This window comes from Anomaloglossus baeobatrachus, chromosome 12 (assembly GCF_048569485.1).
Source record: "Anomaloglossus baeobatrachus isolate aAnoBae1 chromosome 12, aAnoBae1.hap1, whole genome shotgun sequence".
In the NCBI taxonomy this organism is placed as follows: Eukaryota; Metazoa; Chordata; class Amphibia; order Anura; family Aromobatidae; genus Anomaloglossus; species Anomaloglossus baeobatrachus.
The window spans coordinates 89,698,720-89,816,800 of record NC_134364.1 but is presented as its reverse complement, the minus strand read 5'-3'; the positions used below and the strand labels follow the sequence as shown (position 1 = coordinate 89,816,800).

Below are 118,081 nucleotides of genomic sequence, written 5' to 3'. Positions count from 1 at the left end.
TACTCACGTGTCCACTATTTGCTGGGTAATGCACTTTATCTGAATAAAATATAGAAGAATTCGTAGGTTTGAGCTGGACTTCTATTCTACTTTTTCTTGGACTTCTGCATAAAGTCTGAACATCATGAAGGTTCGCTAGGCTGGATGTCACGACGAGCTCCCACTTTGTTAACTGGATAGAGGGGGCCTTGATAGCCTGGCCTCAGAGACTTGAACTATCGATCCCCAAATTAAAATGTGTCACTTGTCCAATCCTTTGAGGTCAGGCCATCAATCCCCAAGTCAGGTATGAATCATCTGTTCAACCCTCTGAGGCCGGGTTATTGATCTCCGGAGTTAGATATGAGCCACTGGTCCAATCTCCTGAAGCCAGGTTATCGATCCATAAGCCAAGAATGAGTCCTCAATCCAATCCTCTGAGGCAGAGTTATCGATCCCTAAGCCAAGAATGAGTCACTGGTCCAACCTTCTGAGAAAAGGCAGGCGTATCGATCTCCAAGGCAGGAATAAGTCAATGGTCCAACCTTCTGAGATTGCTTTACCGATCTCTTGGCCAAGAATGAGTTACTGGCCAACTATCTGTGACCAGGTTATCATCGATCCCCAAGCCAAGAATGATTCACTTGTCCAACTCTCTAAGCCCAGGTTATTGACTTCCAAGTTATGACAAATGTAAATTTTGAACAAAAGGAAGTGCGAATGAGACAGCCACTGACTGCTGTACTCCCGTAGCATAGCGTCATGGGAGCAGTCGGCGAGTCAGTGCCAACATTGCTGGAACGCCATTGGCACATAAGGAGAGTATAAGCTGTTGTGCTTTTATGAGAACTAGATTAACTAAAAAGGGGTTGTCCATGAAGTTGACAACTCCTTTAAGCACACCTTCCCACCTACTTTTTTTCCCCTCTATCTCATCCCCCCCTCTTTGATTGACAGCGCTGGCTTTATAGAGCCAGAAAATGGCAGCAATAGATGGATAACAAGTAGGTGAGAAAGTACTTTTTGGATGTGAAAGGGGTGCACCAAGTGCCTGCACCAAGTGCCTGCACTTGGTGTGACTAACCAGCCTATGCTGACATAACTCCCTTTAATGATTATTCCAAACACATCATCATCATTCAAAATATGCAGGAGTCACGTCCACCGTCGAGCTGTCAGACCGGTGAAATCAAGTGACAATTTACATTCTGCCTCCATGGCAACAGCTGCAGCAAATGCATCTTGACAAGTACATGAAATCCACAGCTCAGACACGACTCTTCCAAATCCTGTCTCTTATCATGGGATATTTGTCATGATTTAATAAACGTAAGAATTAAGAAATGGGTGCCTTTTGGACAGCACCAATTTATCCAAAACACACACTTGTTGAATTATTAACAATTAGAATTGTGGAGAGAAAAAAAAAAAGATGATTGCTTGGGCGCCCCCGTCGTTTGTGCGTCACGGGCAAATCGGTAATGAGCATCACACGTACTTACCTGCCTAACGACGTCGCTGTGGCCAGCGAACAACCCCTTTTTTAAGGGGGCGGTTCGTGCGGCGTCACAGCGACGTCACACAGCAGGCAACCAATAGAAGCGGAGGGGCAGAGAGCAGCCGCATGAAGGTCACTCCCACCTCGTTGCCGGAGGACGCAGGTACCCTGTTATTCGTCGTTCCCGGGGTGTCAAACGTAGCGATGTGTGCTGCCTCAGGAACAACGAACAACCTGCTTGCCAGAAGTTCAATGACATTTGGAAAATGATCGACGTGTCAACGATCAACGATGTGGTATTTTGGATCGTTAGCGGTCACTCGTACGTGTCACACGCAACGATGTTGCTAACGAGGCCGGATGTGTCACGAATTCCGTGACCCCAGCAATATCTCGTTAGCGATGTCGTTGCATGTAAAGTGGCCTTAACAGTGCTAGACTCATCTGTACAGCAGGCCCACCCAGATAACTCTTCATTACTTAGGTTTAGTCCAGGACAACCTCACTATCCTTAGAATAGATAATTTACAAAATTAGTAGCAGTTGGGGATTGCATACTAAAGCTGTGATGTTCTGGCCCTATGTACTATCAATGGTCATAGCACTGAGATTCAGCTATTAAAAGATAAGTGTAAAACTCCCGATCTGATATTAACAGCCTATTATCACGATAGTCCTAGTAAAATCTTTTAATGATGAGTCTAAATAGACCCCCCAAAACCCCCAGCACCTCAAAGTGAGACCACTAGCATGCGTGGTGCTCTAAACTCAAAGTCAGTATACCTTGCTTTGTGCCACATGCACAAGAAGAAAACAGGTCGGGCTTATAATGATGTATCCTAACTTATAGAACCACCCACTGGACTCTTCCAAGCTGCACCCTGCAAATCCCTATGATTATTTTTTACAAGGGTTGCCCAGCATGTTAGCATTTTTTGTTTGTTTGTTTGTTTTTTAACAGGAATACTTGCCTCCATTCTCCAGTTCCCATGCATAACCACTTTCTCTCTGGCCTTATCTTCGCAAACATGACAAAAGTGGTGCCAATCATTTAGTCATTGCACTGGACAACTCACTGAGGCATTGAAAATTTTAATATGTTGAGACAGAACAAGGAAGTAAAGACCGGAGGGTGATGATCAATCAAAAGGAAGTCTGCAAACCTATTGGTTCTCTTAGAAAGGAGATCAGTCTATAGCAGTCATGGCAAACCTTTTACAGGCCAAGTGCCCAAACTGTAGCCCTAAATCAATTTTTTTCCCGAAATGCCAACCAATCCTATTATGTAAATAATTGATTGTAACCTTCCCTTTGCAGTCTTCTCTTCTCTTCAGCAGGGGGCATCACGCTCATGCATGCTTACCACACATTGAAGCTGAGCCCCTGCCCTTTCCAGACACAGCAGTTGGATTGATCTTTCTGGAAAAAATTGCAGCATATTAGAGATTTTAGCATGGAATGCAATCAGATGTCACCCTGTAATCCACATCTACATTTCAAAGTCTGAACATCCTGAAATCCCATAAAGACGTACGAGTTGCTCCCCTCCCCCTTCTTTGTGTAGTTCTGTCCCTCTTTCTGGCCACTTCCTGGTAAACATGTTCCCCATCCTGATATATATTTCCTACATTCTGGTATATTTGTCCACATCATAGCCCCATCCTGGTAAATGTACCCCATCCCAGCATATTCCCCATCCTGGTAAATGCACCCCATTCCTGGTAAATGTACCCCATCATTGTAAATGTATCCCATCCTGGCATGTTCCCCCATGCTGTTAAATGACCCCATCCTGGTAAATGTACCTCATCCAGGCATGTTCCCTTATCCTGGTAAATGTCCCCTTTCCTGGTAAATGTACCCCACCCTGATAAATGTCACCCTTCCTGCTAAATGTTCCCCATCCTGGCATTTTTCCTCATCCTGGCATGTTGTTCATGTTCCCCCCTATCCTGGCATGTTTCCCCCCATTCTGGTAAATATATCCCCCATACTGGTAAATGTACCCCTTCCTGCTAAATGTACCCCATCCTTGCATGTTTCTCTCCCTCTTTGCACGTTTCTCTCCATCCTTGCAGCCACGTTTCCCCCCCATCCTTGCAGCCATGTTTCCCCCTTCCCTGCAGACATGTTTCCCCCATCCTTGCATGTTTCTCTCCATCTTTGCACGTTTCTCCTATCCTTGCAGCCATGTTTGCCCCGTGCTGTTTGCCCCTTTTTCTCCCCCCTTGCTCTGTTTGTATGCCCCATGCTCTGTTTGCCCGTGCTCTGTATGCCCCGTGCTCTGTCTGAATGCCCCGTGCGCTCCATGTTTGCCCCGTGCTATTTGCCCCGTGCTCTGTCTGTATGCCCCGTGCTCTGTCTATATGCCCCGTGCTCTGTCTATATGCCCCGTGCTCTGTCTATATGCCCCGTGCTCTGTCTATATGCCCCGTGCTCTGTTTATATGCCCCGTGCTCTGTTTATATGCCCCGTGCTCTGTTTATATGCCCCGTGCTCTGTTTATATGCCCCGTGCTCTGTTTATATGCCCCGTGCTCTGTTTATATGCCCCGTGCTCTGTTTATATGCCCCGTGCTCTGTTTATATGCCCCGTGCTCTGTTTATATGCCCCGTGCTCTGTTTATATGCCCCGTGCTCTGTTTATATGCCCCGTGCTCTGTTTATATGCCCCGTGCGCTCCATGTTTGCCCCATGCTGTTTATATGCCCCGTGCTCCCATGTTTGCCCCGTGCTGTTTATATGCCCCGTGCTCTGTATGCCCCGTGCGCTCCATGTTTGCCCCGTGCTCTGTATGCCCCGTGCTCCCATGTTTGCCCCGTGCTCTGTCTGTATGCCCTGTGCGCTCCATGTTTGCCCCGTGCTCTGTATGCCCCGTGCTCCCATGTTTGCCCCGTGCTGGCTCTGTCCCCCCACACCTTGGCACAGCCGCACACAGCTTAAAAATAAAAAAAAAAAAATAAACCTCACCTAGCACCCGCTCCACCGCGCGGCCACAAGACGCCTGCGCCACCTACTGACGCTCCTCCGTCTCCTAGGCAACAGGCCTGCGGCCCAGGAGAGGAGGAGTGTCAGAGGGAGGAGAGAGGTCTCCTCTGCTAAACACCACTTTGAACTGCTGGCGCGATCACATCGGCAGTTCAAAGTGGCTTAGTGTGGAGACAGCGCGCGTGCCAGCACAAAGGGCTCTGCGTGCCCAGTCTGGTACGCGTGCCACAGGTTCGCCATCACTGGTCTATAGCGTCACTAGTTCAAATCGTAACATAGAATCCGCAAGGAAATAAAGGGAACGGCAACATTCTCTCTTGGTGGCATAGCAAAGCCACAACCTTTTTAAATGTCTTTTCACTTACCATCGATGGAGAGAACATAATAATTAGTGATGAGTTTTTTAGTTGAAAATATAAAAAAGGCTTTTATTGAAATATAAAATGCTTTACAAATTAGGAACAAAAAAAAAAAAATATGTACAGAATACAAGAAAATGAATTCACATTATTAACAAAATAGTTTGGGAGCTAAACAGCATTTCCAAAAACAACAATAGTTTCCCTCCTAGTGCTCCGTAACCCCCAATGCTTTACACAGAAGTGAGACAAAAAGTGATTGCAAGGGAGGGAGTCAAGGACAGCAACCAACCCAATTCATTGGTTCATAGGGGAAACTTGTGATTATTATCCACACAAGGCCAAAAGCTACACGGTCTTTGTGTCAAAATCAGAATGTTCATATTTTTTTCTCCACATATATTTTACGTAACGTACTATACAACATCTCCACTCCCCTCTTCCCCTTCATATAAATAACATCCATATAAAACATATTACATACAAGATTTTACTGAAAAGCACAGATTCATGCCTGGCAAATTTTTCAACTTTTGAGTTTTTGAGTTCAAAGGGGAAAAAAAACAAACAAAACAAAAACCAAAACATACATAGATTTAGATATATGCAAAGAGATAAATTTACCTTAACAAAAACTAAAAAGGAAGCAAATTTGTTTTTTTACTATATTATATATTTTCATTTAAGATTTTTTTCCCCCAATTGGAAATAAAAAAAAATAAAATGTTATATGTATGTAAAAAGATAATCATATATCTTTTTAAATTTACATACAAGTTTAGTTTTTTATTTCCAACTAGGAAAAAAACCTTAGATGGAGACATTTATATTTTTTTTTCCATTTCGTCAGTTTTATACTTCTACTTCAGTTATGGAAAAAAAAAAATAAATATATATATATATTATATATTTATATATATATATATATATATATATATATATATATATATATATATATATATATATATATATATATATATATATATATATATATATATATTTTATATATATACACACACACACACACACACACACACACACACACGCATATAATATATATATATGTAGCTCTGCCAAAAATTAAGAGACCACTGGACAGTTTTATAAAAATCAGCTTCTCCACATGTCTTCCAGCCATTCCATTCCAGTGACAGTTGAATTCCAACCAGAAGACAGACAAGCAGAAGGTAAACGCGACTCTCCACTGACCGGGATGACCACCAATCTCATTCGAATGTAACTCAGCAACCGCAGGATTACATCAACTGACCTAGAAAAGGAATGGCAAATGGCAGCTGGAATGAAGGGGCACGGTAAGAACAGTTCGTAACAGGCTCCTAGAGGCAGGGCTGAAGTCATGTAAAGCTAGGAAAAAAAAACTTTCATCAATGATAAGCAAAGGAGAGAGAGGCTGAAGTTTTCCAAAGGCCATAAGGATTGGACCTATGAGGACTGGAGTAAGGTAATCTCTCATGAGTCTAATTTTTAGCTTTGCCCAACACCTGGTCGTCAAATGGTTAGACGGAGACGTGGAGAGGTGTACAAGCCACAGTGTCTTGCACCCACTGTGAAATTTGGTGATGGATAGGTGATGATCTGGGGATGCTTCAGCAGGGCTGGAATTGGGCAGATTAAACTTTGCGAAGGACGTATGAATCAAGGACGTATCAATACAAGGTTATCCTGGAATAATAGTTGCTTCCTTCTGCTCAGGCAATGTTCCCAAAACTCTAAGGACTGGTTTTCCAGCAGGACAATGTGCCATGCCACACAGCTAGGTCAATCAATGTGTGGATGAAGGACCACCACATCAAAACTCTGTCATAGTCAGCCCAATCTCCAGACCTGAACCCCAATGAAAACCACTGGAATGTAATCAAGAGGAAGATGGATAGTCACAAGCCATCAAATAAAGAAGAACTGCTTAAAGTTTTGCGCCAGGAGTGGCATAAGGTCACCCAAAAGCAGTGTGAAAGACTGGTGGAAAGCAGCCAAGAAGCATGAAAGCTGTGATTAAAAATCATGGTTATTCCACAAAATATTGATTTCTGATCTCTTCCCGATGTAAAACATTAGTATTGTTGTTTCTAAATGATTATGAACTTGTTTTCTTTGCATTATTTGAGCAATGCATTTTTTTGTTATTTTGACCATTTCTCATGTTCAGAAAATAAATACAAAATTTATTACTTGGAAATTACGAGTCGTCAGTAGCTTATCGAATAAAAGAACAATTTACATTTTACTCAAAAATATACCTATAAAGAGAAAAATCAGGAAATCTGAAAATTTTGCAGTGGTCTCATGTTTGCCAGAGCTGAAATAATATATATATATATATATATATATATATATATATCTATCTATCTATATCTATATCACACACACACACACACACACACACACACACACACACACACACATGCACACATACATACGTACATACACGCCACACATTTTATATACAGGTAGACACATAAAATGGGTTTATTTTTCTTCCTTTTATTGGTTTTAGATCCAGTTATGGGAAAGAAAATAATAGTAGTATATATACATACACACTTTTTTTTTTTTGTCCCATAATTGGATATAAAACGAATATGAAACCAAAAAATGTTGAAATATTCAGAATAAAAATAGAGAAAAATAAAATGAGAAAATAAAACAAAGAAATCCTAAAGCATTAACAATTCCCAGTAGTGTCGTATTGAGGGAACCGTCACCTCTGCACATTTTCTACCCCAGACTGTACGCACTGTGATTTATGTATTTTTTGGCATCAGCTATACTGGAGTTAACGGAGACCGACTACAGATATGAGTGTTATATTCCAATATCTCGGCTTTTAATGAATATTAAGTGGGCCGGGAGCTGCTGCCATGGCAACAGCCTGCCAAATGTAGAAACTTTGTCACCGCGGCGTAACCTTTGCCTGGTCTGTTCTGTCTTTTTTATTCCACCATGTTCCGCAGCAAATACGAGACATCAATCTCTCGCCTCGGGAGTCCCAAGTGTGACCACACACAGATCCTGTTGACGAGCAAGCCAAGCTCACAAGTGTCAAGTTTTGATCAAGAGACCAAAAAAAAAAAAAAATGAAAAAGATAAAAAAATAAAAATAAATACAAAATTAAAAAAATATATGTATTGGTATGAAATGAAAAGATAAGAGGACAAATTCAACAATATGATGATATTTTCAGACTTGTGGTTTTCTGGTTATTGGAAAACCCAGCTCCCAGCAGGACCGGTTATCAACAGCTAGAAAACCACTATTTTGTGTGACGTGTAGTGAATGGACAGGCAATGTATAATACAGGGAAGGAAGGAGTGGACGAGGCTGCTGGAGAATATATAAATATAGGAGCCTATATACAGTATATATGTACATTTACAGTGAGGCTCGACCACTTCTGCTGCGACCACCAGGAGGCCGACGTATCTCTGAAGCAGAGCTGTGTGCGCCTCATAATACACGATTGCTGTAGTAGTGCAACTGAGGGGCTACTTTCAGGACTCCCGAACCTCCCCGACCAATGATTCGCCACCTCTTCTGGCCTCGGACCCCTGACAAGGTGGAAAGTTCTCTAACCTGCTGTGACAATGGAGGTGGCTGGGTCACATCACAACGCTTTCCACGGGAATGTCGCAGTAATGTTCCACTGTCTCTATCTCTGTCATTTCAGTGCCCTGTAACTCCTCTGTGGAGATGATTATGGTATCTCCATCCCCCACCACCGTGAAGCTGTCTCCGTTGATGTGTTGTCGGGCCAGGTTTTCCAGCCTCACTCGGTACTCCTCCGCCTCCTGCTCTTTCTCCAGGAGCTGCTGCCGGTATTCCTGTGCCCGCACGTTCGCTTCGTGCAGCTGCTGCTGGAGAAGTCGCCTTGCGTCCTCATCGTGGTGATTGTCCTGGACGGAGGAAGAGATGCAGAGATTTACAGCTATAGGACCTCGGCCATATCCACCCCTTTGTTAACCTCTTGACTCCAACGCCCCCTCTCTCCAGAGTGGACCCCAACCCCATCGCCCTCTCCCTCCAGATTAGACCTCCCCTCCCCCTCAATTACACCCTCCGCCCCCTCCCTCCTGATTAGACCCTCCACTTGTGTATCCTCACCAGCCTCCTTTCTGTGGTACTCTCCTCCACTTCTATGCGAGCTTTTTTGGCTGGGGGTACGTCTTCCTCGGTAATCACCTCCTCTATCACCTCTTCCTCAGGGATGGCTAGAACTGTAAACAAAATGTCAGCAGTTACACGAGTACTTACTCCCCTCCTCTACCCGCTCTGTACACCATGTTAGCTCACCTTGCTCTCCGTTCTGGATGGTCACTAGGAGCGGATGCTGAATGTGATCTGCAGTGAACCCCCCATGCAGGTTACCGAGCCCTACTCCATCTGTCACGATGGTGATCACCCTCTGGCCTCGGTTCTGCATAATCTGCCCAACGGAGGCGCCCGAAGAATCCACAAGCTCGGTGGTGGAGCCTGGAGATAAAACTTTCCTTAGTTAAAGTCCAGTGATAGTATCTACATACATACAAAGCCATGCAAACGTTTAGGTACCATGGTCAAAATTACTGTTCTTGTGCACAGTTAAAAACGTTGAAGATGAAATTACCTAAAAAGGCATAAACTTATAGAGGATACATTTCCTTGGTATGTTAGGCAAAATCTTTTACATTTAAAAAAATTACAAAAATGAAAATAAGCCAAAGCAAAAGTCTGGGCACCCTTGGATATTTGTGTGCTCAGATAAACTTTGGCCAGGGTTTTGTGAGATGGTGAAACAGCTCCCATTGTTCATGGCCAGAAATATGTACCTGGTTAAAGCCCCTGTATCACCTCACAAGCATAGTTTAGACGTATATATTTGTGTCTCATAAATGTGAGCAGTGTTTATTGTATGTAACTTTATAACCTGCAGCTGTCAGTAATGATGTAATAATACTTTATAAAGGGACAAAAATGTCATTATTCAACCATAAGAGGACGCTGTTTCTCAGCACAGATGAAAGACTGCAATAGGTAGCTCAGATGGGGGCGGAGCTACAGGCTGATAAAAAAAAGTACATCACAGGAAGTAGAGCAGCGGCCATCTTGGAAGCGGTTGGCAGTGAATGAGTACAGAGACAGAGGACGTGCGCAAGAAGGAAGAGATAATATTTGCGACTAGAAATCTATCATCTTGATCAGAGCTGTGACACTGTATCCGTATCCTTACCAGATGGGAGAAGATTGCTGATAGGACGCTTTTGTGAAGTTGATAGGACGTTGCCAAGGAGACAAGCCACAGTGGCCAGCAGTACAGCTCAGCTGTTGGAGAGGCCTCTCATCTTACTGCGTACTTCAGACATATTGTCCAGAGCAGACCCGGGTCGATAAGATAAGTAAGGCCCACTGTGCCATCGCAGTGGGTAACCGTGCACGCACCTCACATCAGTTTGGCGCCAAAATATTTGAGACTCAGGTAGGGCCTGTAGTTAGTTTAGGTAGTCATTGTAACCCCCTTCAGGCCACACTTACTGCACAATCACCGTTTGGGACCATTGTTTCTACAACTACAACATCTAATTATCTGCCATTAAGGCTTCTCTGTGGACCACAACGACCTCATACCTGGATGTTGGTAAGACCTATCATGGACTTTAGGCCAGAGTTGAGCTCATTCAGGAGGGAACTTGTATTGAACTAAATATCTGTTTTTTTTTATTTATGTCTTTATGCTCTTTGCTAAGCAGCCGTAGTATATAGTAAGTTGTTTGGTTATTCAAGGTGAATCTTGGGAAGGATCCTCCATTAAAGGGCACTATATTTATATTGGGGCAGGGGAATAGTCAATTTGGGGTTAGAGTAAATTTATTTTAAGTTTGTAAACTGTTGTGCTATACCGCGGGCGGCTTGTGTTTCACACCCATCCATTTTTTTGTTTCATGTTTAAGGGTACTAATAGGTAGTTGGTGGTTGGAATATCCAGTCATGCCTGTAGGTAACATATAGTGTATATATTGTAGTTGACTCATGTTAAAAGGCGCCACGCTGTATAGCACGAGGGTCTCAGCTTAATCGCTGAGTGTTTGTGAATTTTTCCCTGAGTGTCTTCCCCTGTTAGATTGTGTTCATATCCAAATTGTAGTAAAGCACTTTTGTTAGTTAATCTAGTTTTGGGGCCGTTTATTTCCCATTTGTGAGTTCGCTGTATCCTAAAGAGCCCACCCCGGTGCACGGCTTACAGTTTCACACCTTAATTAGCTGGTTAGGTTTATGTTTTGTTCACCATCATCGTGATAGGTGATGCAAATTTCAAAGCCTCCTCTAACCTTGTGCCAAAAAACAGCAGCCATGGGTTATTTGAAGCAGCTGCCTAGCACTCTGAAAATGAAAATGGTGGAAGCACACAAAGCAGGAAAAAGCTACAAAAAAAAAATAGCAAAACGTTTCAAGTTGCCCTTTACTCAGCTCGAAATTAAGAAATGGCTGTTACCAGGAAAAGTGGTGGTTAAGATAAAGGTCTGAAAGACCAAACAAAATTGTTGTGAGAGCTGCTTGTAGGATTGCTAGAGGCAAATCAGAACCCTGCATGACTGCAAAAGACCTTCAGGAAGATTTAGTTGACTCGAGTTGTGGTACATTGTTCTGATGTGCAGATACACCTGAACAAATCTGGCCTTCATGGAAGAATCAGATTAAAATCTCTCCTGCATCCTCACCATAAAATTCATCATTAGAAGTCTGCAAAAGAACATGATGCCTTTTGGAAACAAGTCCTTTGGACTGATGAGAATCAAAAAGAACTCTTTGACCACAATAATCAAAAAGGTATGGGTGGACAAAAAAAAAAAAACAAAAAAAACAAACTAGCACAGAATTTCCAGACAAAAATATCTCTCACCAACCATTAAGCATGGGGGTGGATCATTCAGGTTTAGGGGTTATGTTGCAGCCAAATGGCACAGGGAAGATTTCACGGATAGAGGGAAGAATGTACTTAAAGAAATTTCAATAAATTCTTAATGCAAATATAATACCATGAGGTAACAAAGCTGAAGGAGAAAAAGGATGACTTCTACAAATGGATAATGATCCTAAACATGTCAAAATCCCCAATAAAAAACCTCAAAAGTCAGAAGCTGAAGGTTTTACAATGGCCCTTACAGTCCCCTGATCTGAACATCATTGAAAATCTGTGGCTAGACCTCAAAAGAACAGTGCATGCAAGACAAGCCAGGAATCTCACAGAACTGGAAAAGGAGCCAGGAATCTCAGGTGTCTGAGACGCCTATCATCACTAACCTAGGACTTAGTGGCTGCTGTGGGCTGCCATTAACTCCTTATTACCCCAATTGTAATAGCACCAGGGCAATAGGGAAAAGTTCCGGGATTGTCACATCTAATGGATGCAACAATTCTGGGCAGCTGGAGGCTGATTTTTTTAGGCCGAGAATACAGACCCAGTTGTCAGCCTTATCTTGGCAAGGTATCAAAAATGGGGAAGACCGCAAGTCGTTTTTTTAAAATATTTAAATTAAAAAAAAAAACAAAAAACGCATGCGGTTCCTCTTAGACCGGAGCCACACTTGCGAGGGACTTGCACGAGTCTCAAATCACATCTCTCAGCACGGCCGCACACTCTCCTGACAAGAGTGGGTCAGCTGAATGTAGTTCTATGCAGCTGCACGCTTGTGTCTGGAGTAGTCAGGCCATACTAGGTGATGCGATGCAAGACTTGCGCAAATGTAAATGAGACGCCCCCTGGACTATCAGGTCGTCACAGGGTATTGCACACTCTGCCCTCCTGTGCAGTATCCACCTCCTTCTTGGTTTTGGGTCCCTAACCATATGGTGTTGCATACATCAGCTTATCAAATCCTAGATACACCCTGCACCACACCCATCACACACACAGTAGACAGCTTGAGTGGAATAGAGTCGCCCATCTGGGGGGTTGGAGAGGAGAGGTCAGGAGTGTCAAGAGGAGAGAGTTGGGTCTGAGAAGTGAAAATGAGAGGCGGTCAGGAGCAGGGCTTCTAGGAAGCAATCTAGGTGGCAGACAGTGGTCTGGGCCTAGTGGAGCTGGACTTCTAGTCGTAGGGGATCGTGGCAAGGGGCACGGATCTGTCGAGGAGGACATCCGGCGGCCTTGCACCATCACCGGGCTGAGACCAAGGCACGACGGGGTATGTGGACCCTAGGTCAGGGAGTAGCTTCAGGCAACCCGATAATTTACCTGAGGAGAACGGAGTCTTCAGGAGCCATTCCCACCCGCTCCAAAATCGGGGCATTAGCGCAATGAGGGGTATAGGACTTTCCAATTCAAAACGGTCCAGAAAATCCCAAGCGTTAGCCCTGAGAGCAAGCTCCCACACTTAAGCCATAGTGGGGAGTGGGACCCGGCAAGTTTCATACTACCAGGACCACCAAAGAAGTAAACTCAGTGCCAGGAGGCAGGTCACGGATAACCAGGCAGCACCATTGGGGACGGGACCCGAACGAAGCTCCCCTCAGCGGCAGCGGTGTCCAGAGACTTGTTTGACCAGTTGTCATTGTCAGCTTAATGGACTGAGAACCACAGTAACCCCCCTCGCATCCAACTGCACTCTCCTTTAATCACCGAGCCCCGGGGTATTCCCCCCTACTTCTGGAGGGTCACAACACCTGGCTGCCCCATTCCATCAACCCCGGGTACTTCCAACTGCAGCGGTGGTACTCCTAATTACCGCATACCACGGGTGGCGTCACAAACTCTATAAAATCCCTTGTAAATAATCCCATTTGTGAAACAGAGCCTCCAAAAAGTGAATGACCGCATGACGGCGTCAGAGGGGAGAATCAGAGACTTAGAGGGCAAGATGCCCCAGGTTACCCGTGACTCCCACAGGCATGATCAGCAACTGGCATTTCTACTTAACAAGACAGATGATTTAGAAAATAGATTGAGGAGAAACAATGTGCGGCTGATAGGGGTTCCAAAAAAAAAAAAAAAACCGGAGGGCACAAATCCGCCTGAATTCTTTGAGAGATGGCTGCAAAAAGTATTTGGCGCAGAGGTCCCATCCCCCCTGTATGCTGTAGAGAGAGCCCACAGAGTGCCCACCAGACCCCTGCCTCCGGGAGCTCCTCCAAGACCTGTCCTGGTGAAACTACTACATTATAGAGAGCGGGATGCGATCCTAAGAGCGGCAAGAAACAAAGGGTCCATAACGGTGGACGGCCACAAAATATCCTTCTTTCCTGATTATTCAGTTGAAATTTCAAAAAGAAGAGCTCAATTCACAGATGTCAAATGACGCCTGAGAAATGCACAAGTCTCGTACTCCATGCTGTACCCAGCGAGGCTCAGGGTGGCTGCACTGCAAGAGACATTCTTTTTTGAAAATCCTAAAGATGCTCTCAGATGGCTCGATATGAATGAGCAACGGCTTAGCAAAGTCCACAACATTGATATGTAACCCTTTAAGGACTTTATGGATGATGAATACTCGACAGTCTGCTGCGATTACATAGGATTGGCCCGGTGGATAAAATTATTATGATACCCATTGATTGGTTCCAGCAGAACTCCCTGGAAGAGGAGTTTGGGTTTTCTTTCCCTTTTTCACTTCCAGAGACGTTTTTTTTTTTCTCACTTCCCTGCATTTTTCATTGTTCTCAGGCTTTTTTTTTTTTCTTGCCTTAAACCATTTTGGGAAGCAGGAATTTTGTCTCTCTTGTTTCGGCTTCAGGATGGACTGATGCCTCAGTTTCAATGTTCATGTTGTGGGACAACTGTTAGATGCGGGGGGAGGATGTTTCTGCAGCTTTAATGATGCTTTTATATTTATGTCTGCTAATGGTTCTCATGTGGTTCAGGAAGGTGGAGGAGGGTTGGAACTCTTTGCCGGGTGTGACTGCCTGCACTACACACGCATACCACCTGGATGGCGGGTAGGATTAACATTATTTCTTGGAATGTCCGTGGCTTGGGGGACCCCACAAAAAGGGTAGCAGTAATGGAACAGGTCAAATCCCACTTTCCAGCAATCATCTGCCTACAGGAGACACATTTGGAGGGCGACAAAATAGCATACATGAATCGCTCATGGGTGGGCCATTGTTTCCACTCAACCTACACAGCTCATTCCAGAGGTGTCAGTATTTTAGTCCACAGAGCAATCCCATTTGAGATCATTTCATCCACAGTAGATCAGGAAGGTAGATTCATTTGCATGCACTGTAAAATATTTAACAAGGAGTTCCTTCTGATAACAGTTTATATACTGCCTCTATATAATAATACTGTTATGAACAAAATTGCGGAAATGATTAGCAAGACCCCCAATGTACAGGTGGTGTGCACGGGGGATTTCAACAACATCATTCACTCATATATTGGGACAAACACAATGCGGGTACTCACTTAGAACACCATCCTAACTCCAAATTTGGGGACTCGGTGGCTGAACTGGCACTTTCAGATCTGTGGCGAATCAGAAACCCTGGAATCAAGCGATTCTCGTGCTATTCCAAGACACACAACACTCTGTCCAGAATAGACCTGATCTTGGGCTCGGAGGGTATACTACCAATGGTGGAAAACACAGAATACCTTCCTAGAGGTTTATCAGACCATTCCCCACTGCTGACACGGCTTAATATTTTACCCGGGCTTGATCGTACCCGTAGCTTGTGGTCCTTTAATCCTTCTTGGCTACAGATTATAGATGTGGGCCCGGTTGAACTAGCCCTTGAATACTATTTTCAGGACAACTGTACGGGGAAGATGTCGCTTAACACTGTTTGGGATGCCATGATCTAAAATTAAGTCGGAACAATTTGAAATTTTTCTTAAAGAACGGGTCCAGACGACAGAACAGAAATACATTCTGTCAGGGGATACACGGGACTTACTGGAATGGAGGGAGGCACAAGAAGCATATGACTCTCACATTAAGGAACGGGCCACTAACAAAAGACTTTTTACACAACAGAGATTCTTTGAAGAGGGCAAAAAAGCGGGTAATTTATTAGCGGTGATTGCTAAAGGACATAGGGGGAACACATTTGTGGGGGCGCTAAGGGACAAAACCGGGACTATAGTCAATCAACCTGACCAAATTCTGGCTACCTTCTCTGAATTCTACGAACTTTACAGTACTAAACTGCAATATGATAGGGAACAGATAGCTTCTTACCTGAAAAACATCCCCTTGCCCTCCCTTTCAGATGAGGACTGGGTATACCTAAAGAGTCCACTCACACTGGAAGAGTTGCATTTAGCAGTGTCCTCCATGTCCAATAATAAGTCACCGGGTTCAGATGGGATCCTCACAGAAATTTACAAAAAGTTTGGAGACAGTCTGCTCCCCCAGCTCTTGTCGACCTTCCAGCAAGCAGCCAAAAATGGCTCCTTGCCCCAATCAATGCGAGAAGCAGTGATAGTTGCCATACCTAAACCTGGCAAGGACCCCCTCATCCCTGACTCTTATAGACCTATCTCTCTGTTACCTACAGATATCAAAATAATACCGTGTTTTTCCAAAAATAAGACCTCCCCCAAAAATAAGCCCTAGCAAGGATTTTCAGCATTTTCGGAGAAAGGCTTAATTATAAGCCCTCCCCCGAAAATAAGCCCTAGTCCCGAAGCAATAATGAAGTGTCCGTGCAGCTAAAAAAGTTACAGATACTGCAGGACACTTCATTATACACAGCGGCACCCGGCAATTACACTCACCCGACACTGAGTGGCAGGACCTGCAGTGATCACACACCCGCACACATCAGATCTCACACACACACACAATCAGATCTCACACACACACACACACCAGATCTCACACACACACACCAGATCTCACACACACACATCGGATCGCACACACACACATCGGATCGCACACACACACAACAAATCACACACACAAACACACACCGGATCGCATACATACTCACCTCATCCAGTGACACCGATCTCTTCTCGCCGGGAGAATCCTGAGAGGCAGTGCAGTGCAGCACGACGAACAGGACCTGCGGCCAGACACGTGACTTGCTCTCATTCTTTGCTGCCGTAAGTGCTGGATGTGATGTGTGTGTGCCTGCAATCGGCTGTGCGTGCCTGCGATCGGCTGTGTGTATCTGTGATGGCTGTGCGTACCTGCGATCTGCTGTGTATATCTGCGATCGGCTGTGTGTGTGTACCTGCGATCGGCTGTGTGTGTGTATCTGCGATCGGCTGTGTGTGTGTGTGTATCTGCGATCGGCTGTGTGTACCTGCGATCTGCTGTGTATATCTGCGATCGGCTGTGTGTGTGTACCTGCGATCGGCTGTGTGTGTGTATCTGCGATCGGCTGTGTGTGTGTGTATCTGCGATCGGCTGTGTGTATCTGCGATCGGCTGTGTGTGTGTGTGTGTGTGTGTGTGTGTATCTGCGATCGGCTGTGTGTGTGTGTGTGTGTGTGTGTGTATCTGCGATCGGCTGTGTGTGTGTGTATCTGCGATCGGCTGTGTGTATCTGCGATCGGCTGTGTGTGTGTGTGTGTGTGTATCTGCGATCGGCTGTGTGTGTGTGTGTGTGTATCTGCGATCGGCTGTGTGTGTGTGTGTGTGTGTGTATCTGCGATCGGCTGTGTGTGTGTGTGTGTGTATCTGCGATCGGCTGTGTGTGTGTGTGTGTGTGTATCTGCGATCGGCTGTGTGTGTGTGTGTGTATCTGCGATCGGCTGTGTGTGTGTGTGTGTATCTGCGATCGGCTGTGTGTGTGTGTATCTGCGATCGGCTGTGTGTGTGTGTATCTGCGATCGGCTGTGTGTGTGTGTATCTGCGATCGGCTGTGTGTGTGTGTATCTGCGATCGGCTGTGTGTGTGTGTATCTGCGATCGGCTGTGTGTGTGTGTATCTGCGATCGGCTGTGTGTGTGTGTGTATCTGCGATCGGCTGTGTGTGTGTGTGTGTATCTGCGATCGGCTGTGTGTGTGTGTGTATCTGCGATCGGCTGTGTGTGTGTGTGTGTGTGTGTATCTGCGATCGGCTGTGTGTGTGTGTGTGTATCTGCGATCGGCTGTGTGTGTGTGTATCTGCGATCGGCTGTGTGTGTGTGTATCTGCGATCGGCTGTGTGTGTGTGTATCTGCGATCGGCTGTGTGTGTGTGTATCTGCGATCGGCTGTGTGTGTGTGTGTATCTGCGATCGGCTGTGTGTGTGTGTGTGTATCTGCGATCGGCTGTGTGTGTGTGTGTATCTGCGATCGGCTGTGTGTGTGTGTGTGTATCTGCGATCGGCTGTGTGTGTGTGTGTGTATCTGCGATCGGCTGTGTGTGTGTGTATCTGCGATCGGCTGTGTGTGTGTGTATCTGCGATCGGCTGTGTGTGTGTGTATCTGCGATCGGCTGTGTGTGTGTGTGTGTGTATCTGCGATCGGCTGTGTGTGTGTGTATCTGCGATCGGCTGTGTGTGTGTGTATCTGCGATCGGCTGTGTGTGTGTGTATCTGCGATCGGCTGTGTGTGTGTGTATCTGCGATCGGCTGTGTGTGTGTGTATCTGCGATCGGCTGTGTGTGTGTATCTGCGATCGGCTGTGTGTGTGTATCTGCGATCGGCTGTGTGTGTATCTGCGATCGGCTGTGTGTGTGTATCTGCGATCGGCTGTGTGTGTGTGTATCTGCGATCGGCTGTGTGTATCTGCGATCGGCTGTGTGTGTGTGTGTGTGTGTGTATCTGCGATCGGCTGTGTGTGTGTGTGTGTGTGTGTGTATCTGCGATCGGCTGTGTGTGTGTGTATCTGCGATCGGCTGTGTGTGTGTGTATCTGCGATCGGCTGTGTGTGTGTGTATCTGCGATCGGCTGTGTGTGTGTATCTGCGATCGGCTGTGTGTGTGTATCTGCGATCGGCTGTGTGTGTGTATCTGCGATCGGCTGTGTGTGTGTATCTGCGATCGGCTGTGTGTGTGTATCTGCGATCGGCTGTGTGTGTGTGTATCTGCGATCGGCTGTGTGTATCTGCGATCGGCTGTGTGTGTGTGTGTGTGTGTGTATCTGCGATCGGCTGTGTGTGTGTGTATCTGCGATCGGCTGTGTGTGTGTGTATCTGCGATCGGCTGTGTGTGTGTGTATCTGCGATCGGCTGTGTGTGTGTATCTGCGATCGGCTGTGTGTGTGTATCTGCGATCGGCTGTGTGTGTGTATCTGCGATCGGCTGTGTGTGTGTATCTGCGATCGGCTGTGTGTGTGTGTATCTGCGATCGGCTGTGTGTATCTGCGATCGGCTGTGTGTGTGTGTGTGTGTGTGTGTATCTGCGATCGGCTGTGTGTGTGTGTGTGTGTGTGTATCTGCGATCGGCTGTGTGTGTGTGTATCTGCGATCGGCTGTGTGTATCTGCGATCGGCTGTGTGTGTGTGTGTGTGTGTATCTGCGATCGGCTGTGTGTGTGTATCTGCGATCGGCTGTGTGTGTGTGTGTGTGTGTATCTGCGATCGGCTGTGTGTGTGTGTGTGTGTGTATCTGCGATCGGCTGTGTGTGTGTGTGTGTGTATCTGCGATCGGCTGTGTGTGTGTGTGTGTGTGTGTATCTGCGATCGGCTGTGTGTGTGTGTGTGTATCTGCGATCGGCTGTGTGTGTGTGTGTGTATCTGCGATCGGCTGTGTGTGTGTGTATCTGCGATCGGCTGTGTGTGTGTGTATCTGCGATCGGCTGTGTGTGTGTGTATCTGCGATCGGCTGTGTGTGTGTGTATCTGCGATCGGCTGTGTGTGTGTGTATCTGCGATCGGCTGTGTGTGTGTGTATCTGCGATCGGCTGTGTGTGTGTGTGTATCTGCGATCGGCTGTGTGTGTGTGTGTGTGTGTGTATCTGCGATCGGCTGTGTGTGTGTGTGTGTGTGTGTGTATCTGCGATCGGCTGTGTGTGTGTGTGTGTGTATCTGCGATCGGCTGTGTGTGTGTGTGTGTGTGTATCTGCGATCGGCTGTGTGTGTGTGTATCTGCGATCGGCTGTGTGTGTGTGTATCTGCGATCGGCTGTGTGTGTGTGTATCTGCGATCGGCTGTGTGTGTGTGTGTATCTGCGATCGGCTGTGTGTGTGTGTGTATCTGCGATCGGCTGTGTGTGTGTGTATCTGCGATCGGCTGTGTGTGTGTGTGTGTATCTGCGATCGGCTGTGTGTGTGTGTGTATCTGCGATCGGCTGTGTGTGTGTGTGTGTATCTGCGATCGGCTGTGTGTGTGTGTATCTGCGATCGGCTGTGTGTGTGTGTATCTGCGATCGGCTGTGTGTGTGTGTATCTGCGATCGGCTGTGTGTGTGTGTATCTGCGATCGGCTGTGTGTGTGTGTATCTGCGATCGGCTGTGTGTGTGTGTATCTGCGATCGGCTGTGTGTGTGTGTATCTGCGATCGGCTGTGTGTGTGTGTATCTGCGATCGGCTGTGTGTGTGTGTATCTGCGATCGGCTGTGTGTGTGTGTATCTGCGATCGGCTGTGTGTGTGTATCTGCGATCGGCTGTGTGTGTGTATCTGCGATCGGCTGTGTGTGTGTATCTGCGATCGGCTGTGTGTGTGTATCTGCGATCGGCTGTGTGTGTGTATCTGCGATCGGCTGTGTGTGTGTATCTGCGATCGGCTGTGTGTGTGTATCTGCGATCGGCTGTGTGTGTGTATCTGCGATCGGCTGTGTGTGTGTATCTGCGATCGGCTGTGTGTGTGTATCTGCGATCGGCTGTGTGTGTGTATCTGCGATCGGCTGTGTGTGTGTATCTGCGATCGGCTGTGTGTGTGTATCTGCGATCGGCTGTGTGTGTGTATCTGCGATCGGCTGTGTGTGTGTATCTGCGATCGGCTGTGTGTGTGTGTATCTGCGATCGGCTGTGTGTGTATCTGCGATCGGCTGTGTGTGTGTATCTGCGATCGGCTGTGTGTGTGTGTGTATCTGCGATCGGCTGTGTGTGTGTGTATCTGCGATCGGCTGTGTGTGTGTGTATCTGCGATCGGCTGTGTGTGTGTGTATCTGCGATCGGCTGTGTGTGTGTGTATCTGCGATCGGCTGTGTGTGTGTGTATCTGCGATCGGCTGTGTGTGTGTGTATCTGCGATCGGCTGTGTGTGTGTGTGTGTATCTGCGATCGGCTGTGTGTGTGTGTGTGTATCTGCGATCGGCTGTGTGTGTGTATCTGCGATCGGCTGTGTGTGTGTATCTGCGATCGGCTGTGTGTGTGTGTGTATCTGCGATCGGCTGTGTGTGTGTGTGTATCTGCGATCGGCTGTGTGTGTGTATCTGCGATCGGCTGTGTGTGTGTGTGTATCTGCGATCGGCTGTGTGTGTGTGTGTATCTGCGATCGGCTGTGTGTGTGTGTATCTGTGATCGGCTGTGTGTGTGTGTGTATCTGCGATCGGCTGTGTGTGTGTGTATCTGCGATCGGCTGTGTGTGTGTGTATCTGCGATCGGCTGTGTGTGTGTGTATCTGCGATCGGCTGTGTGTGTGTGTATCTGCGATCGGCTGTGTGTGTGTGTGTATCTGCGATCGGCTGTGTGTGTGTGTATCTGCGATCGGCTGTGTGTGTGTGTATCTGCGATCGGCTGTGTGTGTGTGTATCTGCGATCGGCTGTGTGTGTGTGTATCTGCGATCGGCTGTGTGTGTGTGTATCTGCGATCGGCTGTGTGTGTGTGTGTGTATCTGCGATCGGCTATGTGTGTGTTGTATCTGCGATCGGCTATGTGTGTGTGTATCTGCGATCGGCTATGTGTGTGTGTGTATCTGCGATCGGCTATGTGTGTGTGTGTATCTGCGATCGGCTGTGTGTGTGTGTATCTGCGATCGGCTGTGTGTGTGTGTATCTGCGATCGGCTGTGTGTGTGTGTGTGTATCTGCGATCGGCTGTGTGTGTGTGTATCTGCGATCGGCTGTGTGTGTGTGTATCTGCGATCGGCTATGTGTGTGTGTGTGTGTGTGTATCTGCGAACGGCTGTGTGTGTGTGTATCTGCGATCGGCTGTGTGTGTATCTGCGATCGGCTATGTGTGTGTGTGCTGTGTGTGTGTGTGTATCTGCGATCGCTGTGTGTGTGTGTATCTGCGATCGGCTGTGTGTGTGTGTGTGTATCTGCGATCGGCTGTGTGTGTATCTGCGATCGGCTATGTGTGTGTGTGTGCTGTGTGTGTGTGTATCTGCGATCGGCTGTGTGTGTGTGTATCTGCGATCGGCTAGTGTGTGTGTCGTGTGGTGTGTGTGTGTGTATCTGCGATCGGCTGTGTGTGTATCTGCGATCGGCTGGGTGTGTGTGTGTGTGTGTGTGTGTATCTGCGATCGGCTGTGTGTGTGTGTGTGTGTGTGTGTGTGTGTGTGTATCTGCGATCGGCTATGTGTGTGTGTCGTGTGTGTGTGTGTGTGTATCTGCGATCGGCTGTGTGTGTGTGTGTGTGTATCTGCGATCGGGCTGTGTGTGTATCTGCGATCGGCTGTGTGTGTGTGTGTGTGTATCTGCGATCGGCTATGTGTGTGTGTGTATCGCGATCGGCTGTGTGTGTGTGTATCTGCGATCGGCTGTGTGTGTGTGTGTGTGTGTGTGTGTGTGTGTGTATCTGCGATCGGCTGTGTGTGTGTGTGTGTGTGTGTGTGTGTGTGTGTGTGTGTATCTGCGATCGGCTATGTGTGTGTGTGTGTGTGTATCCGCGATCGGCTGTGTGTGTGTATCCGCGATCCGGCTGTGTGTGTGTGTATCTGCGATCGGCTGTGTGTGTGTGTGTATCGCGATCGGCTGTGTGTGTGTGTGTGTATCTGCGATCGGCTGTGTGTGTGTGTGTGTGTGTGTGTGTGTGTGTGTATCTGCGATCGGCTGTGTGTGTATCTGCGATCGGCTGTGTGTGTATCTGCGATCGGCTATGTGTGTGTGTGTGTGTATCTGCGATCGGCTGTGTGTGTGTGTGTGTGTGTGTGTATCTGCGATCGGCTGTGTGTGTGTGTGTGTGTGTGTGTGTGTGTATCTGCGATCGGCTGTGTGTGTATCTGCGATCGGCTGTGTGTGTATCTGCGATCGGCTATGTGTGCGTGTGTGTGTATCCGCGATCGGCTGTGTGTGTGTATCCGCGATCGGCTGTGTGTGTGTGTGTGTATCCGCGATCGGCTGTGTGTGTGTATCCGCGATCGGCTGTGTGTGTGTGTATCCGCGATCGGCTGTGTGTGTGTGTATCCGCGATCGGCTGTGTGTGTGTGTATCCGCGATCGGCTGTGTGTGTGTGTATCCGCGATCGGCTGTGTGTGTGTGTGTATCGCGATCGGCTGTGTGTGTGTGTATCGCGATCGGCTGTGTGTGTGTGTATCCGCGATCGGCTGTGTGTGTGTGTATCCGCGATCGGCTGTGTGTGTGTGTATCCGCGATCGGCTGTGTGTGTGTGTATCCGCGATCGGCTGTGTGTGTGTGTGTATCCGCGATCGGCTGTGTGTATCCGCGATCGGCTGTGTGTGCCTGCGATCGGCTGTGTGTGCCTGCGATCGGATGTGTGTGCCTGCGATCGATGTGTGTGCCTGCGATCGGATTGTGTGTGCCTGCGATCGGATGTGTGTGCCTGCGATCGGATGTGTGTGCCTGCGATCGGATGTGTGTGCCTGCGATCGGATGTGTGTGCCTGCGATCGGGATGTGTGTGCCTGCGATCGGATGTGGTGCCTGCGATCGGCTGTGTGTGCCTGCGATCGGCTGTGTGTGCCTGCAATCGGCTGTGTGTGCCTGCAATCGGCTGTGTGTGCCTGCAATCGGCTGTGTGTGCCTGCAATCGGATGTGTGTGCCTGCGATCGGCTGTGTGCGCCTGCGATCGGCTGTGTGCGCCTGCGATCGGCTGTGTGCCTGCGATCGGCTGTGTGTGATCTTCTGTGTATATCTGTGATCTTCTGTGTATATCTGCTGTGTGTGTGTGTGTGTGTGTGTGTGTGTGTGTGTGTGTGTGTGTGTGTGTGTGTGTGTGTGTGTGATCTGCTGTGTGTCTGGGATCTTCTGTGTGTGTCAGTGTGTCAGCTAGCAGCAGGGTAGGACGGCGTGCAGCACCCGACCGGAGATCACAGGAGGACTGGGAACCACGCAGACTTCCTGGTCTGGTGAGTATGAGTCTCCTGGGAAGTGGGGGGGGTCTGCTTTTTTGGGGGGTAAACTTACCCCCAACCGTGTTTCTCCAAGAATTAAGACCTCCTCCAAAATAAGTCCTAGCGCTTTTTTGGGGGGCAAAAAAAAAATATAAAGACTGTCTTATTTTTGGAAAAACACGGTAGCTTAAGAACTAGCTTCCAAACTTAATAAGGTTATACTTTCACTAATCCATTTGGACCAGTCGGGGTTCATGCCTTCCAGATCAACGGCAGAGAATATAAGACGGTTACACCTCAACCTACAATTGCCACTTGATAACTCAGGGGATAGAGTAATTTGCTCCCTAGACGCCGCTAAGGCTTTCGACTCTATTGAGTGGGAGTTTCTCTGGGCAGTACTTGACAGATTTGGACTGGGGAGGGATTTTATTTCCTGGGTAAGACTTCTATTTAATAACCCTACTGCTAGGATTAAAGTTAATGGATGCCTTACTTCACCTTTTCACCTAGGTAGGGGCACCCGCCAGGGATGTCCGCTATCCCCCCTTACTATTTGCTCTGTCCGTTGAGCCTATGGCGGCAATGGTTAGATCCAATCCAGACATAACAGGATTCAGGAGGGGTGGTCTGGAGGAAAACATAGCGTTGTACGCAGATGACACACTCCTTTTTTTGGCCAATTTAACATCATCACTGCCAAGGGCAATGGGGGTTATACAAGAATTTGGGAAGTACTCAGGTCTATTAATCAACTGGGAAAAGTCTGTATTACTTCCGGTGGATGGAACCACAAACTCACCTAATTACGTAGACTCGGGCCTACAGGTTGTTGCCCAGTTTAAATATTTGGGGATAATGGTCACCACTCGTGTTGAGGATTATGAGAGTCTCAACCTAAGGCTGGGGCCACACGGGGCACTACTGCGATCCCCTTGCATGAGACTCGGCTCGTGCTGGCAGTACAGCAGAGCCGAGTCTCATGCTTGTGTCCTTGCAACTGAGGTCCGTTCGTGCGAGCAGACCTCAGCTGCGGGGGGCGGGCCGGCACTCAGGAGGGGAGGGAGGGATTTCTCTCCCTCTCGCCTGTGTAGTCAGCTATAGACATTCTCGCTCTGCACGCACGGTACACCGGTGTACCGCGAGTGCAGTGCGATTTTTCTCTCGCCCGATTCACTTGAATGGGTGCGAGAGAAAGAGTCTCGGATTACAATCGCAGCATGCTGCGATTGTTTTCTCGGTCCGATTAGGGCTGAGAAAATAATCGCTCATGTGTGCTGTCACACAGGCTAGAATTGGTCCGAGGGGAATGCGATGTTTTATCGCACTCCACTCGCACCGATTTTCTCGCCGTGTGGCTTAGGCCTTACCCCTATTCTGTCGAAATGTAAGGATAAGAAGGAAGTCTGGTCTCGCCTGCCCTTCTCAGCAGTTGGCCGCACTAACCTGATCAAAATGATCTGGATGCCCCAACTACTATACAAGCTACACAACTCTCAACAATGGATCCCACAAAGATATTTCCATAAGGTAAACGCATTATTCCGGGAATTGATCTGGGGCGGACAAATGCCGCGCATTAGGCTCGAGACCCTGCAGAGGGATAAAAGTAGTGGAGATTTGGTGGTACCCAATCCATGGGTTTACTATCTGGTGGCTCAGCTTCAGCACATTCGGGGATGGGAGGACCCTGGAGGGGGGGGGGGGGGCACAGTATACGATTCTACAACGATATTTTCACTCCACTAGTCTATACGAGGTTCTAGAGCAAAGGTGGGGAACCTTTTTACTGCCGGGGGCCATTTGGAATTTCCTACTAACCTTTGGGGGCCGCACAAAATTATCAACTTGAAAACTACCCTGTTATATTTGGTCAATCGATTAATTAAACTCACCCCTACTGTGGTGGCTGGAGCTGCTTCTCTTTGGTGCGGCTCTGATGTTCGGTGATATTGATCATCTTGGTTCTCACAGCTGCTTTTCCAGGTTTGTCTCGGGCATACACATCACAGGAGACGCTGGGGCGCATAAATTACAGGAGACACTGGGAGTACACATCACAGGTGGGGCTGGGGCATATACATCACTAGGGGGGCATGGACAGCCCTGGCGATGGCACAGACATGACTGGGGACAAGTACAACACTGGGTGGCAGCGCGGACAGAGCACTGGGTGGCAGCGCGGACAGAGCACTGGGTGGCAGCGCGGACAGAGCACTGGGTGGCAGCGCGGACAGAGCACTGGGTGGCAGCGCGGACAGAGCACTGGGTGGCAGCGCGGACAGAGCACTGGGTGGCAGCGCGGACAGAGCACTGGGTGGCAGCGCGGACAGAGCACTGGGTGGCAGCGCGGACAGAGCACTGGGTGGCAGCGCGGACAGAGCACTGGGTGGCAGCGCGGACAGAGCACTGGGTGGCAGCGCGGACAGAGCACTGGGTGGCAGCGCGGACAGAGCACTGGGTGGCAGCGCGGACAGAGCACTGGGTGGCAGCGCGGACAGAGCACTGGGTGGCAGCGCGGACAGAGCACTGGGTGGCAGCGCGGACAGAGCACTGGGTGGCAGCGCGGACAGAGCACTGGGTGGCAGCACACTGCACAAGGGGGTACACAGCACTAAGCGGGGGGGCAGCGATCGGTTGAGCACTCACAGTACTGGAGTGGGGGAGGAGTCACACACACACAGCACAGCACAGGCCCGGCAGGGCGGTAATCTGCTGCAGCTATTCTGTGACATTATCGCAGCATGCTGCTTACTCCGCCCACCAGAGCACACTAGCATAGGCCCGGGTTAAGCCTAGAATGTATGGGCTGCAGTCAGGTCCTGGAAGTCAGGATCTGGATAGAGCCCATACATTCTAGCATCTACCCTCAGGTAAATCGGGCAGTGGGATATAAAGGGCCAGCAGCCGGGAAAAGCGCGGCTGCCGCCACAGCACAGCGGTCCCCGGGAATGTGCCTGGGGGCCGCATAAAAAGTCGCCACGGGCCGCATACGGCCCGCGGGCCGCATACGGCCCGCGGGCCGGAGGTTCCCCACCCCTGTTCTAGAGGCAGGAGGCTTCGGAGCTGCTGCTAATACCGTGTTTCCCCGATAGTAAGAAACCCCCGATAGTAAGACGTAGTGGGGGTTTTGGGGGGGGTGTCGGCTAATGGAAGACGTACCCCGAAAGTAAGACATAGTAAACGGAAAGCGTTTTTTTTTTTTTTTTTTTCCTTCTTTACAGTACCGGCCGAGCGCCCAGCTGAGCGCCCTGACATGCCGGCGGCCGAGCGCCCAGCTGAGCGCCCTGACATGCCGGCGGCCGAGCGCCCAGTTCTTCTTTACAGTACCGGCCGAGTGCCCAGCTGAGCGCCCTGACACGCCGGCAGCCGAGCGCCCTGACATGCCGGCGGCCGAGCGCCCAGCTGAGAGCCGTCACATGCCGGCGGTCGGGCGCCCAGCCGAGCGCCCTGACGCTGGCGGCCAAGCGTTCAGATGAGTGCCCTGACATGCCGGCGGCCGAGCGCCCAGACATGCCAGCGGCCGAGCGCCCTGACATGCCGGCAGCCGAGCGCCCAGTTCTTCTTTACAGTACCGGCCAAGCGCCCAGCCGAGCGCCCTGACACGCCGGCGGCCGAGCGCTCAGCTGAGTGCCCTGACATGCCGGCGGCCGAGCGCCCTGACATGCCGGCGGCCGAGTGCTCAGCTGAGTGCCCTGACACGCCGGCGGCCGAGCGCCCAGCTGAGCGCCCTGACATGCCGGCGGCCGAGCGCTCAGCTAAGAGCTGTCACATGCCGGCGGTCGGGCGCTCAGCCGAGCGCCCTGATACGCTGGCGGCCAAGCGTTCAGATGAGTGCCCTGACATGCCGGCGGCCGAGCGCCCAGCTGAGCGCCCTGACATGCCGACGGCCGAGCGCCCAGTTCTTCTTTACAGTACCGGCCGAGTGCCCAGCTGAGCGCCCTGACACGCCGGCGGCCGAGCGCCCTGACATGCCGGCGGCCGAGCGCCCAGCTGAGAGCCGTCACATGCCGGCGGTCGGGCGCCCAGCCGAGCGCCCTGACACGCTGGCGGCCAAGCGTTCAGATGAGCGCCCTGACATGCCGGCGGCCGAGCGCCCAGCTGAGCGCCCTGACATGCCGGCGGCCGAGCGCCCAGCTGAGCGCCCTGACATGCCGGCGGCCGAGCGCCCAGCTGAGCGCCCTGACATGCCGGCGGCCGAGCGCCCTGACATGCCGGCGGCCGAGCGCCCAGCTAAGCGCCCTGACATGCCGGTGGCCGAGTGCTCAGTTCTTCTTTACAGTACCGGCCAAGCGCCCAGCCGAGCGCCCTGACACGCCGGCGGCCAAGCGCTCAGCTGAGTGCCCTGACATGCCGGCGGCCGAGCGCCCAGCCGAGCGCCCTGACACGCCGGCGGCCGAGCGCTCAGCTGAGTGCCCTGACATGCCGGCGGCCGAGCGCCCAGCTGAGCGCCCTGACATGCCGGCGGCCGAGCGCCCAGCTGAGCGCCCTGACATGCCGGCGGCCGAGCGCTCAGCTGAGAGCTGTCACATGCCGGCGGTCGGGCGCTCAGCCGAACGCTCGGCCACCAAGAAATGTTGCAGTAATGTTGTCCGTGGTCCATCAGGACCACGGACAACATACAAAAACACGCAGCCTCAGTGCCCTCATGTGCAGCAATCGCGGCAAGTCCCCATACGGTACATTGGATGGAGACTTGCTGCGATTGCTGTGGGATTTTTTTCCAATATAAGACAAACTCCGAAAGTAAGACATAGTGGGACTTTTGGGGGTAAAAAGAATGTAAGACACTGTCTTACTTTCGGGGAAACACAGTAGTTGCCCAACCCTACTACTAATCCAAAAACTCTGGAATAAAACTAAAAAAACTACAAGACATTCAGGGACTCACAATATACATCTATATGGAGAACTCCATGGTTACCTAACTTGCATCGTTTAGAGGGGTTTGGGAGCTGGGCTTTGAGAGGGATAAATAGATTCACACATATTGTGGAGGAGGGCCAACTCAGAGGCTTCCCTCAGTTGCAAGCGGTGTTTGGGATACAGAATTCGGAGTTTTATAAGTACTTGCAACTGAGACATGCCTATCAGGCAGAAACCTCTATTACGGGTAGAGCATTGGATCAGAACTAAGTCATGCAATGTATAGCAACCTCTAGAGGCTCAGCGGGAGTGATCTCTCGTTTATATTGGGATCTATTATATCTGGTGCACCGGAATTGTCCAGTAAACACAAAAGAAAAATGGGAATGAGCTATAGGACCTATTGAAGACAACCAATGGGTAGAAATATTAGAAAGAATTCCTAGTCTATCATTGGGGGAGGCATACAGACTGTCACACCTGCACGTTATTCACCAAGTATATCGCACTCCTAGATTCCTGTTTGATATTGGAGTTAGAACTGACCCCTTCTGCCCGCGATGCAAAATATGTTCCGCAGATCTATTACATATAATGTGGTTGTGTCCTGATATTGAATATTACTGGAGAGAGGTGACAGAAATAAATCGATAGAGTCTACACGATAGAGACGAGCTTAACTCCCTTTGTATGTATTCTGGGATACGTGGAGGATTTACCTTTGAAGGAGGAGGGCAAAGTGGCTGTAACTAGACTATTCTATATTGCCAGGAAACTAAATCGCTCAACACTGGCTCTCGGACCACAGTCCTACAATATCTGAATATGTCAAAAAAGTTAATTGGGTGATAAATGTGGAGAAAAGTATATATCGGAAAAGAAATGGCGTAATCAAATTTGAAAAAATATGGGCACGATCGATAGATGGGTCAGGGTTGGCTTCGAGGGAACTGATTAGGTTTAGATTGGGCTTACTCTAAATTGATAACAAAGGGAAAAGAAAGAGACATTTCTGCAGAACTTATCTATAATGATGACTGAGGTTTGGGGAGAAGAGAGTAGCATGGGAACAGGTTATATTCTTCATCAAAGAAGGGAATTTTGTTTACTTACCGTAAATTCCTTTTCTTCTAGCTCCTATTGGGAGACCCAGACAATTGGGTGTATAGCTTATGCCTCCGGAGGCCACACAAAGTATTACACTTTAAAAAGTGTAACCCCTCCCCTCTGCCTATACACCCTCCCGTGCATCACGGGCTCCTCAGTTTTGGTGCAAAAGCAGGAAGGAGGAAACTTATAAATTGGTCTAAGGTAAATTCAATCCGAAGGATGTTCGGAGAACTGAAACCATGAACCAAAAGAACAATTCAACATGAACAACATGTGTACACAAAAGAACAAACAGCCCGAAGGAAACAGGGGCAGGTGCTGGGTCTCCCAATAGGAGCTAGAAGAAAAGGAATTTACGGTAAACAAAATTCCCTTCTTCTTTGTCGCTCCATTGGGAGACCCAGACAATTGGGACGTCCAAAAGCAGTCCCTGGGTGGGTAAAAGAATACCTCAATAACAGAGCCGAAAAACGACCCCTTCCTACAGGTGGGCAACCGCCGCCTGAAGGACTCGCCTACCTAGACTGGCATCTGCCGAAGCATAGGTATGCACCTGATAGTGTTTTGTGAAGGTGTGCAGACTAGACCAAGTAGCTGCCTGACACACCTGCTGAGCCGTAGCCCGGTGCCGCAATGCCCAGGACGCACCCACGGCTCTGGTAGAATGGGCTTTCAGCCCCGAAGGAAGAGGAAGCCCCGAAGAACGGTAGGCTTCAAGAATCGGTTCCTTGATCCACCGAGCCAAAGTTGACTTGTAAGCCTGCGAACCCTTACGCTGGCCAGCGACCAGGACAAAGAGCGCATCTGAACGGCGCAGGGGCGCCGTGCGAGACACGTAGAGCCGGAGTGCTCTCACTAGATCTAATGAATGCAAATCCTTTTCACACTGGTGAACTGGATGAGGGCAAAATGACGGTAAGGAGATATCCTGATTGAGATGAAAAGGAGATACCACCTTAGGGAGAAACTCCGGGATAGGACGCAGAACCACCTTATCCTGGTGAAAAACCAGGAAAGGGGATTTGCATGACAGCGCTGCAAGCTCCGACACTCTTCGGAGTGAGGTAATTGCCACAAGAAAAGCCACCTTCTGCGAAAGACGTGATAAAGAAACATCCCTCAGCGGCTCGAAAGGTGGTTTTTGAAGAGCCATTAACACCCTATTAAGGTCCCAGGGTTCCAGCGGACGCTTGTAGGGTGGAACTATGTGGCAAACTCCCTGCAGGAACGTGCGGACCTGCGGAAGCCTTGCCAGGCGCTTTTAAAAAAATACTGAGAGCGCCGATACTTGTCCCTTGAGAGAGCCGAGTGACAAACCCTTGTCCATTCCGGACTGAAGGAATGAAAGAAAAATGGGTAAGGCAAAAGGCCAGGGAGTAAAACCCTTATCAGAGCACCAGGACAAGAAGAGCCCGCCACGACCTGTAATAGATCTTGGCGGACGTTGGTTTCCTGGCCTGTCTCATAGTGGCAATGACATCCTGCGATAAACCCGACGACGCTAGGAGCCAGGACTCAATGGCCACACAGTCGGGTTGAGGGCCGCAGAATTCAGATGGAAAAACGGCCCTTGTGACAGCAGGTCTGTGCGGTCTGGAAGCGCCCACGGCTGATCCACCGTGAGATGCCACAGATCCGGGTACCACGACCGCCTCGGCCAATCTGGAGCGACGAGAATGGCGCGACGACAGTCGGATCTGATCTTGCGTAACACTCTGGGCAACATCGCCAGAGGAGGAAACACATAAGGGAGTCGAAACTGCGACCAATCCTGAACTAACGCGTCCGCCGCCAGAGCTCTGTGATCTTGAGACCGTGCCATGAAGGCCGGGACCTTGTTGTTGTGCCGTGACGCCATGAGATCGACGTCCGGCGTTCCCCAGCGGCGATAGATCTCTCGAAACACGTCTGGGTGAAGAGACCATTCCCCCGCATCCATGCCTTGACGACTGAGAAAGTCTGCTTCCCAGTTTTCTACGCCCGGGATGTGAACTGCGGAGATGGTGGAGGCTGTGGTCTCCGCCCACAGCAGAATCCGCCGGACTTCCTGGAAGGCTTGACGGCTGCGCGTGCCGCCCTGGTGGTTGATGTACGCGACCGCCGTGGCGTTGTCCGACTGTATGCGGATCTGCCTGCCCTCCAGCCACCGATGGAACGCCTTTAGGGCTAGATACACTGCCCTTATCTCCAGAACATTGATCTGAAGGGAAGACTCTATCGGAGTCCAGGTTCCCTGAGCCCTGTAGTGGAGAAAAACCGCTCCCCACCCTGACAGGCTCGCGTCCGTCGTGACCACAGCCCAGGATGGGGGCAGGAAGGATTTTCTCTGCGATAGAGAAGTGGGAAGAAGCCACCACTGAAGAGAGGTTTTGGCTGCAAGGGAAAGAGAGACGTTCCTGTCGAGGGACGTCGACCTCCTGTCCCATTTGCGGAGAATGTCCCATTGGAGTGGGCGCAGATGGAACTGCGCGAAGGGCACTGCCTCCATTGCTGCCACCATCTTCCCCAGGAAGTGCATGAGGCGCCTCAAGGGGTGTGACTGACCCCGAAGAAGAGATTGCACCCCTGTCTGCAGCGAAAGCTGTTTGTCCAGCGGTAGCTTGACTACCGCTGAGTGAGTATGAAACTCCATCTCGAGGTAAGTCAGTGATTGGGTCGGAGTCAATTTTGACTTTGGGAAGTTGATGATCCACCCGAACCGCTGGAGAGTCTCCAGAGCGACGGTCAGGCTGTGTTGACACGCCACCCGGGAGGGTGCCCTGACTAGGAGATCGTCTAAGTAAGGGATCACCGAGTGGCCCTGAGAGTGTAGGACCGCCACAACGGATGCCATGACCTTGGTGAAGACCAGTGGGGCTGTCGCCAGGCCGAAAGGCAGTGCCACGAACTGAAGGTGTTCGTCCCCGATGGCGAAACGCAGGAAGCGTTGATGCTTGGGTGCGATCGGCACATGGAGATAAGCATCCTTGATGTCGATTGATGCTAGGAAGTCTCCTTGTGACATCGAAGCGATGACCGAGCGGAGAGATTCCATCCGAAACCTTCTGGTGCTCACATGCCTGTTGAGCAGTTTGAGGTCCAGAACGGGACGGAATGATCCGTCCTTCTTTGGCACCACGAACAAGTTGGAGTAGAAGCAGTGACCATGTTCCTGAGGGGGAACGGGAATCACCACTCCTTCTGACTTCAGAACGCCCACAGCCTGAAAAAGTGCGCCGGCCCGAGATGGGGGCGGAGATGTTCTGAAGAAACGAGTCGGAGGACGAGAGCTGAACTCTATCCTGTAACCGTGAGACAGAATGTCTCTCACCCATCGGACTTGGACATGTGGCCACCAGGCGTCGCAAAAGCGGGAGAGCCTGCCACCGACCGAGGATGCGGTTCGGGGAGGCCGAAAGTCATGAGGAGGCCGCCTTGGAGGCAGTGCCTCCGGCGGTTTTTTGGGGGCGTGACTTAGACCGCCACGCATAAGAGTTCCTCTGGCCCTTCTCTGGCCTGTTGGACGAGGAGGATTGGGACTTGGCTGAGGGCCGAAAGGACCGAAACCTCGGTCCTATTTTCCGTTGCTGAGGTCTCTTCGGTTTGGACTGGGGTAAGGACGAGTCCTTTCCCTTGGATTCCTTAATAATTTCATCCAATCGTTCGCCAAACAATCGGTCGCCAGAAAATGGCAAACCGGTTAAGAACTTCTTGGAAGCAGAGTCTGCCTTCCATTCGCGTAGCCACATGGCCCTGCGGACTGCCACCGAATTAGCGGATGCTACCGCTGTACGGCTAGCAGAGTCCAGGACGGCGTTCATGGCGTAGGACGAAAAAGCCGACGCCTGAGAAGTCAAAGACGCAACTTGCGGAGCAGAGGTACGTGTGACCGCATTAATCTCAGACAGACAAGCTGAGATAGCTTGGAGTGCCCACAAGGCTGCAAAGGCCGGGGCAAAAGACGCGCCTGTGGCTTCATAGATGGATTTCACCAGGAGCTCTATCTGCCTGTCAGTGGCATCCTTGAGCGATGAGCCATCTGCAACTGATACTACAGATCTAGCCGCCAGTCTAGAGACTGGAGGATCCACCTTGGGACATTGAGCCCAACCCTTAACTACGTCAGAGGGGAAGGGGTAACGTGTGTCATTAAGGCGCTTAGTAAAGCGCTTGTCCGGAAATGCTCTGTGCTTCTGGACAGCATCTCTGAAGTTAGAGTGATCGAAAAACGCACTCCGTGTACGTTTGGGAAATCTAAACTGGTGTTTCTCCTGCTGCGAAGCCGACTCCTCTATAGGTGGAGTTGGGGGAGAAAGATCTAGCACCTGGTTGATGGACGCTATAAGGTCATTTACTATGGCATCCCCTTCAGGTGTATCAAGATTGAGAGCAACGTCAGGGTCAGAGCCCTGAGCTGCGACGTCCGCCTCATCCTCCAGAGAGTCCTCAAGCTGAGACCCCGAGCAGCGTGAGGAAGTCGGGGAAGATTCCCAGCGAGCCCGCTTAGCCGGTCTGGGACTGTGGTCCTTGCCGGAGTCCTCCACGTGAGACCTAGGGGCCACCCCGGGAGCACTCTGCGGCGCAGACCGAGAGGGGCCTGGAGGCGATGATCCAACAGTGCCCGGGGCCTGTGTAAGGACCGGTCTGGACTGCAAGGCTTCTAGTAGCTTGGCAGACCATTTGTCCATAGACTGAGCCATGGATTGTGAAAGCGACTCAGAGAGTTTCTCAGCAAAAACTGCAAACTCTGTCCCTGCCGCCTGGACAGGGGAAGCAGGAGGGTCTACATGAGCCGAGGGGCCCACTAGTGACCGCGGCTCCGGCTGAGCAAGTGCAACAGGGGTCGAGCATTGCTCACAGTGAGGGTAGGTGGAACCTGCAGGTAACATAGCCGGACAAGAGGTACAGGTTGCAAAAAAAAGTCCCGGTCGTCACAAAACCAGCAGCTGCTGCAGCGTCTGTGAAACAAGCGCTCCATGCACCGTCCCCATGGGGACACAGAGTACCTTTAGATGCAGGGCCCTGTCCCTGAGGATACAAAGACTCCTGTCCGGCAGATTCCCACAGGGGCTGCGGAGGGAGCCCGGTCCCAGTGAATGGATGACCGGTTAGGATCCCACTTCTCCCAGAGCCTCTAAGGGATGGTGAAGGAAAACGGCATGTGGCTCCAGCCTCTGTACCCGCAATGGGTACCTCAACCTTAACAGCACCGCCGACTTAGTGGGGTGAGAAGGGAGCATGCCGGGGGCCCTGTGGGGGCCCTCTTTTCTTCCAACCGATAAAATCAGCAGCTGCTGCTGACTAAAATGGGAGCATGAGTGGATGTGTGCCTCCTTCCACACAAAGCATAAAACTGAGGAGCCCGTGATGCACGGGAGGGTGTATAGGCAGAGGGGAGGGGTTACACTTTTTTAAAGTGTAATACTTTGTGTGGCCTCCGGAGGCAGAAGCTATACACCCAATTGTCTGGGTCTCCCAATGGAGCGACAAAGAAAATGACATTTAAATGTGTACAAAGCCAAACAAAGCAAAAACTCAAAGAAAAACAAAAATGTAATAATGGTACTTAAGAACTTGTGTCTATGAATGTGTGGAGCTGCAGATTTGACATTCTCTCTCCTTTCTACAAGACTGTTTAATGTTTGTTGGGGAGGGTTGGGGAGGGGGGTAGAGGCTGGGTAGCCTCCAATGTTTATTTGGTTGTAACTTGTAAAACTTTAATAAAAACATTTAATTAAAAAAAAAATAACCCCATTTGAGTGGCCGCACGACCCCTGGGTCCGGAGACCCTCGAGCCACTGAGAGCCCGGATCCGAGCAGCTTGGCTGTTGGCACGGGGGCGGCACATAACTGTGGCCTTACGGTGCGCTCACAAGAACCGTATGACTTGCACGAGTCTCGCATCACATCACCTGGCAGCCACACACTCTCCAGACATGAGCGTGCCACTGCATAGAAATACATGAAGCCGACCTGCTCCGGTCAGGATTGTGTGCGGCTGCCAGGTGATGCAATACGAGACTCGCGCAAGTGTGACTTCGCGGCCTTACTGTGTGCTCACAAAGCGTATGCCTCGCACGAGTATCGGATCGCGTCACCCAGCAGCCGCACACTCTCCGGACACGAGTGTGCAGCTGTGTAGAAATACACGCAGATGTACGCTCTTGTAAAGAGTGCGGCTGCCGGGTGATGCGATCCGATACTCGTGCGAGGCATACGGCTCATTTGAGCACACTGTAACGCCAAGGTCACACTTGCGCGATTCTTGCATCGCATCACTCGGCACAGCCACACACTCTTCTGACAGGAGCGGGTGGGCTCCATGTATTTTTATGCAGCTGCACGCTCCTGTCAGGAGAGTGTGTGGATGCCGGGTGATGTGATGCGAGACTCATGCAAGTGTGTGACTCCGGCCTTATTTTGATACACAGCACAGATAAAGCCCGATAGCTGGGAGCCGCACCAGTGGGTTTTATCGGTGCTGGTATCAAAATACGTGGACCCTGCACTAATTGTTTTATTTATCAATTTATTTTTATACCACCATACTGACACGCAGACATTTGCACTGTTTTCTCCGCCCACCGGCCGTTCTGGGATTAGTTGTACTCAGATGACATGCTGCCACTCAGGATGGGGCGTGTCTAACTGCAACCAATTACACACACCGGTGGGTGGGGAAAGCAGTGAATATTCAACGAGGGCTAATTGTCAGCTCCGGAAGGGAAAGCACGACCTGGAAGTAGCTTGTTGCCATGACGTATCTTCGGTGAGTACACCACGTGCACTCTTACCCCCCCTATACCTTCTAGCAACATTTTTAATCTCCAGATTCTGGTTCCCATAGACATATGGGTACCAGATTCCGGACCGGATCCGGGGTTTTTTAAAAAATTTAGCAGAGACCCGCTGGTCTTGTTTTTGGCGAGTCCGCCCAGCTTTACTCATAACTCAAGTAACTCTTGCAAATAGGTTATTCTAAAATTTCCAAAAGAAAAAGAAAAAAAAAAAAAAAAAAACGAAAAAACACCTCGGGTAGTCACTGTAAACAAGGTTTGTTTCTTCTCACTTTCACCCCTATAGGGCCCTGTGCACACACTGATTTTTGCTGCGGTTTGTGCTGCAGAAAAGGTGTGGTTTTTGATCATAACCTTTTTGCAGTCCTTCCCTAGCAAAATCTATGGGAAATCCAAAATGCTGTGCGCACACTGCACTGCGTTTTTTTTCCCCCTACAGGTTTTGCTGCAGAATTTCTGCAGCAAAAAGAAGTAGCTTGTCACTTCTTTTCCACGGCTTTGCAATAGATAATGGTTAAACACCGCAAGGACCTACCCGCGGAAAAAACGCACAAAAACCGCATGCGGATTTTGGGTACATTTTTTGCCGCGGGTGCGGAATTCTGCCAGGGGGGTGTGGATTTACACAAATTTCCAAGTGCGCACAGACCCTATAATACTTCACTTTATACTTACCCCCCGATCCCTAAACCCAGTAATGAACTATTCATATCTTTCTCCATTCTCCCCAGCCATCTCACCCTCTGCTCATATCTGTTCCTACACATTACACCCTGTGTCTCCAGACACACACGGCCATCTCATGGCCTCTCCTGCTCCAACCTACTAACACTCTCACTGCTTCTCCTCATTGCTGGTGATATTTCTCCTAATCCGGGCCCTCCTCACCACATCCCCAGTCAGTTCTAACCCCCATCCACAATCAATCACAAATTTTCACAACCCTTCTAACCTTATACCCAGTCACCCATCTCCCGCTTCCCCAGTCCCTCTAACAGGAGCCCTATGGAACGTCCGCTCTGTCTGCAATAAACTTTTAGGATCTTTTCATCACTAATAAACTTTCCTTCCTCGGCATCACAGAAACCTGGCTCACCCCCTCTGACACAGCCTCTCCTGCTGCACTTTCACTTTCTTATGGTGATTTCCATCTCTCTCACACCTCTCGCCCCAGTAACAAGCTAGGTGGAGGAGTTGGCTTTCTCCTGTAAGAAAAATACTCCTTCACCCCAATTCCACTACCACCCTCTGTAACTCTTCCCTCTTTTGAAGTGAACTCCATCCGCATCTATTCCCCCTCCAACTGGCTGTCATTTACCACCCCCCGGGTCAGTCAGCACCTTTGTCGACCACTTCACCACCTGGATACTTTATTTCCATTCCACTGACATCCCCACCATCATCATCCGAATCACCAATGACACCTCCCACTCATCTGTCTCTAAACTTCTAACATCAATGCTGCAAAGGAGAAAAGGGGTTAATGCCATGCTGCTACCGAAAAAATAGACTGTTGATTAAATCAATTCTTTATTTTACAGATCTACGCGTTTCAGCAGTCAGCCTCCTTCATCAGGACAAATGAAAAATCAACAATGTATGGACATGCATCTCAGAACATCTATATACACACACACACACACACACACAAGTTAAATACAAGAACCGCCCACAAAAGGGGAAAAAAAAAAAAAAGAGCCAGTGACAAATACAGTATATAGAAAAACCACCAGTAATACATGTACATGCAGAAATATACATTAGTATACATATTTTTCTATATATCAGTCACTGGCTCTTTTTTTCTTTTGTGGGCAGTTCTTGTATTTGACACGTGTATATAAAGATGTTCTGAGATGTATGTCTAAACATTGTTGATTTTTCGTTCGTCTTGATGAAGGAGGCTCTGACCTCTTAAACGCATAGACCTGTAAAATAAAGAATTGATTAAATCCACAGTCTATTACTTCGGCAGCAGTTGCTCACTCTTCCCAGTCCCATGTGCTCGCTGCCTTGGGGTGACCCTTGACTCTGCTCTCTCCTTAAAGCCACACATCCAAGCCCCCGTCACCTCCTGCCGCCTCAAACTCAAAAATGAAGGGAATTTTGTTTACTTACCGTAAATTCCTTTTATTCTAGCTCCAATTGGGAGACCCAGACAATTGGGTGTATAGCTTCTGCCTCCGGAGGCCACACAAAGTATTACACTTAAAAGTGTAAAGCCCCTCCCCTTCTGCCTATACACCCCCCCGTGCATCACGGGCTCCTCAGTTTTGGTGCAAAAGCAGGAAGGAGGAAACTTATAAATTGGTCTAAAGTAAATTCAATCCGAAGGAAGTTCGGAAAACTAAAAACCATTCAACATGAACAACATGTGTACACAAAGAACAACAGCCCGAAGGGAACAGGGGCGGGTGCTGGGTCTCCCAATTGGAGCTAGAAGAAAAGGAATTTACGGTAAGTAAACAAAATTCCCTTCTTTGTCGCTCCATTGGGAGACCCAGACAATTGGGACGTCCAAAAGCAGTCCCTGGGTGGGTAAAATAATACCTCGTAATAGAGCCGTAAAACGACCCCTTCCTACAGGTGGGCAACCGCCGCCTGAAGGACTCGCCTACCTAGGCTGGCATCTGCCGAAGCATAGGTATGCACCTGATAGTGTTTCGTGAAAGTGTGCAGGCTCGACCAGGTAGCCGCCTGACACACCTGCTGAGCCGTAGCCTGGTGCCGCAAAGCCCAGGACGCACCCACGGCTCTGGTAGAATGGGCCTTCAGCCCGGAGGGAACCGGAAGCCCAGAAGAACGGTAGGCTTCGAGAATTGGTTCCTTGATCCACCGAGCCAGGGTTGATTTGGAAGCCTGTGACCCTTTACGCTGGCCAGCGACAAGGACAAAGAGTGCATCCGAGCGGCGCAGGGGCGCCGTACGAGAAATGTAGAGTCTGAGTGCTCTCACCAGATCTAACAAGTGCAAATCCTTTTCACATTGGTGAACTGGATGAGGACAAAAAGAGGGTAAGGAGATATCCTGATTGAGATGAAAGGGGGATACCACCTTAGGGAGAAATTCCGGAACCGGACGCAGAACCACCTTGTCCTGGTGAAACACCAGGAAAGGGGCTTTGCATGACAGCGCTGCTAGCTCAGACACTCTCCGAAGTGATGTGACTGCTACTAGGAAGACCACTTTCTGCGAAAGGCGTGAAAGAGAAATATCCTTCATTGGCTCGAAAGGTGGTTTCTGAAGAGCCATCAGCACCCTGTTCAGATCCCAGGGTTCTAACGGACGCTTGTAAGGAGGGACTATGTGACAAACCCCCTGCAGGAACGTGCGTACCTGTGGAAGTCTGGCTAGGCGCTTCTGAAAAAACACAGAGAGCGCTGAGACTTGTCCCTTAAGGGAGCCGAGCGACAAACCCTTTTCCAATCCAGATTGAAGGAAGGAAAGGAAAGTGGGCAAGGCAAATGGCCAGGGAGTAAAACCCTGATCAGAGCACCAGGATAAGAATATCCTCCACGTCCTGTGGTAGATCTTGGCGGACGTTGGTTTCCTAGCCTGTCTCATAGTGGCAATGACCTCTTGAGATAACCCTGAAGACGCTAGGATCCAGGACTCAATGGCCACACAGTCAGGTTGAGGGCCGCAGAATTCAGATGGAAAAACGGCCCTTGAGACAGCAAGTCTGGTCGGTCTGGTAGTGCCCACGGTTGGCCCACCGTGAGATGCCACAGATCCGGGTACCACGACCTCCTCGGCCAGTCTGGAGCGACGAGGATGGCGCGGCGGCAGTCGGACCTGATCTTGCGTAACACTCTGGGCAACAGTGCCAGAGGAGGAAACACATAAGGCAGTTGAAACTGCGACCAATCCTGAACTAATGCGTCTGCCGCCAGAGCTCTGTGATCTTGAGACCGTGCCATGAATGCCGGGACCTTGTTGTTGTGCCGGGACGCCATTAGGTCGACGTCCGGCATCCCCCAGCGGCAACAGATCTCTTGAAACACGTCCGGGTGAAGGGACCATTCCCCTGCGTCCATGCCCTGGCGACTGAGAAAGTCTGCTTCCCAGTTTTCTACGCCCGGGATCAGAACTGCGGATATGGTGGAGGCTGTGGCTTCCACCCACAGCAGAATCCGCCGGACTTCCTGGAAGGCTTGCCGACTGCGTGTTCCGCCTTGGTGGTTAATGTATGCCACCGCGGTGGAGTTGTCCGACTGAATTCGGATCTGCTTGCCTTCCAGCCACGGCTGGAACGCCTTTAGGGCAAGATACACTGCCCTTATCTCCAGAACATTGATCTGAAGGGAGGACTCTGGCTGAGTCCAGGTACCCTGAGCCCTGTGGTGGAGAAAGACCGCTCCCCACCCTGACAGACTCGCGTCCGTCGTGACCACCGCCCAGGATGGGGGTAGGAAGGATTTCCCCTTCGACAATGAAGTGGGAAGAAGCCACCACCGAAGGGAGGCTTTGGCTGCCTGAGAAAGGGAGATGTTCCTGTCGAGGGACGTCGACTTCCTGTCCCATTTGCGGAGAATGTCCCATTGAAGTGGACGCAGATGAAACTGCGCAAAAGGAACTGCCTCCATTGCTGCTAACATCTTCCCTAGGAAGTGCATGAGGCGCCTCAAGGGGTGTGACTGGCCTTGAAGGAGAGATTGCACCCCTGTCTGTAGTGAACGCTGTTTGTCCAGCGGAAGCTTCACTATCGCTGAGAGAGTATGAAACTCCATGCCGAGATATGTCAGTGATTGGGCCGGTGTCAGATTTGACTTTGGGAAATTGATGATCCACCCGAATCTCTGGAGAGTCTCCAGAGCAATGTTCAGGCTGTGTTGGCATGCCACTCGAGAGGGTGCCGTGACAAGCAGATCGTCTAAGTAAGGGATCACCGAGTGTCCCTGAGAGTGTAGGACTGCTACTACTGTTGCCATGACCTTGGTGAAGACCCGTGGGGCTGTCGCCAGGCCGAAAGGCAGTGCCACGAACTGAAGGTGTTCGTCCCCTATGGCGAAACGCAGGAAGCGCTGATGCTCTGGTGCAATCGGTACGTGGAGATAATCTTCTTTGATGTCGATTGATGCTAGGAAATCTCCTTGGGACATTGAGGCGATGACGGAGCGGAGCGATTCCATCCGGAACCGCCTGGTCTTTACGTGTTTGTTGAGCAGTTTTAGGTCCAGAACAGGACGGAAAGATCCGTCCTTTTTTGGCACCACAAACAAGTTGGAGTAAAAACCGTGACCCTGTTGCTGAAGAGGAACAGGGATCACCACTCCTTCTGCCTTCAGAGTGCACACAGCCTGAAGAAGAGCATCGGCTCGCTCGGGGGGCGGAGATGTTCTGAAGAATCGAGTCAGAGGACGAGAGCTGAACTCTATCCTGTAACCGTGAGACAGAATGTCTCTCACCCAACGGTCTTGTACCTGTGGCAGCCAGGCGTCGCAAAAGCGGGAGAGCCTGCCACCGACCGAGGATGCGGTGTGAAGAGGCCGAAAGTCATGAGGAGGCCGCTTTGGGAGCGGTTCCTCCGGCGGTCTTTTTAGGACGTGACTTAGACCGCCATGAATCGGAGTCCCTCTGACCCTTCTGTGGCCTGTTGGACGAGGAGAATTGAGACCTGCCCGCGGGCCGAAAGGACCGAAACCTCGATTGTACCTTCCGCTGTTGAGGTCTGTTTGGTTTGGACTGGGGTAAGGATGAGTCCTTTCCCTTGGATTGTTTAATGATTTCATCCAATCGCTCACCAAACAGGCGGTCGCCAGAAAATGGCAAACCGGTTAAGAACTTTTTGGAAGCAGAGTCTGCCTTCCATTCACGTAGCCACATGGCCCTGCGGACTGCCACCGAATTGGCGGAAGCTACCGCCGTACGGCTCGCAGAGTCCAGGACAGCATTAATGGCGTAGGACGCAAACGCCGACGCCTGAGAGGTTAAGGACACCACCTGCGGAGCAGAGGCACGTGTGACTGCATTAATCTGCAAGTGACAAGCTGAGATAGTGCCCATACGGCTGCGAATGCCGGAGCAAAGGACGCGCCGATAGCTTCATAGATGGATTTCAACCAGAGCTCCATCTGTCTGTCAGTGGCATCTTTGAGTGAAGCCCCATCTTCCACTGCAACTATGGATCTAGCCGCCAGTCTGGAGACTGGAGGATCCACCTTGGGACACTGAGCCCAACCCTTGACAACGTCAGGGGGGGAAGGGATAACGTGTGTCCTTAAGGCGCTTAGAAAAGCGCTTATCTGGACAAGCTCGGTGTTTCTGGACTGCCTCTCTGAAGTCGGAGTGATCCAGAAATGTACTCATTGTACGCTTGGGAAACCTAAAACGGAATTTCTCCTGCTGAGAAGCTGACTCCTCAATTGGAGGAGCTGGGGGAGAAAGATCCAACACCTGATTGATGGACGCTATAAGGTCATTCACTATGGCGTCTCCATCAGGTGTATCTAGGTTGAGAGCGGCCTCAGGATCAGAATCCTGATCTGCCACCTCCGCTTCATCCTCTAGAAAGTCCTCCTGCTGAGACCCTGAGCAGTGTGATGAAGTCGAGGGAAGCTCCCAGCGAGCCCGCTTAGGCGGTCTGGGACTGCGGTCCGTGTCAGAGACCTCACCTTGGGACCTATGAGTCACCCCAGGAGCACTTTGCTGCTCCAACCGAGGGGGGCCTGGGGTCAATGATTCAACAGTGCCCGGGGCCTGTGTTACCGGCCTGGACTGCAAGGCTTCTAGTATCTTAGCAGACCATTTATCCATACTCTCAGAAAGTTTGTCAGCGAATACTGCAAACTCCGTCCCTGTCACCTGGACAGTGGTAGCAGGTGGTTCCACTTGGGCCACCAGTGGCAGAGGCTCCGGCTGAGTAAGTGCCACAGGGGCCGAGCATTGCACACAGTGAGGGTAGGTGGATCCTGCCGGTAGTATAGCCGCACATGAGGTACAGGTTGCAAAGTAAGCCTGTGCTTTGGCACCCTTGCTTTTTGCGGACGATATGCTGTTGTCTCCTCTGAGTACAATCCGGGAGGGTATATAGCCAAAAATCAACAGTGCGACCGTACAGAGTAAATGTATAGCATATAAGCATATATATATATATATATATATATATATATATATATACACACTTCGGCACCCAGGGGGGCCAGCACCTAGAAACAGGTGCGGCTTACCGACCGCCCAAAGCGGTTGTGTGACCACCAGATTCCCTGCCTGGGCCTCCCAGAGCCGTGTTGTCTCTCCTCTCCAGCTTCAGAAGTGCTGACAGGAATGGCTGCCGGCGTTCTGTGAGGAGGAGGGGGCCGTGAGCGTGCCCTAGAAAGTGCGGGAATCTGGTGCCCCACGGTGCTCAGTGAGGGGGGAGGAGGATACAAAGTATGCTCCAGCCCTCAGCGCTGACGTCCAGTGCAGCGTCCCGCCCTTCCCCTGACTGGCAGGCCCGGGGGCGGGAATATGCGGTACTAGGCCGCAAAAGCCGGGGACTAAAGTTATAAGCGCGGCCGGCAAATAAGCGCGGTCAGCGCGGTAGTCCCGGCGCACTAACACACCCAGCAGTGCTGCAGCGTGTATGACACAAGCGCTCCATGCGCCGTCCCCAAGGGGACACAGAGTACCTCACAGTAGCAGGGCCTTGTCCCTGACGATACCCGGCTCCTGTCCAGCAGATTCCCCAGGGGCTGCGGAGGGAGCACGGTCCCAGTGCCTGGAGACCGATTAGGATCCCACTTCACCCAGAGCCCTTAAGGGATGGGGAAGGAAAACAGCATGTGGCTCCTGCCTATGTACCCGCAATGGGTACCTCAACCTTAACAGCACCGCCGACCAGAGTGGGGTGAGAAGGGAGCATGCTGGGGGCCCTGTTATGGGCCCTCTTTTCTTCCATCCGATATAGTCAGCAGCTGCTGCTGACTAAATTGTGGAGCTATGCGTGCATGTGTGCCTCCTTCGCACAAAGCATAAAAAACTGAGGAGCCCGTGATGCACGGGGGGGTGTATAGGCAGAAGGGGAGGGGCTTTACACTTTTAAGTGTAATACTTTGTGTGGCCTCCGGAGGCAGAAGCTATACACCCAATTGTCTGGGTCTCCCAATGGAGCGACAAAACTTTCCTGGATTCGAACATTCCTTTCCCAAGAAGCTGCAAACACACTAGTGCATGCCCTCATCATCTCCCACCTGGACTACTGCAACCCCCTGCTCTGTGGCCTTGCATCCCTACAAATCTATTCTAAACTATGCTGCCTGACAGATCCACCTGTCCCCCGCTACTCCCTGACCTCTCCTCTCTGCCAATCCATTCACTGGCTTCCCATTATCCAACAACTCCAGTGCAAAACCCTAACCAGGCCATACAAAGCCATCCACAACCTGTCTCCTCCCTACATGTGTAACCTAGTCTCCCGGTACTTACCTGCACGTAACCTTCGATCCTCACAAGACCTCCTTCTCTACTCCCCTCTCATCTCCTCTTCCCACCATCGCATCCAATATTTCTCCCGTGCCTCCCCCATACTCTGTAACTCTGCTACAACATAGACTCTCACCTACCTTGAAAAGCTTCAAAAGGAACCTGAAGATCCACCTCTTCCGACAAGTCTACAACCTGCAATAACCCTCAGTCTGATATAAGGCCGCACAACCATATCCACCCTCATCTACTGTATCCTCACCTATCCCCTGTAGACTGAGCCCGTGCGAGCAGGGACCTCTATCCTCCTGTACCTCTGTTTGTGCCTTGTATGGTTTATGATTCTTGAAAGACTCTTGGCTGCTACAGAAAGCGTTTACAAGCTGTGATACTTGCCAAAAGTGGTGATACTAGGTACTAACCGTGCAGGGTGCCCAAACATTTGCATCAGCCCATTTTCCTTTTTTTGTAAATTTTAAAATGTAAAATATTAAAACAATTTTTTTTACCAAAAATACAAAAGAAAAATGTGTCATTATAACTTTATGCCTTTTCCATATAATTTCATCTTCAACTTGCTTAACAGTCACAATAACAGTAGTTTTGACTAGTGGTGCCCAAAATTTTGCATGGCACTCTGTATACCACAATTGGGGACATACTTTTCAGAATGGAGGACATATGTAGCAGAAAAAGAGACATATATACAAGAATGTGGCCCAGGCAGGGGCACATGTATACAAGGATAGGACCCATGATGGGGGACATATATATTAGCATGGGGACATGTATACCAGGATAGTACGCAGTGCCTTGCAAAATATAATATATATATATATATATATATATATGACACACATACAAACACATATATATACTCACTAGAGTCTGAGCCCGATATAGGCGTGGAGGCCTCTGCCAGCGCTGCTAGTGTGGCCAGGACAGAGTTAGGGTTGGTAATTTCTATGGTGCCTCCATTGCTATTGACTGAGGGGAAAAAAACAAAACAAAAGCGTGAATGCATGAGGGCTGCAGACCAAATAAGAGCCGCCACCTGCAGTTGAACACAAGACAGCACCGATTACGCTATACCTGTAGATGTGGTCAGGCTCGATGTAGACACCAGGCTGGACAAATCTCTGGGAGTCAGGATTATCTGCGGGGAGGAGACTGTGATGGCGTTTGTCCTGGCCGGCTGGATGTGGAAGTGTCCCTGCCCTTGCATAGTTTCCTGTGGTGGAAGAGGGGAGATCATGTAATACACTTCGTCACTAAGGGGTTAAACACGTTTACTGGCACCAGTGGAGAGCCGTACGCCTCACCTGTAAGGTAATCAGCAGCTCGGGGTAATTTCGATCGAGGGCGATATCGAAGGGCGTTTTTCCGAATTTGCTCTGGAGGTTGACATCGGCCCCGTTGTTTATGAGCAGCTCCACCACGTCCTGGTGATTGTGCTCAGTCGCCCAGTGCAGCGCCGTCATCTCCAGCATATCCTTGGCGTTGATGTTTGCACCGTTCTAAAAAAAAAAAAAAAAAAAAAAAATAGTAGAAGACAACAGAATTAATCATTTGATAACCATTCAGGATGAGGTGGTGCGGACCTGACTCCACACCTTGATCAGCAGATCCACGATTAGAGTGTGGCCCTCGGCAGCCGCCATGTGCAGGGGAGTCCGGTCCACCTTGGTCCTGGCATCTCGGCTGATTCCCGCCTGCAGGAGAACCTTCACCGTGGAGAAGTGTCCACACTGAGCAGCAAGATGGAGAGGAGACGTCCCGAGCTGGAAGACAAATTACGTCACCGGTTGAGCACACAGGACGTTGTGACCAAAGACGGGTGTGCAGGATTGGATCGCCGATGGGTTGCCATCACAGGCAGGGACCTACGGAAAGTCCATCTTGGACCTCTCCTGTGGAAGGGCTACATATGAGAACAATAATATCTACATATAGGGGGTTATCGAGCACAAGCGACTAAAATGTCTTATGTGGCCCAAAAAAGCTACCAAACACACCACAAAATAAAAAAAAAAAAAAAATCAGCGCTATAAAAAGGAAAAAAAATAAAATTACAGTTCACAAAAAAAAGGTGGAAAATAAGTGCATATCACATTACCAAGAAAGTGATTGAGATTAAATAAAAATTTGTTTTTTCTTGCATTAAAAAAAATAAATAAAAACATCTATTTTAGGCAGCAAAAAAACTGCAAACACACCATGTGTGAACATACCCTTAAAATAGTGTATGTTTGACTTGGTGTATAACGGCTACAGGGAAAAAATGAACCTATATCTTCCCTGCAGCCGCTTCTCGTCTTTATTTACTCACCCTCCCAGGGTCCAGCACAGTCTCAGCCGCTGGTCCTGGTGCCGTTACTGTTTGCAGCGCTAATGTCATGCCACCGCTGCCGCCAATCAGCGAGCTTAGGACCTCCAATGATTGGCTGCAGCGATTTCAATGTACAGAAAAAAAAATGGGAAGGGGCTGTCAGGACTTCTAGCCCCCCCCCATTGATACCCGGCTGGAGGACGTACCCAGTCTGTAGTGAACGGCGCCCCGTTCTGCATCAGCTGTCGGACCTCGTCATCTTCTCCCCCGCGAGCCGCCTCCAGTAGCCGCTTTCCCAGGTCCAGCGCCATCTGCAAGAGAAAGACACAATCTTCAGGAACTGCCAGACGAGCGATTGTCTGAGGGAAGACAAGATGAGAGACAGGGTCCGGAGGCCTAATATGAGATGAGGTGGATTATAATCCTCGAGATATGATATTTGGCGCACGTTTCCGACGGCAACCAACATGGCCGCCTCAGAGCCCTCCCGCACGGCAACAGAGCCATCTGACTGAAAATGAGAGGACATAAGCACTCAAAGACCAGCAGACACCCCCCACATACGTGTAATATTTGTTACATCCCTCCCCAAGGAAGATGGACGACAATTTAAGCCGTAAACACATTTCTGCAGATTGGTGCAATTCTATTGTATCAATTTGCTTATGTCTGAAGAGAAAATTATCAAAAGGTGAGAAAATAATATATGTGAGGTTATCAATCATGGTCCCTATAGATTCCCACCCCCTTAATCGTGCACACACAGCGACCACATGGAGATCGATGGACTATATCGCCCGATTTCGAGGAGCACTCACCGTCGCGGCCGGTCCGCGCTTACAGCCAGCTTGTCAAGGCTATTTCCGCCTCCGTCCGCCCTCTTCGGTGATAATCCGTGACGTTATTGATAATATTTCATCTATTTCAAAAGTTTGGGTGCCAACAAAATGGCGGCGACACCAGCGGAGGAGCACGGGGAGGAAGTGAGGTGCACCGCGTCACGTTACCGCGGATGAATCCGCCGGCAACACTAATCAGTGACGCCCCTAAGTCCCAAACTGCGGCTGCGCAGAGGGCGGGAAATCACTTACCTCAGCAGTCGGTCATGTTTTTTTTTTTACAGCCGAAATGGTCAAAATATAAGGAACAACACTGTAAAAATAATTAGAACAAGAAAATATGAGGCATTTTATTATATTAAGTGATGCATGCCTCAAGATATATAATGATTGAGCAGCTGTACCAGATGTGGACGCTTCTCTGAGGAGAAAATCGGCTCAAAATGATATTATGAAGCAAATTAGGTCGAAAGTCAGTCAGGGACAGAAATATGGTGCCACAACATGGTGTGAATATTACTTCTTACAGCCCAAACGGTCAAAATATGAGGAAAAACACATTTGCACAAGACAATATGAGGCATTTCAATGCATGCCTCAAAAAAGAAAATGAGTGAGCAGTTGTACCAGAGGTGGACACTTCTATGAGGAGCAAATTGGCCCAAAATTATAATATGAAGTAAATTAGGTCGAAAGCCAGTCAGTGGCAGAAAAATCGTGCGAAAGTATGATGCGGATAATACTCTGTGGCGTTATTTTTGCCCACCAACGCTATGGCGGAGTCTAAATAGTCACAACGCAGCAGATTTCTGCATAAATTTATAGATTTCAGCACCAAAATGAGCCGTCTCCTTCAATAGAAATATACCGGTGTAATTTCTGGTATGTTTTTATGTGTACTCTTTTCACTTGGCAAGCACCATGGAATAAATGGCGCTATGATAATAAATAATATATCAATGATTTCCTCTCAGTCTATAAAAATCCTTTAATTTGGTTTCTTCAAGACTACATACAGTAAAAAAAAAAAAAAAAATGCCAAATAAGTAGCGTTTTCATTATACTGACACACAAGTGAATAGAAAGTGATCAAAAAGTCACAAGCCCTGAGACAGCTCTGTTCGTAAAAAATTAGTCACAGCTCTCAGAACTCGGCAACAAAAAAATATATTTCTTTAGGAAAAAAGCTATTTAACACCTTCACAACCAAGGATGTACCGCTATGTCCTTGACCATGTCTGTCACGTTACCGCAGACGCGCGCGGTGAGCCCACTGTACCCCCCACATGTCTGTTGATCTGATCAGTGTGAGGCTAATAGGCACCGGTGAATCGGTGATCACATGCGCTCCGACAGGGATTGTGCCTTTCCCCGCCTCCATCGGCGGCCCTGTGACGTACTCATGGAGCGCCAATGTGTTGTCATGACAGCGCGGGGATAGATGATGACAACTGTCGCTGTCATAACATACTTCCTGAGAATGCCAGCAGAGCGCCGCCACTCACAGGAACACAGCATTTCTGCTGTACAGGGGGATGCTAATGATGATGCTAAAGCACCGCTCTGATCAGGAGAAGCAATCGCACACTGCAGTCATAAAGTTCCCTAGGGGGATTAGTAAAATCATTACAAAAAAAAAAAGTTAAAAGAAAAAAAAAAAATCAAATTTTAAAAAATAAAAAACCTAAACATTCAAATCACCCCCATTTAAAATAATAATAAAAAATACACATATTTGATATCGCCACGTTCAAAAATACACAATCTATCAAAATATAAAATAAATTAATCTGATTGGTACACGGCGTAGTGAGAAAAAAAATTCCAAACACCAAAATTGCGTGTTTTTTTGTTGCCGCAAGATTGCATTAAAATGCAATAACAGGCGAGCATATCATAGCATCTACACAAAAGTAGTATAATTGAAAATGTTAGATCAAGACATATAAAATAAGTCGTCACTGAGCCCCAGATCCCGAAAAATGAGAACTCTTTGAGTCTTGGAAAATGGCGACAAAAGCGCAATTTTTTTTTTACAAACATCTGATTTTTTTTTACCACTTAGATAAAAGTAAAACTATACATGTTTAGTATCTATGAACTCATACCAACCTGAGGAATCATTATGGCAGGTCAGTTTTACCCTATAGTGAACATGGTAATTTTTTAAAAAAAGCAAAACGTGAAATTGCACTTCTTTTGCAATTTCACCGCACTTGGAATTTATTTCTCATTTTCAAGTACAATGCGAGGCAGAATGAATGGTGTTATTCAAAAGTACAACTTGCCTCGCAAAAAAACAAGCCCTCATATGGCTACATTGATGGAAAAATAACAAAGTTATAGCTCTAGGAAGAAAGGGAGGAAAAAACGGAAAATTGCCAAAGGGTGAATGGGTTAAGTGTAAAAGTATCAAAACAAATTTTTTTAAAAAATCTGTTACTGCTGTAATCGTACTTACGCGAAAATTAAAGCCATCCTATCCTAGCATAAAATAATAAAAACAATTCATGAACTGCTGTTTATTTGTTTATTTTGCATCCCAAGATTCGGAATATGGCTCAGTGAACATTTATCCTGTGCTCTCTGCTGAGTGTTTACCTCGGAGTTTCCATATACAGTAAATCCCCTTAGAATACACGATTCAGACAAAATCCAGACAGAACCACTCACTATAATGAGACAGATAGATTTACTTAGGACACTGTCTGCTCCATGTTCTGACGGTATACCATTATTTTAGGTGTCTTTTTAGCACACAAACGTCAAGTTGTCCCACAAAAAAAAGTCCCCACTCAGGTCTATCATTTGAATTGGACATACTGGTAAAACAAAGACTTTGAAAAAGCAAGATGGCTCCCACTCCCTCGAATAAAATGCAGTGAAATCTGCTTGTCCAAATTCAAATGCCCCACTTCCCTTCTGAGCCTCACAGTGCCTGACCTGCAGTAAGCGGCGAAATATAGCGAGGAGAACAATTTGGGCACAGTGTATGGGCACTAAGATGACATATTTGCAGTTCTCCAGAAAAAAAAAAACATTAATTGAATGTTCCAGAGTAAAAACACCTGTGGGGCCAAAATAGTCACTGCAGCCATTGATGAATACATTAGGAGGTCTAATTTCTACAATGGGGTCATTTTTGAGGAGGAGGGGGTCAACTCTCCGCTTACTTTACACGCCCGCCCCCATGGCCATAACAGTTTGCTCAGGCCATGGATCCCACTGACTTCAATACTCCGCCCCTGTCCAAACTTTACTGTGAAATGTCTCACCTATGGGAGCAGCAAGGTCAAATCCTGACTCATCTACAGGTAATGTCTACCTGAATGCCCCGCACCAACCGTATCCAGGCCTCATCTGTGTGCTCCAACACGATTCGATGGCAACGCAAAGCAATGCCAAGGGTTCAGTTTCTACAGTTTTGGCCAAAGTGGCATTTCTAATGTCCCACCTTGGTGGGAAGGCTATTGCCTGAGTCAGCCCTTTATGAGAGAGGGGAGACCAAGTCACCTCAGACATCCAGGTCTTCCTGGGGCCCTTCTGCAAGATCTTCGATGAAATGGGTCGTGTCGTCTCTTCAGCAGCATACTCTCTTCTTTGGCTGTGTCAGGGTATTCAGACAGTGGGTAAATATGGAGTTCATTTCCGCACCCTTTACTCTGAGCTAGAATGGAATAATGAGGCGCAGGTATCCGCCTTTGGGGAATGTACCGCCCCGGGGCTCGGCCGGCTGCCGAGCCGCTCGGGTCCGTACCCGTCGGAGGGTGGCTCGAGCTCCTCCCGGACCCGGGGGTCACGTTGCTCTGAAAGGGAGTTGGCACTACAGGTAGGGATTTCGGTGGGGAAGGTTCCCAGCCAAGGCCGTGGAGTTTAAAGGTATAAGTTCGTGACGCCACCCACAGGTCGTGGTGAATGTGGACACCACCGCTGCTGTTAACTAGGCTCCCGGGGACGGTGTTATGCAGCCTGGTGTTGACCCTTCCGTGGGCAGGGGGTGATGATCCCGGGGACCGGTGGTTGTAAGATGCGGGCAAGATGGTGTGGTGCGGTGCGCGGCCCGAGGGCACTGTTGTACTCACTATAACAGATACACCGGAGTCTCTGGTAAACCAAAAAGGATGGTGGTCGGTGCCTGCAGCCGGCTGCGCTTTGCCCCTTTCTCAGGTTGGTGGTTGCCGCCTTTCTCCTGCACCTTTTTGTAGAACTTGACTGCCTATGCTTCAGTAACAGTAGTCCGCTCCCCGGCTTGATGTGTGTCGGGGAACCCGTTTGCCCGCAGGCGCTGGCCCGTGGGATCTTTCTGTGTGTGCGGTGGCTTTCTATCCCCTCGGTGGGCTGTTGCCATCTTTCGGGTCTTGTCACAGGAAAGGACCTAAGGTCCAGACCTCAATCAGTGAATTCGACGTGGTCCTGTGGCTTCTGGACCTCGTTCTGGGTCTGAGTACCCCTCCTGGTGCTCCGGTTTCCAGTTGTCTCCCCGGTTCGGATCCGGCGGGCCACTACCCTATCCCGGTCCCTTACGGTTCCACCAGCCGTCTTCCCGGCTCCTGCAGGCGGCAACCACTGTCTGCCTCCTTGCCAGAGGCGACTGGGCTCCAACCCAGACACCTGGTGTTAGACTGTGGCAGACCTGGGCACAGGTCTGCACTTGAACTCCACTCCACTTCACTGTACTGACTGAACTAACTGTTTCTCCTGCCTCAGGGCCTGTGAACTCCTCGGTGGGCATGGCCAACTGCCTGGCTCCGCCCCCTGGTGTGTACATCAAACCCTGAGGAAGGTGACAAGGGTTTTGTAGGTTGGCTGCTGTCACCTTATTAGGGACTGGTGTTTGTGCAGGGGATCTACCTGTGACTACCTGGCTAGTCCAGGGCGTCACAGGAACATCTGTCTCGGAGGATCAAGGATGATCATGATATCCCCAGTATTCCAAATCTAATTTACTTAGAAACCTGGGTCGATCTCAGGTTCCAGGAACGGTTCAGAGAAAAGGAAACGAATGCTGACTCCGGTGTCCCTGCACTGTCCTGTACCCCTCCCTTGGCGGGGACGCTGGCACACTTATCCTCCTGGCCGTCAGCGGTGTCTGCTCCGCCCCTTGCCCATTCCGCAGACTCCTGGGGCCTACTCACGCTGCACAGGTCTCCTGGGAACACTCTTAGGGCTTGTGCATGCACCTTTTCTTGATGTGCCAGCATGTCGTAACCCGAAAGTGTCTCTCAGCTTATGGTTGAGAGGCACCAAGTAGTTAAGGCACGTTTTGGGGTTTGTTTGGAGACTGAAAAACTAATTTTTTTTTTTTTTATATTTATGTCATAGGTTAAGCCATTTTTAATTTTCATAAATCAGACATTCGTAGAAGCAATCTGCGTTATAAATGAGCATTTTAAGTCTTTTTGATGATGATGTCCAATGTACGATGGATCTGTCTCTTTTCCTTCAGCAGCTGCTGAATTTATAGTGCCAGTCGACCAAGCAGACTTCACTATAGACATATGGGAGTTGTCAAGCCAAAATCTCGAAAAAATGACTTTTACAATTTTCTTTAACTAGCCATAGTAAAATACCACAGAAAAACTGAGCTACTGGTGCATGCCCCCTGCTACCAACCAAGACAGACTATAGTTACGTCTGACTGTCAATGCTCTCGTACGAGCAGGGCGTGGCAGCGAGATTACAGATGCCACTCCACCTATTGGATTTGAGAACGTTTTGGCATCTCTAGAAGACCCACGTGTGGTTTTATTTCTGTTTGAACTTGTATAGTAGGATTTTCTGCTTTCAAGTCAGGATTTAGCTTTTGTTTATATTTCTTAGGTCACGGAAAGGCATGACATATTTTATCTGCTGGCACAGGAATGTATGACATACTCAAGATCAGTAAAATTTTAGAAATATTTAGGTCTAATTTTTTTTTTTAAATCACCTATTAATGTAAATCCTTTGAGTCATCGTCTCATCAGTTGTTTTGTCGCACTGAGAACAAGTTGCAGTTGCAGGCAAGTTGTACATATGTTATGTGTCCCCAGCAGCAGCCAAAAATATTTGTGTGACTTAGCAGAAATTAAAAAACACACCCAAACTGTAGATATGTTGCTTGTGGCAATTGCAATTTGATTCCTCTGTCCCACAATGTAACCATTTTTTTTGCGTCATTCGCATAGCTGTTGAGATTTTTTTGGGCAATGAGTTGATGTAGTGTTTCATGTGACATCGTAATCTTCATTTTGTTACATAGTTACATAGTTACTAAGGTTGAAAAAAGACCTAGGTCCATCTAGTTCAACCTTCCTCCACCAGTTCTACATTTGGTCACAAAGTCATTTATAACCAACAATGTTGTGTGTACTGAGGAAATCATCCAGCCCTTTTTTGAAAGCTGTTATAGTATCTGCCATTACTACCTCTTGTGGTCGGCATTCCACAGTCTGACTGCTCTAACTGTAAAGAACTCTTTCCTATTTAGCTGGCGGAATCACTTTTCTTCCACTCGCAGTGAATGCCCCCTGGTCCTTAGTATTGTCTTTATAAGAAATAAGTCATGTGCCAGTCCTTTATATTGACCACACATGTATTTATACATATAAATGAGATCTCCTCTGAGACGTCTTTTTTCTAAGCTAAACATATCTAACTTTTTCAACCTGTCATCATATGGGAGGTCTTCCATTCCTTGTCTATATATATAATTGCCTTATTCTATCTGTCTGTCTGTCTGTCTGTCTGTCTTGCTCCAAAATTGTGTCCTTACGGTGACACAAAGCTGATTGGCCGCTGGGCTCGCCATGGCGCCGCCCCCCGCACGGATTGGCCGCGCGCCCAGGCTGCGCCCCCACACGGATTGGCCGGCCGCTCGCCCAGGCTCCGCCCCCCCCAACAGATTGGCCTCTCGCCCCGGCACCCTGCAGGCATTGGCAACTCGGCCACGCCCTGCCCCCCTCACGCAATGCACGCTAGCTCTGGCCCCGCCCCCCCACGCATTCCCCGAACCGACACGGTCACGGAGCCACGACTACCAGGTGAGTACTGTACCCCTGGGAGCCCACATCAGCGTACGCCGCCAACCCAGCCGACACATACCCTCGCATTGCTGGGGCTGGCCGGCGTATGCTGGTGTGGGCTCCCGTGCGAGCGGGGGACGAGATACGCTGGTAACCATGGTAGCAGTTACCAGCGCATCAAGGTCCTGCAGCGGCGGAACATACACACACGCACACACATAACAGCACACACACACACACACACACACACATCAGATCACACTCACTCTCACACACACATCACATCGCATCCACATACTCACAACATCCTGGGATATCGCTTGCTTCTCGGCGGCGATACTGTGCTGTGAGCTTCCAGGACCTGCCGGAGGATCACATGGCCGGAAGCATGTGGTATCTCCGGATGTTGTGAGTATAAGCGCGTATGTGCAATATCGTCAATGTGTGTGTGTGTGTGAGTGTATGCGATCGGGTGTGTGTGAGTGTATGCGATCGGGTGTGTGTGAGTGTATGCGATCGGGTGTGTGTGTGTGTGTGTCAGTGTATGCGATCGGATCTGTGAGTGTCGGCAGAGGAGCACGGCGTGCTGGAGGAGGCTGGCAGGAGAGAGGCTGATCCTGGGGAAGGCTGGGATGGGGAGGCTGAGAGAAGAGAGGCTGATGCTGGGGGAGGCTGAGGCTGGGGTAGGCTGGGAGGAGAGAGGCTGATGCTGGGGACCGAAAAGGCTGATGCTGGGAGGAGAGAGGCTGATGCTGGGGGAGGCTGAGGCTGGGGTAGGCTGGGAGGAGAGAGGCTGATGCTGGGAGGAGAGAGGCTGATGCTAGGGACAGAAAAGGCTGATGCTGGGAGGAGAGAGGCTGATGCTGGGGACAGAAAAGGCTGATGCTGGGAGGAGAGAGGCTGATGCTGGGAGGAGAGAGGCTGATGCTGGGGGAGGCTGAGGCTGGGGTAGGCTGGGAGGAGAGAGGCTGATGCTGGGAGGAGAGAGGCTGATGCTGGGAGGAGAGAGGCTGATGCTAAGGACAGAAAAGGCTGATGCTGGGAGGAGAGAGGCTGATGCTGGGGACAGAAAAGGCTGATGCTGGGAGGAGAGAGGCTGATTCTGGGATGAGAGAGGCTGATGCTGGGGACAGAGAGGCTGATGCTGGGGACAGAGAAGCTGATGCTGGGGACAGAGAAGCTGATGCTGGGGACAGAGAAGCTGATGCTGGGAGGAGAGAGGCTGATGCTGCGGGCAGAGAGGCTGATGCTGCGGGTAGAGAGGCTGATGCTGGTGCAGCATGGGGGATGGAGCACGTTTGGGAGTGCGCAGCATGGCGGATGGAGCACGTTTGGGAGTGCGCAGCATGGTGGATGGAGCACGTTTGGGAGTGCGCAGCATGGCGGATGGAGCACGTTTGGGAGTGCGCAGCATGGTGGATGGAGCACGTTTGGGAGTGCGCAGCATGGCGGATGGAGCACGTTTGGGAGTGCGCAGCATGGCGGATGGAGCACGTTTGGGAGTGCGCAGCATGGCGGATGGACCACGTTTGGGAGTGCGCAGCATGGCGGATGGACCACGTTTGGGAGTGCGCAGCATGGCGGATGGAGCACGTTTGGGAGTGCGCAGCATGGCGGATGGAGCACGTTTGGGAGTGCGCAGCATGGGAGATGGAGCACGATGGGGGGTGCGCAGCATAGGGGATGGAGCACGATGGGGAGTGCGCTGCATGGGGGATGGAGCACGATGGGGAGTGCGGAGTATGGCAGATGGAGCACGTTTGGGAGTGCGCAGCATGGCGGATGGAGCACGTTTGGGAGTGCGCAGCATGGGGGATGGAGCACGTTTGGGAGTGCGCAGCATGGCGGATGGAGCACGTTTGGGAGTGCACAGCATGGGAGATGGAGCACGATGGGGGGTGCGCAGCATAGGGGATGGAGCACGATGGGGAGTGCGCTGCATGGGGGATGGAGCACGATGGGGAGTGCGCTGCATGGGGGATGGAGCACGATGGGAAGTGCACACCTCCCCCCAACACACACACACGCGCGCGCACTTCACAAGACACCACACACACACACTGGGAACCACAAACAACTGCCCTACACAGACACCCACACACACAGACAACGCTGCACACACACAACACCCAACACACAAACACCGCGGCACACACAAATATACGCACATACCGCACAACACACACATTGCACAAAACATACCTCCCCCCAAAACACACCACACACACACAAACTGCGCAACACACACACACAACGCTACAGACACACAGCGCTCCACAAACAACGCAACACACATACAACACCGCTCTCACCCCCCGTCACACCCAGACAACACCCAGAACATGTACAGCGCCCTACACAAACACTTGGTAACTACACACAACAACATACATATATACATTATATATATATATATATATATATATATATATATATATATATATATATATATATATATATATAACAAAAATCATACATGAACTACACAATACGTAAATTCTAGAATACCCGATGCGTAGAATCGGGCCACCTTCTAGTAGTAGTCTAGTTGCCTGCCTTTGAACTGACTCTAACTTCTGAATGTCCTTTTTAAAATGTGGAGCCCAAAACTGAATCCCATATTCCAGATGTGGCCTTACAAGTGATTTATAGAGGGGTAACGTGTTACATGTGTCACAGTGTAGCCCCAAGTTAGGGCTTCACAGAATTTGGTTAGCATAAAATTAAGTCACATAGGAGTCAAACGACCAAAAATGTGCACCATTTGTTTGTGACAAATCACAATTATATGTGACTAAAGCTTTCACACATCTGAAATTTACTGGTAATTTAATTTTATGCTGCAGTAACTTCTTTCTCCAGCAGGTGGACCGTCAACAACTGATGTACGGTTGTGTATGTAAGGACTCATGTAGAAGATTCCAGAATATACGCAATACTATAGTATTAATATTTTTCAAAAAACATTTTTCCTTTTAATTTATTTTTACCGGTAGGTATGTTTGTGTATGGTGGCATCTTTCATTTGACGTGACATCCTTGAAGAGCACTTGGGGAGACGATGTTCCCCACACAGACTACGAACACATAGAGAAGAAAAATACTATTCAAAAAAGTTCAAGTCGCAACTGAAATATTTTATTTGGCGCAGTGCAAATTTCAACATTTTGTCACGTGTGTAACACTGAATAGCCCCACGGTCTTTTGCTTGGTGAAATGTATTGTGGACCTGGCTACAACATAAAGTGAATTCTGGTGGCTTATAACATTCAGATTCCTTCATAAAGAAGATTTAAAAAAAAAAAAAAAATACTGAACTCTGCAGCTACCCTGTTCCTGTGACCCCATGATAACAATTCTTGTTTCATGTGTTATAAAAAAAAAATACCAAAACAATCCAAATCACCATCAACATGTCCATAGGAAACATTAATATTGATTTCCACATCCCTGTAAAAATCTGATTACTTGACAGAATGACTATTAGAAGATATCAATATATGCCACTTCCACCCCCTGCATTTTATTTGCACCCAATTTTTAGGATTGAGCACAAATTCTGAGATTTTTTTTATATTTTTCAATGTTAAGATTGAGCTACTACCATTGTTCTAAATTCCATCATTGCTGGAAAAATTGTCTACAAAGATGATTGTCGATTACACAGTTGGAGGAAAAATCATTCCAAATGTTTTTTCATTTTCTGCCTATTATGGACAAACCATTCAATGGCTCATTATTAAATTAACATTATAATTTAAACCTTCTTCCAAAAATTAACACTGGAGCTCGACCATAATAGCTTGGGCCTGAACAGTCCATGAAAAATGTAGCTTTTTTTTTTGTTAACACCTTCTTCCAAAAATTATCACTGGAAATCAACCTTAACATCTTGGGTATGAACAGCCAAGGAAAAAACGTTAGCCTCTGTAAAAATAACATTCTCACACCCATTATTGGTGGTCACATTCTACAAACCCAATAAAAGTTCCTGGATTTTTTTTTTTTTGAAAAACAAGGCAATACGAAACCATTTCAGGTGTAGCTAACATAAGGACTAAACAAGATTAGAATCAAATCTGCCATGTCTGAACTTCTCAGAGTTGACATTACATCAGGGACAGCAGTTTTGTCTGGATGGGTCCAGATGATTTGAGAAGAACCACCCCTTTACCAAGGAATTGGTCTTAGCTTCGTTTCTGTAATGTGGCATCCCATCTGTGAGAAAGAAATCACTCAAATATTTCAAAACAGTAAAAGCCTGAAATGTAAAAAAAATAAATACCAACAAATGAAAAAAAAAACACATTCAATGAAAAACCGCCAGGGTTGTGATATAAATAAATAATTAATAAATAGTTCAAGCTTTGCGAGTGATCGGTGGTTGAAGACAGGTAGATTACAGCAAGGCCTTGGGGGGTTTTAAGATCTTTTTTCTTTTAAATCAAGTCAAAGTCCAAGGTGTCGATGCTGGCGATGGGTTCTCGCCAGAAGTTGAAGGCAGTGTACTCAAGCAGAGCATCTTCCTCTACGGACCCTGCTTTGGAAGTCTTGGTCGTTGCTTCTAAACCAAGGCACTCCAGTTCAGAGAGATCCAATTCTGGGATAGGAAGTTTCCAGAACAGGAAGGAATCATATTGGCTGCTTAGTGTGTCCAGCATTATTACCTACAAATGACAAACAATAAAATTCATCACTTAAAAATTGAAGGTTAATATATATTTTTGCCCTGCAAAATGAAGAAGACAATAACACTTAAAAAAACAAAAACAAAAGAGAGTGCAACATAACATAGAAAATGAAGAAGATTACATAATATGTAAAAAATGAAGGAAGTAACATATCAAATATAATTTCACGGTCAAAATGAAGAAGACATAATAGAAAGCAAAGAAGAAAATATGTTAATAACTAATGAGAATACATGACAGAAAATAAAGAATACGGTACATATGATTACGTAGAAAATGAATATTTAATATCACATCAAAAATAAAGAAGATATCCCATAGTATATGAAGACAACATAATATCACATAGAAAATGAAGGAGAATATCTAATATGACAAAAAACGAAGGAGAAGATATCACGTAGAAAATGAAGAAGACTTAATATGGTGAGAGTGAAGTAGAAGACATAATATGTGGAAAAATGAAAGTGGCCATATAATATAGATTTTGGATGGCCAAAAAGGATGCTTGTGCCCATTTTCGACTAAACATCAACATCTTTTTGTGACACTACTAAGCCTGACGGATGGCCACCAATGTTAGATTTCTCTTGAAAAGTTGACCTGCTGTCTTGGACTTTTTCAATGGGAGCTTTCATGGTGAACTACAAATCTATATCCTATTAGTAGGAACTGAGAAAGGATCACAGTTCATGGCAGTGAACAATCTGTGATTTACTGTTTTAACTTCTAGGCACACGACAAGCTTCACAGACAAACCATAAAGGCAAGTTGTTAAGAACATGTCTGTCTTAAGCTGGGTTTACACACTGCAACATCTCAAACGACATCGCTGTAACGTCACCGGTTTTGTGATGCAATAGCGATGTTGTTTGCGATGTTGCAGTGTGTGAAACCTATCAGCGACCTGGCCCCTGCTGTGAAGTTGCTGGAAGTTGCTGATCACTACAAGTCGTTCAGGACCATTCCTAGGTCCTTTGTTTCCCGCTGTGCAGCATGAAGTTTCAGTGTGTGAATCCTTTTCAGCGACTTTGTTAGCAACTTCCCTTTCAAAAGGCTGCTTATCAACGTCCCCAACAACCAGCTAGGTCGCTCTGCAGGTCCGGATCGCTGGTAAGTTGTTGGCCAGGTTTGCCGGGTTGAACGCTCACCAGAGACTTAGCAGAGACTTATGGAGATCGCTATTGCGTCACCAAACCGGTGACGTTACAGCGATGTCCTTTGCGATGTTGCAGCGTGTAAACCCAGCTTTAAGTCCCTTGTGTAAGAGAAGAGATGTGGAAGCAATAGCTTATGGGAATCAAGTTTGGACTTGGGAATCAGACCTGAGAAAGGTCGCTTTTCTCCACACCACATCGGGCAAACCATTATTAGGTAGAGATGTACCTGAGTTTTTTAACTTGAGGTCCTTTCCTCTAGTCTCCAAAATACAGCCGCCGCCCTGCACACAGCTTCCTCCATTATGCATTCAGCATGACTGAAATAGCACCGCACATACCGCAGTGTGCCCGCCACACCCATGACAGTAGCAAACCATCACCCTGCTATTAATAAAGACGACTAATTTTACAGCCCCTTCCAGATCACATCTAATATTGGACACACGTTCCAGCATGGTGAATGCATCCACCTCAGTATCCGGTAACAAACATAATAATCAGGATTTATTAGATACTGCAACACCAATCATTAATTTACATTCTGCCCACACACTATATCAAGGATATAATGAATTCTCTGGTGTTTGCACTTGTAATCCCCTTCACAAAGACAATTTCCTTCTCGGGTTTTAATCCTATCCCTCCTAACAATAAAAAAAAATAGAATTCTAGATAAAGCAGGTGCCTTCTAAATTGTTAAATTATTTACAGCAAAATCACCAGAATGTACTGATACTGATACTAAGCCACAATGGATAATTGTCCATGGATAATAACTGGTAGATAATATAAAAACTTCAGCAGGAGATGGATTGATACACAAAAACATGAGATATATATCAGAAAGATAAAAAATGTGTGTAATATTAGATAGCAGTAGCCTCAGTAGTGATCTGGCTGCCTATTCATTAAACTCAGCTATTTCTTCCATTTGGAAGAGTTGCCAGATAAATAAATTATAATGAGATATGTAGATAAATTGATGATACAGTGCAAGGGATGAGGATGATGGCTGTGCTGGTACTTACGGTACAAATAGTGGAGATGGTGATGCTGCAGATAAATGGCTGGTGGCAAGCAGGGCTCCTCCTGGATACAGGGAGGTTGCTGGAGAATCTTGTGTGTGGCTTTGTGTGCGCGAGACAGCAACTCCTCCTACCTCACACCTCAATCCTCTCACAGCAGAGGATTATGGGCGAATGATTCAGCCAAAGTCTGCTGGATGCTCATTACCTTAAATGACAACTCCCGACAGGGACTGGATCATCCAGGGTGTTCCCAGGAAGGAGCCAGACAAGAAGGGACATCATCCCCCTCCTGAGGACACATACTAAATAACACTGCGGAGAGAGGTGCTATAAATGGCCATCAACCATTCCAATAATTACCATCATCTGTTCCTCAAAGAGTTAAAATATAATGTTGTACAAGTTCTTATCATAAATAACTTACACCACACATATCATAAAGTAAAAATGATTTTAGAAAATGTCATCAATGCTGCTGCAGTTTTTCACCATGGATTTCACTCTTTGCAGTATAAAGAAAATATTGTGTCACTGCAACACTGCTCTGGATGGAAAACTTACTTTTCCACAAGTATTAGTGATTTATTATCCTGTACTTGAACTGTCAATGTGTAATTATCCTGCTCTCCAAGTGTCAGTGTCAATAGCCTGTTCCCCAAGTGTCAATCTCATCATCCCGCACCAGAAACACCATCAGTATATAAATGCATTATCAGAAACCCCATCAGTACAAAAATGCATCACCAGAACACCATTAGTATAGAAATATATCATCAGAACCAACATCAGTACAGGAATATATCACCAGAACCACCATCAGTACATAAATACTTCACCAGAACCACCATTAGTATATAAATACTATATCATAAGAGCCTACATCATGTGACGCAGTGAAGGGTATGGTGCTAAATGGTAGATATGTTTCTCCCAGCAAGTGCATCTCACACTGGTAAGCAGCAGGGAAGGAGATCAAGCTATGGCCTGGACCTTCTCTGCTATTCAGGATTTTTTTTTGGCAACTTCTGTGTTGCACAGCTGAGAGAGCTGGGACAGCCTAAAAAGTCAGCCCTAACTCCTCAGTCTGTGTGTGGTGTTTGGGCTGGGAAAGCTGAAGTGTATTTTGTGGGAACATAATACCTGAATGAGCTGACACATCTGGGCCCTACTCTATGCTGTTTTGACGAGCTGGACTTTTGCTTTGTATTCCCATCTGATGTCACAGTGTGTTGGTTTTCCTTTTGCAACCAGTGTGAATAAAACACTGAGGTTGGACTGAAAATGTGTGTGCCTCTTTACAGATTAGAAATTATGAACCAGAGATAATCTCCCACAATCATTACAGGAATATATCATCAAAACCATTATCAGTACAGAAATACAGCACCAAAACCACCATTAGTAAAAAAATATAAATAATTAAGACCACGATTAGGTAAAAAAATATATCACCAAAACCACTATCAGTAAAGTTATACATACATATAATTGCCCCTGACTGTCCTCCTGGCACAAAATATAACCCCCACTATCACTCTTATGGTATGTGGCCTCCATACTGATCTCTCCTATAAATTATTGCCTCCACACCATCCACCCTTATAAACTATAACCACCACACTGTTCAGCCTTTTAGCTATAATCGCCACACTATCTGCCCTTAATAGTGATAACTGCCACACTATCTTCAGTGTCCCCCCATATTGACCCCTTTCTATACTAGACCCCTTCTTCACACTATCCCCTCACACAGTGTCCCCCTCTGCATACTTTTCCACATACTGTGCCCTCACACTGTCCCCCCCCAGTGCCCCCTTTCTATACTGTGCCCTCTCACACTATGCATTTGTGGACTGAATTGCATAGTCCCTGTTTCTGAGTCATCATTGTCAGCACTTCTTGTCTTGCCATAACGGTGAATAATGATAAAATTGTGGCTTCCTGCAGACTTTCAGACAGGTGCAGATAGTAAATGGTGGCTGACCCTGATGCTAAAAACAAAATCAACACAACTGAGAATAGGACGCAGACGCAACATTGGATTCTGAAAGTTTATACAAGTTGCATTTATACAATTCTGTGTGGCAGAGTGTAGTTTTCTGGGATGAACCTAAAACCCCTGCTGAGCCTGATCCTCCTGATAAAATAATAAATTGTATATCTACAGTGAGACCTGACCGGCTACGCGGGGATATTTTTATTTAGCAAAAGAGAGGAAATGGACCCAGCACCAATTCCAAGTCGATAAAATAAAAAAAATGGACGCGTTTCGTACCTTACATATTAAGAACAAAGTCCTTAGGCCCATTTCACACAAACGGCATTTCGCCGGATGCGGATCCGGCACGCATGTGTACCGCCCCGCGGGTTCGGCTGCGACCACCGAGCCACTCGGATCCGTGCTCGCACTGCGGGTGGTGGCTCGAACCTCTCACGGACCTGGGGGTCACGTCGCTCTGCAAGGGAGTTGGCGCTACACGCGGGGATTTGGGTGTTTGGTTTGGGGCGATAGTTCGTGACGCCACCCATGGGTTGTGGTGATTATGGACACCATCGCTGCGGTGAAGGTGTGGGGGCCCCCGGGAGCGGTGTAGTAGCGAAGCTAGGTGTTGACCCCTCCGTGGGTAGGGGATGTTGGTCCCGGGGTCCGGCGGGCCGGGGTGTAGTGTTGCGGTGCGGCGCGGTGACGGATGGCACTGGTGTACTCACTCTGACACAAGACACTGGAGTCACTGGTAAACCAACGGAGTGATGAACGGGGCCCGCAGCCGGCTGCAGCTTTTCCCAGATTAGGTTGGTAATGTCCGCTTTTCTCCTGCACCTCTGTGTGTAAATCTTGACTCCTGTGCCTAGGCACCGGTAGTCCGCTCCCCGACGTGTATCTGTCGTAGAAGCCCATTTACCCGCAGACACTGGCCCTTTGGATTTCTGGCCCTTGGCGGTGGCACTTATCAGGAATGGTTGGGCTGTTGCCTTCAATCGGGACTTAGGTGGGAATGAACCCCTGAGGTCCAGACCGTAATCAGTTAATTTGACTATGGTGGTGGCTTCTAGCCTAGTTCGGGGTCTGAGTACCCTGCCTGGTGCTCCGGTATCCAGTTGGCTACCCAGTTCGGTTCCGGCGGGCCACTACCCTGTCCCGGTCCCTTACGGTTCCACCGGTCATCTTCCCGGTCTCCTGCAGGCGGCCACTACCGTCTGCCTCCTTGCCAATGGTGACTGGGCTCCAACCCAGCCACCGGAGTAGTCTTTGGCAGGCCTGAGCACAGGTCTGCTTCTGGACAGAACCACCCTCCTTCACTGTCAAAACGTTTGGAATGGTGTTCCAAACGTTATTCCTTATTTGTTAGTAGTTTTTCGTTTGTGAACCCTCCCCAACCACACCTATTGCCAATCCATATCATACGTATATATAGCCTGGGTCTCAGCTTCCCATACACGGTAAGTTTTTTAACTGCATGAGAGGACACACACAAGGTAGGGACCCCAACGTAGAGAAATACTTTGGCGTAGTGTTGGGGCTCTATTGCATTGATCAATTCAGTAGCTAAATTTCTCTTGATTCATATGTTCATGGCAGTAATGCAGATTCCATTTTTCACATTTTCACTCTTGCATATAGCTATTGGATTTTTCAAGTCAGTATTCACACAGCAGTTTCTGCTATTTCATGTATTCCCCTTACATAGTCACTGGTGTGCATACCTTATCTCCCCATAGTGATGTTTTTTTAGGTTTTTGCACCCAGTTTGGACTTAGAATGGTGTTCCAAACGTTATTCCTTATTTGTCAAAACCACTCTCTCAACTCACTTGAACTTGACTACTAGGTTCCCGCCTCCAGGCCTGTGAACTCCTCGGTGGGTGGAGCCAACCGCCTGGCTCCACCCCCTGGTGTGGACATCAAACCTGGAGGGTGATGACAAGGCTTTTAAGTTTGACTGATGTTACCTAACTGGGAAGGGGGGGTGTAGTGTTGTTGTGTCTACCTGGGACGATCTGGATAGTCCAGGGCGTCACACATGCAGTACAGTACATTCATTTACAGTGGAAGCGTGACACCATGCGGACAAATGCGGTTGTGCATGAAGCACACAAATGCTTGGTGTTGCGCTTCCATTGTAAATGAATGTACTGTACTGCATGTGTGTCGCCCAGGGATAAGGGGTACTCAGATCCGGGCCACGGGGTCCCTTCTGTGGGTATCATGGTGGCGTGACCCGGTCTGTGATCCCAGGCTACACAGTAAGAAGGGGATTAGGTAAGGGAGATTGTCCGTGACGCCACCCGTGGTGTGCGGTGAAGAAACGGAGCACCGCCGCTGCCGGTTAATGGATCCCGGGGATGGTGGTGGGCAGCAAGGTGGTGATTTCCCTCCATGGGTAGGGTGTTGGTGTCCCGGGACCCCGGTGAGGTGGTGCAGGGAGGAGATGGAGACCGTCTGAGAGCTGTGCGCCCGGTTGGACCGGGGGATGTTGTTACTCACAGTTCGCTTTGCAAGAAAATTCACACAGAGTCAGGAATTAACCAGAAATTGCCGGTGTCTGCAGCCTTCGGTGCGGAGGGTGTTTGGGGTCCCACACACAGTACAGCAAGATCCTGGTCTTGTTTTGCAGCCAGACGCTTCTTTCTCCTTCCTCAGTCGGTAACGGGGAGCCCACTCCCCCTGCAGTGATCTGGGTCACCCCTGGATGCCTGCGGGCCACTACCCTGCCCCGGCCACCTCGGGCCCCTTCCTCACACTTCCCTTCCTTATAGCAGCCAGGAGCTATCTCTCCTGGTCTGCTCTCTTCACACTCCAAACTCACTCTGCTCCATCCCCTCCCCTCCTGCTCTGTTTAGCTCTTACACTGGGGGGGGGGGTGTCTGTCCTGCTGCACTGGTGTGGGATTAGGTTACCAAGGAGGAGAATGCCCTGCACTTTGCTGGATGTCTGCATGCTCTGTGACACCCTGGTTTTGCCAGGGAGTCACACATGCGTACCAGATCTGGCGAAATGCCGGATGTGTGAAACGGGCCTTAATCATGATTAAGGACTCTGTTCTTAATATGTAAGGTCCGAAGCGCGTCAAGTTTTTCATGCTTACTGTCTTGCGTTATGGAGCCTTTCTATTTTTTAAAATAAATTATTAAATAAATTTTTTTTTATTTTATCGACTTGGAATTAGTGCTGGGTCCATCCCCTCTCTCTTTTGCTGGTTCTATTCTGGACTGGCCTGCCCAGCGGACCGCGTGCGCCCTTTTTTAATCCCCTGGAGTACACTGGATAAGGTGAGCTGAAACATCTTTTTTCTATATTTTTATTTAGCCTTGAGAATTTTTCCAACTATGCTGAGACAAAACAAGGCCCCAGAAAAGCAAATAATGCCTTGTTTTCCTTCATGTCCAGAAATAGCCCAGCAGAGAACAATGCTTTCCCTTCCTATGGAACTACCTAAAGCCTTGGATAACAAATACCCGATTCCCAGAATTCACCCCGTCTGCTCTAGTGAATGGAGGCAATGTGTGTAGTTCCTGTTCTAAGGAGGCAAATGTACATTATCAGGGGTCGATCAAGACAAAATATGCACGCTATTTCAAAGAAGTCAGTTTCCAATATGCAAGAATGTGAATGCACATGAGAGGAACATGTGTCTGTGTAAAGGCACTGTTGTATTTCATTATACTTATTGACTAACATGATTACGAAAAGCTGAAATACAGATACTGACATATTCTCCTGCTTTCGAAAGTAAGTCTCATTTACACTGGCAGATTCTCCCCCCTCCCCCCCCCAAAAAAAAAGTTTTGATATTCAAGTCAATTGTCGCTTGTTTACAGTGGATCAGTCACCAGGTCAAAAGTGACCAGTTTTTACTTATACTTTACTGATCCATAATACTTTTTTTTTTTAACACAAAGTTCCAGAGATATATGCCTTGTTATTTAGTGTGGGGTTTTTTTAGTCTTTTCCAATAGAGTGTGCTTCACAGGATCCTCTGGGGGCGTCTTTAGACTGATCTGCATTATTACCCTGTGAGCCACAACCCCATGGTTCATGTCAACATAGCACTTTGTCATGATTTTAAAAATGTGGAAAAAAAAAATGTGATTTTTGTATTTTATGTGAAAAATACATAAAAAGCCTACCTTTTTTTGCATTTAATTCTTATGGCATTTTTGTAGCATTTTTTCAAGTGTTTAGACACTGATATTTTTTGCTGTTTTGTTTTTGTTTAACACTAGAACTACTGGACTTGTGACACCTATATAGAAATACATGGTGTAAAGTAGTCAAAATGACTACCTCAGTAGTTCTAGTGTTAAGTCATGAGATTCATTGATCGTGTGATTTCAATATTTCTCATAGAACCATATGTGTTGCAATGTAAAAAAATACAAGAAAAACACATTAACACATACTTTTGTAACCAATTGAGATAAAAACAAGTGATGGTGGGACTTCATCTCTCTGCAGGACGTGAGGGCGGGTCTTTAGTGCACTAAAGAAAGTGATCAGATGAAGGAGAAACTGGAAAGATAAAGGAGATAAAAACAGATGAATATTGGGAGTTGTGCTGCTCACCTTGGGTAGTTGTGAGAGACAAATACTATAAAAGCATGAAAGACAGCTGCTGTAACACAACTGGGAAAGATGATTCAGAATGGAAGATGAACGTGAGAAAACCACCCTGCCGTGGAAGAAACACCGATCCTAAGATTTTTTTATTTGCCAATGCGTTCCCGAAACTGATTCTCCTTCATCAGGACTAACAATGACATAAGGGACTTAAGATAGACATGTTCTTAACAACTTGTCGTTTATGGTTTCTCTGACGTTTGTCGTCTTTGGCCATAAGTTAAAACAGCAAATCATTGATCACTGCCGCGAACTGCGATCCTTTCTCAGTTCCTACTAATAAGATGTAGTTCTGTAGTTCACCATGAAAGATCCCACTGAATAAATCCAAGACAGGATTAACTTTTTCAGAGAAATCTGCCATTCATGGTCATCCGTCAGGCTTAGTAGTGTCACAAAAAGATGTTGATGTGTGGTTGAAAATGGGTTAAAGCATCTTTTTTGGCCATCCAAAATCTATAGTATATGGCCACTTTCATTTTTCCACATATTATGTCTTCTACTTCACTCTCAACATATTAAGTCTTCATTTTCTACGTAATATATTTTCCTTTGTTTTTGACAAATTAAGTGTTCTCCTTAATTTTCGAAGTGATATTTTGTCATCTTCATTTTCTACATGATATATTCTCAATTTTCTACGTGATTTTTGTCCTGATTAAAGGAAACTCAGTCTCATAAATGTGTTGACAAAAAAAAAAAACACCATTTCTGCTATCTCTGGATCGGTGTTTCTTCCATGGCAAGGCGGGTGGCTCCTGTTCATCCTCCATTCCTTAAGTAAGTGAGCAATCTCTTTAGCACTCTACAGGAAATGATGGTGAATCTTTAGCACTCTATAGGAAGTGAGGAAGGGTCTTTGTCTCTATTCAGGAAGAGTTTTTAGCGCTCTACAGAAAGTGAGGGTGGGTCTTTAGAGGTCAACAGGAAGTAATAGTAATGGCAGGTCTTTGTCGCTCTGTAGGAAGTGAGGGAGAGTCTTTAGCGCTCTACAGATATGGGTGACTCTTAAGTGCTCTACAGGTGGAGCGGGTCTTGAGCACTCTACAGGAGGTGAGGGCGGGTCTTTATACAGGAAGTGAGAGCATGTCTCCTACTTTCTTGTGTGTGAGTTTGCATATAGGCAGTATTTCAGTTCAGGTCAAGAACCTTTGAACAAAGGCAGGAGAAATGCATGCTGGTAACGAAAAGGAAGATTCAATAGTGCTGGCAGACTATGGCAGACTATTGATGAAAAACCCCATGCACTTAAAGAGAGTGGATGAGGTAACATATCTTGGACATATTAAATTGGCATATGTATTGTATGTGTATTTTCACATAAACAATATACATCTCATGAAATAAGGACATTAGAATTAGGCTCAGAATAGGAATCAAAACCCATTGTCCTTTTTTTATGCAGATATTTGGGGGGGGGGGGGGTAGACTCAGATACTGAGGCAGAAAAAAATATATCGGATCATTTAAGGGCAAAACATGACTGTCTTGCGCCTTGCCAGCAACTTTTACTGATGATTGGGAAAAGTCTGAAGTTTACTTTTGTTTTGCTATCAACTTTCTGAATAACAGTCCGGTCTGTCATTATGGTTTGTTAATTACACCCTGCATATTTTACTTTCCTCCGGTTCTGAGCAATGGATTCTAATGCATTCTCCAGACCTGAGGTAACCGGAGAGGAAAGCTATGTTGGGTTCCCTGGAAGTTGACACGTTGGGACTTGTAATAAAGTACGATTCATGCGGTGACTCACACAGGACGGGCTCTGCACTTTATAGGCCTAAAGAAGGTGGAAGGCGCGTGGGATTCACATGTGGAGATCATAACCAGAAGATGGAATAATATACCAGAAAGGAAATGTAACAGGAGATAAGAAATCACCCAAGTGTCACATGGACATCAGAAAAGTAACTCTGCTCCTATAGCCAGACCAGCTTGCTTTTCAGCCCGAATTTGCCAGGATTAAATTTGAAAGATTTTGACGGTCATTTTACATTTGAGAGTCTTGGCATCTATATATCTGAGACATCAGAGAAGGCTAGAATAGTGAACTATATCGCAGTTTGGGCAAATTCAGGACATGTGGCAGGTTCCCTCTTGTAAAATTTATTTAGTAAAAAACATTTGCGATTCTAATGAATAATCTCTGCAAGCTTCAAACCGACTAGCCCATGCCCAAATAGACGCCCTCCTCCAGTGATGACTAGGTAGATCTCCATGCTCTTGTAGGCATCTGGGTGTCATATTGAACACCATGCCCAAATAGACACCTTCTACTAGTGATGACTAAGTAGATTCACATTCTCTTGTAGGCATCAGGGTATCACGTTGTAGACCATGCCGAAGTAGACAGCTTCTACTAGTGATGACTAGGTAGATCTACATGCTGTTGTAGGCATCAGGGTATCATGTTGTATACCATGCCCAAATAGATGCCCTCCACCACTGATGACTAGGTAGATCTATATGCTCTTGTAGGCGTTAGGGTATCACATTGTAGACCATGCCCAAACAGACGCTCTCCACCAGTGATGACTATGTACATCTCCATGCCTTTATGGGCATCAGGTTATCAAGTTCCAGATGTTGCCCAAATAGATGCCCTGCACCAGTGATGACTAGGTACATCTCTATGCCTTTATAGGCATCAAGTTATCAATTTCTAGACCTTGCCCAAATAGACGCCTTCTACTAGTGATGACTAGGTTGATCTCCATGATCTTGTAGGCATCAGATTATTACCATCCAGACCATGGCCAACAAGACACCCTCCACCAGAGATGACTACGTAGATTTCCATGCATTTGTAGGCATCATGGTGTCACTTTCTAGACCTTGCCCAAATAGATGCCCTCTAATAGTGATGATTAGGTAGATCCCCATGTTCTTGTGGGCATCCTGGTAGTCACCGTCTACAACACGAAAATGCAGATGGTACATTTTTAGGTAGATAGATTATTTTCAAATTTTTTACCTGTGCAGGAGGGTAAAAGTAGGGGTGCTTTCAGGACAAAAGTGCGTGGTAAGAGCGATATTGTATCCATATTTCATCCTATAATCTTTAAATTGTCCATTGTCATCCTATGTTATGTCATCCTTAGGTAAGTTAACATATTGTGTGTCTTCTCCTCCCTCCACCCCGGGGAAGTAAGTTTCCCAGGATTGGGAGAGAATTTGAAGCTTCTAGCCACCTCCCTCCTCCTCTTTCCTCGCCTTGCACTTTCCGTCATCGTCCACTGTGAGTGCTCTGTGAGATTCTGAACAAACACAGCAGAGAGCAGAAGCATTTCCTTATTCTCACACAGGAACCACACCTCGCTGGGGAGCTCAACTTCACAGCAACTTTACACCAGCTGCCGAGAAGACCAGAAAAGCCAACCGGGGTCTTAGGGCTCCTTCAGGGTCACGGACACCAGGTAAGAGGTTCTGTGGGTCCCTACGCTAGCTGAACGTCTTTACAATTCCATGTCCACCACTGGGTCTTTAATCGTAAAACAATCTTCATTTAAAATTTACATAACTGCAAACTTTACAAAATTCCGTAAAAGATTACTGCAAATTTTAACTTTTTCCGGGGACAAGCAAAAAGTAGAATTATGTGATTTCAGGAGTTGTTCCAGGACTGTGTGGAAATTTCCTTTGAGATGAAGAGATTCGTAGATTACGGAATAATGTAGGTGGCTCCTGGGGAAAGAAATTACAAAGGTTAACCCTTTAACTACTGAGGAGGTTTCATTCTGCTTGTTTTGGGTGTGGGACTTCCTTGTGGTCCTTAATCGTGGATGTTCAGCTGGTTTACATAGCTTTACAGTGGATCTATGTTACTACCAAGGCTTTGCAGTCTATACATTTTGATAGTATTGACATCCTTGTGGGTCGTAATCATGGCGGACTAGTTCATGGCACTGTCTACTTCAACGGTGGACCATCAGAACCAACTTTCTAGCCTTAGACATCAAGGTGAAGCCCCGATCACACCAGTCTTTTGCTCAATCCTTTGAACACATTCTTGGTTCTAGCTAAGTGAAAGTGAAAATCAATAAGTTTGACTATTTTTATTGTTCAGCTCGGGAAATGATTATTGACTTGCCGCTAATTTTTTCAGCCGTAGTGATTACCACAAGTTAACACGTGATGAATTTAAGATAGTCTTGCAGTCCAACTTAACCATTATTCGAACCCTCACAAAACGGTCACCAAGAATTCTACTGGTTTGGGCCTGTGGTCCTCCAGATCCTTTGAGAGCTTGTGTCTCCCGCTAACATGACAGAGTATGAAGCAACCACCTTGGTATTTCCAAATGTTATTTATTTGAATCTGGCCTGTGGGAAAGGCCCAGACCTTCACTATCCTTCATCTTCCGGGAGCAGTTCCCATACTTCAGGACAATCATGTTCATGGGCATATCCGGATAGGTATTGATGTAGATGGTGTCGTAAACACAGAACAGGAAGAAGGGCCTTTATTTCCATTCTTACTTCTAAAAAAATTGAAAATGGTAGGGTCATGTTTTTTCTAAAAAAAAAGTTAGGCCTTAAAGCTTTGCAGCATGATGATGCTTGTAAAGTCTACCATCCTGGCTTGTAGTAATCTCTATGGGGGAGGGAAACTGACAACTAATTCTGGGAGGTTATTGGTCTTTTTTTTCTTTCTGTTACATCCTCCCATTCCTCAACTTTTAATATTAGGTGAGTTATATAACCTTACTGCAGGCTCTTGTAATCCCGTCATGATAGAGGGTTCTAGGTGTGTCCATCATCCATGACTCAGGATGAAAGGGAAAGGGACACCGTGCAGCATGAGCAAGGTATAGCATGTTTTATCAGGCAGGATGGTGAAATGACGCTACGTTGAAGGTCAAGTTAAAAGCCATGAGGATTGCGGTCTAAAGTGGAAAATTAAAGGGGTGCTCCGGTAATAAGTAAACAGGCCAAACAATGGCTGCAAACATGAGAATATGTGATTTCCTAAATTACCGTGTGTCATATTTGCTTATCCCTACTCTCCATTGTATGTATGTAAAAAAGGTTTCCCCACCTCAAGATTGCAACTAAGTGGCTCAATTTTTAACATATTAGGAATTTAGAGATGTCAGCTCACCCATATCTGCTATGTCCTGGGGCACCCATTTAATATCATTTCATACAATCATGTATTCAAACAAAAAACATAAGCTCTGTTTGCCTATGAGCCATGAGGTTCAGATAGGGGTGGGGTTTGGCGGTGGACAGTGCAACTACATTTTAACCTCTGTGACATATACCAGGATATATGAGTGGTACAATACTAACTATACTTAATCTATTGAGTACTGTAGCTTATACATAGGAGCAGTATTATAGTAGTTATATTCTTGTACTTAGGGGCAGTATTATAGTAGTTATATTCTTGTACATAGGAGGCAGTATTATAGTAGTTATATTCTTGTACATAGGGGCAGTATTATAGTAGTTATATTCTTGTACATAGGGGCAGTATTATAGTAGTTATATTCTTCTACATAGGGGCAGTATTATAGTAGTTATATTCTTGTACATAGGGGCAGTATTATAGTAGTTATATTCTTGTACATAGGGGCAGTATTATAGTAGTTATATTCTTGTACATAGGAGCAGTATTATAGTAGTTATATTCTTGTACATAGGGGGTAGTATTAAAGTAGTTATATTCTTGTACATAGGGTGCAGTATTATAGTAGTTATATTCTTGTACATAGTTGACAGTATTATAGTAGTTATATTCTTGTACATAGGGGCAGTATTATAGTAGTTATATTCTTGTACATAGTTGACAGTATTATAGTAGTTATATTCTTGTACATAGGGGGCAGTATTATAGTAGTTATAATCTTGTACATAGGAGCAGTATTATAGTAGTTATATTCTTGTACATAGGGGGTAGTATTAAAGTAGTTATATTCTTATACATAGGGTGCAGTATTATAGTAGTTATATTCTTGTACATAGGGGGTAGTATTATAGTAGTTATAGTCTTGTACATAGGGGGTATTATTAAAGTAGTTATATTCGTGTACATAGGGGGTAGTATTATAGTAGTTATATTTTTGTACATAGGGGCAGTTTTATAGCAGTTATATTTTTGTGTATAGCGGCGATTCAATTCTATACAGATTAAAAAAGTGCTTAGTGTCCTTTATACGATTAGTGACTGGTGTATAATCAGAGTATTTAGTGAATCCTGTTTCCAGCAGTGTTCCCTGATGCTCTCTCCTCCCACACCACGCAGACTCCTCCATGCTCCCCCTGCCTCAGCTGTGTCTGCACAAAAGTCCCATAGAGCCGCAGACAGACAGGGAACTATCTCTGACGTGATCCCACTGTCAACTAGCAGAAGTGGGTTCTGTGCAATGTGTATCTAGCAATGTGCAAACTGCAGCTGGAGAACCACAAGTCCCAGGACAACTGTGCATGTGCGATACTGTCTGATGAGCTGCATATCCAATCTTCTGTGTGATACTGTCGGCTGAGCTGTGTATCCAATCCTATCCTGTGTGATACTGTCTGCTCAGCTGTGTATCTAATCCTATCCTGTGTGATACTGTCTGCTGAGCTGTGTATCTAATCCTATCCTGTGTGATACTGTTTGCTGAGCTGTGTATCTAATCCTATCCTGTGTGATACTGTCTGCTGAGTTGTGTATCTAATCCTATCTTGTGTGATACTGTCTGCTGAGCTGTGTATCTAATCCTATCCTGTGTGATACTGTCTGCTGAGCTGTGTATCTAATCCTATCCTGTGTGATACTGTCTGCTGAGCTGTGTATCTAATCCTATCCTGTGTGATACTGTCTGCTGAGCTGTGTATCTAATCCTATCCTGTGTGATACTGTCTGCTGAGCTGTGTATGTAATCCTATCTCCATTGTGATACTGCCTCAGTCCAGGCCTATGACCTCTCGCTGTGTGCAGTGCATGCTGGGTATATCGGATTCCACTTCCTGCCCAGCTTGTACTCATACTCGGCCTTTTCTTCCTCACGTCTTCTTCAGACCTGCGTCCTCCATTGTGACCTCGCGGAACATTATAACTGGTTTTAAAAACATAAAAATAAGCCCTTTATGTTTCCTCACATCGCTCCAGTTGTTTTGTTCAAAGAACAGGAAGCGATTTGCAGCGTCTCGTTTGTTGTACTCAGCCCCTCGGCCCCCACCTCTGCTCCTGTATAACACACCCTGGGTGTTGTAACATCAACGTCAATGCTTATGCATTAGATATCCCACATGGAGAAATCCTCCGATTGTGGGGAAATAACTGATACAGCAATGGAGTTTCTGGAAGAAAGTCACATTTTTAATGGGGAACTATAGTCACATCACACGTCAAAATCTTAAGGTTTTTTTGGGGTGGTCACTGTCTGTATGACATATAAATTTATTCGCCAACCCTCTTGGAACTTGTGAGTGGCTCCCAGAAGGAGAGACTTGACCCATCTTTGATTGTTCGGCGCTCTTTTGCTTCTGCCTGTTAGAATTTTGGCAAATAGTTACCAACATTCTATAAGCCACACCCCCGAACTGTCTGTACAAAATCGAAACGTTCCTGAAAGCCCACTTTTGGGCTAAATTTACTCTTCGGTTCCCATGGCCATGTTGATATTGTTGGCAAACATGCTCAAGCAATCTTAGGGACCCAGGAAACATGTCTCCATATCTCAGCTTCCTAAACTGTGACATAATAATGACTGGTATATTGGTGCGGTTGGGTGGAATCAGTGTAAAATACACCGTAAACTGCAGCAGTGAATTTTATAGGGATTACCAGTCCTCTCATGACTATACTTTATGGACATTTTGGACCCTTCTCAGATTTAAAGGCCTCCTACTATGTATTTCATCCTACAAGCTTAGTAATAATCTAGGGGAGGGGGCACCAGTGTATCTACTAAGCAGCCTCTTAGATTGTCAAGTATGTCCCTCCCCCCTTGTGAGCGTTGTAACCAATCTGATAAGTGGGGAAGAGTCACATGACACATTTAAAATCAACCCTGCCTCTAAGATACAGTAGGAGGGCTTAATCTATAGAGGGGCGGAGCCTATATCTTAAATTGCCTTAATTGGTGCTTTGGGGGCACTATTTAACTGATTTATGTGATCAGTTTTGATAAGAACATAAAGGGATGTCATAACCTGAAAAAGTCTTGTCCTAATGTCCAGTTCCCTTTAACTGATGTCTGTGGCAGTTACCGCATGGATCTGGATCCACATTAGGTGTAAGGATCTTCTGAAAATGTCACTTTTGTGTTTAGAAGGTTGGCATGCCGCCAGTGGTTATGGACATAGCCTTCCAGATGCATGTCCCAGTTACGTGTAGTCATCTCTTGTATGATCTGAATATCAGCGGTAAATCACCGTCTATGACCACAGAATACAGGGGTTCTCTCCACAGCTGCAGTGAGTTTTGCATTGTCCAAGTGTTCATGGGGAAGGGTAACACTGTGGTAATGCTCGGCCCTGTGACTGCTGGCCTATGATCAAAGGATGTCTTGGAAAACCCGTGTGAGAGCCATTACACTGACCATTGGTGCAAAATAGCAGTCAAAAAACAGAGCCATACTGTTCCCAAGTAATACTGACATAAAATGTCCAAGTAATAGCAGTATACAGTGTGGAAGTAGTAGTGCCATACTGTTCCTAAGTAACAGTGCCAGAAAATGTCCTAGTAATAGTGTCATTCAGAGTCCAAGTAATGGTGACAATGTAATATTGCCATATGGTGACCAAATAATAGTGCCATATGGTATCCAAGTATTAATTACATATGGAGTCCACGTAATAGTGCCATATATTGTCCATTATAGTGACATATAGTTTCCAAGTAAAATGCCAGTGTGCAAGTAATAGTGCCGTAGTGTGCCCAGGTAATATTCCCATAAAGTATCCCATTAATAGTGGCGTACGGTGTCCAAGTAATAGTGACAAAGTAATATTGCCATATGGTGACCAAATAATAGTGTTATACGGTATCCAAGTATTAGTGCCATACGGACTCCAAGTAATAGTGCCATATATTGTCTGTTATAATAATGTATGGTGTGAAAGTAATAGTGCCAGTCTCCTAATAATAGTGCTGTACTCTGCACAAGTAATAGGGCCATAAATTAATACTTGCATACGGTTTTCAAGTAATTACACCACATGGTGTCCAAGTAATTGCCATATGTTGTCCAAGTAGAAGTGTCACACAGTATCCAAGTAACTGAGTCATACAGAGCCCAAGTATTAACGCCACACAGAACCCAAGTTATAGTTCCATAAACAGTGCTATACCGTATCCAAGTAATAGTGCCGAACTCTGCCCAAGTAAAGGCCCCGTTACACGCAGCGATATCGCTTGCGAGCGTACCCGCCCCCGTCGGTTGTGCATCACGGGCAAATCGCTGCCCGTGGCGCACAACATCGTTAGGACCCGTCACACGGGACTTACCTGCCTAGTGACGTTGCTGTGGCCGGCGAACTGCCTCCTTTCTAAGGGTGCAGTTTGTCCGGCGTCACAGCGACATCACTAAGCGGCCGCTCAATAGAAGTGGAGGGGCGGAGATGAGCGGCCGGAACATCCCGCCCACCTCCTTCCTTCCTCATTGCGGGCGGCCGCAGGTAAGGAGAGGTTCCTCGTTCCTGCGGTGTCACACATAGCGATGTGTGCTGCCGCAGGAACGACGAACAACCTGCATCCTGCAACAGCAACGATAATCGGGAAAGGAACGACGTGTCAATGATCAACGATTAGGTGAGTAATTTTGATCGTTAACGGTCGTTCGTGCGTTTCACACGCAACGACATCGCTAACGAGGCCGGATGTGCGTCACGAGTTCCGTGACCCCAACGACATCTCATTAGCGATGTCGTTGCTTGTAAAGCGGCCTTTAGAGTATCGTATATTGTCCAAATAGGAACAACATACAGGGTACAAATAATAGTGCCACAGTTCAAGTACTAAAGCCATACAGCGGCCAAGTATTTGTTCATACAATCTCCAAGTAATAGGGCCATACTGTGTTCAAATAATTATGCCATACAGTGAGTATCCAAATAATAATGCCATGGAGTTCCTAAGTAATAGTGCCATATAATGCTGGATTATTAGCACTATGAAGTGCAAAATAGTACTGCACAGTGCCTGAGTTATAGTAACGTGAAATTTGTCATATAATAGACAACATACAGTGCCCAAATCATAGCGCTATATAATGGCAAATTAATAGTGTCATAAAGTGTCCAAGTCAAACAATAACCACCCCCACCCCCACCCCCACCCCCACGCCCAAAAAAAAAGCTAAAATAAGAATCAGCAGGACTGAGACAGAGCTCATAGTGCAGAGTGCCAGGATGGGCCTCATTCCCCCATTGTATGTCAGGCCCTCGGGGTATTGCATAATGCATCCATATTGAGCACATGGTTGCAGCATTCCCACACTGTGGGCACGGGCTCCTGCCTGACTCTGCTCTTACAGACAAGCTGTGTTTTGTGCCCACCATGTAGGTGTATGGTCGGAGGTCTGGACTCGTTCTGATGCTTCAGTCACACAGAGACGCCGGATATAGCTGTGCGCTGAGACGTCGTGTCTGTGGGGGAAAATGCTTATTTACTGCGGGCAGAGGCGGGTGACTCAGCTCTGTAATTATTACATCACACACACACTGCTCTGCTTCCAAATCTGTACACGAGGTCAGTTTTATATTTGCAATACTCGCCATTAGGAATGGATATGCTAACACCTATAATAGATGACTTGACTAGTGGGTGCCAAAACATTTGCAGCCCCCTTAAACCCAATGCATTAAGGCTGTGGAAAACTGTTACAACCCAATGAAGGGGTTTAGGAGTGATATGTTTGTGAACCCTCCGGATATTCGGGAGCCGGGCACCATCATATGTGATATGTTCTTCGATCCAATTCTAAAATGATGACCATCTGATTTTAATATTTAACACCGGAGCTTACCCGGCACCCACAAAGGACCTTTGCTTTGTGCTTTTAAAGGAGAATTTACCATTATGTCAACATTTAAAGGTAAATTGTCATAGAGGAGGAGTCTAAGGAAGTCTCCGCCCACATTTTCTATCACTTTCAATCTTAAAGTTGTATAAATCAGATTGTTTGGGTATTTCCTCCAGGAAAATCAGATTTGCCCATCAGATGTGTAAACTATTTAGTTTCTCATCCTCTCATTTCTCTAATATCAGCCTGACGACACAAGTGGAGGGGAGACGTGTGTTCTCGAGCCACGTTCTGTCCATACATGCGGCGCGCCTGCTGCAGGGCAAGGGATACGGCGAGGGGAGCAGGCCCGGACAGGAACAGCCATCTCCTATTTGGAATGACTAACACGTTGCAGCACATGATGTGACAGCAAGGCTTTTCACGGCCTTCGGGCGTGGGCTTACCTTATGCTCAGGAGGCAGGTTCAGGCCAGCGCTGTGCTGAGGTTCGGAAAACTCAAGAACATCCATCGACTGCTAAACACCTAGGGCCTGAGAAGAAAACCATAACAATCATGTTTGTAGTGACGTTTTTGAAGATTTTTTTTATTTTGGCCACACACACACAGATGTAGCAACAACGCTCTTGGATAGTGAACCATCTGTTGGTTCTAAATCACTATATATGGAACCAAATCTCAGTTGAAGAAGGTCCTTATGTGTCAGAGAGTCCACTTATTCCCAAGTGTTTAATGTGTTTTCATCAGGATAAATGTACACATAGTGGTAGGTCATATACTAAAGGGGTTTTAAAGTGTTTCTCCTGTCACCAGGTCAAAAGTATCTAGTTTTTGCTTCAGTTTTATTCCTGCTGCTCCCCTGAGTATTACATCTTTTGTTTTTTAAACTTCCGACATACGGTTCCAGAGATATGAGCCTTTTAATTTGCTGTTTATTAGCCTTTAAAAGGGGGTGTGGCTCAGTCTGAAGACACTCCCCCAGAGAATTCTGTGAGACACGCCCTTTGGTAAAGATCATAAAAACAATTATCATTAAATTTAAAGGGTCATATCTCTGGAACAATATGGCATATTCTAAAAAAGAAAAAAACTGAATACTCAGGGGAGGAGCGGGAATAAAATTAGAACAAAATCTGGACACTTTTGACTCAGTGAAAGAGCCCCTTTAAGAGACCACTTGGTCAAACCTAAAAAGATAGGTAGTGTGGAAATCTTGAAGGGAAATTGAGGTCAACTGGTTCCTCTTGCCCATGAAACGTGTCCCATAGCTAACACTAGATATTAAACTCCTACAGATGTGTAGTTGGCAGGATATGTAAACAATAGAGCGTCCCTTTAAGCGAGGGATTTAGTTTCTTGCCTTTGCAGGACCTTCTGGCTCAGAAGATTGGGGAATGTGACAGGGCCCTTTTTGGAAAGGTTTTGTTCTAAAATGCATCCCTATGCGTACATTTCTTGTTCCCTATGGATGATCGAAAGCACCCACTAGGTCTTAAACGGATTTTCCAAGACTATACAAAATTAGGCCACGGCAGGTGATGTGATAAGAAAGGAAAATAACCTATATTTACAAGTTATATTTTCTCCTATTCCATCTCCACTGTTCAGAGATAGTCTTTTCTGCAGCCTCAAATCCACTATGATAGAAAAAATAAATAAAATAAAAGCCATAGTGTAGGGTACTGGTCTTCATCACCCTGTATGTGCCTCCAGGACACAGATTTGTGGCTGACGTGTATCAACAGAAAAGCATATTATGAGTGACACCAAAGATACACGACTAAAAAAATAAAATCTAAATATAAAATTGTAATAAAAGACAAAACGGAAAAAAAAAAAAAGACAAAAGAATAATGCAGACGTGTGGGCTTGAGTCAGAAGGCCTGCACCTGTGTGACATACAGGAAGTGGTTGTATGGGGCAATACACCCGTCATCTATACACCCATCATCTCACCGAAGCAAAACCCTTAAAAACAACCAAGAAACAATGAGAATCAGACAATCACATATTACTTATTAGGATGGCACAGCTAGTAGTCACCCACGTATAAAATGAGTTCATATACTAGCTATATTCTTAAATCTAGGAGCCGCTGTTATAGCAGTTATAGACTTTGACTAACATAGGAGCAGTATTACAGTAGAAAAAAGTTAGAATCTGGCGCTTGTTCCAATTGAAATGCCTTTATTCGTCATCTCATATAGCAACCATGAAAAAGGGCCAGCCAAAACATACTAAAATCTTAAAATACGCAGACGGGTTTCGGTAAGAATACCTTAGTCAGGGAAGCAATGACTAAGGTACTCTTACCAAAACGCATCTGCGTATTTTAAGATGTTTGTGTGTTTTGGCTGTGACTTTTTCATAATTACTTTGCGAATAAATGAATAAAGGTATTTCAAGTGGAATAAGTCCTGAGCAGTGATATTAGTAGTTGCATATTTGTATATAGGGGGTAACATTATAGTCATTATATTCTTGAATATAGGGGTCAGTATTATAGTAGTTAAATTTCTTGTACATAGGGAGCAGTAATATAGTAGTTATATTCTTGTACATAGGGGCAGTATTATAGTAGTTATATTCTTGTACATAGGGAGCAGTAATATAGTAGTTATATTCTTGTACATAGGGGCGGTATTATAGTAGTTATATTCTTGTATATAGGGGCAGTATTATAGTAGTTATATTCTTGTACATAGGGGCAGTATTATAGTAGTTATAGTCTTGTACATAGGGAGCAGTAATATAGTAGTTATATTCTTGTACATAGGAGCAGTATTATAGTAGTTATATTCTTGTACATAGGAGCAGTATTATAGTAGTTATATTCTTGTACATAGGAGCAGTATTATAGTAGTTATATTCTTGTACATAGGGGCAGTATTATATCAATTATATTCTTGTACATAGGGTCAGTATTATAGTAGTTATATTCTTGTACATAGGGGCAGTATTATAGTAGTTATATTCTTGTACATAGGGGCAGTATTATAGTAGTTATATTCTTGTACATAGGGGCAGTATTATAGTAGTTATATTCTTGAATATAGGGGCAGTATTATACTAGTTATATTCTTGTACATTGGGGCGGTATTATAGTAGTTATATTCTTGAATATAGGGGACAGTATTATAGTAGTTATATTCTTGTACATAGGAGCAGTATTATAGTAGTTATATTCTTGTACATTGGGGCAGTAATATAGTAGTTATATTCTTGTACATAGGAGCAGTATTATAGTAGTTATAGTCTTGTACATAGGGGCAGTATTATATCAATTATATTCTTGTACATAGGGTCGGTATTATAGCAGTTGTATTCTTGTACATAGGGAGCAGTATTATAGTAGTTATATTCTTGTACATAGGGGGCAGTATTATAGTAGTTATATTCTTGTACATAGGGGGCAGTATTATAGTAGTTATATTCTTGTACATAGAGGGCAGTATTATAGTAGTTATATTCTTGTACATAGGGGCAGTATTATATCAATTATATTCTTGTACATAGGGTCAGTATTATAGTAGTTATATTCTTGTACATAGGGGCAGTATTATAGTAGTTATATTCTTGAATATAGGGGCAGTATTATACTAGTTTTATTCTTGTACATAGAGGGCAGTATTATAGCAGTTATATTCTGTACATAGAGGGCAGTATTATAGCAGTTGTATTCTTGTAAATAGGAGCAGTATCAGGGTGCGTGCCCAGGATCAGTGTTTGCAGCATTTTGGATGCAGCATGCTTCAGCTGCGTCCAAAACGCTGAGGCTGCTTTCACACTTGCGTTGTTTTGCATCAGTTGCAATCCGCCGTCTTGAGGAATCACGGTAACCAATGCAGAAATCCGTGTATTCCTCATAGACTTCTATTAAGGGCGGATTGCAACTGATGATATTGCGTTGCATCCGCCCCGCAGCGCATCAGTCGTTTAGTGACTGACCGTCTGGTGGTAGGAACGCGGAATATAACGTTTTTTTGTTGCTGTGAAAAAACGAACTCAGCAGGATTCCGTCGGAATCCGTCAAGAGGCATAATGAATGTCTATGGTGCTAGATTCCATCATTGTGCGTCATGTGACAGATTCCAGAGCAGGATTTCGGCACGTTCTACTGAGCATGCCCAGCATAACCATGTCCTCTCTCTCGTTTAGTGGACGGGATTTCTAAAAATCCCGTGCCCACTGTGCTTGTTTTTTCAGCAGCAAACACTGACCTGTGGTGCATCTTTCCAGACCGCAGCATGTCAATTGTTTGCTGCGGATTTGTATGCATCCTCTGTAGGGAGAGCACAAGCGAGAGACCGCAGCGCACTGAACCCTGATCGTGGGCACAAGTAGCTAGCACAAGTAGCTACAGTCTCCTGCGTTTTCCTGCGGTGGAGACTCGCGGCCCCTCCGGTCAGGACCTGCTGCGTCCAGGATGCAGTGAGTCTTGATCATGGGCACATACCCTAATAAGAGTAGTTATATTCTTATAAATAGGGGCAGTATTATAGTAGTTATATTCTTGTACATTGGGGCATTATTATAGTAGTTATATTCTTGTACATAGGGGAGCAGTATTATAGTAGTTATATTCTTGTACATAGGGGACAGTATTATAGTAGTTATATTCTTGTATATAAGGGCAGTATTATAGTAGTTATATTCTTGTATATAAGGGCAGTATTATAGTAGTTATATTCTTGTATATAAGGGCAGTATTATAGTAGTTATATTCTTGTATATAGGGGCAGTTTTATAGTAATTATATTCTTGTATATAGGGGGGCAGTATTATAGTAGTAGTATTTTTGTCCATACGGGTAGTAGTATAGTAGTTATATTCTTGTACATAGGGGCAGTAGTATAGTAGTTATATTCTTGTACATAGGGGACAGTATTATAGTAGTTACTGTATATTCTTGTACATAGAGGGCAGTTTTATAGTAATATATTCTTGTACATAGGAGCAGTATTATAGTAGTAGTATTTTTGTATATGGGGCAGTATTATAGTAGTTATGTTTTGAATGTTCTACTTTCTATCTTGAGTGACAGCTTAGATCACGGGGGGAGGGGGGATTTGTTTCTCTTACCATTTCTGGTGCACATCTCATGACACATCTGACATCTTCAGAGAAGTTCTCCCCACACCTCGCCTACGTTGTGACATTCTCAAGTTAAAGCTTTGTGAACTCGTTCCAGCCAGACTGTTTAATAGCTGTTTCCCTGCTGACATATCCTTTTTGAATATTGCAGTCACACATCATCAGTGCTGAAGAGATATTGGAAATCAATGCAGAACGCTAAATAATGTTATTGCATACTCGTATAAGAATCTGTATTTTACTGGCCGCTGTCACTTTATGTACCGTATTAATGTTTGCAATAGTATTACGGCTTACCTACACTGAACACGTAGCAAGCATAAAACAATATAATGGCCTACCTTTGGTGATCGCCCCTATAAACACTAGGGAGAAGGTCACAAAGGCTTTTTTATAGTCCCTCTATACCGAGATTTGAGGGTCTCTGGTACAATATAATATTTGATCGACAGGGCTGGACGCCTAAAGGCAAAACCTAAGTTTCAAATTCCATCAATTTTGTGCCATTTCATGTACTTTCCACTTTCTTCTAGCCATGTAATTCGCCATATGTTAATCGAACAGAAGTAGATGTAGTATTTTTGGTCACCCCATGGAAGACTACCTTGTGTGGTACTTGGACAGTAGTTTCGAAAGATCTCATGTAGTTGTGTTTTCTCATAAAATGGTATTTGGGTTGTTCAAGTTTCTCCACCTTTTCCCAGACATTATCTTGGGTCAAATACGGCAAGATGTTTATTTGACGCTGATGGTCATTAATGCTACTTTCTGTTCTCGAATTTGGGTTCTGACCTTCCTGCTTTCTATGAGAAAAAACTCCTATGACTGAAATAAGGTTTTCAAATGTATCAAGACGAGATGTATGCAGAGGCTTAAGCTCTTCTGATTATAAGTGACTGATGTCTATTTTTTTTTAGCTTTAGGCATGTTTGAAGTGTCCATCTCTATTGCCAACACAGTGAAAAATGAAATATGATATGGTTGGGTAAGCAGGCACAAACCAGAGATGTTAGTTCACCACTTTTGAACAGCGGATTTGAGTTTGCAGATAGGCACTTTGATGCAACAGAGCCGAGTCTGCAGACAGCACTTTGGAACTTTTAAGTCAGGTTTGCAGAAAAGCAACTGGATTCAGCAGAGCCAAGTGTGCAGACAGAACCTTGGAACAACAGTCAGGTTTGCAAATAGGCACCTCGACTCAGCAGATCCGTATGTGTGGATAGCAACTCAGAATATCATAGTTTAGAATGAGAACAGGCACCTTGATGCAGTAGAGTTGATTGTGCAGACAGCACCAAAGAACAGCAGGCACCTTAATACAGCAAAGTGAAGGATGCGGAGAAGTACCTTGAAACAGAAGACCTGTGTAGACAGAGAGGCAACTTAGTGACACAGAATCGAGTCTGCAAACAGCAATTGCGAGTTAGTTAGGAAGCACCCTTAGTGGCAGAAGTTTGGGCTGACTTCCTGAATACTCATGCCTTGTGCAATCACCTGAGCCAGCCTTAAAAGGCTTGATAGTGTGATATTAAAAGTTTGCGCTGACATGCAACACTACCGAGATAGGAGCCAGGACAGCTGCGTAACAGAGACAAAATGGATATTTCAATGATGCACTGTAGACGAGATTTCGATAATGGAATTTTCTGACCTGAAATGAAGACGTCCTTTGCTCTTGTGTCTTCACGCTCCATTGAAAGAGGGAAAACACTGACCTGACACCAACACTTGATATATATTACCGTATAAAGGGATAATTCTGACAGGACCTGAACATGACCTGCAATGGCGTCAATACCGGCAACGGATATTGAATATTTTTAGCAGATCCTCCATTAAGACTTATGTTCTCAGTCTTGTTTATGAAGGGATGTCCTTTCTGGCTGAGGGCTTTCCACAATGGTTCTTTATCATGAAATCTCGTCTTAAGGCATACCATCGAAAATCAGCACTTTCTGGCCATTTACATTCCAGAAGTTCCCCTTCACCCATCCGCACATGAGATTTGTCAAAATTTCTCTCTCTCTACGCTTTTCTTTTCCAAGGATTTTGCTAAATCACTTCCCTTTTCCAATGATCCAACTGTTTTCGGATTTAGGGAAGCACAGATGCAGAAGCCGAACGCTCAGTGGAATTTCCTAAAGCCTGAAAACTCTTGCCAAAGGTTCTCAAAATAGGAAATTTTGATTTTACATATGGAGGGCTGTGACTGATTACAGTTTGCCCTTTGTTCAGGGTATGGTTAAACCTCTCAGCACTAATCCAAAATCTGGGAGGAAAGGTGGCCACGTACCAAAAATTATTTAGGGTCATGTCCCTTTTTCACCATTCTCTCTTTCTATCCCATCGAGGACAGAAAAGTGGCAGATCCTTGGAATATTTATTACGTCCTTGCTCGAATGCTTAAAAAAAGTTCCAAAATAATTATGGTGTCTCGAGTCATTTTTGGTGCTTCTGTCTTAATAAGTAGACCCTAAAAATATACAAAGAAGAGCTGAAAAGTTGCAAAAAGTTCATGAGGCACAGAGAACTCTATATGGGAAATTATACGTGGCAGCGTGTGAAGTCCATACATTGGCCAATAGATTAGAGTAAAATGATTTGCAGGATACCGGACCAGAGACCATCTGATAGTGGTCCCGTGATTACCGTGAACCATCTCCAACCAGTCACCATTCCCTGCTTCTATTTTTAGTTAGCCCGTGATGTTTTGCCTGTGTCAAGCCAAAATGGTGACAATTTGTTGGACCTACTGATCAAAATCAGAGCTGGGATTGTCAGCAGGAAGGAGAAGGTTCACAAGGCTCTGGTCTGGTGGCTATTAACTACGGTACTGACCAGGCTGCTATACCAAGGTACCGCAAATCTTCTTACTTAGCTTTATCAGCCATTAATGCCAAATAGGCCAACGTATTAGAATCTCGGGGAGAAAACCCTTCACAAACGCCAGATAAAGTTTGTGATTTGTAATGGCCAATTTTAGGGAAAAATCATCAGTAGTGCACAATGGAAACCATCGGTCTCGTGGTCAAAAATAATTTACCGTATGTATTTTATAAGAGAACCTGGAACATCTATTGCAGTCTAGATTTGAAGGTCTGCCCCAAGATCAGCACCTGGAGGCTCCACAAACTCAGAGATTTTAAAGTCAAGGACACCTGCTTAATGCCTATACTGATCCACTCTTATCCGCATGCCATAAGTAATGACCTATATTGAATGCAGGGATGTCACTACCCAGGACTGTACTATTATGAGCCCAGTGATGTCACAACCCGGGACTGTCCTATAAGTACAGTGATGTCACCACACAGGACTATTCTATACAGTGCCTTGCGAAAGTATTTGGCCCCCTTAAATTTTTCAACCTTTTCAACATTTCAGGCTTCAAACATGAAGATAAAAATGTTAATGTTATGGTGAAGAATCAACAACAAGTGGGACACAATTGTGAAGGTGAACGAAATGAAATGTATTGCTTATTTTAAACTTTTTAAAAAAAAAAAAAAAAATAACTGAAAATTGGGGCGTGCAATATTATTCGGCCCCTTTAAGTTAATACTTTGTAGCACCACCTTTTGCTGCAATTACAGCAGCAAGTCTCTTGGGCTATGTGTATCAGTTTTGCACATCAAGAGACTGAAATTCTCGCCCATTCTTCCTTTGCAAACAGCTGGAGCTGAGTGAGGTTGGATGGAGAGCGTTTGTGAACAATAGTTTTCAACTCTTTCCGCAGATTCTCGATTGGTTTCAGGTCTGGACTGTGACTTGGCCATTCTAACACCTGGATACATTTATTTGTAAATCATTCTATTGTAGATTTTGCTTTATGTTTGGGATCATTGTCTTATTGAAAGACAAATCTCCGTTCCAGTTTCAGGTCTTTTGCAGACTCCAACAGGTTTTCGTCAAGAATGGCCCTGTATTTGGCTCCATCCATCTTCCCTTCTTCCCTTCAATTTTAACTGTCCCTGCTGAAGAAAAGCAGGCCTAAACCATGATGCTGCTACCACCATGTTTGACAGTGGGGATGGTGTGTTCAGGGTGATGAGCTATGTTGCTTTTTCGCCAAACATATCGTTTGGCATTGTGCCCAAATAGTTTGATTTTTGTTTCATTTGACCAGACCACCTTCTTCCACATGTTTGGTGTCTCCCAGGTGGCTTGTGGCAAACTTTAAACAACACTTTTTATGGATATCCTTGAGAAATAGCTTTCTCCTTGCCACTCTTCCATAAAGACCAGATTTGTGCAGTGCACAGATTGTACAGTGCAGATCGTTGTCCTATGGACAGACTCTCCCACCTCAGCTGTAGATCTCTGCAGTTCATCCAGAGTGATCATGGGCCTCTTGGCTGCATCTCTGATCAGACTTCTCCTTGTTTGAGATGAAAGTTTGGATGGACGGCCGGGTCTTGGTAGATTTGCAGTGGTGTGATACTCCTTCCATTTCAATATGATCGCTTGCACACTGCTCCTTGGAATGTTTAAAGTTGTGGAAATCTTTTTGTAACCAAATCCGGCTTTACATTTCTCCACAACAGTATCATGGACCTGCCTGTTGTGTTCCTTGGTCTTCATGATGCTATCTGCGCTATATACAGAACAGTGAGACTATCACAGAGCAGGTGCATTTATACGGAGACTTGATTACACACAGGTGGATTATATTTATCATCATCAGTCATTTAGGACAACATTGGATCATCCAGAGATCCTCAATGAACTTCTGGAGTGAGTTTGCTGCACTGAAAGTAAAGGGGATGAATAATATTGCACGCCCCAATTTTCAGTTATTAATTTTTTAAAAAGTTTAAAATAAGCAAAAATATCATTCAACTTCATAATTGTGTCCCATTTGTTGTTAATTCTTCGCCATAACATTCCAATTTTTATCTCTATGTTTGAAGCCTGAAATGTGGGAAAAGTTTGAAAAATTCAAGGGGGACGAATACTTTCGCAAGGCACTGTAAGTATAGCTTTATTTGATAAGGGACGTGAGGTCTTTTGATAGAGGACTCTTATAGATTCTCAAAAGTACGGTATATTGTGGCCAGATAATGCCACCATTTCCTGCTTCCCTCCATGTGACTTGGAAGAGGTTCCTTTTTGGCCTTGCAGTGAAACGAGCCTATTGTCACTATTGGTTGGGGGAATGGTGGCTGCTGTTCAACAACCATGAATGCACAAAAGACACAATTGTGTACAGCAGTCAGTTCCCGCTCTGCTCCTAAGGAAGCCGGCGAGATGCGCTCCTACCCGAAAACCAGGTCATGTTTGTGGTCAAAGCAACATTCATTCACTGCCCTCAATGAGAAGTTTTATGAAAACTAATTACAAATCCAAGACCTGTCAGGATGACTTAGGGCAGAATTCCTCACACAACTTGAACACTAGAGATAATTCCAATGTCCCATTCCCAGTGTGTCAAATTTACAGGGGTCCAGGAGCTGAGATACGGAGACTTGGGAGCTGTTTGGTGGCGTATGCAGATTTCCCAGCTGTTTTAGCTGTTTTCTGCCATGGTCAGGACTAGTTAATCACTAATGAATAACACAATTAGTTTGATTATATTTTTATTCTTCTGCAGAAGGTTCCACAGGGTTTGTCACCAGATTTCCCAGACCCCTGAATATACAGTCTGAATGCTAAAAAAAAATATACTCAGTTGCCACCTACATCATAATAGTGTGAAGAAAGCGTCGACTCATAAAACCTTCAAAATGATCAGATCCAAAAGGTCAATGTTAATAAAGTGCAATAAACATAAGCTTAATCTGTTAACATAATATATCTATTGACAATAATACATTCACCAATGTGCAAAAAACCCAATTGCTATAATACTGTCCCCATGTACAAGAATATAACTACTATAATACTGACCCCTATGTACAAGAATATAACTACTATAATACTGCCCCAATGTACAAGAATATAACTACTATAATACTGCCCCTATGTACAAGAATATAGCTACTATAATACTGCTCCCTATGTACAAGAATATAACTGCTATAATACTGCCCCCTATGTACAAGAATATAACTACTGTGAGACTGTGACCGGGGTTATCTATGACGGCCGGTATGTCTCGCCCCGGTTGTGCTCACTCCATGATAGAAAGTAAATCCACTCTAGGGTTAATGCTGTTTCCCTACAGGCTGAAGGAAGGGTTAAATGGAAACAGGAACGAGGGGCAGGTGTGCCGGGTGTGAGGGAGTGATCACAACTCCCTGAGTCTCTGCTGGAGAGACATGTATATTGCTGTGGATTTTTGTTTGGACATTAAACACCGTGTGCTGTGAAACTTAATGCCTGGATCCCGTGTCTTCTGCTGCGCAGCCGACCGCGCTACCTCACATATGGTGGAGAATGCGGGCATGCCAGCCCGGTGAGGTGTACTTCCTTTTCTGGTGATCCGGTAGCACATGTCCTGGATTCAAGCAGCTATACTACGGCCCAAACCCAGCGACGCCATGGAGGACATACTAAGGCATTTGGCGCAGGCTAATGCACAGCAGCAGCAGGCTAATGCACAACAACAAGAGGCTAATGCACAGCAACAACAGGTGAATACCCACCTGCTCCGGACGTTGGAGCAACAGCAGCAACAGCACCAGCAATCCTTGAAATTGCAGGAAAAAAGGCACCAAGAACAGATGGTTCTCCTGGCCAAGTCAATCCGTGCCGGACCGGCAGCAACAACCCCGGGACCGGGTGACGACGGCAGCGTCCGGAAAGCGGTGAGACAAGCGTTGCAAAAGATGACCCCGGGGGATGATGTTGAAGCGTTCCTGGCAGTGTTTGAGCGGGTGGCCGAGCGGGAAAAGCTGCCGACCCCCCAGTGGGCTGAGGTATTGTCGCCCTATCTGACGGGGGAACCCCAAAAAGCGTACCTGGACCTCGGTACCGAGGACGCCATTGACTATGTGACCCTGAAAGCCGAAATACTGGCTCGGTTGGGGGTGAATACCTATGTACGGGCTCAGCGGGTAAATCGGTGGTTCTATGAGGAAGCCAAACCCGTACGCTCCCAGGCCTATGACTTATTACATCTTGTAAAAAAGTGGTTGCAGCCTGACACTCTGAGCCCGGCGCAAATGGTGGAAAGGGTAGTAGTGGATCGTTTTGTGCGCACTTTACCCGTCACCGTTCAACGGTGGGTAGGACAGGGTGACCCGAGTACCCTGGACCAATTAGTGTCCCTGGTAGAGCGGCATGTGGCTACGCAGGACTTGATACGGGACACTGAGACTTTGCGTACCGCCCGTCGGTCCGGCCCCTCCAAGCCTAGGGCCAAGGACCCACCGCCGACACCGGTACAGGAGTCCGCTACCATCCTGGCTGAGGCCGCGCCCGCCGTTCCTGAGGTCCGGAAGGCCATGTACCCTAAACGACAACTTGTCAAGGGGGTTTCCTTCCCTATTAGATGTTGGCGGTGCCAGCGGGTGGGACATATGGAAGCCCAGTGTCCCCTGACCACGGAGCCCATGGATTGTGGGGTTACCCGGCGGGGTTCAATGTATGCTCAGGTGGTGTGTACCGCTGACCTGGTTCCCCCAGAGACTGAGCCCCACTTGTGCCAAATACAGGTGAATGGATGTCCGGTTACAGGATTGTTGGATTCCGGAAGCTTAGTGACCCTTGTGCGATCCACCTTGAGGGCTAAAGTAAAGGCCACAGGACGTACCGTGGGGGTGGTTTGCATACATGGGGACCGCCGAGACTATCCCACGGGGATTGTCACCATCACAGCACCTTGCGGTCAGGTGCAACATGAGGTGGGACTGCTTAACACTCTTCCTTATGACGTGATCCTAGGACGGGATCTGCCCTATTTTTGGACTTTATGGAAGGGAACCCCTAGATCCCCTCCGATATTGGTCAGTCCGGGGCCTGAGCCCTACAATCCTGAATCCGGGACACCTGCCGTAGGGGTCCCCATGATAGGGACAGAATGTGAACCCGATAGGTCGCCCCTAGAGGTATTGGCAGGAGAGGCTGAGACGGTCGAGCCCATCCCGGACTTGGAGGCATCCCCGGATGCGTTTGGGACAGCCCAACTCCAGGACCCTACGTTAATACATGCCCGGAATAGGGTGTTAGTAATTGACGGGGTGGCCCAGCTGCCCGGTGCCCAGGTAAGGTACCCCCATTTCGCTCTTAAACAGGATTTACTCTACCGGGTAGATGAAATACGGGGCGTGGGGGTGGAGCAGTTGGTGGTGCCCCAGCCGTATCGCCGGCGGGTCCTCGACTTGGCTCATAAACATCTGATGAGTGGCCACCTAGGGGTCAAGAAAACGCAGGAGCGAATATTGCAAAGGTTCTATTGGCCCGGGGTCTTTGGGGAGGTAAAACGGTTCTGCGAAACCTGCCCGGAGTGTCAGCTTACCGCAACACTGGTCCACTTTCGCAGTCCGTTGGTGCCGTTACCCATTATAGAAGTCCCTTTTGAACGGATAGGGATGGATCTGGTGGGGCCCCTCGTAAAGTCTGCTCGAGGGCACCAACACATCCTAGTGATCGTTGACTATGCCACCCGGTATCCAGAGGCGATACCTCTCAGACATACTGCGGCAAAGCTTATAGCTCGGGAGTTGTTTTCTGTGTTCTGCCGGGTGGGGTTGCCCAAGGAGATCCTTACGGATCAGGGGACCCCATTCATGTCTAAAGTGACCAAAGAACTATGCCGGCTACTCCAGATCAAGCAGTTGCGTACGTCTGTGTATCATCCTCAGACGGATGGGTTAGTAGAACGATTCAATAAAACCCTGAAAACCATGCTAAAAAGGGTGATCTCCAAAGACGGGAAGGACTGGGATATGATGCTTCCCTATTTGATGTTTGCCATCCGAGAGGTGCCACAGGCATCCACGGGGTTTTCGCCTTTTGAATTGTTATACGGGCGACATCCTCGGGGATTGTTGAACCTGGCAAAGGAAACATGGGAGCAAGAGCCCACCCCCCATAAAAGTGTGATTGAACACATTTTAGGAATGCAGAACCGCATAAGCGCGGTCATGCCAATTGTGAAGGAGCATTTACAGGAGGCTCAGGCCGCGCAAAGCGGCCGCTATAATAGACAAGCCACCGTGCGGACCTTTAAACCCGGGGATCGGGTGTTGGTATTAATCCCCACGGCGGAGAGTAAATTCCTGGCTCAGTGGCAAGGCCCCTACGAGATAAAGGAAAAAGTCGGGGTGGTCAACTATAAAGTATTGCAGCCCGGTAGGCGGAAACCTGAACAAATATACCATGTCAACCTATTAAAACCGTGGCAGGAACGGGAAAGCCTGATGGTTGAGTTTCCCCCATCTCCCTCCTCTTCGGGTCGTTCACTCCCGGCTTCAGCGACCTCCGGAGAGGACGAACCGGAAGTAAGGATCGGAGAAGCCCTCACCAAGCAACAGAGGCGAGAGGCCAGACGGCTGGTTCAGCAGAACCCCGATGTCTTCTCCGAGTTGCCGGGTAGGACCAGTCTGATACGACATGACATTGTCACCGAGCCCCACCTGAAGGTACGCCTGAAGTCATACCGCGTGCCGGAGGCTCGAAGACAAGCCATATCAGAAGAAGTGAAGACAATGCTACGCCTGGGGGTCATCGAAAAATCCCGGAGTGAATGGGCTAGTCCCATTGTCCTAATACCAAAACCCGATGGCTCCTTAAGGTTCTGCAATGACTTCCGGAGATTGAACGAAATATCCAAGTTCGATCTCTACCCCATGCCCCGGGTGGATGAGCTGATTGATAGGCTGGGACAGGCGCGATATTTCACCACGCTCGACCTGACCAAGGGGTACTGGCAGGTGCCACTGACGGAGTCCGCCAAGGAGAAAACCGCTTTTGTTACGCCGGAGGGTCTCTTCCACTATGTTGTCTTGCCTTTTGGGTTACATGGCGCTCCGGCCACGTTCCAGAGGTTGATGGACTTGGTGCTGGAACCCCACCAGGCGTATGCATCAGCGTACCTTGATGACATCATTATTTACAGCTCCGATTGGCAGACCCACTTGGAACAGGTACAAGCGGTGGTGGACGCGCTTCGAACAGCCGGATTGACAGCCAATCCCAAGAAATGTGCGTTGGGACTCACGGAAGCCCGCTACTTGGGCTACGTGATAGGCCAAGGAGTGATTAAGCCCCAAATTAACAAGGTTGAGGCGATCCAGAAGTGGCCTAGACCCCTGACCACGAAGCAGGTTAGGGCCTTCCTGGGTATCGTGGGGTACTACAGGAGGTTTGTAAAGGATTTTGCGGGACTATCAGCCCCCTTGACGGACCTTCTCAAAGGCAAGAAGTCCGTCATGGTACGCTGGACTCCGCAGGCCGAGGACTCCTTCCGGGCCCTGAAGGGGGTCCTGTGCGGACAGCCCGTTCTCGTACACCCTGATTTCCGGAAGGAGTTCATAGTACAGACTGACGCCTCAGAGGTCGGCCTGGGGGCAGTGCTGTCTCAGGTGGTTCAGGGGGAGGAACACCCCGTCACCTTCTTAAGTAGGAAGCTCACCCCTCCCGAGCGGAATTATAGCGTAGTGGAGAAGGAGTGCCTGGCGATCAAGTGGGCCTTGGAGTCCCTACGCTATTACCTGCTGGGACGGCAGTTTCGCTTGGTGACGGATCACTCTCCACTGGTCTGGATGAGGTCCGCCAAGGAACGGAATGCCCGGGTTACCCGGTGGTTCCTTTCTCTGCAGAACTTCCGGTTTACGGTTGAACACCGGGCCGGTAGGTTGCAGGGCAACGCCGATGCCTTGTCCCGCGGCCCGTGTTTGCTGGCAGGAGTTCAACCCCGCTCGCTTGAACTGAGGGGGGGGTATGTGAGACTGTGACCGGGGTTATCTATGACAGCCGGTATGTCTCGCCCCGGTTGTGCTCACTCCATGATAGAAAGTAAATCCACTCTAGGGTTAATGCTGTTTCCCTACAGGCTGAAGGAAGGGTTAAATGGAAACAGGAACGAGGGGCAGGTGTGCCGGGTGTGAGGGAGTGATCACAACTCCCTGAGTCTCTGCTGGAGAGACATGTATATTGCTGTGGATTTTTGTTTGGACATTAAACACCGTGTGCTGTGAAACTTAATGCCTGGATCCCGTGTCTTCTGCTGCGCAGCCGACCGCGCTACCTCACACTACTATAATACTGCTCCCTATCTACAAGGATATAACTACTATAATACTGCCCCTATGTACAAGAATATAGCTACTATAATACTGCCCCTATGTATAAGAATATAACTACTATAATACTGCTCCTATGTACAAGAATATAACTACTATAATACTGCTCCTATGTACAAGAATATAACTACTATAATACTGCCCCCTATGTACAAGAATATAACTACTATAATACTGCCCCCTATGTACAAGAATATAACTACTATAATACTGCCCCTATGTACAAGAATATAACTACTATAATACTGCCCCCTATGTACAAGAATATAACTACTATAATACTGCCTCCTATGTACAAGAATATAACTACTATAATACTGCCCTTATGTACAAGAATATAACTACTATAATACTGCCCCTATGTACAAGAATATAACTACTATAATACTGCTCCCTATCTACAAGGTGTGAGGTATCAACCGGCTGTATTACAAAGAGCCGGTATGTTTTGCAGAAGCGTGGGTGCTCTGCAATGTGAAGCTGGCTAGGACCTGTGGTTCCACAGGATTGCATTACATGCAGAGCCATGGAAGGGTGTGTGATGCTGATTACACACTCCTTACCACCTGTGGGTGTGGCTCCAGGGGTTAAAGCAATCCTGTCTCTGAACCTGGGAGAAGTGTGTCTAGGGCAGTCTAGAGAGAGACTAGCTCCAGACGTCCAGTGTGTGGACTGGAAACAAGTGAGAGCAGAGCCGAGAGCTCTGGGTGTATCAGCCTGCATGGAGGCTGATCACAAGGCTCTGATATTGAGTCTGAGGTGAGTGCAGCCAGGCCAGGGCTGTAGGGCCGAATCCCTCCAGGAGGAGAGACAGACAGGGGTCTGCAGAGGGCCCTGGGTGCTGGAAGGAACCTTGGCTAGAGTTGTACGCTGGCAGGAGCCAGAGAGTGGGGAAGTTGCTAAACTTCCATTATGGACTTATTGTTTATGTTTGAGGGCAGTTTATGCTGAGTGTTTTTAATAAACTGCCAGAATTTCTATGAAGAGACTGTGTACGTGTGTTGCTGAAGCTACCTCACACCGCTGCAAGCGAGTGAAACCCCCACGTTGCAGGGCGCAACGTTACAAAGGATATAACTACTATAATACTTCCCCCTATGTACAAGAATATAACTACTATAATACTGCCCCTATGTACAAGAATATAACTACTATAATACTGCCCCTATGCATAAGAATATAACTACTATAATAATGCCCCTATGTACAAGAATATAACTACTATAATACTGCCACTATGTACAAGAATATAGCTACTATAGTACTGCCCTCTATGTACAAGAATATAACTACTATAATCTGCTTCTATGTACAAGAATATAACTACTATAATACTGCTCCTATATACAAGAATATAGCTACTATAATACTGCCCCTATGTACAAGAATATAACTACTATAATCTGCTTCTATGTACAAGAATATAACTACTATAATACTGCTCCTATATAAAAGAATATAACTACTATAATACTGCTCCTATATACAAGAATATAGCTACTATAATACTTCCCCACTATGTACAAGTGTAGCGCCCCTGAATATATCAGGGTGCTACAGGAAACTGCATCCTGTACTCCAGGGTGCAGGGTCTACCCTCCCATGGTTTCAGGTTCCCATCAACAGTGTCACTGACATCCGCACTATAAATCCCAACCACACCTCGCACCAGGGCTGGACAGACACACCAGTGGGTTGGTCAAGTTGGAGCACGGCCGCCCACCTAGGGTTCAGGCAGACTGGTGGGAGGGGAGACAAGGAGTTGAGAGTTAGCCCTCAGAGAGAGAGGAGGAGGGGAGTTGGAGCTCCCAGGGAGGCGACAGGTGGGTCACACACGGTGGTCCGGGACCACAGGATTCTGGGACCGGTATTAGGAACACTGGACAGGAGTGTAACAGTCATAGTCTAGGAGGACTGTTGGCACCAGAAAACCCAGCCACCTTACCGGTACCAAGCACAGCGGGGTACAGGATCCTAGATCGGGGAGTAAGCTTCAAGCAACCTGATAATTAACCTGTGGAGGATAGCCTCTTTATGAACTTTCCCCAAGAGCTCAGAGATTGGAAGCATCAGCACAACGCAGGGGATAGGGTTCTGCAAAATACACAACCCACTGAAATCCCAAATGCCAGCTACTAAGAGCACAGCTGCCATACACACAGGTAGCGGGGCCCCGAAAGCTTCAAGCCAAGGGGCCACAACAGTAAACAATTTGTGCACGGAGGCAGGGCTCCGGACTTACCAAGTAACACTGGTGGGAGCGGGACCTGGACGGGCTCCCCCCATAGAGACTGCGGTGCCTGGAGACTTTGGTTTACCATCTGTATGAGTGTCTGCTTAATCCTCCTGATCCAACATCATGACTACCACAGTGAGTAATCCGACCCTTGCACCCTGCTTCCCAAGGCCAAGCCACCCGTTTACCAAATCCCCACAATCCGGGGCCTTCCCTACCTGCGGAGGGACTGACACCTGGCTGCCACACACCATCTGCCCCGGTACTCCCATCGCAGCGGCGGTACTCCCCTTTACCGCAACCCACAGGTGGTGTCACGAACATTCATCCCCTGTAAATATTCCCTTACATTTGAAGTGGCTGCAAGCCCCCGGGTCTGGAGACCCTCGAGCCACAGCAACCCCGGATCCGAGCAGTTCGACTGCTGCTGGGGCGGCACACAAGAGTATAACTACTATACTTCCGCCTTATATGTAAAAGTATATGAGCAGTTTGGAGTCAGTATTATAGCCATTCCTAGCGTCATCCTGACATAGTTTTACATACCGCCATGACGTCTTAATTTCAAGTCTCCCCCTGACCCGTAACCACCACGTGTTGGTGTCTCTGTGACTATGAACCTTTCAAAATTTTTCTATTTCCATCACATCTAAAACAACAAAACATTTTGAAGACCTTAAGGTCTTGTTCGCTCGGCTCTTCCTGTTCTTGTATAATGCTCGGTGACTTCCTGTCGGGCTACTTGGGGTGTTTGATGAGGGGAAGCACAGAAGAGTGTGGCCTGACCCCTTAGCGGATGACAAGGCTTCATAATTGAGAACTAAAATTAAGAAAAAGTTGCCTTACCTTAATTTTATGGATTTTTGCGCTGTCTTACATAAATTGTTATATTATGTTTTGTCATTTTTTTATATTTTTTTTTTACTATTTTACATATTTAAAACTGTGAAAATTTCATAATATATTTATTTTTAAAATTGCAGGAAAATAAAGACTTATTGTCCCTCAGTGGGAAGAACATAAAGCACATTATCTTCATGGGCTGTCAGTTGTGAATTACTATGGAGTGACCTGGACACATCCACCTTCCCTGGAGGACTGCTTTAGGTTGGACTTAGGGGATCTTCTGCTGTTGGCCAATCAGAATTTCAACCAAACTGGAAGTCTCAAAAATGAGCGACTTTTGGCATAAATTAGGCTGCTGTGTCGTAGAAAAGCCACAACCGGTAAGTTATAAAACATTACCATCAATGTGACTTATTGGAAATAAACAGTTCCCTCCGGCAGGTATTGTTTACAGATTTAAACTATGTCAACACTTCTGGGAAACGGAACGCCACCCAAAACACAAAATTCTATTATTGATTTGTTAATTTCGTAGACAGCTGTTGCTCTAAGACTTATTCACCTGACAGCTACCTGTCCTGACTCCCGCATACACATGCATGGAAAATGGGCGGTAGTGAGCATGTGCGACCACCTCTCCTATAGCTGGTGATTGGGGCACTAGTGAGAGTGTGCGACCACCTCTCCTATAAACGGTAAATGGGACGGAAGTGAGCGTGTGCGACCACCTCTCTTAGGCCTAAGACAGGCGGCATGAAAATCGGACCTAGTGGAGTGCGATAAAACATTGCATTCCACTCGGACCAATATTAAGCTATGTGTCAGCACACATGTGCGATTATTTTCTCAGCCCCAATCGGACTGAGAAAACAATCGCAGAACGCTGCGATTGTAATGCGAGACTCTTTCTCTTGCACCTATTCAAGTCTATGGGGCGAGAGAAAGATTGCACTGCACTCGCGGTCCACCGGTGTATCGCGAGTGCAGGGTGAGAATGGCAATAGCCGGCTACGGAGGAGAAAGGGAGATACATCCCTCCCCGCCTCTGCAGAGCCAGCCCGCCCCTCCTCAGCGCTGGTCTGCCCCTCCTCAGTGCCGGCCCGCCCCCCACAGCTGTGGTCCGATCCCATGATCGGACCTCAGTTGCAATAACACTCGCATGACACTCGGTTCCTACTGTGCTGCCAGCGCGAGCAGAGTGTCATGCGAGGATCGCATTAGTTACCGTGTGGCCCCGGCTTTATAGACAGTAAATGGGGTGGTAGTGAGCATGTGCGACCACCTCTCCTATAGATGGTGACTGGGGCGGTAGTGATCATGCGCGACCAACTCTCCTATAGACGGTAAATGGGGCGGTAGGGAGCGAGTGTGACCACCTCTCCTATAGACGGTAAATGGGGCGGTAATGAGCGTGTGCGACCACCTCTCTTATAGACTGTGAATGGGGCGATAGTGAGCATGTGTGACTGTGCCGCCCCCGCGATAGCCGACGGGCTGCTCGGACCCGGATCCACAGTGGCTCGAGGGGTCTCCGGATCCGAGGCGGCATTGCGCGGTACCCTCGGAAATAAAAGGGGGAACTGTTTGTGGTTTTGGGGATAATGTTCGTGACACCACCCACGGTGTGTGGTAACATGAGGGACCACCGCTGCCGGTTTTGGGAAGCCCGGGGACGCTGGTGCGTGGCAGCTTAAGTTGTTAACCCCTCCGTGGGCAGGGGAGTGGTGTCCCGGGGTCCGGTGATGAATGGCTTGGGGAACCTGTCGGGTGCAAGGGGGTAATGTGTACTCACAAAGTCCAAAGTTACTGACGCTGACACCAGGTAAACCAAACTCTTGAGCACCCTGTTGTCCTTGAACGGGCACGCTGGGTCTGTGTCCTCTTGGTGTTGCCTGTTGGCCTGAAGCCTTGTCCCTTGGCACTGTGTGTCCTACGTGTGGATCCCTTACACTTGAAGCGTTTCGGGTCCCGCTTACCTGCGTAGCTAGCAGGGTGAGCTTGCTCTCAGGGTTCACGCTTGGGATTTTCTGGACGGTTGTGGGATGTCCTATCACCCTCGTTGCTCTAGTACCCCAATTCTGGAGTGGGTGGGGAACGGTTCCTGAAGATTACGTTCCCGTCGGGTGAATTACTGGGCAGCGTGAAGCTACTTCCCAGCCTAGGGTCCGCGTACCCAGTCATGCCCTGGTCCCTGCCCGGTTGTAGCACAAGGCAGCCGGCTTGCTCTCTGTAGCAACACCGTGCTCCCCGCCACTACCCCCTGCGACCGGGGTTCCAGCTCCTTCTGACCAGGCCAACATCTGGCACCTGGGACAGGTACAGGAGCCCAGCTTCACAGTGTGACCTGCACTGTCACCACTGTCTCTCCTTCCACCTCCACTCTCCAAGTTGACCAGTCTACAACTCTACTGCACTGACACTTCTGCCCTCCTTCTACCAGCCCTCCATCTGGGCGGCCCTATTCCCCTCAGGCTGCCCAATGGGTGTGGTGCAGAGTGCTACCAACAGGTGTACACAAATCCTTGAGGAACAACACCAACGTGACAGGACCAGTAACCAAGGAGGAGCGGGTACCATTCAGAAGGGCAGATTGCACGGCACCCTTGTGACTACCTGATAGGCCAGGGCGTCACACGACCACCTCTCCTATAGACAGTGACTGGGGCAGTAGTGAGCATGTGCGACCACCTCTCCTATAGACGGTGACTGTGGCAGTAGTGAGCATGCACGACCACATCTCCTATAGACAGTGACTGGGGCGGTAGTGAGCGTGTGTGACCACCTCTCCTATAGACAGTGACTAGGGCGGTAGTGAGCGTGTGCGACCACCTCTCCTATAGACGGTGACTAGGGCGGTAGTGAGCGTGTGTGACCACCTCTCCTATAGACGGTGACTAGGGCGGTAGTGAGCGTGTGTGACCACCTCTCCTATAGACAGTGACTGGGGAGTAGTGAGAGTGTGCGACCACCTCTCCTATAGACAGTGACTGGGGCAGTAGTGAGCGTGTGCGACCACCTCTCCTATAGACAGTGACTAGGGCGGTAGTGAGCGTGTGCGACCACCTCTCCTATAGACGGTGACTAGGGCGGTAGTGAGCGTGTGTGACCACCTCTCCTATAGACGGTGACTAGGGCGGTAGTGAGCGTGTGTGACCACCTCTCCTATAGACAGTGACTGGGGAGTAGTGAGCGTGTGCGACCACCTCTCCTATAGACAGTGACTGGGGCAGTAGTGAGCGTGTGCGACCACCTCTCCTATAGACAGTGACTGGGGCAGTAGTGAGCATGTGCGACCACCTCTCCTATAGACAGTGACTGGGGCAGTAGTGAGCATGTGCGACCACCTCTCCTATAGACAGTGACTGGGGCAGTAGTGAGCGTGTGCAACCACCTCTCCTATAGACAGTGACTGGGGCAGTAGTGAGCGTGTGCGACCACCTCTCCTATAGACAGTGACTGGGGCAGTAGTGAGCGTGTGCGACCACCTCTCCTATAGACAGTGACTGGGGCAGTAGTGAGCGTGTGCGACCACCTCTCCTATAGACAGTGACTGGGGCAGTAGTGAGCGTGTGCGACCACCTCTCCTATAGACAGTGACTGAGGCAGTAGTGACTGGGGCAGTAGTGAGCGTGTGCGACCACCTCTCCTATAGACTGTGACGGGGGCGGTAGTGAGCATGTGCGACCACCTCTCCTATAGACAGTGACTGGGGCAGTAGCGAGCGTGTGCGACCACCTCTCCTATAGACAGTGACTGAGGCAGTAGTGACGGGGGCAGTAGTGAGCGTGTGCGACCACATTTCTTATATCTGAATTGTAGGAATTAAAGGGGTTCTCCGGCACAACCTGTCCTTTCCAAGAAGCGTTGAATGGCCTTCAGTGACATGAAATATGTTTTAAAATAATCTGCAGCAGATGTTTGAAGCTGGGGCGAGAGGCACAAGTCGACTCCTCTCCCCCCCACATCTGCCGCCTGCAGGGAGACTTTGTGATCAGACTTGCTGCAGCACACCTCCGGCGACCAGACAAGGTCTGTGATTGATGGAACGTGGATTATGGATGACGCTGAACTCGAGCTGCGGAATCTAAACATCACTTAAGAAAATCCAAAACTTCTGAGAAATATTTGTTTAAAAAAAAGATTAAGGCAATTCTAGTCCTTAAACGCCCCACTCCCTAATCGTACCCCAACGCCCCTCACTTCAGGTCAGGATGATAGCAAATAGAAAATCCTTGGGGTGGCAGAGTCCTGGCCTCACGGATAGCTCAGGAGTTCTTGTGATGTGGCGGCGGACCTCTACATCCTGTATAACTGCAGATTAATAAGTAACGCGCGGTCCGGCTCACTTTACTGGAATGTCTTGAGTCGTCCACATTCCCCCAGACCTCCTGATATTTCTCCTCCCTTCCCGCTGTGCCAGGGGGCACTGCCTGTGATCGGGGTCATGTCGCGGGCAGTGGAGGGTGGCAGGACAGAATGTTAGCATTTCCATCAAGTGATCTGACAAATCCTAACCTTTGATCGATTATTTAAAGGGTCGGCGCACGTTTGTCTACTGTACAGAAGTGTCCCTAAAATAAGGGGCCACTCCGAGCTGGCTGATTGCCACGTGGTGCCCAGCAGATGTGTGAGAGTGGGGCGACTTCCTACGTACGGGAAGCCCGAGTTGTATATACCCTACGGGTTCCTGTACACAGCTCTTGAGAAAAACATGTCTTCAGTGTGTCAATGTCTACAGGAAACCCAGAGCGTGGTGAAAACGGGAAGACCCAGCCCCGGCGAGGAGCGACACTCCGCCATCAGCTCCACAGACATACACGTGACCAGTGCCCACAGCACGCAGAGGATTTCAGATCTCTATGGTGTGAGCTGGAGGCCCGGAGAGTACACTATCAGCTGGAGACATGTGTCCCTGTAGAGACATTGTGTCCGCACTGATCTGCGGTACCTCTGCCCACCACCGAGGCCTGGTGTTAGAGATAACCGCCACCTCCGTCTCTGCCAGCAGTTATCAGACAGCCTCTGCTACCACCAACATCCCCCCTGATCAGCAGAGAGTATCACACATGATGGGATTAGATACACCAATGTAGCAGACATTACACTGTATGATGATAGACTTAGATACGCCTCGCTTAGATACATCGGAAATTGTGCTATGATCTAATCATGTGTTCTGTTTCCTACAGAAAAAGAAGAGGAGGAGGATCGATCGCTCCATGATCGGAGAACCCATGAACTTTGTGCACCTGACACACATCGGCTCAGGAGACATGGGGGCGGGGGACGGCGTACAGATGGTGCGTCCAGTATTGTGCCGCATGTCCGCTGTGTTACTGTATAACTGTAGCTGATATTCACTGCAGAACCGCAGCAGCCAGAAAAAGCATGAAAAACGCTCAGTATAGCGGTATAACTTGTGGATATCTCTTTTTTTCCAGGCAGGTCCTATGCAAGAACAAATGAGATCAAAAGGTGGACGAGATAGACAATGGAATAACTCCAGGATCTTGTAGCTGTATACACTGTAAGACCTCACTGTGAATTATATTAGTTTTATTCCTGTACATAGGAGCAGTATTATAGTAGTTATATTCTTGTATATAGGAGGCAGTATTATAGTAGTTATATTCTTGTACATAGGGGCAGTATTATAGTAGTTATATTCTTGTATATAGGAGGCAGTATTATAGTAGTTATATTCTTGTACATAGGGGCAGTATTATAGTAGTTATATTCTTGTACATAGGAGCAGTATTATAGTAGTTATATTCTTGTATATAGGAGGCAGTATTATAGTAGTTATATTCTTGTACATAGGGGCAGTATTATAGTAGTTATATTCTTGTATATAGGAGGCAGTATTATAGTAGTTATATTCTTGTACATAGGGGCAGTATGATAGTAGTTATATTCTTGTACATAGGGGCAGTATTATAGTAGTTATATTCTTGTACATAGGGGCAGTATTATAGTAGTTATATTCTTGTATATAGGAGGCAGTATTATAGTAGTTATATTCTTGTACATAGGAGCAGTATTATAGTAGTTATATTCTTGTACATAGGGGCAGTATTATAGTAGTTATATTCTTGTATATAGGAGGCAGTATTATAGTAGTTATATTCTTGTACATTGGAGCAGTATTATAGTAGTTATATTCTTGTACATAGGGGGCAGTATTATAGTAGTTATATTCTTGTACATAGGGGGCAGTATTATAGTAGTTATATTCTTGTACATAGGGGGCAGTATTATAGTAGTTATATTCTTGTACATAGGGGGCAGTATTATAGTAGTTATATTCTTGTATATAGGAGGCAGTATTATAGTAGTTATATTCTTGTACATAGGGGGCAGTATTATAGTAGTTATATTCTTGTACATAGGGGCAGTATTATAGTAGTTATATTCTTGTACATAGGGGGCAGTATTACAGTATTATAGTAGTTATATACTTGTACATAGGGGCAGTATTATAGTAGTTATATTCTTGTACATAGGGGTCAGTATTATAGTAGTTATATTCTTGTATATAGGTATTATGGGGTGTGATGGGATAACCAAGGACCGGGGCTCCTACACTGACCCTCAGGCTAGGGGGGCCCTAGCTGTCCCTGATCCCACAGATACGTCTAATGGTGACAATGTCTGGGCCGCCTTCCTACCCCTGCTCCTTTACAGCCCCGATGTAATACCCCTTCTCCCACACCAAAGGGGAGGGCTGGATCAGGGGTGGTAGAACCCATCGATAAGGACAAACAGAGAAAACCAAAACTCAATTACACAGCACGCTCACACAGAGGTATTAGACAAGAAGTGATAATGAGCAAAATAAGAGCAGGGAGGAAACAACGGGACGATGAGATAATTTCACAGCTTCACACACAAAGCAATACAATCACCAGCAGGACTGGGATACAACAGCACATGGACAGGTGTAGCTAGAGCTATAGTCTGAATGGGAAGACAGGCTTCTCCACCTTAAATAGGCGGTGAGTGACTGTTAGCCCGGAGTCACACTTGCTAGTGCCTCGCATGTAACTCGCGCGAGTCTCTCATTGAATCACCAGGCATTGCCGCACACTATGCATACAGGAGCGTCTGAGCTGCATAGAGATACATGTAACCGACCCGCTCCTGTCAGAGGAGTGTGCGGCCATGCCGGGTTCTACCATGAGAGACTCGCGCGAGGCACTAGCAAGTGTGATTCTGGCCTTATAGCTCTCCTGCAACATGTGATCCAAGAGGTAACCAGCAGGCTAGTAGAAATGAACTCCTGAAAGCCCGATCACTATGAGAATACAGCTGGTCGACGCCCGAGCCTGTCTGTGTAAGCAGGGCCGCGTCAGCACCCGGCAAACCCGGCAAATGCCGGGGCCCTGGAGAGCCGGGGGGGCCCACTCGGCCTCGTCAGTTCTCCTGTCCCTTGGCCGGGGCCCACTCGCCTTTACAGTTCTGCTGCCCCCGGCCGAGTTTCCGGGGACCGCAGTCCTCGGCAGCAATCTGCGGCGCCGTCACTTTAAGGCGCGCAGACATCCTGGTTTGAACTTCATCTGTGGGCGGAGCTACCGCCTTCTCAGTCCCACAGATGAAGGAGGCGAGCTTCTGTCCGGCGCTGTGTGGGCCCCCTCTCCACCGTGACCTAATCGGGTAAGTGCCCTCCCCGCCTCCCCATTATGGGTCCCCGTGAGCTGCTTCTACCCCCCAGATGTATGCCCTGCCAATCCCCCCCCCCCGCCAATGCCGTGGGTGCTGTCCCCGCCGATGCCGCGGGGTGCTGTCCCCGCCGAGCCGCGGGTGCGGGCCCCCGCAGAGCCGCGGGTGCTGTCTCCGCCGATGCCGCGGGTGCTGTCCCCGCAGAGCCGCGGGTGCTGTGCCAGCCGAGCCGCGGGTGCGGGCCCCGCAGAGCCGCGGGTGCTGTCCCCGCCGATGCCGCGGGTTGCTGTCCCCGCAGAGCCGCGGGTGCTGTCCCCCGCCGATGCCGCGGGTGCTGTCCCCGCCGATGCCGCGGGTGCTGTCCCCGCCGATGCCGCGGGTGCTGTCCCCGCCGATGCCGCGGGTGCTGTCCCCGCCGATGCCTGCGGGTGCTGTCCCCGCCGATGCCGCGGGTGCTGTCCCCGCCGATGCCGCGGGTGCGGGCCCCGCCGATGCCGCGGGTGCTGTCCCCGCCGATGCCGCGGGTGCTGTCCCCGCCGATGCCGCGGGTGCTGTCCCCGCCGATGCCGCGGGGTGCTGTCCCCGCCGATGCCGCGGGTGCTGTCCCCGCCGATGCCGCGGGTGCTGTCCCCGCCGATGCCGCGGGTGCGGGCCCAACAAAGCAGCAGAGTTGTGTGTGTTTGTCTGTATGCAGCAGACTTGTGTGTGTGTGTGTGCTTGTCTGTCTGTATGTAGCAGAGTTGTGTGTGTTTGTCTGTCTGTATGTAGCAGAGTTGTGTGTGTTTGTCTGCCTGTATGTAGCAGAGTTGTGTGTGTTTGTCTGTCTGTATGTATGTAGCAGAGTTGTGTGTGTGTGTGTGTGTCTGTAAGTGTATATGACTGTATAGATTTGTCTGTTTATATGTATTTTTGTGAGTTTGTCTTTAAATATGTATATGTACGTGTTCGTATTGGTGTCTGTGTGTGGATGAGGCCCACTGGGACTCTTCCGCCCGGGGCCCACAAAAACCTGGAGCCGGCCCTGTGTGACTCAGAAGCACCAAAGGAGGCATAGTGTGGAGTGTCAGATTCTGCAGGGTGAACAAAGTCAGATACCGCCATAACACTCAGCGAGTTTAGAGCCAAACAACTTGTGACAATAGGAGCCGTATTATACTAGTTATATTCTTATATCTAGGAGCAGTATAATACTAGTTATATGCTTGTACATAGGGGCAGGATTATAGTAGTTATATTCTTGTACATAGGGGCAGTATTATAGTAGTTATATTCTTATACATAGGGGGAGCAGTATTATAGTAGTTATATTCTTGTACATAGGAGCAGTATTATAGTAGTTATATTCTTGTACATATGGGCAGTATTATAGTAGTTATATTCTTGTACATAGGGAGCAGTATTATAGTAGTTATATTCTTGTACATAGGAGCAGTATTATACCGTAGTAGTTATATTCTTGTACATAGGAGCAGTATTATAGTAGTTATATTCTTGTACATAGGGGGCAGTATTATAGTAGTTATATTCTTGTACATAGGGGACAGTATTATAGTAGTTATATTCTTGTACATAGGGGCAGTATTATAGTAGTTATATTCTTGTACATAGGGGCAGTATTATAGTAGTTATATCTTGTACATAGGGGGCAGTATTATAGTAGTTATATTCTTGTACATAGGGGGCAGTATTATAGTAGTTATATTCTTGTACATAGGGACAGTATTATAGTAGTTATATTCTTGTACATAGGGGCAGTATTATAGTAGTTATATTCTTGTACATAGGGGGCAGTATTATAGTAGTTATATTCTTGTACATAGGGACAGTATTATAGTAGTTATATTCTTGTACATAGGGGCAGTATTATAGTAGTTATATTCTTGTACATAGGGGGGCAGTATTATAGTAGTTATATTCTTGTACATAGGGGCAGTATTATAGTAAGTTATATTCTTGTACATAGGAGCAGTATTATAGTAGTTATATTCTTTGTACATAGGAGCAGTATTATAGTAGTTATATTCTTGTACATAGGGGCAGTATTATAGTAGTTATATTCTTGTACATAGGGGCAGTATTATAGTAGTTATATTCTTGTACATAGGGACAGTATTATAGTAGTTATATTCTTGTACATAGGGGGCAGTATTATAGTAGTTATATTCTTGTACATAGGGGCAGTATTATAGTAGTTATATTCTTGTACATAGGGACAGTATTATAGTAGTTATATTCTTGTACATAGGAGCAGTATTATATTAGTGTTATTCTTGTACATAGGAGCAGTATTATAGTAGTTATATTCTTGTACATAGGGGCAGTATTATAGTAGTTATATTCTTGTACATAGGGACAGTATTATAGTAGTTATATTCTTGTACATAGGGGCAGTATTATAGTAGTTATATTCTTGTACATAGGGGCAGTATTATAGTAGTTATATTCTTGTACATAGGGACAGTATTATAGTAGTTATATTCTTGCACATAGGGGCAGTATTATAGTAGTTATATTCTTGTACATAGGGGCAGTATTATAGTAGTTATATTCTTGTACATAGGGACAGTATTATAGTAGTTATATTCTTGTACATAGGGGGGCAGTATTATACTAGTTATATTCTTGTACATAGGAGCAGTATTATAGGTAGTTATATACTTGTACATAGTTGCAGTATTGTAGTAGTTATATTCTTGTACATAGGAGCAGTATTGTAGTAGTTATATTCTTGTACATAGGGGGCAGTATTATAGTAGTTATATTCTTGTACATAGGGGGCAGTATTATAGTAGTTATATTCTTGTACATAGGGGGCAGTATTATAGTAGTTATATTCTTGTACATAGGAGCAGTATTATAGTAGTTATATACTTGTACATAGTTGCAGTATTGTAGTAGTTATATTCTTGTACATAGGAGCAGTATTGTAGTAGTTATATTCTTGTACATAGGGGGCAGTATTATAGTAGTTATATTCTTGTACATAGGGGCAGTATTATAGTAGTTATATTCTTGTACATAGGGGGCAGTATTATAGTAGTTATATTCTTGTACATAGGGGGCAGTATTATAGTAGTTATATTCTTGTACATAGGAGCAGTATTATAGTAGTTATATACTTGTACATAGTTGCAGTATTGTAGTAGTTATATTCTTGTACATAGGAGCAGTATTGTAGTAGTTATATTCTTGTACATAGGAGCAGTATTATAGTAGTTATATACTTGTACATAGTTGCAGTATTGTAGTAGTTATATTCTTGTACATAGGAGCAGTATTGTAGTAGTTATATTCTTGTACATAGGGGGCAGTATTATAGTAGTTATATTCTTGTACATAGGGGCAGTATTATAGTAGTTATATTCTTGTACATAGGGGGCAGTATTATAGTAGTTATATTCTTGTACATAGGGGGCAGTATTATAGTAGTTATATTCTTGTACATAGGAGCAGTATTATAGTAGTTATATACTTGTACATAGTTGCAGTATTGTAGTAGTTATATTCTTGTACATAGGAGCAGTATTGTAGTAGTTATATTCTTGTACATAGGGGGCAGTATTATAGTAGTTATATTCTTGTACATAGGGGGCAGTATTATAGTAGTTATATTCTTGTACATAGGGGGCAGTATTATAGTAGTTATATTCTTGTACATAGGAGCAGTATTATAGTAGTTATATACTTGTACATAGTTGCAGTATTATTTCTTCTTCTCCATAATCACTTCTCTATGTGTTCTCCCTTGTGCTGTACACAGAGATATAACATCATTATTTATTATCTGCCTGTAGTTTTGGAATATTAATAAGTAATAGTTTCTGCGCAGTATTGCTAATTGGATTTAGTTTATTTCTGTAATTGACTTAGATTAAATACCTTGCAATTAGCGAAGCCTTTATACTTCTAAATGGATTATCATCTCAGCTCTGAACATGTGGGCGTGGGTTCACCACAAGCTCAGTTTATCCATTTCTTGTGCCGCAGCGCCGTCATCTGGAATTTCAGTAGCATATATATTTTTTGGAAATGTATTTTTTTTTGTTTTTCAATTTCAAATGTTTCAATTGTAAAAAAAAAAAAAAATTCTATTTCTATTAAATTTATTAACGTGCAGTATTTTTTATTTCAGGGTTGAAGTCAACGTAAAAAAAAACATCGTAAGGAGCAGGAACAAAGCAAAGTGCCGCAATCACTGGATAAATTATTCTATCTTCCCAACAATTTTTTTTTTTTTTTGCCTGGAAACATTTTTTAGAGAACTGATAAAGAAATATCTAAAGAATGTGCAATATTTTTTTCTAGAATATTCTAAGTATGTTTTAGCTTTTTTTTTCCTAGGAGATTCCTGCTGTATGAGTTATGCCGTGTATTATCACTCTGTTTTTTTTTTTGTTTGTTTTTTTCACGGCTGGAATGAGTGAAATGATGCCAGATTGTGATTGGTAGATCGTACAATCTACTTTTTTTTCTCTACATTCCGGAATTTTTCACCCCCTCGAGAGAAAAAAAAATATTGTTAAAACGTCCAGATATTCACTTTTTTTTTTCCTTCCATCTTGCTCAAATAGTATTCTATACGAATAGGAATTTTGTGAGTCGATTAGGTATTTTTAGTTTATTTTTTTCTATGAATTACTTTGGAAAAAAAAAAAAAAAAGCTAAAAAATAGAAAATAAAAATAAAAAAACCTTATTTTAATATATATATTATGCAAAGTGCAAGTAATACATTATAAATGGCTTTGCATTTTTTTTCCAAACCTAATGTTACATTTTTGATTTTTGCTGTAGACGATCTGCCCACACTGCCTTAAAAAATAAATAAAACTGCACTTAAAATTATACAAAACCACCGCAATAATAATAATAATCATAAAATCCAGGCCGGTCTAGTACTTCTAGGCCACAGTGCCAGAAGTGCAAGCGTACAGATTAGTATTAGGCACTCATGCCTCACCATTTTTACCAACTACCCAGAATATGTTCTAATATGTTCAAAATAAAACCTTTTAGTGTTAGTAGAGATGTAAAAAAATGTGTTTAAAAAAAAAAAAAATGCATAAAAAAAAAAGCTTTAAAAAAAATAAAAAAGACTCTAATGAAGGGTTTAAGGTTAAAAGAAGACGTTTTGGATATATCTATTTTTTTTTTTAATGAGCCAAAAATAATATATGTAGGAAATACTACATATTCATGTGGCCCGTAGCCATCTTTCCCAACTCACCGATACCCACCACCTGAGTATTTCCTGATTTCTGCATATAAGGGAGCCAAGAGTTCACATATTTTTCAAGGGGAAAGAGGATGCAGATACCAGATATCTATGAAAAGAAAGGATCAGGCATAAAAATTCAATCTGCCCCATCGTTTTGTAACATCTGTCCGGGAAGAATCTTTCATACATAGTCGGCTGTTCCGTTGATGAGGAAAAAGGGATTAAAGTCCTTGCCAGACAGATCTTTTGGCAGTTTATCTTCCCTGAAAAGAAATTGATTGGGCATATCAATATTAACTGCCCAAACCTTTTGTAGATCAATTATCTGGGAAGGTTCTATCTAGAGGAGACCCAAACACATCACATAGTCAGCCATACTCAAACTCTAAGTGGAAGGATAGAAGTGTTTTTGGCTGCTTTACACTCCTGAGATCAAAATGATTGGGCATATCTATTTAAACTGCCCAATCCTTAAGTTAGTCATCCATCTGGGAAGAGTTGGAAAGCCCCCCACACCAAACACATTATGCCATTCCCCCCAAAAATCAATCAGGGAAGGGGATAAAGAAGCTGCAAGACTGCTCATCTTATCTGAGAAGAAAACGATCAGGCATATCAATTCAAACTGCCCAATTCTTAAGTCAGTCATTCATCTGGGAAGAGTTGGAAAACCCCTATGCTAATCACTAGGGATGATCGAATATCTCAAATATTCGTCTTCGTGAATATCCGACGAATAGGTCGCCGCTATTCGAATATATGATGCGCAATCTAAGTCTATCGGAAGCCCGAATAATTCCAAATAGTTGTTATTTTGGTTTCCCATAGACTTACATTGTGTATCGAATATTCGCGAATAGTCGAATAGCGGTGATTTATTCGGCAAATATTCGCGAAGCCAAATATTTGAGGTATCCGATCATCCCTACTAATCACTTGTTATGCCATTGCCTACAAAATCAATGAGACAAGGGGAGAAAGAAGCTGCCAGACAGCTCATCTTGCCTGAGAAGAAACGATCAGGCATATCAATTCCAACTGCCCAATTGTCAAGTTAAGCGGGCTTTACACACTGCGATATCTGTCCCGATATCGCTAGTGTTGGTACCCACCCCCATCTGTTGTGCGACACGGGCAAATCGATGCCCTTGCCGCACAACATCGCCCAGACCCGTCACACTACTTACGTGCCCGGCGACGTCGCTGTGACCGGCGAACCGCCTCCTTTCTAAGGGGGCGGTCCGTGCGGCGTCACAGCGACGTCACTGAGTGGCCGCCCAATAGCAGCGGAGGGGCGGAGCTGAGCGGGACGTAACATCCCGCCCACCGCCTTCCTTCCGCATAGCGGCCGGGAGGCAGGTAAGGAGAGCTTCCTCGTTCCTGCGACGTCATACGGAGCGGTGTGCTGCCGCAGGAAGGAGGAACAACCTCGTTACTGCTGCAGTAACGATATTTGAGAATGGACCCCCATGTCACCGATGAGCGATTTTGAACGGTTTTGCAACGATGCAAAATCGCTCATCTGTGTCACACGCAACGGCATCGCTAATGCGGCCGGATGTGCGTCACCAATTCCGTGACCCCAACGAGTTCGCATTAGCGATGTCGTAGCGTGTAAAGCCCCCTTTAGTCATCCATCTGGGAAGAGTTGGAAGGCCCTCATACTAAATCACATGTTATGCCATTTCACCCTCAAAATCTGTGAGGGAAGGGGAGAAAGAAACTGCCAGACAGCTCATCTTGCCTGAGAAGAAAACGATCAGGCATATCAATCCAAACTGTCCAATCCTTCTGTCAATTTCTCCAGGAGATCACACACACAAACATACACACATTACATGGTAATTTTCTCCAAAATTGGCAGAATTCGGAGACTTTCATCCAATGTGTAAGTGAGCTTTAAAGGTAAAATGGGTGAGACTAGGGACATTTTCCCATACAAAAAAATTAAATATCTTTTGTTCATAATTTCTTTTTGATCAATGTATCCAAAGTTTGTTCTTCTAACTCGTTTTCCTGAAGGAGTCATTCCCTGTTAAAGGGAACCTGTCACTTCCCAACAATAAATCGTCAGCACCACATTATTAATGTAAACTTTATAAAGGCATAGTCTAAAAAGTAAAGTTATAAATTTGTGCATGTATAATAAATGCTAATTACCCAGAGTAGTCAGATGGGTGGGGCAAGTCTTATAAATTGTCAGGCAATCTGAATTGCTATTGTGGCTTGAGTGAGGTTGTGCTTTTCGAGCAGGTGCAGTAAAGCACACAAATCTCCCAGTGTCCTGCGCATGCGCCGAAACAAGTACAAGTACCCCTTCCTGCACATGCGCACGGCATCTTCTGTATTAACGCACACAACCTGGACTATAATTCACGTCCAACAGTGCTTTTATGCTCTGCTGTGTTGCATTTGCCTGGCATGTGCATGGAGTGAGCCGCGCCTGCCTCAGCGCATGCGCCTGATTCCGGGAGAATGAGAGTTAGTGAGCTTGTTTGTCAAAAGCACAGGAAAAAAATCAATCAAGTGATAATAGTCGTTATTACAGGCAGGACCTACTTGACAATATACATGAAGGACCTGCCCACATGACCCAAAAATATATAAAAATAACCTTTGAAAAATTTGGTGCAAAAAACCCCCAAACAAACTAATACCACAATACAAAAAGATAAATAAAAACTATGTCCTCCCACAAAGTTTATAAAAGGGCACCTCTGAAAGTGATGGTGGTGGCGGCTTTTTGGAAACGCAGATAACAGGATCCCTTTAATCTCCATTTCTCTAGATTCTTTTTGTTATATATGTATACCGTAGTTACATTTTCGATCCCTATCGGCTTCGCTTAGAGTTTGCTTTGTGTCACGAGCCGCTACTCCATATATATCCACCTCAGTATTTCTACGTTTAGAGCTAGATGATTTTGCCACAGCGACATAACCATATAATATTCCAAAATCGCAACAAAAAATTAGAAAAACGCCCTTTTTATGCTATAGGACGTCGCGCCTTGTGATCTGTAGATGTAAAATTCGTAGCTTTTCTACAAACATCCTGACCTGTACATATGCAGCTGGGCTGTTATAATGTGATTGGATCGGAGTAGCGGGTCTATTCCGGGAGTTTGGATGCAGATTTTTTTTCCTTATGTGTTTTTCTTTTTTATTTGTGTTGATAAATCCGGAGTCTCTCTATTTAATCAGATCTATAAAGCCAGTCCGATATTGATTCCCATTGTCATTGTATCCGGAGCTGTTGTTCCTAATTCTGCTGTAAATGAGATCTGTCTGTGCACAATAAATGCAATTCTCTTAAAGCTTGTTACGTTTTGTTATTTGTTTGGGTTAAAGTTTTGATATTGACCGAAGTCTAGAAAAAATTGTGTTATCCGGTGGACACGGCTTCACCCAGACTGGTATGATAGTAACCATCTAGTTTCCTGCTTTATGGTAGGTTGCAATAGGCCACATTTTACAATTTTTGCTTTATGGCAGGTTACAATAGGCCACATTTTACAATTTTTGCTTTTTGCCAGGTTGTGAAAAACTACAATTTGCAATTTTTGCTTTACGGCAGGTTGCAATAGGCCATATTTTGCAATTGTTGCTTTCTGGCAAGTTGTGAAAGACCACAATTTGCAATTTTTGCATTACTGAAGGTTACACTAAGCCACATTTTGCAATTTTTGCTTCCCGACAGGTTGTGAAAGACTACAATTTGCAATTTTTGATCTACGGCAGGTTGCAATATGCCATATTTTGTAATTTTTGCTTTATGGCAGATTGTGAAAGACCACAGTTTGCAATTTTTGCTTTACTGCAGGTTGCAATAGGCCACATTTTGTATTTTTTGCTTTACAGCAGGTTGCACTAAGCCACCTTTTACAATTTTTGCTTTATAGCAGGTTATAATAAGCCACAATTTGCAATTTTTGCTTCCCGACAGGATGTGAAAGACCACAATTTGCAATTTTTGCTTCCCGACAGGATGTGAAAGACCACAATTTGCAATTTTTGCTCTACAGCAGATTGCAATGTGCAAAATCTTTTGCTTTCTTATGCTGAAAAATTTGGCTCTCCTTGGATCTCAAATCTAAAGAAGCCAATTTTTGATTAATATTTTTTTAATCTGTTGGATGACACTTGGTCACTCTCCTACAAATTATATTTTAAGGTATAAATTCAAAAAAAGTAAAATTGTGTCACTTGTATACTGCTCTGCTGATTTAAACAAATTTGAGTCACCAGTAGGCGATGTGTTGTATTAGTATACTCCAGCTAGTGGCATTTGTTTTCTTTTTGCACTTAAAGAGGACCTTTCAGCGGAGTTTGGAATTTAAACTAATCACCTGCATGGCCGCCCACGTATCGCGTGGTCCTTTGCACTCCCACATGGCCATCCTCGTGTCGCGTGGTCTTCTGTGTTCCTTCCTCAGCTCCATCCTAAACCCCACGCATGCTGCACAGGGTTTCCTTAGGGGACGCGCATGCTTCCTAAGAGGACGCATGCACACCTTGCTAAGGTGTCCCCAGCCTATCACTGGGAGGCACCAGGGATTTAAGGCTCCTCCTCCTAATGGGAGGCGCCAGAGCAATGCATTAGGATTCAGATCCTAGCTGTGTGTTGGGCCTGGCTCCTGTGGTCTCCCAACACCAGTCATGCGTGCAACCAGTTCTGCTGTGTCTATTCTGTACCTGCCTGTACCTGTCCCCTCCTGTCTGCCTCAGCCCCCCTGGCTGCACCTGTGTCCGATGTCTCGTGTCTGATGACCGAAGTTCTGTGCCTGAGGACTTGGACCCCGATTACCGGAGTTCCTCCAGATGTCCTGTCCAGGCTGCACCCGTGGCTGATGTCCTGTGGCTGATGGCCCTTACTGGAAGTTCTGCATCTATCTATACCCATTCTGCCTGTTCCCTTCCAGGCTGTTCTTGTACAGCCCTATTTGCCCTGCCTGTGCCTGTCCATTACCTGTCCCCAGTCGTGCTGTCACCCTGCTCCACTCACCTGCCACAGTCCCAGTTACTGCCCTGGAAGTGGCACCTGGCATTTCACCTTGCGGCGGGTGTTTAGTCAAGCCCCTCCCACTAAAGGGTAAGCCTGGGCCCCCCCTGTGGGTCCACTTACGCATGACACCCTCACCCATGATGAGCGTTACACGAAGCCTCTGCCTCTTCTACTTATTTGGACCAATTTCTGTCACCGGTGGCGATGTGTCATGTCCCTGTGTGCCCTCTAGTGGCAGTATTTTTTTTTTTGTATTTACACCACAAAATTGCATCCATAAGATCTCAGAATATAAAAACTTCTTTATTTTTATTTTTTTTTATTAACATCAACAAATTTTAAATAGAACATGGGAAAAATACAAATAGTCAAAATGTGTATATGACTCAGTTAAGGCCTCGAATATACACCTGTGATGAATACATATCGTACACACCCAATATAAAAAGTACGCAGGGCAGTGGGAGAACTCGGAAATGACAACTATTAATGCTTGTATGTACAAACGTCTAATATGGAAACTGTATATCCTGTGTAGCCTAAAGGGGTTGTTAGCCAATCAAAAATGAAACAAAGTTGAAGGGCTAAGATCCAATTTCACCAGGACACTAATATACACTTAAAGGGGATTTGTCACTTTCCATAAATATGTAATTGTTTCACTCTATATAAATGCTTCCGTTCTCCTGAATCCGGCGATGTTTTTCTTTTGTTCTTGCTCCTCTCCAGTCCTGAGATATAGCCCTTTCTTCACTGTATACAAATATAATCTTGTTTGCCAACCAGACATGGTCCTCAAGAAGAGTTGATAACCACGCCCAATTTGAAACCAGACTAAATTTACATATAGGGAAGAGGAGGCCATATCTCAAGAATACAAAGGCACAGGAACAAAAGAAAAACATCGCTGGATTCAGAAGAACAGCGGCATTCACACCAGTCAAGAAAATTACATCATTTTATGAAGTGACAGGTCCTCTTTAAAGCACAAATAAAGACAACACTAAGTATTTGGTCAGTACTTGACATAATACAATCGCAATCCAGCTACCATATTTGTACCATAAAAATGAATAAGCTGATTGGACATCACTTTAACCAGTGACCTTTTCAACTGCAAAAGTACAGTGACAGGAAGTGTTGTCATGTGGCCAATTTTTTTTTATGGTTTGACGTATGCTTTTTGGTTATCTT

The 118,081-nt window shown here is 46.6% G+C and overlaps 3 protein-coding genes across 5 annotated transcripts; 1 reads left to right on the top strand and 2 right to left on the bottom strand.

Annotated features, from left to right (window-relative positions):
* Positions 1-5,840: 5,840 nt before the first annotated feature.
* GABPB2 (GA binding protein transcription factor subunit beta 2) lies at positions 5,841-48,344 on the bottom strand. Of its 2 annotated transcripts, none has more exons than XM_075329515.1 (9): positions 48,166-48,344; positions 47,554-47,658; positions 46,620-46,799; positions 46,341-46,535; positions 46,111-46,249; positions 45,901-46,005; positions 9,133-9,312; positions 8,944-9,056; positions 5,841-8,735 (listed from the first exon to the last, which is right to left on the bottom strand). In XM_075329515.1, exons 2-9 carry the CDS (start codon positions 47,656-47,658, stop codon positions 8,442-8,444), a joined length of 1,311 nt encoding a protein of 436 aa, XP_075185630.1. In that variant the 5' UTR covers positions 48,166-48,344; the 3' UTR covers positions 5,841-8,441. The 2 variants fall into 2 exon arrangements, with proteins under 2 accessions (XP_075185630.1, XP_075185631.1); XM_075329516.1 differs by having other exon boundaries at positions 46,632-46,799.
* Positions 48,345-58,306: 9,962 nt separating this feature from the next.
* Positions 58,307-62,233, bottom strand: MLLT11 (MLLT11 transcription factor 7 cofactor). 2 transcript variants are annotated; one of them, XM_075329895.1, is made up of 2 exons: positions 62,070-62,233; positions 58,307-59,857 (listed from the first exon to the last, which is right to left on the bottom strand). In XM_075329895.1, the coding sequence occupies exon 2, from the start codon at positions 59,849-59,851 to the stop codon at positions 59,630-59,632; it is 222 nt and encodes a 73-aa protein (XP_075186010.1). In that variant the 5' UTR covers positions 59,852-59,857; positions 62,070-62,233; the 3' UTR covers positions 58,307-59,629. The 2 variants fall into 2 exon arrangements, with proteins under 2 accessions (XP_075186010.1, XP_075186011.1); XM_075329896.1 differs by lacking the exon at positions 62,070-62,233 and adding an exon at positions 61,268-61,338.
* A 9,703-nt stretch (positions 62,234-71,936) lies between these two features.
* On the top strand, positions 71,937-115,199 carry CDC42SE1 (CDC42 small effector 1). Its single transcript, XM_075330814.1, has 5 exons — positions 71,937-72,103; positions 99,145-99,387; positions 104,197-104,307; positions 104,449-104,534; positions 110,799-115,199. The coding sequence occupies exons 2-4, from the start codon at positions 99,334-99,336 to the stop codon at positions 104,521-104,523; spliced, it is 240 nt and encodes a 79-aa protein (XP_075186929.1). The 5' UTR covers positions 71,937-72,103; positions 99,145-99,333; the 3' UTR covers positions 104,524-104,534; positions 110,799-115,199.
* Positions 115,200-118,081: the final 2,882 nt, after the last annotated feature.

What these genes read in the sequence shown, in the direction of transcription:
- GABPB2 (XM_075329515.1), bottom strand. Translation starts at nt 47,658, where the DNA reads ATGGCGCTGGACCTGGGAAAGCGGCTACTGGAGGCGGCTCGCGGGGGA. An exon ending in GAGCCTGACCACATCTACAG is followed by an intron (nt 46,006 to 46,110) that starts GTATAGCGTAAT and finishes TTTTCCCCTCAG; the next exon opens with TCAATAGCAATGGAGGCACC. An exon ending in CATCCAGAACGGAGAGCAAG is followed by an intron (nt 9,057 to 9,132) that starts GTGAGCTAACAT and finishes TTTTGTTTACAG; the next exon opens with TTCTAGCCATCCCTGAGGAA.
- MLLT11 (XM_075329895.1), bottom strand. Translation starts at nt 59,851, where the DNA reads ATGCTGGACACACTAAGCAGCCAATATGATTCCTTCCTGTTCTGGAAA.
- CDC42SE1 (XM_075330814.1), top strand. Translation starts at nt 99,334, where the DNA reads ATGAGCGACTTTTGGCATAAATTAGGCTGCTGTGTCGTAGAAAAGCCA. An exon ending in TCGTAGAAAAGCCACAACCG is followed by an intron (nt 99,388 to 104,196) that starts GTAAGTTATAAA and finishes TGTTTCCTACAG; the next exon opens with AAAAAGAAGAGGAGGAGGAT. An exon ending in CGGGGGACGGCGTACAGATG is followed by an intron (nt 104,308 to 104,448) that starts GTGCGTCCAGTA and finishes CTTTTTTTCCAG; the next exon opens with GCAGGTCCTATGCAAGAACA.